At 43.2% G+C, this 144,179-nt stretch overlaps 2 protein-coding genes and 1 long non-coding RNA gene across 9 annotated transcripts; 2 read left to right on the top strand and 1 right to left on the bottom strand.

The window, feature by feature from the left end:
- Positions 1-28,957: 28,957 nt before the first annotated feature.
- Positions 28,958-37,581, top strand: SFRP2 (secreted frizzled related protein 2). The gene is made up of 3 exons (XM_027513496.1): positions 28,958-29,742; positions 32,122-32,202; positions 36,400-37,581. The coding sequence occupies exons 1-3, from the start codon at positions 29,244-29,246 to the stop codon at positions 36,702-36,704; spliced, it is 885 nt and encodes a 294-aa protein (XP_027369297.1). The 5' UTR covers positions 28,958-29,243; the 3' UTR covers positions 36,705-37,581.
- LOC113875079 lies at positions 36,972-62,842 on the bottom strand. Its single transcript, XR_003506146.1, has 3 exons — positions 62,472-62,842; positions 39,976-40,067; positions 36,972-39,369 (listed from the first exon to the last, which is right to left on the bottom strand). It is a non-coding gene; the product is annotated as an uncharacterized LOC113875079 (long non-coding RNA).
- Positions 62,843-79,620: 16,778 nt separating this feature from the next.
- RNF175 (ring finger protein 175) lies at positions 79,621-143,659 on the top strand. 7 transcript variants are annotated; one of them, XR_003506145.1, is made up of 10 exons: positions 79,621-79,985; positions 87,925-87,962; positions 91,203-91,344; positions 115,997-116,151; positions 129,281-129,388; positions 132,596-132,716; positions 137,197-137,390; positions 140,843-140,944; positions 141,025-141,875; positions 142,083-143,112. XR_003506145.1 is itself a non-coding variant. In XM_027513491.1 (9 exons), the coding sequence occupies exons 1-9, from the start codon at positions 79,935-79,937 to the stop codon at positions 143,259-143,261; spliced, it is 972 nt and encodes a 323-aa protein (XP_027369292.1). In that variant the 5' UTR covers positions 79,621-79,934; the 3' UTR covers positions 143,262-143,659. The 7 variants fall into 7 exon arrangements, 6 of the variants coding, with proteins under 6 accessions (XP_027369292.1, XP_027369291.1, XP_027369290.1 ...); XM_027513491.1 differs by lacking the exons at positions 141,025-141,875; positions 142,083-143,112 and adding an exon at positions 143,141-143,659 and having other exon boundaries at positions 137,257-137,390; XM_027513490.1 differs by lacking the exons at positions 141,025-141,875; positions 142,083-143,112 and adding an exon at positions 143,141-143,659 and having other exon boundaries at positions 137,224-137,390.
- Positions 143,660-144,179: the final 520 nt, after the last annotated feature.

Here is a 144,179-nt window from a genome sequence, read left to right as displayed (position 1 = left end):
AGCTTCACTGTGAGGAAAGGCAATGAAGAAAGCAGCAGAAATGTGAGCAAAGACAGAGCAGTGAAAGCACCATCCCCTGGAGAAGCAGTTGGTGGGGGCAGTGACTTCCCCCACCCCCACTACCAGGGACATGTGACAACTTCTGGAGACATTTTTGATTGTCACAACTTGGGGGGAAAGGGGGTACTACTGGCATCTAGTGGGTAGAGGACAGAGATGCTGCTCAACAGCCTGCAAAACACAGATGGCCTCTCACAGTGAAAACCTACCTAATCCAGAATGTCAACAAGGCTGAGGCTGAAAAAGCCTGCACTAGAGGAAATATGATAGAAAAGTCCTGGTGCTCACGTATGTGTGAAAGGGGCACAGAAACACTTTTCCTTCCGTATGCGAAACGGTCCCCAGAACTGGGTGGCCTTCTTTTCTGGGGTGTTGCCCACAGCTCCCTGTAGGAGACATTCAAGAAGGGAAGTGCGCACACAGGTCCAGGGTTCAGAAGAGAGATCTACAATGGACATGCAAGTGTAGGGCACATCAGGGAGGTGATGACTGAGGTCATGCAAGTGAATGAGACCGTGCAGGAAACATGTGTGAAATACTGAAAACAGAAGAGGGTCCGATACAGAACCCTGAGAAACAGGCGTGGAACAGTGACAGCAGCAAAGGGGCGCGAGAGAGGGCTGAGGAGAAGGGCACCACGGCAGGCAGGGAGCACAGGTTTCCAAAACCGAGGGACCATGATCCAATGCACTGAGCAGAAAACCTGCCCGTGGGCATTAGCAACTGTATCCACAACTGCCAAAATGTGAGACCACCACAATGTCCTGCAACAGGAGCGTGGTTAAACAGACTGAGCACATCCTCACGTGGAACACTACTGAATGACAACAAAGAAAAGACTTATTTAGCCACAGAAAGACTTGGAAGAAACTTGAATGCATGTTGCTAAGTGAAAGAAGCCAACCAGAAAATGCTCATACTGTGTGACTCAAAGTATATGACATTCTGAAAAAAGGCAAAATTATGGGGACAGTAAAAAAGATTAATCATTGCCAGGGTCTGAGGGTAGCAGGAGGGATCAACGGGTGGGATGCAGATCTTTGGGCAGTGAAACTGCTCTGTGTGGTACCATAATAGTGGGTACATAACACTGTACAGTTATCAATGCTAAGTGAGATGTCAGATTGAGGAAAACAAATACTGTATAATTTACACGTGGATCTAAAAAAGCCAAACTCATAAAACAGAAAAAAATGGTAGCTACCAAGGGATAGGGACTGAGAGAAAAGGAATTAAGTTGTTTAAGGACACATACTTAAGTTAGTCGCTCAGTTGTGTCTGACTCTTTGAGACTCCATGGACTTAGCCTGCAAGGCTCCTCTGTCCATGGGACTTCCCAGTCAGGAATACTGGAATGGGTAGCCATTCCCTCCTCCAGGGGGATCTTACCAACCCAGGGATAGAACCTGCATCTCTTGCGTTTACTGCATTGGCAGGCAGATTCTTTACCATCTGAGCCACCAGGGAAGCCCCACAAACTTGCAACTAATATATAATTAAGTGCTGAAATCTGTTGCACAATATAGTAAATATAGACAAAAATATTTTATTATAGTCATAAAAAGTAGTAAGAGACTAGATCTTAATTTCCATCACAAAAAAGAAATGACAATTATGTGACATGATAGGGTGCTATTACCATACACAAATGTATCAAATCAATGTTATATATGTTAAACAGTGTTTTATGATAAATAATACCATATTTATATTTAATTAAAAAGTATGTATACTTTCAAAAAAAGAAAAACCCATACAAACCTACAACACAAAGAGCAAGCCCTAATGTAAGCTATGCACTTCAGTATCAATATTGGCTTATCAGTTGTGACAAATACACCACACTAATGCAAGATGTGGAAACTGTGAGAGGAGAAAGAAGAGGTATATGGGAACCCTCTCTGTACTTCCCACTCAATTTTTCTGTAAGCTGAAAACTGCTCTAAAAAATAAAATCTATTAATCATATTTTTAAAACTAAGACTTAGTAACTTAATTTCAATTAATATGCTTGCTAATGAATGAAGATAAACAGAAAACAATACTAAACATTATTTTAAATATTCTAATTCATGGGCTTTCCAGGTGGCACTAGTGGTAAAGAACTCGCTTGCCAATGCAGCAGACTTAAGAGACACAGGTTCAATCCCTGGGTCAGGAAGATCCCCTGGAAGCAGGCATGGCAACTCACACCAGTATTCTTGCCTGGAGAATTCCATGGACAGAGCAGCCTGGAGGGCTCCAGTCCATAGGGTCACAAAGAGTCACACAAGACTGAAGCAACTTAGCACACAGCACAAACCTTAAAATGCTATAATTTATAATTTATCTGCATGAACCACAACCCTCAAAAAAAAAAAAAAAAAACTGTTAAATGTCATAGAGAAGGCAAATAAGGAGATCCAAAACTGAATCTATTCAACTTGATAATTAGGATATCATGGTGACTTTTGACAGAGAGTTAGGTGAAACCCTCTAGTCAAGGACTAGAGTGGGCTTTAATATGACAAACGATAAGGAAGTGGAAAATAAGTTTAGAAGCTAACACCAGAATGGCAATCATTTTGCAAAATATAAATGCATCAAATCAATATATACACCATTTAATTAATACAATGTGATAGGCTAAATATGTCAATTTTTTTTAATGCAAAAAAAGAAGTGTAGACAATTCTTTCAAGAAGCTAAACTGTGAAAGAATAAAAGGACAGTGGGGGATGCAGAAAAAAGGTCTTTTTCTTAATATAGAAGGGACTTGAACCCGTTTGTAAACAGAAAGGAAGACCCAGCAGAAAAGGAGAGATTAGAAATACTGTAAAGAGAGGATTACTAAAGAACGGGTCAGTGAAGAAGCCATGGAAGATAACTGAACCAAGCCTTAGAGGAAAATTGTAGGGAAAGAGGAAATTAGCCAAGATGGCGCGGTCAGGCTCTCTCGCCCCACAGCTCACCCCATGTTTTGTGAATGCCTCTGTAGTTGGTAGGCTGCCATCCAGGGGGTCGCTATGAGCGACTTCACTTTTACTTTTCACTTTCATGCATTGGAGAAGGAAATGGCAACCCACTCCAGTGTTCTTGCCTGGAGAATCCCAGGGACGGGAGAGCCTGGTGGGCTGCCGTCTATCGGGTTGCACAAAGTCGGACACAACTGAAGCGATTTAGCAGCAGCAGCAGCAGCAGCAGCAGCTGAGCGCACTTATCGCACTGTGCATGCGGGTCACGAGGTCCTCGCTTGGTCCCGAGGCGCTTTGCTCCACACGTCTGTAAGAGCTCCACCACAAGGCCCTGGCTGCTGTGGCGTAGGGGCTACACTGGAGTGGCATCGTGGCCATGTTATTACTATATTATGGTGACGTTGCGGCTGCTGCTACGGCTGCTACGGCAGCCAGCAGAGACGCTGTGTTACGGCTGCCGTGTCCGCCAGGAGAGAACACGTGTCTGCAGTTCCTGCGGCTCCTCGAGTCTCCTTCCAACCTCTTAGCTTGGGCCTTGCCGACCCTGGGTTCAGCGAACAGTGCGCACAGTGAACAGCGAGACAATTGGCATCACAAACAGGATGAAGAGCAATACAAAAATACAGGGACTTATTTTTTCATATTTTAATAAGATTTTGAAAGACAAGGGGTGGCTTGAGAACAGGACCAGCTTTGTCTCCCTCACCGTCCTGACTGGTCCTCAGTCTCAGATTCTCACAGACCAGCACCAGGAGACCTGGACAGGCTGTCATGGCCAGCTCTCCGTGGATTTGTGGATTCGAATCAAGAATCAGGAATTCTAGGACCTGCCCCCATCTCACATCCATTGCATCTCCACACCACCATCAACCTCATTTCTTATTGATTTAGTTCAGCTGCGTGGCCCTCTTGGCACCTCAGGAACAACACCTGTAAAACAGCTAACACAATAAATCCCCAGTCTGGGACTGGGTGCTACATGGGTTGATCTTGGGATCATAGAGCCAGCAATTCTGCAGATGGACCACCACTTTGGCGGAGGAAGTAAGCCTTCTGGTTGGGGGGATTTTCTTTCGAACATCATGGAGAAGAAAAGGCAGTCAACCAAGCAGTATTCTCCCTAGAAATTTACAATAGCTAACCTCCCCAAGGTCAAAGTGACCTCAAAAGATAAACTTTCGCTTTGAGGTCAATGTGAACTTCAACATGAGCCAATGCTAATGCTAACCAACGCTGGCATTCATCCAGTATTTTAAAGCCTCTCTGTTTATAGCAAGGAAAGCTGCACTGAGGCACTCACACATGGACTCAGCCATCTCTGAAAAATACGAAAACAGTTTAAGTGACTTTATATGGACTAACAATCTTTATCACCATCTTTCAATCTTACAAACATGGCATTTTTTTTTTCTCTTTAAAAAAGGTGGAAAAGCAGAATAAGCTAAAACCACATCATCCCAAAATGTGTTTCCACAAGCTAGAGATCAAAGCCTCAAGCCTCATAGCATCCTATCCCCACAGTTAAATCATTTTGGTCTGAGAAGCCTAGCAGAGTATGGCATGGAAATCTTAGTTGCAGGATTTTCCAAGGGAAGACATTTCATTGCCGTAGAAATGAGTTGGCAAACCTCCCCTAACCTCAGCCCTGCACCCTGATACTTTCAATTGCTTCTTCTACAGCCTTATCCTGTACCTGGCCAGACATCAAGTGCCAGGGAGAGACCATAGCGCAGCCTGAGTCATGAGCCACACATTCAAGGCCATGATCAGGATCACCGCAAAACCCTGATACCAGCCTCACAGAACACTATGAAATCTGAGGAGGACCGACGATTCTAAGTGCTCCCCAATGGTAAGATCCTCCTGGAGGCTCTTTCATGCCTTTATCCATGCCACTGTCCCTGCTACCATGTCTTCAGCCCTTGATCTTGTTTCCAAAGGACAGTCTGTGAAAAGGCAGGTGGCCTGACCTCTCTTTCTGGGAATTCATTCATCTGAGTGAGGCAACCAGAAAATGGATCAAGTGTTTACTGCAAAATTGAAACCTAGCAACTGGTCAGTAATGGAAGAAGTCAGATGATAACTTTGTATACTCTAAGTTCAATTATGGCCAGAAAATAAAACTACATGCAGTCAGAAAGAGCAAACATGCTTTGATCCCCTGAAACATACAAACAAATTATTTATGATGAGGGATACCAAGATGTAAAGCAACAAGCTGCCAGGAGTTTACATCCTAACTCTGACCCCTGGTTGTAAAAGTACTTTCTCCACCGCCTGGTCTCCTGTGTGGCTGCATGGGATGGTGACCCAGAATGGCAACAGAATGCTTGTCTCTTCCAAAGCCACGCCAACAGAACAGAGACCATCCAGTGTCGGCAATAGGTGGATTGGAATGCTTGTGTCCCTTGAACCAAATGTCTTAGGGCTCCAAAAGAAACTTTTTATGGATTGTTTTGTAGCAGAAAATACATGATTGGACATCTTATACTAAAAACAGTCCTGTGACTATTCATAATGTGACTTTACCAGCAAATGACATGTGCTCTTAGAACAAAAATTTGTCCGTGTGGTACCCAAGCTACCACAGTGAATCCCAGATGCTTGTAGAAGGATCATCTGATGAAAACTTGGGACCAGTTGTTGGCACATGGGGCACACACCAATCATAAACTGCCTTTCAGTCCATCATCATATTTTATTCCTCCTATTAGGAGTTAAATTCTGGCAACACAAGAAACATGTGACATCTTGTCTTTTCCCTTCCTCTGTTGGATTCTCTCTAACCTCATTAACACACACCCATTACCATAAAAGTTTTCAATGATAACCAATATTGAATGAAAAAAATGAGTGAATGAATGAATGAGGTATCAAAGCTGTATCAGACATATGTTTAACTATGCTGCTGCTGCCGCCGCTAAGTCACTTCAGTCATGCCTGACTCTGTGCAACCCCAGAGACAGCAGCCCACCAGGCTCCTCTGTCCCTGGGATTCTCCAGGCAAGAACACTGGAGTGGGTTGCCATTTCCTTCTCCAATGCATGAAAGTGAAAAGTGAAAGTGAAGACGCTCAGTCATGTCGGACTCTGTGTGACTCCATGGACTGCAGCCTACCAGGCTCCTCCGCCCATGGGATTTTCCAGGCAAGAAAATAAAAATAAAAAATTTCACTACAAGGCCTTTACACAGATATGGGTTTATTTAGTCTCTGGCCGCTTAGAATCTAGGGGTAGGAATACCAGGCTGGCAGAGGAGCTCGGAGTGCCAGAAGTCTCTGTGCTCAGGGTCGCAAGGCAGCCCCCACACTTCCAGACACCACGTCCAGTTTATAGGAAGCAAGGCGTGAGGGCTACCGACCTTCTCCCCAGGCAGCTTGGTCTCTTTGCCTGGGAAGGCAAGCTGGGCACCTGCATCCCAGGTCAGCAGTGAGCCAGGCAGAGTGTTCAAGAAAAATGAGTGCTGAGCAGCCTGGCCTCTTTCAAGAGGATACAAGGGACAGCCAGGTGGGAATGGGGTTGAATGACCAAGCCCTGGGGTTGTATGCTGACAGCTCTTTTCCCAAGAATAAATGGTTTTCATGAAACTCACACCTCACTAATACTGTTTTGTTCCATTTATTTAGTCCAGGCTCTTGAGGTGGGTGTAATGAAGGGTCCTCTTCATTTCACTCTGGTATCCTTAGAGTCCAGTGAGAGCCTTAGAGTCCAGTTCTTCCAATCATTTCGAATTGATATGGACAGCTCAGATTTCAATCCCAAACTTCTGTTCAGTTCTATTTATTTCAAGACCAACTTTTTTCAAACTGATTCATTTTGTTGACATTCTTTGTACCCTGCCTTGTTTATAAGTGAGAGAGCTTGAATTCAAACTCAATCACTTCTTAGCTGCTTCTGGAACCCTGTGACCTGGAGAGACACCTGGGCACATTTTGCCACCAAGATGATTTGCTCACAATGTCTGCTCACTCAAGTCCATATAAAGTTGCCTGGTATGTGGTAAACACATAAAAAATAAAATATGAGAAGAACTATTTACGGACTTGGAGAGTTGAAAAAAAATATAACCCTGTCTCAAATTATATATAAAAATCAATTTCAGGTCATTTAGAAACTATGAAAAACAAAATTTCTAGACATAATGTTAGGATACACTCTTATAAAGTATGTTAAGAAAGGATTTCTTAAACAAGCCATAGAAAATACAAAACATAAAAAAGTATAACTTTGCCTACATTAAAATTAACTCTAGATGAAATGAGACAATAAAAAAAATTTAAAAGACAAGACCCAGAGAAAGTGAAAATCCTTGCAGTTCATTTTATTGCTTTTGTTAAAAACATGATATCCAGAATAAAATATAAAGAAGATCTATAAGTCAACTAAAGAAATAGAAAAGACAAAATGAGAGGGAAATGTGTAATAGGCTCAAGAAGAAATCTGAACAGCCCATAAATATACAAAATAAATGTTGACCCTCACTTGTAATCAGGGAATTGAAAAAATTAATACAATCCTCACTTACATCCATTAAATCAGGAAAAGCATATGCCTGTCAATACTAAATATAGAGACTTCCCTGATGGTCCAGTGGCTAAGATTCCATGCTTCTAGTGCAGGGGGCCCAGGTTTGATCTCTGGCCAGGGAACTAGATCCCACGTGGCGCAACTAAAAAGAAAGAAAGTTCCTGCGTGCCGCCAGGAAGATCCCAAAGCAGCAACCAAGGTCCCGCAAGCCAATGCAGCCAAATAAATAAATAAATATTTTTTTAAACATACGAAACGCAAGGGCGAGGGAAAGCTGGAGCTCTCCAGCGTCGCTGGTGGGAGTTCCAGTTGGCACAGACACTTGGAGAGCGATTTGGCCTGTCTAGTGCCTTTCAAGGCTCAGCAATCCTCTCCCCCAGCGCATGTCCTGGAAAAAATCTGTTCAGCCCTCGAGAGAGAATAGAAGCTAAGATGGTCATGATAGCTTTGTTTGTGACAACAGCAATTTGGAAACAGTCTAACTGTCCATCAGTAGGAGAATGGGTGAATAAATTAAGTATTCATCCTTTGGAATACTATGAAAACATTAAAATAGATGAGATAGAGCTCATGTTTCAAGATAGAAAATTTTCCATTTTGGAGATGAAAAACACCAACCTTCATCAAGCTCTGTATCCTGCATTCATTTCCATCCTCCATCTGTTTAAATTCCATTTCTCTTCCAAAATCCTTCCAGAAACTTTCCCTGATGTTTCCAACTGTGATCCTTCCCAGGGGGCTTGTGGTTTGTATCTCTCTCACAGCACTACCAGTGCAGCACAACAAAACGCCCTGGCGTCATCATCACACCAACTTTCTTTTTCCTTAATCTTGGGTCATTTGATGGGGTGAAAAGTATTACTTTGATATTTGTTGATTACTCATGAGACTGAAATTATTCATATGCTAATTATTTTACTGTATTTCTTCTGTCTTATTTACAGCATCCTCTACAGCATTTGCACACGGTGCCCAGCACATAACCGAAAACAGCAAAGAAATTTTGAACTAAATTTAATAAAAAAGATAGAAATTCAAAGCAAGTCAACAAAAAATTCAAAAATGACTCCAACGTAAGTAATGTACTAAAATATAAGAGTATCACTGATACTACAAGCCTTCCTGTTGAAGCCCTCTGTTAACTGGGTAAGTGGAACACATGTCTTACTGCTTACATGATTCCAGGTATAGGAGGCATCCACCCCTTTCGGCTTAAATAGTTTCTGATGGTTTGAGGAACAAGCAGAACCTGATGCAGACAAAAGGAATACAGATGCCCAGAGAGCGTGTGCCAGGAGCCAGTGTTCCCTACAAAACCTCTAATGTGAGACAGATACCAGTCTCAATAAACCCTGAATTCTGCAAATATGTGACCTTACTCCCCAAGTTTAATGTGTGTGTCTTTGGAAAGGTTCCTATTAACCTCGTGACTTCTGGGGTTTATAGCTAATAAGCAGAATCATAATTGAAATGATTACATAAATACAGAGAGTCACTTTTCCTCCAGAAAATGTAAGCTATTTTTTCCCCAGCAGTTCACAGGGCATTTAGCGGTCCCTGGGTTTTCTATTATTTCTTCGAAGGATTCTAGAGACACCAAGGTTCATTTGCAGACAGCATAATTTTTTTCCTAATAGCTTCCAGTAACTTATTCATAGGTTCAAACTGGGAATCAGATGTTCAGGATAAAAAATATCTGTAACTAAAAGAATAGCTATAGAACTGGAATTACCAAGATCATAGCCAGTGACCATCACTGCAATAATTGCCTCTCTTTTCATTTATGAGTAATTTATCACTCTGTCTGGATTTTGACATGTAGCATCAACAAATCCAGATTTTAAAAGAGCACTTGGCTCCCGGAGTGCTGACCAGACAGAATCTCTTCTTTCAAGGATGGTCAGAATAGCACTCCTTAGGAAATTGTTCTAGAAAACTACTTGCTTAGGATTTAACCTGTGCTTAACCCTCTAGAACCAGGATGAGGTTCTATGATTATCACAGGACGTAAAAACAACTAGATTTAAAAAACAGAAAGGGTAAGTTTGTCATATTTCCACTACTTTATCCCTTTATGGGGCTCTACTATAAGAAGATAAAAGCATTATTTAGTTGAAAAGCAAAACCAAGCAAAATAACAATGGCAGCTTTGTCCAGAAATAGCATGCTTCCTCTGAATATTCTACCAGCTTCTAAGTTGCATTTTCATAATTTAAATGGAATGTTATCTATATGTTGTACGGTGTTCGAGGGATGTTTCTGCTTTTCGTTCATTTGGAGTTTTTGTTTTTAGTGTCATGCAAAATAAGTAAGACTTTGTACTAAATCTGGAACTATCATGAGTAAATACTTTTCACAAAGATTAAGAAAAAAATCAGCCTAAACCAGACTTTAGTTTATATTAAAAAGTTCCCTTGGGAACTGGGTTTTACATTTGAGCCCTGATTTAGCTAAAAGATTTATAAGGGCACATGGAGAAATACAGGTCCCTATTGGGTGATGAACTAGGGCTGAGACATAATTATGATTCTCTCGGCTCCATTCCACTGGAAACTGCTCCCAGGAGCCCAGAGGCAAGCTGGTCATTGGAGAAGGACATAAATGCTCTACACAATACGGCCATCTGGTCACCTCCCCAACCTCCAGTGCCAACCGGAAGGACACTAGTTGATGTACAGACCTTTTCAGGTATTCGATTAATCTGAATATTGGCTTCTCTTGGAAAACTCATGTCGGTGAAATATTTTGTAGGCCCTGAAGCCAAATTGGTTGGATCTGTGTGTGCTCTATCACTCCAGGCTGCCGCTCAGCTCAGCCCGTCACCAGTACAGCGACAGCACTCTTGAGTCTAAGCAAAAAATGATGTCACCAAGTAACATGTAACAGCCCAGGAATGGAGAATTGAAACTTCCCTTGTTAAAAAAATGAAATTGCTTAATAACTTGCTGAAATTTCTTAAGAGTGAGGTAATTCACTGGAAGGCTGAATCTTGGCAGCCTATCCCCCTTTGAAAATGTCCCCACATCATCACCTAAAGGGACAGAGTGGGAGAACCTATGTATCTGTCCACGTGGGGGCGCCACAAGTTTCTTACAGGCTTCATGGGTTAATGGTATTGTTGCCATCATTTAACTATCACAGCAAAGTTCTGGGCCCCACAGAAAACTCCTCACAGGAGACTGGCAATCCACAGCCAGTTTCAGGAATACAGGGGTTGAATGTCAATACTCAGTTATGTAACCAAAACAAAATTCAACAAGGAGATTACAGGCAGAGAGTCTCTATTCTTTCTCTCAATGACACCGTCCCCACCATCAACCACATGCCTCACCTATGCCAACAGCTAAATAAATGCAACAGGATTCCAAACTTTGCAAAACCACCCTTCCCATATGAAAACTATCACGTTATCAGTTCTAAGAAAAATAAACACATTTTGCACCCATATTTTGTATGGTAGATAAAGGTATAAAAAGTCAGAAATGCACAAGTCTAGAAAAAAGCAAGGTATTGTGCAGACTATTTTCTGAAAATTTGATGGGTTCCATATGGAGAAGCAGTTTCAAATAATCTTTCTAACCCTATTTAGTTGTATGTTATAAAACATTGGTCATTAATTATTCTCTAAAGTAAGATTGCTTACCTACTTTTCTAATATTTCTATTGAGCATTTCCTATGCCTTTGACAAAAATATTTCACTGTTATAACTTTGCCAACTTGTGACTCCTTTTATTTTTCATAATTATTTTATTTTCATACCCAGTGTGAGGTTTGTCTCCTTTTTTAATCTCATAAAGTATTTATGGAAATTACTGTCATTTTTTGATACCCCAACATTAAACTTTCTCAACATGAGAGTAAATTTCACAAGTGAGCCTTAGGAAACATCACTGAGAACAAAGCTATTGAAGGTGTTGGAATTCCAGCTGAGTTATTTCAAATCCTAAAAGATAATGTTGTGAAAGTGCTGCACTCAATATGAAAACAAACTTGGAAAACTCAGCAGTGGCCACAGGACTGGAAAAGGTCAGTTTTCGTTCCAATCCCAAAGAAAGGCAATGCCAAAGAATGCTTAAACTACCGCACAATTGCACTCATCTCACACACTAGCAAAGTAGTGCTCAAAATTCTCCAAGCAAGGCTTCAGCAGTACATGAACCAAGAACTTTCATGTCTTACAGCTGGATTTAGAAAAGGCAGAGGAACCAGAGATCAAATCGCCAACATCCATTGTATCATAGGAAAAGCAAGAGAATTCTAGAGAAACATCTACTTCATTGACTACGCTAAAGCCTTTGACTGTGTGGATCACAACAAACTGTGGAAAATTCTTCAAGAGATGGGAATACCAGACCACCTTACTTGCCTCCTGAGAAATCTGTATGTAGGTCAAGAAGCAACAGTTAGAACCAGACATGAAACAATGGACTGGTTCCAAATTGGGAAAGGAATGTGTCAAGGCTGTATATAGTCACCCTGCTTATTTAACTTCTATGCAGAGTCCATCATGTGAAATGCCAGGCTGGATAAAGCACAAGCTGGAATCAAGATTGCTAGGAGAAATGTCAATAACCTCATATATGCAGATGATACCACCCTTATGGCAGAAAGTGAAGAGGAATTAAAAAGCCTCTTGATGAAGGTGAAAGAGGAGAGTGAAAAAGCTGGCTTAAAACCCAACATTCAAAAACGAAGAAGATCATGGCATCCAGTCCCATCACTTCATGGCAAATAAATGGGGAAACAATGGAAACAGTGAAAGACTTTATTTTGGGGAGCTCCAACATCACTGCAGATGGTGACTGCAGCCATGAAATTAAAAGATTCTTGCTCTTTGGAAGAAAAGCTATGACCAAACTAGACAGCATTTAAAAAGCAGAGACATTACTTTGCCAATAAAGGTCTGTCTAGTCGAAGCTATGGTTTTTCCAGTAATCATGTATGGATGTGAGAGTTGGACTAAAAAGAAAGCTGAGTGTGGAAGAATTGATACTTTTGAACTGTGGTTTTGGAGAAGATTCCTGAGAGTCCCTTGGACTGTAAGGAGATCAAACCAGTCAATCCTAAAGGAAATCGGTACTGAATATTCTTTGGAAGGACTGATGCTGAAGCTGAAGCTCCCATACTTAGGCCACCTGATGCAAAGAACTGACTCATTGGAAAAGACCCTGATGCTGGGAAAGATTGAAGGCAGGAGAAGAACGGGACAACAGAGGGTGAGATGGTTGGATGGCATCACCGACTTGATGGACATGAGTTGAATAGGCTTTGGGAGTTGGTGATGGACAGGGTAGCCTGACATGCTGCAGTCCATGGGGTCACAAAGAGTCAGACACAACTGAGCAACTAAACTGAATTTGCATAATGATCTGTCCATCAACAAATGATCTCTACCTGTGGTTCTAGCTTAGGAGCCGAACAGTGGATTCACAGATGTCCTTTGTGGCTCCAGGGATTAGGCAGTGTGATCTATGAACCACAAGCCACACAGGATATAATACTGAAACTGTCCTATAGTAATGCATAAATAATAGGTAAATTTTCCCATGACTGTCAGTCTTTCCGTTGATCATTAACATAATTTCTTATAGCTTGAAGCAGCAATACAGTTTGTAACTGTATTTGTGCCTTTTTCTCCATTCTACAGGTTTAATTCCTTATCCTCAGATGTGTGATATTCAAAGGCCAAGGAGAGTAATCACCCCTATATTTTGCACCAAATAAAGACAACCTTTATCCTCCACATTCATCTAAGTAGGTCCAAATGAAAATATTGATACTGAACAGGAAAATAACACAATTGATGAAATATTTATTTTTTGGAGGTAGATATACTTTTAACAACTGACCTTCCAAATTAATAGCAACATGAAATATAGGAAGGAACATCAAACCAGAAGCACAGACAAAATATAAGTGCCCGCCACATAAAGACATTTGTGACATTAAGAAGTAATATGAAGCCAGATGCAGTCTCCAGCCATTGAGCAGTCAATGATGGGTGAAATTGAGCAATGTGTCACTAGTCCAACCAGGACAAATCTGCTGCTAAATAAAAACGTATTACACCCAAGAGTTTGTAAATATCTTTAAATGAGAAGATCAAAGAAATAATAATAATAAACAAGGATATGTCATTGATTATAAGTAATCTAGGATATAATAACTGGCCTGAAGATTGTAAATAAATATTATTTGTCTATGCAGACTAGAAAGAGCAGCTCACTAAAGCATGTAGAGGGAATCTGTTGGCTTTAGCAAATATCTGCAATTATTTGCCACTAGCCATTGAGAACGGAGAAGGCAATGGCACCTCACTCCAGTACTCTTGCCTGGAAAATCCCATGGACAGAAGGGCCTGGTGGGCTGTAGTCCATGGGGTCGCTAAGAGTTGGACACAACTGAGCGACTTCACTTTCATTTTTCACTTTCATACATTGGAGAAGGAAATGGCAACCCACTCCAGTGTTCTTGCCTGGAGAATGCCAGGGACAGGGGAGCCTGGTGGGCTGCCGTCTATGGGGTCACACAGAGTCAGACACAACTGAAGTGACTTAGCAGCAGCAGCAGCAACCATTGAAAAATAAGAAATCACAGTATAATCAGCATCTATTTCCAATAAGAATGTCCTTCAACTGTAATAAAAACTCACTGTATTACTGAGATAAGTATGCATTAATGAGATATATATATTATTATATATGTTATATATATGTATATATATCATTACATATATTGATCAATGAGATTAGTATAAAATCTCAAAAGGCACCATGCACCTAAGACCCGCCTGAAGGCAGCAGGTGGGCAGTCACGTGGAAAAGCATCTCACTTCCAAAGCAGCACAAGTACTGATGTGCGCAGGCGCCCCCATGCGGCTGTTGTTTCACATTTCTCCCATCTTTTTAATCTAATCCCGCTTTGTCTTCCAAGAGAAGAGCCCAAAGAATCAAGAGATGCATCTCAGTTAACTTCCTTGGCATTCATTTGAGAACTGAGTGCTTATTACGTACCAGGTACCCTGCTAGAATCTGGCAGCCCAAGAGGAAGAGGCAGGATTCTTGCCATTCAGGAGCTCACAGTCAAATATGGTCATTCAAGAGGTGATAAAATTAGGCCATTGGGGTTGGGCCCTAATCCAATACGGCTAACGTTACAAGAAGAGGAAAAGAGAGCAGGGGTGGGCATGCCCAGAGGGATAACCACGTAAACAGGCAGCAAGAGAGTGGCATCGGCAAGACAAGAAGAGAGGCGTCTGTAAACCAAGCCTGCTAACGCCTTGGTCTGGGGCTTCCAGCCTCCAAAATTGTGAGAAAATAAGTTTGTGTGGGTTACGTGCCCCCAGTCTGTGGTACTTTGTTATGACAGCCCTGGCGGAGCAGTACAGCATCCTTCCCTGGGCCAGGGTCACTTGACGCACACAAGGGACAGTGAAGGGAGACAGATGACCTTGAAAAAGCTCATGAGGGAACAAGAGCCCATCTCTCTGTATGTTCAAGGAGAAACTGGGTGAGTCCACATCAGGGACATCACACTGGGTGGGAAAATGGACCAGGTGTGAGAAACATGACATCACGTCTCTACTGTGTTTCTCTATAAGCTTCGTCTTATTCATGGAAGACAATTATCGCTTCCATCATCACGTATATTTGGGGTTTCCTATCTAGAAATTTAGAACAAAATAAAAACACATTTCAATCCTTGTGGCCTCTCCTTCGTTTGACTCCTTAATTTCTCAAACACACAGTGTCTACTTGCTGCCACCATCTTTCTCCCACTTTTCGGAGATGAGTGGTTGAAATGGAGCTTGAGGGACCGCTGGGACCTTACCAAGTGAAAGGAAACAGATGCCTTTGTCTTCCCAGATGAGAGGAAGGAGGAGGATGAACCTGGGTCTTTACTGTCAGTATCACACAGAGGTGAGATGGTCCTTGAACAGCTGCAGTTACACATATTCTAGAATCTTCCACAAAGCTCAAGAGTCAGCAGATCTGTGTCTACTCTTGCCAATTGTGAAGAGTCAACTTGCCTTAGGGGGCTGTGACCCGTGTTAAGTTATTAGCCAGGATATCTAATTCTGTTGTGAGAAAAGAATTCCAAGAACAGTGGCTATTGCTGAGGCAATATTTTCATCTTGGTCAGTATTTCCTATACCAACAGATCGCTTCACAAAGTTGCTACTGAGAGAATCCTTTAAATAATAAGGTTGTTCTTGCTCTGCTGTACTCTCCCTTTGGGAAAAAGGTTGATAACAGTACACTCCCCAAAAGGTGAAACGGCACCTTGATTAAACAGCTAATACATCTCCTTAATGTCACTGAACTGTGCACTTTAAAAAGGATTAAATGGTAAAGTTTAGATTCGAGTCACATAATAAATTCTGTCTAAGCCTGTTAGTCCTCTAAGAGGGCAGGTGGCTGGTGAGTGGAACGGTGTTGGTTCACATGGGGGTATGGGGACAGGAATGGAGGGCTGAGAACTATATCATCTGTACACATAGCAACTTGAAGTCTCTGTGCTAAGAATAATACTCAGTATGAACTTTGCAAAACGCTAGTTGCCTTACCCTGGTGGATTTTACAGGGTTACCATCTTATGCTGTCTGAATCATTTTTCTCTGAGCACTGGGTGTCTGGTTTTTTTTTTTGGAAGCAGGGGAAGGCCCAGGGTGAAGGGCCAGTGTGCAGCTCACCCTGCCAGACCCAAGCTCACTCTTTCCCCCCAGATCATCTCTCAACAAAGGGGTGCAATTGCAAAAGGGAATTGCTGTGCTCCAGGACACCCTTCTCTTCTGTACTTGCCTGAAGTCCAGGATTTTATGTCCTGCTATCACTGAAGAGCAGTTACAAATTACATTGATTATACACTTGCTCTATACAAAGCATACCACTTAGTCTTGGGGCTATGGCAGTACCCAAAAAATACACTTCTGCCATCCCCATGCCTAGACTCTGGACGGGCTGACAGAGCATGTTTCTAATTCTTAATGGTTACCCTGAGGAGATTACCAGTGAAGATTAATTACAAGGGTTTTTCTTGAAGTGCCAAAACCATTTCCCTCAGTTAATATTTCAACTGCTTGTCATCTAGCTTGGAATACAATTTTGACTTCAAATTCCAACGACAGTGACAACATTTTTAAAATAATTAGTTCTCTTTCCAGCTTAGTGAGTCTGATTTCCTTTTGAACCTGTGTAAAGTGTAAGTTGGATTTGCCTGCCCCTTCCCAGGGTGCAGCGTGAAGGTCACCCCTGGCCTAGCCCTTCACAGCTGAGTGGCGCTCCAACTCTCCTAATGATCCAGGGCTTTCTTTGTGACCTGGGCAAGTCTCTTAACACTTCATTAGTCCACATGATAAGTTCCCAGAGGAAGCCTCTGTGGCTAGAGCTGGCTGACATCATGCACTAATGACTACCAAGTAGAACAAAAATAATAAATAGGACTTACGTAAAGTACTTAATTGCATGGCTAAGTGCTTTATTCCTTTCACCAGGAGCGTTAGTATCCCATTCAACTGGTGCACGTTGATACAAATGAGCATTAGTATCCCATGAAACTGAGGCACGGAGCTTTCAGGTAACCTGCCCAGGACCTCTCAGCTAGAAAACAGTGAGGTTAGATTTGAATGCAGTCTCCATTTTTGACCATTAGCCTGCCCCAGGAATCACCCTGGGAGAAGTTGCTCTCTCCCAGTACCAAACGGATAGCTCAAATTAAGCCTCAGGATTTGCTTTCTTGGGTTGCAACCCTGTTGCTAGAGTCTCTAAGAAAACATCTGCAATCCTCATTCCCTCTCTGTGACAGGAAAGACGCTTACTCCCCTCCCCTGGGGAGTCTCAAAGCCTATTCTTCTTTTTGGCATTCCTCAGTCCCTGGAAAACAAGAGCATCAAAATAGCTCGGAGGGTTCCTTTCTCTGTCTTCCCTCAATCTGCCATCTTTATCTAATTTCCTGGCAATTTACATTTCATTGAACATGTTTTAGCCGGATCACCTCAAAATGTTACCAAAAGAATCTACTTCATGAAGACCAGTAATGCACGCTATGCAAAATGCATCCTATGTATTCCTGGCTATAGTCCTGACACATTTCGATTTGTTCAAGGATTTTGTTTTATTAAAAGAAATCAATTCAGGAAGCCATTTTATTTCTTTAAAAGAGTTTTAATGTTTTAAGGTTACATTCTCTCAGAAAAAGCATTCTCTAAGCTACATAATGGAAGCATATTATTAAGGCAGATTTCTTAACACATATATGTGGAATCTAGAAAAATGGCATGCTGCTGTTGCTAAGTCGCTTCAGTCGTGTCCGACTCTGTGCGACCCCAGAGACGGCAGCCCGCTAGGCTCCCCCGTCCCTGGGATTCTCCAGGCAAGAACACTGGAGTGGGTTGCCATTTCCTTCTCCGAGGGAAGTCATAGGAGTTCATTAAAATTGCCAGTTAGAAATGTAGTAAATGTAGCACCCATCAACTCAGGCCTCTCAATCCCAGGGAGCAGGTTTATATTTCCCTAGCCTTCCTAATAGTGGCCTATTTTTATTTCTTCATGTAAGTTAACAATGACAGTTACAAATGCAAAGTACTCAGATGATAACCTAACTTGCAGTCATGTAGATTCTGCTCTAAATCATATCAAAGCATAACGCAGAAAAAAGTTCATGTAACATTTTCCAATTGTCAATTTTTTCACTAACCCCAACTTTTGTTGTTGTTCAGTCGCCCAGTAGTGTCCAACTCTTTGCAACCCCATGGACTGCAGCACCCCAACTTTACGGATATCAATTTATAAACCTTACTAGTACTCATTCCATGACATTTGCTGGTCAACAACAGAGGCTTAAGCACAGTACAAAGCATGAAATTAGACATGGAATGTGTACATACATGTGATCAGTGTTGCTACCATTCCCTGACACACAATTTTCCACTTCCAGCCACAGGACAGAAATGCACGTTCAATCCCTCTAAAGTTAGGGTTGATCTTTGTACTCATTTTGGCCAATGTAATGTGAATCAAAGCGACATGGATCACTTCCTAATGGAAGTATTTAACTTGCAGGAATGGATTCACCAGCCCTTTGCCTGTTAAGTGATTATAAGAGCACATCTTGATATGGAAATACCATAAACTAAAGCAGCTGGGAACGCTGAGCTGGGAATACAGCTTCCCCAAAAGGCCCCGGACCCACAACAAACTGCATTAGTGAAAGACAAATTCTGTTGTTTGGTGACAATTTTTGCAGCAGTAAAATGTAGCTTATTCTGACTAATATAGCATTGTATGTGATTCATGAATTGCATCATACTGAAGCCAGGGCCATGTGTGTAATTCCTGAGTGAACTGGTCAATTTGCTTTGTCAGTGGCCAAACATCATTTTAACCCCACATTCTGGAAAGTAAGTACTAATGTGTGTTTACAAGGAAAACAGAAAGATAGTTTGCATAAATAAGTGTACATTTCCTTGACTTCTATAAAAGCGAGTGATGACATACATCTTACTGATTAATATTCAATAGGACCATTCTTGACCATAAAGGACAGTTCATAATATCTCATAAGTCAAAAACCTATTTTAGCTAAATTGAATCTAGAAGTAGAACACAGATAGACACAACATACCAGTGTCCAGCTATTTCATGCCCACATGGAGAGCCTTATGAGAGGTCTTGCGGGCACACACCATGTGAACAAACAGCACCACGCATCTGTGTGTCAGACTTATTCTGACACTGTTTCCTTCCAAAATCACACCCACCAAAGAGGGGAAGAGGGAGCCCTCCTCCACTGTTGGTGGGAATGTAAGTTAGCCACTGTGGAAAACAATACGGAGGTTCCTCAGAAAGCTAAAAATAGAATTACCATATGGTCCAGTAATCCCACTCCTGGGCATTTATCCAGACAAATTCTAGTTAAAAAGATACATGCACCCTTATGCTCATAGCAGCACCATTCACAATAGCCAAGACATGGAAACAGCCTAAATGTCCATCAACAGACGAATGGATAAAGAAGATATGATATCAGAGATAGATAGAATGGAATAATACTCAGCCATAAAAGAGTGAAATAATGTCATTTGCAGCAACATGGATGCAACTAGATATTATCATACTAAATGGATTAAGTCAGAAAGAGAAAGACAAATACTTTATGATATCACTTATATGTGGAACCTAAAATATGACACACATGAACCTACCTATGAAATTGAAACGGAATCACAGACATAAAGAACAGACCAATGGTTGCCAAGGGACAGGGGCTGGAGAAGGAATGGAGTGGGAGGTTGGGGTTAGCAGATGTAAGCTTTTATATGTAGAATGGATAAACAACAAGATCCTGCTGTATAACACAGAGAACTATATTCAATATCTTATGATAAAGTATAATGGAGAGAATATTTTTAAAAGAATGTGTATATATACATACACATTATACATATATGTATAACTGAATGTGTATATATAAGTGTATAACTGAATCACTTTGCTGTACAACAGTAATTAATACAACATTGTAAATCAACTACACTTCAATTTAAAAGAGAGTGAACGTGTTCCTCTCCCAGAAGCATGAAATGGAACGGCAACTCTCAACCAGGACTCACCCTCCCCTCATCTTCCCTGTGTATCACCCTCGTGGTAGGCAGAACTGAGCCTTCCAAGGATGTTCTCCAAGAAAAGTTCTGGTTCCCAAAGTCCATTTCTCTGCACAGAGATATTTGGAATATGTGAATGTGGAAAATAGCTCAGAAAAAAAGAGCTAAGCCTTTTAAAATTCTAACCATGCAATTCTTGAGGTTAAGAGAAAAGATCAATTGCTTTTGTTTTTTCACGGCAAATCTAAAATTCCTCTTTTCAACCAAGTTGATAAGGGAAATATCATTGGGAAATATGAGAAAAACAGTTTCTGAGTTGTGGCCAACCTGTCCAAATGCCAGAAGACATGATCAAACTTCTAAGTTGAAAGAAATCTTGACAGTGAGGAGCTTACCAGACCCAAGTTTATCATGACAAGCAGAGTAGGTAAGAAACTGGAGAGGAAGCCTCCGTGCAGAGGAACTCCCTCATGAAACTGAACAAATATTATATTGAAAGGTAACCTACTTTGACATAGATCAGCATTTGTTGACCTATGGAAAGTTGTTACAAACAGTATGCGTGTATGATTGCATCTTTATAAAGCTTTGTGTGTATTCATTTTATCTTAAGTTAGGAAAATAAAATTTACGTTTCCTTTTTTTTGGTAAATCTGTGCAGTGAAGTTAAAAGATTTCCACTTTCCTTTTTATAAGTCTCTGTGTTGCCTGTATTTTTTACATGTATTACCTTTACAAACTACAAGCATTGGTCAGGGTGGGGGAGCAATTTATGAGTAAGTTTCATGTTAACCTGATTTAGTTTTCAATTCATTCCTTCAGTCCTCCATTCAGCTGTCTGCTATTGGTTTGGGAAATACAACTGTGAAAGATACATTATTTATCTGGTGGTTAACGAGAATTTCCCATGTTCCTATTATACTTCAGGGTTTTTTAGACATTGAATATTCTTCTGATAGTTCATAAACTACACAGAATGCAATCTCCTTTTATTATTAATAGTTTAAGTTGGTCCTATGTTAGAACAAAGAACATCTGTTCCTCTCAAGATCTTTTACAGAAGGCTTTATAACAAGGTTTATAACTATATTCTGTCACAAAAGGGAACTCAGGTTCTCAAACATGACCCACAACACATATTTCCCTCTGTGAGAAACTCTGTCATCCTCACAGCTCTTTATCCAAATGCAATGGGAAAAGTGTTTATCCTGAGAAATAGGTGCCATCTTCACCTTTAAAGTAAATACAAGGAAGTGGAAATTTTACCTACAAATACTAAACCATAAACCCTTTGAAGGTGGGGTCCTCTTGATTACTCCCACAGTACGTAGTAGAGGCCCACTAATCTTTTGATTGGATGAATGGAATTAAATCCCAAAGAACTTGAGGAATTCCTTCTTTAAGGCATTAGCCTGCTAATTACATCATCCATGGTTAAAGAGAAGAACATGGTAACATTCCATGGAAATAATTCAGTGACTACCTGCCCAAGTCTTCCATATACCAGGAGAATAACCTAGGGAATAATACATTCTCTCACCAAAAGTAAAAGGAATCTGTTTTGAAGCAGGGTATAAGCATGATTGATAACCTTCCCCACCATTCCACTCTTCCACCACACCCAACTGTTTTGAATGGAATAGTAAATAGCATGGAGAAGGCGATGGCACCTCACTCCAGTACTCTTGCCTAGAAAATCCCATGGGCAGAGGAACCTGGTAGGCTGCAGTCCATGGGGTCACTAAGAGTCGGACACAACTGAGCGACTTCCCTTTCACTTTTCACTTTCATGCCTTGGAGAAGAAGATGGCAACCCACTCCAGTGTTCTTGCCTGGAGAATCCCAGGGATGGGGGAGCTTGGTGGGCTGCCATCTCTGGGGTCGCACAGAGTCGGACATGACTGAAGCGACTTAGCAGCAGCAGCAGCAGTAACTAGCATGAGAAGTAGAAGTCTCAATAATACCAAATAGCATAAAGACACGTTTGCAGTATTTATTCCAGGAAAGAACTGGTAAAACATCAGATAATCTTGCTCATTTTAAAGCTCTAGTACAGACAAACTTGGACATAGAAAGGGTTCTGAACTAGTACAAATAACAATAAGCTGTCCTCATAAAGGCACTCTTTTTTCTTTATTTTCTTCCAGGGCAAAACTTGTCATGAATTACTTTAATTAATTAAGATTTCAAGGAAACTAAGGGAAAACCGCAAAGCTCTGGACAACACGGCTAAGATGATCACTAGACACTCCACAGACTGGCCATCTCTCAAAAACCCAATTTAACATTTGGAAATGTTATTTTTATGTAATATTTCACTCCCCATTGTACCACTGGAGATTTACAGGAAAGGAAAGTGAAGTAGCTCAGTCGTGTCCGACTCTTTGCAACCCCATGGACTGTAGCCCACCAGGCTCCTCCATTCATGGGATTTTCCAGGCAAGAATCCTGGAGTGGGGTGCCATTTCCCTTCTCTAGGGGGTCTTCCCGACCCAGGGATCAAACCAGAGTCTCCCACATTGCAGGCAGACGCTTTACCATCTGAGCCACCAGGGAAGCCCCTGATCACTGGAGATTTACAAGCTATTAAGAAATACTAGGCTTGCTAATGAAATTTTGTTAACATTTGGTGCTAACAAATTCAGTCAGTGCTGAGTCTGTGTATGCTGGATATTGTAGTCTGAAGTTACAGGTTACACTATCAGCCCTAAATCAACTAAAAACAAATGTTTTTTCTCTAATTTACAGATTTGTCACTGTGAATACCTGTGACTTACTGAGTATGTCACAAAGGAATGAATCACTCTAATGAGTCTGACAAATGTCTTATTTGGGGAAACATAAAAATCTACCTCATAGAGAAAGACCTTAACAGACAAACACACACAGAGTATGAAAAGGTATCCCTAAAAGTAAATTCAGTAAGAATGACAAAGGGCCTTTGATTTGGGGATTTGTCCCTGGAAAGATTGTGCATGCGTGCAGGAACTCAGATCCCATCTGTTGCTTTAGCCTCAACAGACTTTATTGTATTGACTTTGTGCTCTTATCTGATGGCAGTAAATTCCCACCAGAGTGAAACACCAGCTTAGCCAGTGATCCCTGCTGTTCAAATCAGACTATGGAGCATGCCTTTCTTACCAGAAATGCCCTGTGCCTTCTGGACCGCCCTCTATGAGTGACCTTGGGATTTTGTACTTTCCATTCAGGATTCCCTAATGTGAGCAATTAAGAGATGCTTCATTGCAAGAGTCTCATCAGCAGTTGCAACACATCAGTGAACAATAAACTACTGGGACCCCAGGAAGAGAGGGGGAAATTGGGAAGAAAGAGACAAGGGAGAAGAAAGGGAAAGTACCCACAAGGTTCCTTGCAGAGAAGCCCGGCTCAGTATCTCTTTAAGTAAGAATGCCCAGCGGACTAGGTGGGGGGACACAAATTCCAAGTTTCTGAAGCCCCAAGACCAAGTAATCACTACTGGTCCAAAAGACTCGAGACTTCCTACTGTAAACAAAAAGTTTCTGGGGAGGACACCTGCACTGAACAGAAATACAATCTCCTTCCCAGAGGTCCAGCCACTGAACCACCCCGGGTGCCTTTGGTTTCATTGGTTAGATTTCTTTGTTTTGATTTTGCTTTGTTGTGTTTTGACGCAGACCAGGGATGCAAGTGGACAGACCATGTGCTAGTTCCATTTTTAGAATACCCCAAATGTCTAGGGTCATTTTCCCATTAAGGTAAGAAGAGAAGGAAAATGAAAACTGGTGTCTCCCAGAGCAGACAGTCTCAGTAATGAGCCTCTAGCTGTTCCTGGGAAAAGCTTATCGTCAAACAGCTTTCTCAGTTCATCCCAAGTCGGCTTTCCCCTCCAGGACTGGGGAAGAGCAAGAAAAGGATCTGTTGCATTAGCAGATGATCACCGTAAGTGTAATTGTTTTTTGTTTTTTACCATTTTGGAGCAAATGTTTTTCAATCGTTTTCTATGGAGCTCCAAAAGCACCCATTCACATTGCCTTCAGATCTTTCTCAACGAATTCGCTATGCTGCTGCTGCTAAGTCGCTTCAGTCGTGTCCGACTCTGTGCGACCCCAGAGACAGCAGCCCACCAGGCTCCCCCGTCCCTGGGATTCTCCAGGCAAGAATACTGGAGTGGGTTGCCATTTCCTTCTCCAATGCATGAAAGTGAAAAGTGAAAGTGAAGTCGCTCAGTCGTGTCCGACTCTTAGCGACCCCATGGACTGCAGCCTACCAGGCTCCTCCATTCATGGGATTTTCCAGGCAAGAGTACGGGAGTGGGGTGCCACTGCCTTCTCCCAGAGTTCACGCAGATCCCAGCAATTACATGTCTCGCTTCGCGGCCTGGTAGGGCCGGGGGACAACTCCTGTTTCACCCCCAAAGAACCGTCACCCCGAGCCCTGCGCCAGCGCTCCGGCAGAGCGCCGACCGCAGTCCTGGTCTCCGCCGCCCCTCCAGGTGCCTTCCTCTGCCAGCTCGCCGAGTCAGAGACTACCTGGGCCTTTAGCTCGCTCTTGCAGCTCCGATCTCGGGCCCGCTGACCCCTTAGATCTTAAAGAAAGAGATACACGAGAGAGCTCGGGTTAGCAGTTGGTAAACTGTTCGCTCTCAGCCTTGACTTTTCTTAAAAGGCGAGAGGCAAAGGCTTTGCTGTCGCAGACCCGGGCCTCGGTATCGGAAATCCGCAAGTGACCCGCTGGGCTCCGAGGGCGGGAGCCGACCCGCGGGTACTCGCCCCGCGCGCGTTTGCGCCCTGCACTTTCCAGTCCAGCTGCCGTCGGCGTCCCAACGGTGGGTGCAAGGGAGCCCCAAAAGCGAAAGAACCAAATAATTCCGGTTCCTGCTGCACATTTTTTTAAAAAAGAAAACATCACGCCCAACGTGTAAAAAGATAAAATAGCTCTCAACTGAGCCATCTGAGTAAAGGAAGCCGATTCGCAACCCTCATGGGGAAACCATCTGTTTTGGAAATGGCGCCCCCACGTGGACGCCGCGAACCCCACCCACCCGGGGACTTAGTCCCAGGAGAATGTGACGTCACCCACACAGCCCGCAGGCGCGCGGCCAAAGCCAAACCTTCGCGCTGCCCCGGACGCCTGATCAGTCCGCGCGCATCCCCACAGCCGCCGAGGCCCCTGCAGCTCCAGCAGCCGGGCCACGAGCTGTGTGACCCGGTTCCGGTTACTTCACCCCTCCGTGCCTCAGTGACTACTCCTTTTCAAAATGATACTAATCACACCCACCTGCCGAGTGGCAGTGAGATTTCCGGGTACAGGGAAGGCACTCAGCCGGCCTGTTAGGGCTTCGGCGCGGGGCGTTCTTCCCCACTCTTGAGTTGGTGTAAAAGGCTAAAGTCCCAAGAGGCCGTGCATTTTAACAAGGAGAGTCGAAAGCCAAGCTCCCCAGTGTAGAGGAAGAGCGGGTCAGTGGTATGGACAGTGGAGGCTAAGAAGCTTGTTTTCGATTCGAGGTTCCCCTCCACCGGTGCTAGATCAGGAGAAACTAAGACGTCGGCTTATTACAAGTATTAGTTCTCCCGCTTCTTGCCTGCACCCCCTCTCGTACGAACTCTCTTTACTCTCCTATCTATTCTCGAGGGGCTGGCGTGGCGGGGACGCATTTTCCCGGGTTCCCCGCCGAGGGAGAGCAGACGCAGGGGTCCGGCGGCTCCGGGCTGGGAGAACGCCTCCGCCGCCCTCGACTCAGGGCAGAAGCTCTGAGCGTCAGAGTGAGGGTCCTGCCTGCCCAGAAACTCTTCCAGCCATTACAGGTTGAACCAAGCCGCCGAATTGCTCTGGAAAGACTGACAGGAACTTTTTTTGTGCCTCAACATTCTTCAGTGCCTCGACAACAGAAAACTAACAGAAAAAGAGGGCCAAGTCCAGGCTCTCAGGCCTACAGCATTAGGGTGGGATGTGGTTCTGGGCGGCGGGGGGAGGACGAGGGTGGGGAGGCCCTCTGAGGAGTGGACACCCACCACTACTTACCCTGAGTTTGTGTGTGTGAGTCTGTGTGTGTGTGTGTGTGTGTGTGTGTGTGTGGCGAGGGTGGGAGGCCCTCTGAGGAGTGGACACCCACCACTACTTACCCTGAGTTTGGGCGAATAGTTTCCGTTCCTAAAACCGACAACCACTTATTGGACCCCAGAGGAGTGGGTTGTGGATTGGTGAGGAAGGTAACATCGACTCTCCGTGTGGAAAAGAAAAGCCTCTGACGTGTTTTGATAAATTGCATGGATAGGAGACCCGTAGGCCCAAGGGAGAGCACGGAGCACAGAGGAGTTCGAGTCACCGAAGGCGTCGCCGGGCTGCCCCGCGTGCGCCCATCTCTCTGCGGCGGCACAGAGGCCCGGGCTGGGGAAGCGCGCTGCCAAGGTCACCAAGCGTCCGTGTTCGTGCGTTTTTCGCACAGACGAAGGGCAGCGCCCGCGTCCAGGCCTTATAAGAGGTTATTCCCCTGTTCGCCGGCAATCTGCTTGTCCGGCGAGCTCCACTGTCAACGCGCACACGCGCTAGGCCGGGCGCGAACTAGTTGCCGAAGGGAAAGGAAGACGCAGGCCGCGAGGGTGAGGTCTGGGGCGGGTGGCGGGATGCGCGGAGGGGCAGCGACCCCGAATCCCGCAGGCGGGAGAGCGACGCTAGGCGCCGCGGCGATGCGGACCCTCCTGCGGCTCCCGGCGCCCCCTGGCGGCCAGTGGGGCCGCGCGGGCTCTCGAAACAATGCCTCCGGCCGCACGGGCCGAGAAGCGCCTGGGTCCCCAGCCTCTCCCGGGCATTCGGCCGCTCACCGCCTCGAACCACCCCCACTGGCTTCCAGCTCCTTGTTCCCCAGGCTTTTGATCGCCGAGGGCCTCTGAGAAGCGGAGGCGACCCCGGGGAGGGCGTTGGGGCTTGGGGCGGTGGAGGTGGGAGGGCCATCATCCCAGCCCCGGGCCCAAGTCTTAACATCTCTTAGAACTGAGGCATCGATCAGCTGCTAGGTTCAGTGTGCTTCTGTTTTATTGAGGTTTATTTTTCAAAGTCCTTTGTACTGGGGAGCGGGGCTTATTAGGTAGACCCGAAAAGACCCGGGACCCTTTCCGCGGAGGAGCGCGGCCTTCCGCTGCCGCGGCTGGCCCTTCCCCTGCAGAGCACCGGCGCGAAGGAGAAAAGATGCAAACTGGTCTTTAGGGACCCAGATGTTTGGGTCAGAATCAAAAGATATTCTCCTTACAGGTGGCGATGTTCCTGCTGTATTCACGGCCAGGAGAAAACACTAAGTGGGCTTTCGCCACCCACACATTAACCCCCTCCTCTAAGCAGTGGCGGGCGACTTGGGCCTGAAAGGCCGCCAAAGCCAAAGCATCTTCCGGAAGGAGGGAAATAGAGAGGCTGAGGAAGGAGCCTACTGATGGCTCTGGATGGCTGGGAAGGAATAACAATGCGCCCACCTTCCATATGAAAGACCCGTGGCGGCCCGCTCTCCGGGAATTCTCTCTTTGGACCTGCACCGCCAAACTGCCAGGGGGGCTTAGGGGGCGGAGACGATCAACCAGCCCCAAGGGGAAACTTGGGGCGATTAGGAGAAAGGAGCCCCCCCAACACACACACACACACACACACACACACACACACACGCCTTCCTCCTGAGGCCCCCTAGCCCGGGTTACAGCTGTGAACTTACTCTTTGGAGTCCTCCTCGAGCTGGAGTCCCCAGCTCCGCGGGCGCCCAGACCGACCTCTTGGTTCGCCTGCGTACACCTGGCGCCCTGCACGGTGCCCGCGGGCATTGTGTAGGACGAAGGAGCGACCTCTGCCAAGGCTTCGTGGGTGTCAAGGCAGAGCTTCTCTCCCTGCCCCCTACCCCTTCCCTGCCTGCCCACCTGGCGCACTTTGTGCCAGCCCTCTGTGCCCAGCGCCAGCCTTCCCAAACTGTGCCCTGAAGGCATATACCCCTGAGTGCCCGCCGCCAGGTACAGAGCGGGTTAGAACGGGCGGTGCTTTGGGGTCTTGAGTCTTCCGGTTCATTTCGGAAGGGGAGGCAGGTCTCTTCTTCCAAACCGGGAAATGGTGGGCAGTCATGTGTGATTCTGACGAGAATCTGTAGAGGCGCTTCCACAGTGACAAACGTTTCCAGACTTACCCCCAACACAACAACACCCCCAGCATTTTATTGACATTCCCTTTTTCATGCAAAAGTTTTGCTCCGACGACTCTACTTGTATAAATTCTCTGCCTTTTGAAAGGGCAGGCGGGAGCACTCTGCACGGGTGGGCCAGACTGGGAACCGCGGCTGGGGATCCGAGAGGAAAGCAGCCTCGCCGAGCGGCCTCGGGCAGGCCGGACCCTGGCGTGGACTGCCGGCACAAAGAGAGGGCCGGCAGCTGGCTCGCGGCCGCCGGGAATGCAGTTCCGCCCCGCAGCCCCGGGCCCAGCAGAAACTTCAGGCTGGGGTCAGACAACCCCCGTCCCGGGCCTCGCGGGTGCAGTGCGCGTTCCCTCGGGACTTGGCCACAAGGCCGCCGTTCGCGTCCCTCCATCTCCCGCAGCCCGCTCCCTGCACGCTCACTGTTGGGGCGCAACTGCCAGGCTCTTCTATTTGTTGTTTGTTTGTTGTTCACAGCAGTCCTAGAGCGCGCGCTTGGCAGCGTCCTGCGGGGCGGGGGGGAACAGGGGTCGGTGGGCGCCGCCAGAATTTCCTTCCAGGGAGCGCGTGAGGGGCATTCTCAACGGAAAACCAGACGCAGAGAGTAGTGACCAACCCTCCTCGGATTACTCTCCACTGGCTCCTCCCTTGCTCCCCCCACCCGCCCCCCACCTCCAGATTTGCATAAAAAAGGCCAAGAAAACTCTGGCCGGGCCCCAGCTGCGGCTCACTCTGCTCCCCCCGGTCGGAGCCCACCTGGAGCTGCGCGCAGGCTTGTAGCGCGGAGCCCAGCGCAGAACCTCGCCCGCGCAGTCCCTCGCGCGCCCCGCGTCTCGGCGCTGATTTCCAGGCCCCGGAGCCGCGCCAAGCGCTGCGAGCGGACCCGGGAAGAGCTCCGGCCCCCGCCGCCACCGCTTCACCGGCTTGGCTCCCTCCGCCCCCGGGGGGTCGCGCACCCACGATGCTGCAGGGCCCCGGCTCCCTGCTGCTGATCGTCCTCGCCTCGCACTGCTGCTTGGGCTCGGCGCGCGGGCTCTTCTTCGGCCAGTCCGACTTCCCCTACAAACGCAGCAACTGCAAGCCCATCCCGGCCAACCTGCAGCTGTGCCACGGCATAGAATATCAGAACATGCGGCTGCCCAACCTGCTGGGCCACGAGACCATGAAGGAGGTGCTAGAGCAGGCGGGCGCCTGGATCCCGCTGGTCATGAAGCAGTGCCACCCGGACACCAAGAAGTTCCTGTGCTCGCTCTTCGCGCCCGTCTGCCTCGACGACCTGGACGAAACCATCCAGCCGTGCCACTCGCTCTGCGTGCAGGTGAAGGACCGCTGCGCTCCAGTCATGTCCGCCTTCGGCTTCCCGTGGCCCGACATGCTCGACTGCGACCGCTTCCCCCAGGACAACGACCTTTGCATCCCCCTCGCTAGCAGCGACCACCTCCTGCCGGCTACCGAGGAAGGTAGGCCCTCCTCCTTATTACACCCCCACCACCAGCTCCACGAAGACCCCGCATCCCGTTGCGTTGACAGGGGGCCAGTCCCAGGCGGGGCAGACGCTCTCCTTGCCCTGATTTGTCAGCGTGACAAAACTGAGATAATCACCCCTACACACACACCAAAAAATATATATATATACACACACCCAAGTCTCTCATTCCCTTCCCCTGTTATACCAATTGCTCTTTCATAGGAACAGTTGAAAAGGGAGGCGCCGGGCGGGGTGGGGGTGCGGAGAAAATGTAGAACTGAAAGAGGTCTTTTCTTTGTAGACACATGCACCATTCTTTCAAAAGATGCTAGCACGGGGGCCGCAATTGAGATAGTTGGAAGTGGCCCTCCGCGGAGGAGTTGGCGGGTGAGCACGCTGGGCAGAGCACCCTGGCCTGAATCTCACGCAGCACGTTTTTACCACTGGGCAGGATTCTAGACGCAGGGACATTCCCTACAGCCACGATCGCCAAAATGTGCAAACAGATAGTCTTTTAAGGCACTCTCTGTTTGCCATTCAGGCTTTGAAAATAAAAAGTAGGACGGGCTCATGTGTGCTGAAAATTCAGCTTTGGTTGTAAGTGCCCAGGTGTCCAAGAAAGAAGCACAAAGGGAATCTCCAGAACTCATTTTTCTATCACTAATCAGCTTTTATCTTAGGAGTGGTTTTAATTAACTGGAGAAAATCGTGCAAAAGAGAATTTCCCAAGTTTTTTTAGAAAACAGAGGGGGAGTTCCTGCGCAGAAACCATCAAAGCAATGAAAACCTCATGGGCTCTTGATATTCTTCCTGAAAGGAAAACATATACAATGTGTCTGAGCTGATTTAGGTCCCCCGGGACAGAAAGGGGGCTTCCTAATCCCTTTCAGGGCTCCAGCAGCATCTCCCTTTCAATCTCTAATTGTTTTCCTACAGCCATCGTTAGTTAAAGAAAATGCAAAGTTGCTTAGCAATCTTTCCTGGCAGGCACCATGAGTCTGCAATCATCTTATTGGTTAGATTTATAATTTATTGCAAATGTTTGGCATATTTCAAACATTTGTCCAACATATACCAGAGACCAACCAATACAGGTTAGTAACATTTTATATACATTCTTAGAGCTCCTAATTGGAAAAGTTTCATTTTGTTTGAGAGAGAGAAGTTAAGGGCAGTTTTATGTATGTTGCTTTTGTTTTTATTTTTCACAATCTGCACCAACTTTATATACTACATTTCTCAAAAAAAAAATTTCCCCTTTCACAGTAAAAGTTTGCATTTTTCAAAATCTGCTCTGCACTTTCTCCAAATTGATAAATAACTTCCAAAATGAGTCATACAGGTTTTCTTTCCTGTGAAAACGCAATTTCATATTAATGAACTTTCACCTAAATTTTAAAGACAGTATTAGTACATTTATATGTGAGAGAAAATGAATGTTTTCTTCTTTCCCTTTTCCCAAGGAATCAGACTCTTCTAGAAGAGCCGTTAGCTGGCTATCTTATAATTGAGCTAGTGCACGTTCCTGGGTTTGGTCAGACCCCTGAGACAGTTTGCTTCAACTTACTTTGGCTTCTGGAAAAGCTTTGGGTTTTTGTTTGTTTGGGCTTTGTTGTTGTTTTGTCTGCTTGTTTTCAAGCATCTGAAACAGGCAAAGAGAGGAAAGAAGAACCTGCACCAGGGAGGAAGGTAACAGTGAAGTAAATGCTGCCTAACTCAAGCACAGGCTTGGCAGAAAGCACGAGGTGACGCAGGCCCAGGTAGAGCAGGCTGGAGCTGCTAGTGAGGTGTGCTTCCGAAGGGGAAGCTCAGATGCAGCCTTACCACACTAGCCACCTCGCCCAGCCCAGACTTGAAACTCCCTCAAGATGACTCCATCCCCCCGCCCCCTCCCAGAAGCAGCTTGGCTGAAGAGCCAGCAGAGGCCAGGCTGCACTGGTGGCCTGCAGCTGAGAAAGATGATCTTTTGGCCATCCTTGGTGGTTGCTAGTTTTCCAAAATCCTTCAAGGGTCTTTTAGTGCTTTCTCCTCAGAGAGGCCTTGGGGCTAACTTTTTCAGAGACTGTTTGTCCCAGGAGTGGGAGGAAGAGCGAAAAGCTACAGCCTGTCTCAGTTACCTGCAGCCGCGCCCCCACACCCCACCACTGGGAATACTGTACACAGTATGTAGGCATTTTTGCCTGTCAAAAAAAAAGGGAGGCATGGGACACTTTCTTAGGCATGAGTGGTCCCTCTTTATAAATGAGACAGAGTTAGGGGTCTTACAGGACAATTGTTCCTCTTGCCTGAAGAAGCCCCTACCAGTGAGTTGTTTACAAATGCCATCTGCTGTTTCCTTTCAAGCAAAGTTACTAATTTTTCACGTTTCTAGCTCCAAAGGTATGTGAAGCCTGCAAAACTAAAAACGAAGATGACAACGACATAATGGAAACACTTTGTAAAAATGATTTTGGTAAGTAAACACCACCAGCAAAAGTTTTATTTTCCAGAACAGCTTAAAGATAACAATTCATTAAGATGTTACTATTACTAGATAAAGTAAAAGTGAAAGTCACTCAGTCGTGTCTGACTCTTTGCAACCCAATGGACTATACAGTCCCTGTAATTCTCTAGGCCAGAATACTGGAGTGGGTAGCCTTTCGCTTCTCCAGAGGATCTTCCCAACCCAGGGATAGAAACCAGATATCCTGCATTGCAGGAGGATTTTTTACCAGCTGAGCCACAAGGGAAGCCCTTTACTAGATAAAGTTTGGGTAAAATAGCATCACAGCTCATCTTTCCTTGAGCTAATCATCTAACAGGTTATCTTAGTTTCCTCTCTACATTAACTATCTTGTATTGAATTATATCTTTTCTTAGGTGAGAGTCATTGCTCTGTTAAGCAACAATCAAATAAATGAGAATTGTTCATATCATGAATTTCAAATGGCACATTTTTCACTTCACTTTGGCTTTTTCTTGCCAGCAAGCATAATCCTGGCCCATGTTCTCTTTTAGTCACTTAAACACGTGTCCCAGGGATGGAAACATGTAAATATTAGCCTCAGTAAAACAGATTCAAGACATTAAGTTGGCCCCAAATAGAAATTTAGTCCAGTGCCAAACATGATGCTCTGCTTCTCGTATTCCACTGTCCGTGGGTATATCCAAGGTACTAGTTAATAATTTGGTGGAAAGAGTTTCCTTGAATTGGAAAAGAAAAAAGCTAGGAATTTACTTTGGCAAGATACATGTAAGGTGCTGTGATGACACAGTGCTCAGGGACTCCCAAGTTCCATGGTGTGTAAATCACTTCCCTTAAGGGAGAACTCTAAGAGGAAAGAGGAGACTGTCCACTCAGAGCTTCAGCAGCACCTCCTCTGAGTCCTTCAGCCTCTGTGGGGATCGAAGGAGCCAGCTAGACATAAGATCAGCACTAAATTCAGAGCTGGGGTGGCAGAGAACTTCACCCAGATTCCTGAGACATTCATGCTTTCCTCCTCTTCCAAGAGCAGGCATTTCTTGGTGCGTTTGAGGGTTGATGCCCTTTAAAAGTATTTATTCAAGCAGAAGGTTGAACTTACTGGTAAACAGATGTGGTCTCTGTCCTAGCAAATAATAACAGACTCTAACAGACCTCTAGGAACACTTCTACATACTCAGCTAAACCCTGGAGACAGAAACCACTCCAGTGCATAGTGTGGAGGAATAACATCCCACCCTCGCCTTACAACTTACCAGCCAGAAGTCTCAGACCTGGCCAGGTCCCTGAAACTCTGGAAACCACCAATCACTGCCCCTTACAACCCCAGGTCACTTCCAGGAAGGGTCCTGTGCTTAACCTTAGCTACTCCTAGGACATCCATAGCTATAGGAGAAGCTTCACACAGCTGAGGAAGGGGAAGGAAGGAGGCAACTCAGTTTGAGCTACTTCTCCCACTCAGCAAAAGCCACAAGTGGATGATAGGGTTGGATGGGGGTGGATGTCTATACTCAAAGACAAAAAACTCTCAGAGTAGGAGATGGCCAGGCATGTTGGCAGCAGCAATCCCAAAGCTCCAGAGCCTTACCCAAAACACGGTTCTTAGCTTCCATCCTCAGGATTTAAGGGCAAATTTTTAAAATATAATTTAAATAAAGTTCATATAAAAATATATGGCATTTTATTCTGGCAGCTTACAGCCTTTGCACTAGCTTTAGTACAGATCTCTCTCCTGACTTCTATGATATAGTGAAGCTCCAAAAAAATTGCAATTAGGGCTCAGGCACATGCGTGCGCATGCGCGCGTGCGCACGCGCGCACACACACACACACACACACACACACACACACGCATTACCTGCTTGCTTAGTGGTTTACCTTACATAAGATCTCTTTCCTAAAGATGCTGCATCAAGACCTGTGAAAAAAAGTGTGTGTGTGTGTGTCTGTCTGTCTGTCCCAATGTTCTCTTTCTCTTACCTTGGAACAACTTGGAAGTCATTACACTTATGGTAGCACACATGCAGATACCTCACAAGTTTGTTTTCTATTTCTTCATGTTCATTTTGTCCCAAGGGGGATAATAAACTTAAATTGTATGGGGTGAGTCCTATACTGGTTTATAAGTGGTTTTCCACATCACCTATGTAGTATGGGGGAGTAATGAAAGGGTAGAAGGAACAAGGTAGAAATCTGATGTATTTAACTTGAATCATCCATGAAAGCATGACAATCTCCCCACTGCACTTCTGAAGGACAAGAAAGATGGAGAAGACCTCCTGATTTCAGTAGGGAAAGTACTGGTGAAGAAAGAATAGATCAGAACTGCTTTCCTCTGTATGCAACCTTTTGTTGGTCCAGACAGTATTGGGTTGGCTAAAAACTTCGTTCAGATTTGTCTATAACGTATTATGGAAACAACTTTTTAGCCAACCCAATATCATCACCTCTGTCTCCAACACACCCTGCATCACCCCCTCATACCTTCCATCCAGGGCAGGAAAAGTTACTTAAGAGCTTTGATTCCCTATATTTGGTCCCAGCAGAAAACCCAGGAAGGAAACATCTGAAGTTTTCCCATGGTAAGCTCTTAAAAAGTTAGTTATTTCATAGCTAGAGAAAGATGAGTCATAAGTCTTCCCTCTGATTAAAAGTGATGATTTTTCTGATGTTTTGGGCTCAAGAATGTTTAGTCTGACCAGGCAAATTCTCACACATGCTCTGTCTGTGCTATTGATGAGGGTCCCAGGTAGCATGATAATCACTTCTCCCACCATATACCTTCCCCACTCCCAGCCCTTAGGCCGAGGCCATAGGACCATGTGACATTGCCATGTGATTCATCTCACAAAAAACCCTGAGCACCCAATATTATGACCCAGATGCATCTCAGACAAACAGTGGTTGGCCAAGTCCCAGCATGCTTGATTTACCTGGCTGAGCTTCAGTCGTTTCCTGCTCGGCTGGAAAAGCCAACTTAGTCTAATTCCTCTGACAGAGAAAGAAAGAAATCTCCAGAGCAGCGATTTCTCACCAAAAAACCTCTTCCTCTATTACTAACTTAAACAATGCACTAAACTCCATCAGAGTCAGGAAGTCACACCTGCATATAATCTCTATGGAACAATCATTAACACATTATAGTTGAGCATGTGAATGCACCAGCCAGGACAAGAGATTTGATACTGTGGCTGAGATCCCAGTGGTTTGGGGACTCGAGTTCTGAGAATTAGGCTCAGCTAGGGCACAGCATAATTGGGTGACCTCTTGTAAATCACTGAATTTCTCTGGATTTCAGATTCTTGGTGTACCAACAAGAGAGCTTAGCTAGATGATCCCGTAAACCTTAAAATTCTATCCCTTCCCTGACTTCATGGAGTCTTGAAATTTAATTCCAGCATGTATGTTTGTAGGGTTTTCTTTCCCAAAGCATACTGTTCATGACTATAAAATGTGTCTTTTATAGTAAACCACTTACCTTAGGTCTTAGCATTCTAATGAGTCTACATATCCATCTTGGAAGCAGTGCATATATGATCTGTAAATGCCTTAGCCTTGGACAGGCAAATGATAGCATATGAGGATGAGGTCTTCAGAAAAACACTTTTACAGCTAAACATGTTGTGCTCTTAAAAAGAGTCTTGGATATTTTTTCTCCAAGTTACTTTACCAAATCAAATGCAGCTGTAAGATCAATTCTCCTTCCCTGTAGTCTGTTCTTTAGAAAACAATGATTGTGCGATATAATTTCCTTACAGGTTTGTCCAAAAACCTCTCCGACGTCATAAATTGAGTTTAAAGTTTACAGCCACAGAAGGATCGTGTTTCACCTAAGTCAGGCATTTCTTTTCATGGTGAATTTTCCAATAGGGGAAGTCATTTGTCGAGGAGAGCACACTCCACATGCAGCCTCGGTACAAACACAGGAACACAGGGCAAGGAGGGAAAATCAATTGAGTCCACAAGGGGAGTTTTTAAAGGATGGCTGGTTTGAAACAAAGTGCTCGATCAATGCTTTGAGGCTTTAGAAATGGAGCCACCTGCTGCCCTCAGCTCCCAACCCCCTGCCTGCGGCCCCGTCAACCTCAAGGGGCTCCTCTTCCCTCTCCCAGGCGAGTCTAGGACACGCGGGGGGGATTTATGCCCTCCTTATCACTGGAGTGATCCTGCCCCCTTTTGTGTTCGCAGCACTGAAGATAAAAGTGAAGGAGATCACCTACATCAATAGAGACACGAAAATCATCCTGGAGACCAAGAGCAAGACCATTTACAAGCTGAACGGAGTGTCCGAGAAGGACCTGAAGAAGTCGGTGCTGTGGCTCAAAGACAGCCTGCAGTGCACGTGTGAGGAGATGAACGACATCAACGCGCCCTACCTGGTCATGGGGCAGAAGCTGGGTGGGGAGCTGGTCATCACCTCGGTGAAGCGGTGGCAGAAGGGGCAGCGAGAGTTCAAGCGCATCTCCCGCAGCTTCCGCAAGCTGCAGTGCTAGTCCCAGGCCAGCCTCGCTGCGGACCCCTCCCAGGGCCCCGCCGACCCGCCCCCGCTGCTCTGGGACCTCAGCGTGGTTTCCCAAGCACAGTCCCTCGGCTCCGGCTCCGGCCTGGAGCGGCTTCCCCTGCCTTTTGCACGTTTGCACCCCCAGCATTTCCTGAGTTATAAGGCCCCAGGAGGCCTCAGGAACAGATAGGTGTCTTCACATAAAGGAAAAATCCACCGAAATCTTGTAGAAATATTCCAACTAATAAAATCACAAGGATTTTTATGAAGTTTTTAAAAAGGTCAGTTAAGAACTATTTCACGTAGGTGCAACTGTGACTCTGGCTTGATTTTTTTGGTGGTTTGGTTTGGGTCCGTTTCCACTGAGGTTGCCTTAACGTGCAAACAGCTTCACTTTTCTGTATGGCCCGAACTTTCCCTTTTCTGTTGTGGGTCCAAAACCCGGTTGAGATAAAGCTGGCTGTTATCTCAGCACCTCTCTCGGCTGCAGCCTGATACTCAGCACCTGAATTGTGTAACAAGTCATTTGTCATTTAACATCCCTGCTGGGAACTTAACAACTAGCATGTATTGCGTTTTGCATTTCCAGGTAGAATACTTCCATTTATAAAAACCACATTAACCACCGTAGCATGAGTTCTTCAAATAAAAGACAAAACAGACCAATTTTATGATTGACCCGAGTACTTTAAACTTTGTTTAAAACACTTTTTTACTTAATTTTGCAGATTAAACCATTGTAGCTTACCTGTAATATACATAGTAGTTGACCCCAAAAAGTTGTAAAAATATTGCTTTAACCAACACTGTAAATATTTCAGATAAACACTATATTCTTGTATATAAACTTTACATCCTGTTTTACCAACTCCCTGTCTTCTGTCTTGTCTTCTCAGTGGGAGGAACTGGAAAGGGAGCTGAATGAGAGTGATCACCTCCTTCCTCCCGAGGCCCAGCCCTCCTGCGGTTTGAAGTGTCTATTTCCTGTGTGACTCAGAAAGCACCTCACCTCTCCACCACCCATCCCCTGGCCCCTGCTTGTGTCTCACAGCCCACACAGATTCTACTACTGCAGACCCTGCAGGGAGGCAGAGGTTTGCCTGCTTTGGTCTGGTTTCAGCCATCCAGTGGCAGCCTGGTGGCAACACAAGCCTGAACCTGAGGTTCACGAGCTTGGCCGTTGTGCTTTTCATTTCTGCAGATTTTTATAATGAAAAAGAATCACTATTGCAACAGTGTTCATTCTTTCCCCACTTAAATTCTAACAGAGCCATGGTTTGAAGAGCACCCATTGAAAGGCAGTAGGTAGGGAGGGGGTGGTGAAAAGAGAACAGGAAAATGAGAAGGGCTTCCATCCATACATCCATCCAAATGCTTCATTGTTTTATTTTAGGAGGCTCCAGAGAAGTTCTAGTAAACACGTGAAGAAACTAAGGCTCAAAGGGATTAGGCACCAAGGCTAACATGAGGCTGATTCAGAGCTGAAATTCAGGTCTTTCAGATGACAAATTCTGTCTTCTGTTCAATCCAGGGTGGATTATAGGAGCAGGGTGGCACATCTCTATTCAACAAATGTGCACTGTACATCTGCTACATGTCTGGCCCCATTCTAAGTGCTGGGGAACCATATATCAGCTCCTTGTCCTTATGGAGCTGACATGACAGAGTAAAAGAAGAGAAATAATCACAAGTACAATGACATTTATAACGTAAGTTATATGAAATATAAGGACAGGTAATACACAAGATCAACAGTGTCCTCAACAAATCCGAAATTTTGAGTGGTGTTCCTGCGAAGCCTTTACGTGACAGCATTTTGTTGATTTAGTTAAAAAGTTTGCTGCACATACAGCCATGACCTCTCTATAGCACTTCAAGCTCTGGTGGCTCCAAAAGGCAACAGAGCCCCACTGCCTAGCTGAGCTGCACAATTTGGACAATCTCTTTCCTCTTCTGGGTTACCAATTGACTCGGCTTCTCATCTGAGTCCACAGACTCCTAACACAATCCTCTTCCTACAAGGCACCCATGGACTAAATGAGGGACACTCATGATTAAGGCCACGACTCATTGTAAACATTTGAAACCGGAAACTTGGGATTCTGGAAAAGGCAAGACAGAGAGAGAAGATAAAAGACAAAAGAACAGTAGACAGACGCTTTAGGAATTAGAAAGCGGAAATAAGTATAACACATCCAAAAATAGTGGAAAGAAACAATTGGAAGATGCTGACCTATCTGAATGTTCCCTGTCCAATCAAAACAGATGTTGCCTGCCCACGTTAAAGGATGCGGACCCTGGGGCTCCGTAGACCTAGTTGTTGCCAGACATTGCCTCCTTCGGTCATGATGTGAGGAGGTAGTAGGCACTCCGATGCCTGCCTGCTGCCTTACACACCCTTCTGTGAATTTTCCAATCCCCCACACCCTTTGTTCCCATCTTTGTCAAGACTGAGCCAACAAGACATGCTTGGAAGAGCACATAGATTTTTGGTTCATCTTTCATTTTGTTTCATTGTTTTCTTTTGCATGATGATTCAAATATAGGTATGGCTCATTTCTTTTTGAAATAATCATGACTGTTGTATTCTTCCTTAGTTTTCCAACTATCAGATTTCTTTTGTAGACAGGTGAAAACATGAATGTTCATCCATTATTCTGGAAAAAAGCAAGGAATCAGAAGACATTGGATTTTTGTGTTTCCTAAGATGATTCATGACCTGTTAATAAACTGCCAAGATATCCCACATAGGAGATCAGAAAAGTTTAAAGATATAAAAGCTGCATATCTACCACACGTGTGATTCCTCCTCCCTTTCCTACATAATTTGAGAAATGAGTTGTTCTACAGGAACACATTTATAAGAGTTGTGGGGCAACATTTCCTACGTGCTCGAAGGTCCTATCTATGTGCAGTGAAATTCATAGGGTTAAAAAGGATAAAGAGGTCCATTTTATCTAACAGTACCCTCCAGTCTTCATTCCCTATTCTCTTATCAAATGATAGTTTGATTTTTTGCCTTTCAAATCTTGCTTACTACTTGGTTTTCAATATTCTTGATGGGGGAGGGGTCACCTTGGAAAGCAAGTCAAGGCGTATGTATTTTAGGGTGCAATCACTGCCTCTGGGTTATGAAACAATGTGATTTCTGCCCCTGAAACTCACTGTACAAATACAAAGTAATTTATTAACTCAGCAAAGACTTTTCTAGCGCACCAGCTATCAGCGTTGATGCATTCATTCGACAAGTGTTGAGTGCTCACCTGCACGCCCAGGTGCTGTCCCAGGTGGTGGACACACAGCGATCTGTCCTCCTTCAGCTTCTAGTCTAGAGTCAGGAATTGTGCTCGGCGCTCTAGAAAGAGAGATGGTTCATTCTCCAAAGGAACTCTGAATCCAGTGAGAGAGAGAGACAAGCAGACAAATCATCCCAACATGCTGTGTTAAAAGAGAGTATAGACAAGCCCAGGGATGGCATAAAGGAGAAAGTGTTTATCATCAGTTTGACATGTTGGCCAATCAACACGGCACAATTACCATGCTGATGGTGATTTCCAGACACTACAAATAAGCCTAGCATAAGGCCCATTGCCTTTATAATCAATAAATGCCCCATAGTCTCAAATTACAAACAAATGAATTCACATTTGGCTCAGAAATAAATAGCCTTCAACATAATAAAATATTTTTGAAGCTGTTCACAATTGTCCAGAAAATAATGCAGATAAAAAGCTGCTAAAAAAAAAAAAGCTCTTATTGATACAGATAGCAATTAATATAGTGTTAGAAGAACAAATCAAAGAGTTTAGCTGTCACAAGATGTCCCAGAATGTAGTTATAATCGTCACTAATTTAACAACCCAGATAGTCTGTTATGCTATGAAATGAGCAAGGCATGAGAACTTAGCACCACTAACTGGCTCCCCAGTAGAAATTCACCTAAAAACTGGTGCACCCTCTCATGCGTGCACGTGCTTTCTTGTGCACCACACAGAAATGTAGCTCTGACAGAAAATCTTCTAGTCTAAAACAAAGCACTTAGCGGACTAGAAACTACAGTCCTAGTGGCAAGTACCTTGGTGTAGCTTTTGAAATTCAGAGACACCTAAAAAGTCAGTAGTTTCTGCAAGCCTGACACTACTTATGGGCAATCAAGAATTATTACTCCATAAATTATGTTTAAGCTCAATCCATTCTCATTTCCTGTGTATCCTCTGTTTTAAAGTGTGATTCTCAGAGCTTGTTTCTGTGTGAGAGGCACCCTGATTAGGAAGGAGCATCAGTCTTCAGCAGCCTGCAGCAACTACTCTTACCCCAACACACCCCTCTGTCTCACCAGCTCCCCATGCTCCTCAAATTCTGGAGCACACTGGGTTGCTCCAGGTGGTAGAGCCAACCACTGCCTGATCACAAGTAGTTTAAGCAAAGAGGGATAAGTGGAACCATAAGTACTAGGTACTCTTCCACTCTTCCCAAAAGATTTTTCCACCTCGCACAAAGAATTCAGGTGCCTCCATGCCGCCCTCTAACAGCATCAGGCTTCCAGTCTGCAACAGAGTACCGAGTCGACTCAGTTATTCCGCAAGCTCACTTGAACACCTACTGTGTACCAGGTGCTGTCGTCAGTGCGGAGGTCCCAACAATGACCAGCACACAATGGTTTCTCTCATGTGATCACAGTCCAGTGTGACACAACCACATGTGAATGTAATGTGAACTGAGACCCCAAACTCTCCAGACCTTTCACTTGTTCTTATGGGCACAGATAAATTCACATTGAAATAACACTAAGAATCAAAATCTCTAGAGCCAGGAAGTGTCACTAGAGAATTTTACCAAACATTTAAAGAATAACTGACACCAGTTTTGCACAATCTCTTCCAGGAAATAGAAGAGGAGAGGGTGTTTCTCAACTCATTTTATGAGGCTAATATTGCCCTAAATACCAAAACCAAATAAAGGACAAAGGAAACTATCGACCAATATCTCCCATGAATTTAGACACAAAAATCCTCTACAAAATATTAGCAAATCAAATCCAGCAATGTGTGAAAAGAATAACATGTTACAACCACACTGGTTTATCTAAGTTATGCAAGACTGTTTCAATATTCAAAAATCAATCAATGTAATCTACCGTATTAACAGGTGGAAGAAAAAATCATATAGTCATGTCACCTGATGCCAAAAAAAAAGCATTTGACAAAACTCAACACCTATTCATGGTAAAATCTACTGGCAAACTAAGAATGGATAGGAGCTAGGATACATGTGTGTGTGTGTGTGTGTGCATGCGCTCACATGCATGCACCCATGATCAGTCATGTCCGACTCTTTGTGACCCCCTGGACTGTAGCCCACAAGGCTCCTCTGTCCATGGAATCTTCCAGGCAAGAATATTGGAGTGGGTTGCCATTTCCTTCTCCAGGGGATTGAACCTGTGTCTCTTGCATCTCCGGCATTAACAGGCAGATTCTTTACCACTGTACTACCTGGGAAGCCCTGGAATATAAGACTGACATACAAAATCAACCGTATTATATATACTAAGAGCAAACAAGCAGAAATCAAAACAAAATCACAATACCATTTACAACTGCTCCAAAGAAAATAAAATATTTAGGTATAAATATTCTGTATGCTGAAAATTACAAAATGCTGATGAATGACATCAAAAAAGACCTAAATAATTGGAGAGACATACCATGTTCATTAGTTGAATGATTCATCATGGTGAAGATGTCAGCTCTCTTCAAACTGATCTATATGTTTAATTTAATACAATTTCTATCAAGTTCTCAGCAAGATTTTTGGACATTATTCTAAAATTGGTATGGAAAGGCAAAGACTGTAGAGTATCCAGAATGATTATGAAAAAGAATAAAGCAAGAAAAATCATTATTCCTATCATTAAGGCTTACTATGCTGTGCTGTGCTTAGTTGGTCAGTTGTGTCTGACAATTTGCAATCCCATGGACTGTGGCCTGCCAGGCTCCTCTGTCCGTGGGGATTCTCCAGGCAAAAATACTAGAGTGGGCTGCCATGCCCTCCTCCAGGGCATCTTCCCAACCCAGGGATGGAACCCAGGTCGCCTGCATTGCAGGCAGATTCTTTATCACCTGAGACACCAGGGAATCCCAAGAATACTGGAGTGCGTAGCCTATCCCTTCTACAGGGGCTCTTCCCAACCCAGGAATTGAACCAGGGTCTCCTGCATTGCAGGCAGATTCTTTACCAGCTGAGCTACCAGGGAAGCCCCAAGACTTACTATAGAGCTTCAGTAATCAACACAGTATGGTACTGGTCGGGGGGACCAACATATAGATTGATAGAATGGAACACAGAACCCATAAATGAACCCAGCTAGTTTTTTTTACAAAGATGTAAAACCAGCTCAATGGAGTAGGAATGGCCTTTTCAGTAAATGCTGCTGGAGAAACAGAATATTCCATAGGCAAAACAGAAAGAATCTAAACCTCCCATGGAATACAAAAACTAACTCAAAGTGGATCATGAACTTAAGTGTAAAACCATTGAAGTTTTTGAATAAATAGAACATTTATTATGTAAAGACCTAGGATTTGGCAAAGAGTTCTTAAATTTGATACCCAATGCACAGTCCATAAAAGGAAAAACATAAATGGAACCTCTTCAAAATGTAAAACTTTTGCTGTTCAAAAGACCCTGTTAGAGAGGCAGTCCTAAGATGGTGAAGGAATAGGACGGGGATCCAGATCACTTTGTCCCCCACAAATTCACCAAAAGAACATTTGAACGCTGAGTAAATTCCACAAAACAACTTCTGAATGCCGGCAGAGGACATCAGGCACCCAGAAAAGCAGCCCATTGTCTTCGAAAGGAGATAGGAAAAAATATAAAAGACAAAAGAGGTAGGGACTGAGCTCCATCCCAGGAAGGGAGTCTTTAAAAAGAGAGAAGTTTACAAATACCAGGAAACACTCTCACTGCTGAGTCTGTGGCGAGGCTTGGAACCACAGAGGGCAACATAACCGGGAGGAAAAATAAATAAATAATGAAAACCCACAGATTATGTGCCCAATAGTAACTCCCCCAGTGGAGAAGCAGCTCAGACGCCTGCATCCGCCACTAGCAAGCGGAGGCTGGGCAGGGAGGCGCGGGCTGCATTGATTACAGTAAGGACTGGGCATGAATGCCCCGAGGGCAATTTGAGGGAAGTAACTTGAGCTAGCAAACCAGCCGTGGGAAAGCTACCACACGAAAAGCCCTAACCTAAGATACCGTCAGGCCCGCTCACAGAACAAAGGACTGAGCAGAGCTAGCCGGCTGCAGGCCGGCCTATCCCCCTCCGGTGACAGGCAGGCAAGGGCAGCCAGAGCCAAAAGGGGGCAATTGCGGCCCCAGAGAGGCATTATCTATCAAACTGCAAGCAGGCTTCATTGCTAACCAAGACTTCTTGGGATTCTGGACGGTCAACATCCGCCTGAGAAGGTGCGCCAGTTGTACACCCAGAAAACTGAGTGGCAGGGACGGGGAGGCGATAAGTCACAGCAACTGCACTCACCAAACACCTGATCACCTGAGCTGCTCGGACCTGGGAAGGGCACAAAACACAGGCCCAACCGAGTCTGAGCCTCTGAGGACTACCCGAGTACCTGAACCTGAGCGGCTTAGACCTGGGAAGTGCACACAACCCAGGGACGGCCTCAGACAGTTCCCGGCAGAGCAACCTGGAACCTAAGCAGTGTAAAACAGGGAAAGCACACACGCCGTGAGCAAGGGCAAACCCAGTGTGGCCGAGACACTGCAAGCGCACACCAGTGTTGTTTGCAGTGACCCTCCCTCCCCACAGCACGACTGAACTGCTGCTGCTGCTAAGTCACTTCAGTCCTGTCCAACTCTGCATGACCCCATAGATGGCAGCCCACCAGGCTCCCCTGTCCCTGGGATTCTCCAGGCAAGAACACTGGAGTGGGTTGCCATTTCCTTCTCCATTGCATAAAAGTGAAAAGTGAAAGTGAAGTCGCTCAGTCGTGTCCGACTCTTAGCGACCCCATGGACTGCAGCCCACCAGGCTCCTCCATCCATGGGCTTTTCCAGGCAAGAGTACTGGTGTGGCATGCCATTTCCTTCTCCAAGTTAGCCTAAAAAAATGTCCACCACCGCCCCCTTGTGTCAGGGCGGAAATCAGACACTGAAGAGACCAGCAAACAGAAGAAGCTAAAACAGAGGGAACCTTCTTGGAAGTGACAGGTGCAATAGATTAAAACCCTGTAGTTAGTACCGACTACATAAGCAGGGGCCTATAGATCTTGAGAAATATAAGCTGGATCAAGGAACTCTCCAAAAATGAACTGACCCCACACTGCCCACAACAATACCAGAGAAAGTCCTAGATATATTTTTACTATCATTCTTTATTTTTTTTAATTTTTAAGTCCTCTATTACTCCTTTAATTTTCATTTTTATAACATACTATTACTTTGCACAAAAAAAAGAGAGAGAGAGACCCTATTTTTTAAGGCAAACTTCATATAAATATATTTTATAATTTTTGTGACTTTGTTTTTTCTTTTTTCTTTAATATTGTATTTTTGAAAATCCAACCTCTACTCTAGATTTTTAATCTTTGCTTTTTGGTATTTGTTATCAATTTTGTACCTTTAAGAACCCAATCTTTAGTACCCATTTTTACTTGGGAACAAGATTACTGGCTTGACTGCTCTCTCCCCCTTTGGACTCTCCTTTGTCTCCACCAGGTCGCCTCAATCTCCTCCCTCCCTCTTCTCTTCTCTACCCAACTCTGTGAATCTCTTTGTGTGTTCCAGAAGGTGGAGAACAATTAGGGAACTGATTACTGGCTGGATCTGTCTCTCTCCTTTTGATTCCCCCCCTTTATCCTCCTGGCCACCTCTGTCTCCTTCCTCCCTCTTCTCTTCTCTGTATAACTCCATGAACATCTCTGAGCGGTCCAGAGCACAGAGCACAGCTCCTTATGTGGAGCACACATAAGGAAGTGATTACAGGCTAGCTTGCTCTCTCCTCTTTTGATTCCACCTCATCTCACTCGGGTCACCTCTAACTCCCTCCTCCCTCTTCTCTTCTCCATGTAACTCTGTCAACCTCTCTGGGTGTCCCTCACTGTGGAGAAACTTTTCATCTTTAATCTAGATGTTTTATCAATATTGCTGTATAGATGGAGAAGTCTTGAGGCTACTGTAAAAATAAGACTGAAAACCAGAAGCAGGAGGCTTAAGTCCAAATCCTGAGAACACCAGAGAACTCCTGACTCCAGGGAACATTAATCGACAGGAGCTCATCAAACGCCTCCATACCTACACTGAAACCAAACACCACCCAAGGGACAACAAGTTTCAGAGCAAGACATACCACGCAAATTCTCCAGCAACACAGGAACACAGCCCTGAGCTTCAATATACAGGCTGCCCAAAGTCACTCCAAACCCACTGACATCTCATAACTCATTACTGGACACTTCATTGCACTCCAGAGAGAAGAAATCCAGCTCCACCCACCAGAACACCGACACAAGCTTCCCTAACCAAGAAACCTTGACAAGCCACCCATCCAACCCGACCCACAGTGAGGAAACTCCACAATAAAGAGAACTCCACAAACTGCCAGAATACAGAAAGGCCACCCCAAACACAGCAATATAAACAAGATGAAGAGACAGAGGAATACCCAGCAGGTAAAAGAACAGGATAAATGCCCACCAAACCAAACAAAAGAGGAAGATATAGGGAATCTACCTGATAAAGAATTCTGAACAATGATAGTGAAAATGATCCAAAATCTTGAAAACAAAATGGACTCACAGATAAATAGCCTAGAGGCAAGGATTGAGAAGATGCAAGAAAGGCTTAACAAGGACCTAGAAGAAATAAAAAAGAGTCAATATATAATGAATAATGCAATAAATGAAATTAAAAACACTCTGGAGGCAACAAATAGTAGAATAATGGAGGCAAAAGATAGGATTAGTGAGGCAGAAGATAGAATGGTAGAAATAAATGAATCAGAGAGGAAAAAAGAAAAACGAATTAAAAGAAATGAGGACAATGTCAGAGACCTCTGGGACAATGTTAAACATTCCAACATTCGAATCATAGGAGTCCCAGAAGAAGACAAAAAGAAAGACCATGAGAAAATACTTGAGGAGATAATAGTTGAAAACTTCCCTAAAATGGGGAAGGAAATAATCACCCAAGTCCAATAAATCCAGAGAGTCCCAAACAGGATAAACCCAAGGCAAAACACCCCAAGACACATATTAATCAAATTAACAAAGATCAAACATAAAGAATAAATATTAAAAGCAGAAAGGGAAAAACAACAAATAACACACAAGGGGATTCCCATAAGGATAGCAGCTGATCTTTCAACAGAAACTCTTGAGGCCAGGAGGGAATGGCAGGACATACTTAAAGTGATGAAAGAAAATAACCTACAGCCCAGATTACTGTACCCAGCAAGGATCTCATTCAAATATGAAGGAGAAATCAAAAGCTTTACAGACAAGCAAAAGCTGAGAGAATTCAGCACCACCAAACCAGCTCTCCAACAAATGCTAAAGGATCTTCTCTAGACAGGAGACACAAAAAGGGTGTATAAACTCAAACCCAAAATTATGAAGTAAATGGCAACGGGATCATACTTATCAATAATTACCTTAAATGTAAATGGGTTGAATGCCCCAACCAAAAGACAAAGACTGGCTGAATGGATACAAAAACAAGACCCCTATATATGTTGTCTACAAGAGACCCACCTCAAAACAGGGGACACATACAGACTGAAAGTGAAGGGCTGGAAAAAGATATTCCACACAAATAAAGACCAAAAGAAAATAGGAGTAGCAATACTCATTTAAAGCAGACTTTAAAACAAAGGCTGTGAAAAGAGACAAAGAAGGACACTACATAATGATCAAAGAATCAATCCAAGAAGAAGATATAACAATTATAAATATATATGCACCCAACATAGGAGCACCGCAATATGTAAGACAAATGCTAACAAGTATGAAAGGGGAGATTAACAATAACACAATAATAGTGGGATACTTTAATACCCCACTCACACCTATGGATAGATCAACTAAACAGAAAATTAACAAGGAAACACAAACTTTATCTGATACAATAGACTAATTAGACCTAATTGATATCTATAGGCCATTTAACCCCAAAACAATGAATTTCACCTTTTTCTCAAGCTCACATGGAACTTCTCCAGGATAGATTGCATCCTAGGCCATAAATCTAGCCTTGGTAAATTCAAAAAAATTGAAATCATTCCAAACATCTTTTCTGGCCACAGTGCGGCAAGATTAGATCTCAATTATAGGAGAAAAATTATTAAAAATTCCAACATATGGAGGCTGAACAACATGATGCTGAATAACCAACAAATCACAGAAGAAATCAAAAAAGAAATCAAACTATGCATAGAAATGAATGAAAATGAAAACACAACAACCCAAAACCTGTGGGACACTGTAAAAGCAGTGCTAAGGGGAAGGTTCATAGCAATACAGGCATACCTCAAGAAACAAGAAAAAAGTCAAATAAATAACCTAACTCTACACCTAAAGCAACTAGAAAAGAAAAAAATGAAGAACCCCAGGGTTAGTATAAGGAAAGAAGTCTTAAAAATTAGGGCAGAAATAAATGAAAGAGAAACAAAAGAGACCATAGCAAAAATCAACAAAGCCAAAAGCTGGTTCTTCTTTGAGAGGATAAATAAAGTTGACAAACCATTAGCCAGATTCATCAAGAAAAAAAGGGAGAAAAATCAAATCAATAAAATTAGAAATGAAAATGAAGAGATCACAACAGACAGCACAGAAATACATAGGATCATAAGAGACTACTATCAGCAATTATATGCCAATAAAATGGACAACTTGGAAGAAATGGACAAATTCTTAGAAAAGTACAACGTTCCAAAACTGAACCAGGAAGAAATAGAAAATCTTAACAGACCCATCACAAGCACAGAAATTGAAACTGTAATGAGAAATCTTCCAGCAAACAAAAGCCCAGGTCCAGACAGCTTCACAGCTGAATTCTACCAAAAATTCAGTTAGAGAATTTAGGTGTTAGAGAAGAGCTAACACCTATCCTACTCAAACTCTTCCAGAAAATTTCAGAGGAAGGTAAACTTCCAAACTCATTCTATGAGGTCACCATCATCCTAATACCAAAACCTGACAAAGATGCCACAAAAAAAGAAAACTACAGGCCAATATCACTGATGAACATAGATGCAAAAATCCTTTAAAAAATTCTAGTAATCAGAATCCAACAACACATTAAAAAGATCATACACCATGATCAAGTGGGCTTTAACCCAGGGATGCAAGGATTCTTCAATATCCACAAATCAATCAATGTAATACACCATATTAACAAATTGAAAAATAAAAGCCATATGATTATCTCAATAGATGCAGAGAAAGCCTTTGACAAAATTCAACATCCATTTATGATAAAAACTCTCCAGAAAGCAGGAATAGAAGGAACATACCTCAATATAATAAAAGCTATATATGACAAACCCACAGCAAACATTATCCTCAATGGTGAAAAATTAAAAGCATTTCCCCTAAAGTCAGAAACAAGACAAGGGTGCCCACTTTCACCACTACTATTCAACATAGTTTTGGAAGTTTTGGCCACAGCAATCAGAGCAGAAAAAGAAATAAAAGGAATTCAAATTGGAAAAGAAGAAGAAAAACTCTTACTGTTTGCAGATGACATGATCCTCTACATCAATCAGTTCAGTCAGTTCAGTCGCTCAGTCATGTCCGACTCTTTGCGACCCCATGAACTGCAGCACGCCAGGCTTCCCTGTCCATCACCAACTCCCAGAGTTCACTCAAACTCACGTCCATCGAGTCAGTGATGCCATCCAGCCATCTCATCTTCTGTCGTCCCCTTTTCCCCCTGCCCCCAATCCCTTCCAACATCAGAGTCTTTTCCAATGTGTCAACTCTTCGCATTAGGTGGCTGAAGTACTGGAGTTTCAGCTTTAGCATAATTCCTTCCAAAGAACACCCAGGACTGATCTTTAGAATGGACTGGTTGGATCTCCTTGCAATCGAGGGACTCTCAAGAGTCTTCTCCAACACCACAGTTCAAAAGCATCAATTCTTCGGCGCTCAGCTTTCTTCACAGTCCAACTCTCACATCCATACATGACTACTGGAAAAACCATAGCCTTGACTAGATGGACCTTTGTTGGCAAAGTTATGTCTCTGCTTTTCAATATGCTATCTAGGTTGGTCATAACTTTCCTTCCAAGGAGTAAGCGTCTTTTAATTTCATGGCTGCAGTCACCATCTGTAGTGATTTTGGAGCCCAGAAAAATAAAGTCTGACACTGTTTCCACTGTTTCCCCATCTATTTCCCATGAAGTGATAGGACCAGAGGCCATGATCTTCGTTTTCTGAATGTTGGCTTAAAAGCCAATTTTTTCACTCTCCTCTTTCACTTTCATCAAGAGCCTTTTTAGTTCTTCACTTTCTGCCATAAGGGTGGTGTCATCTGCATATCTGAGGTTATTGAAATTTCTCCCAGCAATCTTGATTCCAGCTTGTGCTTCTTCCAGCCCAGCGTTTTTAATGATGTATTCTGCATATAAGTTAAATAAACAGGGTGACAATACACAGCCTTGACGTATTCCTTTTCCCATTTGGAACCAGTCTGTTGTTCCATGTCCAGTTCTAACTGTTGCTTCCTGACCTACATATAGGTTTCTCAAGAGGCAGGTCAGGTGGTCTGGTGTTCCCATCTCTTTCAGAATTTTCCACAGTTTATTGTGATCCACACAGTCAAAGGCTTGATCCTCTACATAGAAAACCCTAAAGACTCCACCAGAAAATTACTAGAGCTAATCAATGAATATAGTAAAGTTGCAGGATATAAAATCAACACACAGAAATCCCTTGCATTCCTATACACTAATAATGGGAAAATAGAAAGAAACAATTCCATTCACCATTGCAACGAAAAGAATAAAATACTTAGGAATATATCTACCTAAAGAAACTGAAGACCTATATATAGAAAACTTTAAAACACTGGTGAAAGAAATCAAAGAGGACACTAATAGATGGAGAAATATACCGTGTTCATGGATTGGAAGAATCAATATAGTGAAAATGAGTATACTACCCAAAGCAATCTATAGATTCAATGCAATCCCTATCAAGCTACCAACGGTATTTTTCACAGAGCTAGTACAAATAATTTCACAATTTGTATGGAAATACAAAAAACCTCGAATAGCCAAAGCAATCTTGAGAAAGAAGAATGGAACTGGAGGAATCAACCTGCCTGACTTCAGGCTCTACTACAAAGCCACAGTCATCAAGACAGTATGGTACTGGCACAAAGACAGAAATATAGATCAATGGAACAAAATAGAAAGCCCAGAGATAAATCCACGCACATATGGACACCTTATCTTTGACAAAGGAGGCAAGAATATACAATGGATTAAAGACAATCTCTTTAACAAGTGGTGCTGGGAAAACTGGTCAACCACTTGTAAAAGAATGAAACTAGAGCACTTTCTAACACCATACACTAAAATAAACTCAAAATGGATTAAAGATCTAAACGTAAGACTGGAAACTATAAAACTCCTAGAGGAGAACATAGGCAAAACACTCTCTGACATACATCACAGCAGGATCCTCTATGACCCACCTCCCAGAATATTGGAAATAGAAGCAAAAATACACAAATGGGACCTAATTAAACTTAAAAGCTTCTGCACAACAAAGAAAACTATAAGCAAGGTGAAAAGACAGCCTTCAGAATGGGAGAAAATAATAGCAAATGAAGCAATGGACAAATAATTAATCTCAAAAATATACAAGCAACTCCTGCAGCTCAACTCCAGAAAAATAAATGACCCAATCAAAAAATGAGCCAAAGAACTAAATAGACATTTCTCCAAAGAAGACATACAGATGGCTAACAAACACATAAAAAGATGCTCAATATCACTCATTATCAGAGAAATGCAAATCAAAACCACAATGAGGTACCATTTCACGCCAGTCAGAATGGCTGCTATCCAAAAGTCTACACGCAATAAATGCTGGAGAAGGTATGGAGAAAAGGGAACCCTCTTACACTGTTGGTGGGAATGCAAACTAGTACAGCCACTATGGAGAACAGTGTGGAGATTCCTTTAAAAACTGGAAATAGAACTGCCATATGACCCAGCAATCCCACTGCTGGGCATACACACCGAGGAAACCAGAATTGAAAGAGACACGTGTACCCCAGTGCTCATCACAGCACTGTTTACAATAGCCAGGACATGGAAGCAACCTAGATGTCCATCAGCAGATGAATGGATAGTGGTACATATACACAATGGAGTATTATTCAACCATTAAAAAGAATACATTTGAATCAGTTCTAATGAGGTGGATGAAACTGGAGCCTATTATACAAAGTGAAGTAAGCCAGAAAGAAAAACACCAATACAGTATGCTGCTGCTGATGCTGCTAAGTTGCTTCAGTCGTGTCCGACTCCATGCGATCCCATAGATGGCAGCCCACCAGGCTCCCCCATCCCTGGGATTCTCCAGGCAAGAACACTGGAGTGGGTTGCCATTTCCTTCTCCAATGCATGAAAGTGAAAAGTGAAAGTGAAGTCGCTCAGTCGTGCCCGACTCTTAGCGACCCCATGGACTGCAGGCCACCAGGCTTCTCCATCCATGGGATTTTCCAGGCAAGAGTACTGGAGCGGGGTGCCATTGCCTTCTCCGCCAATACAGTATACTAACGCATATATATGGAATTTAGAAATACGATAATGATAACCCCGTATGTGAGACAACAAAAGAGACACAGATGTATAGAATAGTCTTTTGGACTCTGTGGGAGAGGGTGAGGGTTGGATGATTTGGGAGAATGGCATTTAAACATGTATATCATATGTGAAATGAATCATCAGTCCAGGTTCGATGCATGATACAGGATGCTCTGGGCTGGTGCACTGGGATGACCCAAAGGGATGGGATGGGGAGGGAGATGGGAGGAGGGTTCAGGGTGGGGAACACGTGTACACCCGTGACGGATTCATGTTGATGTATGGCAAAACCAATACAATATTGTAAAGTAATTAGCCTCCAATTAAAATAAATTTATATTAAAAAATAAATAAAATTATCTTCCTGAAAAAAAAAAAAGACCCTGTTAAATGTATATCAAATCATCACATTGTACAGTTTCAATATTATACAATTATATTGTCAATCATACCACAACATAGGGGTGATGGGAGACCCTGTTAAGAGAATGAAAAGATAAATTCCAGATTAAATAATTGCAAACCACATATCTGACCAGTGATTAAGACCGCATTCCCAATGCATGCCTGGTTGGAGAAGATTCTGCATGCCTCGTGGCCTGCCCTCCCCCCACCAAAAAAAAAAAAAAAAAAAAACCTCTCAAAACTCAACAGTAAAAAAAAAAGAATCAAACAAGAAATTTAGAAAATGGGCAAAAGACATTAACAGTCATTTGGCAGAAGAGGATATACACGTGTTCTTGACAGTATCTGCTCTGGGTGTGGGAGGACAGAGCAGTAGCCATGCCTCAGACACTTGCCACTCAGGTCCTAGGGGCAAAGGACACTGTTAGTGCTTAATTCTATGACGGGCAACACATTGTGTTTAGGGTACCAAACAAGCAAGTGTTCCAAAAACAGGACAATGTAAGGGAAAGCTTTTGATTTTGGTTTTTATTTTTCAATAAAGCATTAAAATAGTCACCAGAGAAGAAAACCAAACCACTGTGTGCTTACTTATGCCTTTTAAAATATGTTAGTGTCTTACTGTGTATAAAACAGATAACAAGGGTATGGGGAGGGAGGAGGGAGGAGGGTTCAGGATGGGGAGCACGGGTATACCTGTGGTGGATTCATTTTGATGTTTGGCAAAACTAATACAATATTGTAAAGTTTAAAAATAAAATAAAATTTAAAAAAGAAAAAAATAAATAAAAATGTAAAAAAAAAAAAAAGAAGAATGTACTGATGGGAAAAATATGACTTTATGTAGAAAGAACTTAAAAATAAATATGCAAAACTTTCCAAAAAAAAAAAAAAAACAGATAACAGATGAGAACCTACTGTACAGCACAGGGAACTCTAATCAGTGCTCTATGGTGTAAATGGGAAGGAAATCCAAAAAAGAAGGCACATACCTATACATATAGCTTATTCACTTTGCTATACAGCATAAACTAACACAACATTGTAAAGCAACTATACTTCAATAAAATAAATAGTGATTGCTTGTTTTCAGAATAAGAACTGGGGGGCAGGGGTGATGTGGGGAAACCATTAACAATATTCTTAGTGTGTTGGACTTCTAACAATCTGAACAACCACTGCTAATATAGAAAGTGGACAGGTTCTGAGTGGAGCATGCTCCCTTCATATTTCCTGGCCTCATTCCTTTAAATTCTTGTCCTTCAGAGGATTAGAATGTGTGCACTGGTCTGCGATGAGAGACTAGAAAGTAAAATTTGAACTAAAATTACCAACCGAAACCAGTAAAGAGACCCCTGCTTAGCAGATCAGACCATCGATGTGAATCCTGAACAACTGTCTATGGTATAGGAAGGAGTTATCTAAGCAATGGGGAAAGGGGGAGGGGATAAGTGGATGAACAACTCAAAAATATTAAAAGCTGCAAAACCCACTTTCAGCAAGGGGGTGAACAAAGAGCTAGAAGATTGAAAGCAAATAGAAGATTCCAATACACTATAAGCCAACTAGACAAACAAACATCTATAGGACTTTCCATCAAGCAATAGCAGAAAACATATTTTTCTCAAATTATTCTGTAAGTGGCCCAAAGATGGCTAGTGTATATTGGCCCTTACATTATTTACTTTTTCACAAGAGGTTGGCACCATCAACTCAATGCCAAACTCAAATTCTTACATATCCAATTACTTTAAATATATCTAAAGTAAGTGTGTATTTAGCCATTTAGGGCCTGTCTGCTTTGCATACCCTGCAAAATTGCACCCAATATCTGCAAGCCATAGAGAAGACAAACACTGAGTGTAAAAGATTCCAAACTACTGCTGCCCCTCAGAGCTCTCTGAATCTGAGACCCGCCATTGCTGCTGAGGGACATCATCTTGACACATAAGCCCTCTCTCCATTTCTCTCTTCCCTGGGAATTCACTTCCTCTCTTCCCCTTTTGGATGGCGGGCCTTGTCTCTGGAAGGCCTTCTGCTGTGAGGCTCTTCCCCTCTCATGGAAACATGTCCAAATACTGCCCAAAAAGCTCACTGTACACCATGGTCATCTCATGTTTCATCTTTCCTTGATCAGCCCCCAAATCCTCATACTCAAAATACAAATGCACACGGGACGTTCTCCAGAATAGACCATATGTTAGGCCATATAACAAGCCTTGGTACATTTGAAAGGGCCAAAATCATGCCAAGTATGTTCTCCAAACACAAAGGAATGAAATTAGAAATAAATAGCAGAAGGAAATTTGGGAATTCCACAAATATGTTGAAAACTAAACACCACATTTCTAAGTGTGTTTGAAATTTAGGTGAATGAAAATGAAAGCTCAGCATACCAAAATATATAAGATGCAGTTAAATAAATATTTAGCAGGAAATAGACAAGAGGAGAAATCAATAATATAGAGAACAGAAAATAAATGAAAATAAAGTTGATTGTTCAAAGAAATCAACAAAATTGACAAAACTTTAGCTGTGTGTGTGTGTGTGTGTGTGTGTGTGTTAGTCGCTCAGTCACGTCCAACTCTTTGCAAGCCCATGGACTGTAGCCTGCCAGGCTCCCCTGTCCATGGAATTCTCAGACAAGAATACCGGAGTAGGTAGCCATTCCTTTCTCCAGGGTATATTCCCAACCCAGGGATCGAACCCAGACCTCCTGCATTGCTGACAGATTCTTTACCATCTGAGCCACCAGGAAAGCCAACAAAAAGAGAGAGACCCACATTACTAAAACCAGGAATGAAATACCTATTACCACCAACCTTTCAAAAGTAAAAGTGATTATGTGAGAATATTATGAACAATTTTATGCCAATAAATTAGATAATGCTAACACTGTTAAAGGAAAACTAATGTCGGTCATTTACAAATTCATCCAAAAGAATAGAAGAGGAGGGGAATACTTCTCAACTCATACTATGAGACCAGTATTACCCTGATACCACAACCAAAGAAATATCAGTAAAAAATGTTACCAAACAATGTACTGTATGAATATAGATGCAAAAAATCTCAAAAATCTAGCAGCATACTGAAAGGATTATACACTGTGATCAAGCAGGACTCATCCCAGGAATGCTAGCTTAGTTTAACATACAAAGATCAATTAATGTAATACACTCTATTAATAGACTGAAGGACAAAAACAACATGATATTATCAATAAATACAGGCAGGCACTTGGCAAAATTCAGCACATTTTTTATAAAAGCACTCAATAAACTAGGTGCAGAAGGGAGTTTCCTCAACCTTGTAAAATCACCTACATACACCACAGTTAACCTCATACTTAATAGGGGGAAAAAATGAAGGCTTTCTCTTTAGGATCAGGAAAAAAAAATAATATACACCCTAAGCACTCTCATTCAACGTATTACTGAAAATTCTAGGTAGCATAACAAGGTAAAAAGGCGGGGGCGGGGGGGGGGGGGAAGAAGTGGGGCAGGAAGGGAAAAGGTGGAGTGGAGGGAGGGGAAAAGAAGAGAGTGCAAGAGCATAACAATCCAGGTCAGAAGGGAAGAAGTAAAACAACTACCTCTATTAGCAGATTACATGACCCTGTATATAGAAAATCCTAAGAAATCCACTAAAAACTATTGGAACAAGCGAGTGCAATAAGACTGCAAAGTACAAGATCAACATTCAAAAGTCTATTGTAATTCTATAGTTTAGTTCAGTCACTCAGTCCTGTCCAACTCTGCTACCCCATGGACTGTAGCATGCCAGGCCTCTCTGTCCATCGCCAACTCCCGGAGTTCACCCAAACTCATCTCCACTGAGTCGGTGATGCCATCCAACCATCTCATCCTCTGTCATCCCCTTCTCCTCCTGCCCTCAATCTTTCCCAGTTTCAAGGTCTTTTCCAATAAGTCAGCTCTTTTCATCAGGTAGCCAGAGTATTGGAGTTTCAGCTTCAACATCAGTCCTTCCAATAAACACTTAAGACTGATGTTCTTTAGGATGGACTGGTTGGATCTCCTTGCAGTCCAAGGGACTCTCAAGAGTCTTCTCCAACACCACAGTTTGAAAGCATCAGTTCTTTGGCACTTAGCTTTCTTTATAGTCCAACTCTCACATCTATACATGACTACTGGAAAAACCACAGCCTTGACTAGACAGACCTTTGTTGGCAAAGTAATGTCTTTGCTTTTTAATATGCCTTCTAGGTTGGTCATAGCTTTTCTTCCAAGGAGCAAGAATCTTTTAATTTCATTGCTGTAATTATATACTCTAGCATTAAACAATCCAAAAATTAAATTGAGAAAACAATTCCATTTACCAAAGAATTTTTAAAATAAAATATTTAGGAATAAATTTAATAAATGAAGGGCAAGATTTCTACACTGAAAATGATTTTCAAAATCATTGAAAGAAATGAAAGAACTAAATACATGAAAAGACATCCATGTTCATGAATAGGGAGACATAATATTGCTTGGACGGCAATACTTCCCCAAATTGGTCTACAGACTCAGTAAAACCTCTATCAATATTCCAGCCACTATTTTGTGGAAAATGACAAGCTGATTCTAAAATTCTCATGAAAATTCAAGGGACCAAGAATAGCTAACAGAATCTTGGAAAAGAAATACAAAGTTGGAGGACTCAATCTCAAAACTTAATACAGAGAGAGGAACAAGATGGCGGAGCAGTAGGTGGACATGGAGTACCTCTCTCTCCACTGGACACATCAGGAACACACCTTCAAAACACAGAAGTGCATGCAGAACACCAGCTGAGAGCAGATACGAGTACCTGACCAGCGGAAAAGAATATATAGAACCACACAAAACTCGGTAGGATGAAGGAACTAGGGGAAAAAACAGGCGTGTTAGCAGGACTGGACCTGCTCTCGGCAGTTGGGGAAACTGAAGCAGGGGTCCGATCCCCACATCAGGGGAATTGTCTAAGTCAGAGGAGAAACATTTAAGGCTGAGAGTGAAACAGCTGATCTGTGACAGCCTAAATGGAATGAGAGTCAGACAGTCCTTGCCACAGCCATACATACCCTGAACAGGGATGTAGGTCCCCTAGAACGCCCAGCAGCAGAGCTGGAGTTTAGGGATTGTGGAGCAATCCCAGGGTGAGGTCTCCTGTTGATTGTGGAGAGACGGATGGAGGGGATGTGAGGGAGGAGATTGTGGTGGGAAATGCCTGGGGAGGAAAGCCAGGCAGCCATGGAAGCAAGGCAATACTGCTGAGTCATGCATAGGGGGTGGAGCCATCACCATAGCCTTTCTCTCCCCACACCCCAGCATGGGCATCTGAACAACAGAGAGGCTGGCCCATCAAACGCCTGATGCAGTGAACTACAGAGTAGGACCCCACCCAGGGTGCCCCTTTAAGTGCCTGACATGCCAGTCTACAGAGTAGGACTGCAGTCAAGGGGGGGGTCCCTCTATGTGCCTGACACACGGATCAACAGAGAAGGACCCCTAGCAAGGGAGCCCTCTAAGTGCCTGAACAGGTGGAGCTATGGAGAAAGACTGATCAAAGACGTCATCTGATCACCAGCTACAAGAGGTTCAAAAAAAAGACTCTGATAGGACCATAACTCCTAGAGTGGTGTCACTCCGTGTCCCTGCACACTTGGCACCACCAGGGTCCCCACAAGCCAAGCAGCTGTGCCTCCTTCACGCTCAACCCTCACTGGGGCAGAGCTGCCACAGGCAAAAAAAGTTTGCATGTATGCACACAGGATCACTTTGGCCGTGTCCAACTCTTTGCGATGCTGTGGTCTGTGGCCTGCCAGGCTTCTCCGTCAGGGGTGTTCTCCAGGCAAGAATACTGGAGCGTATTGGCCAATACTGGCTGCCATACCCTTCTATAGCACTATATTTCCTGCTGCCCTAGCCGCCAACCCCCCTGAGTACCTGGTGCTGCCAGAACCCCAAGCAGCTGCATCACCTCTGGCCCTCACAGGGGCAAACCCAAGTCCTCCAGGGCAGCCTCAGGAGCCAACCCCATTGGACAACCCACATGTAGTGGTGGAAGCAAATCACAATTGAAACACAAGGGCAGTGTGGCTAAGGTAGAAGACCCAAAACCTTCCCAACAGCTGTACAAGCTGCAGATTAAATCCACACAATCAACTAGGCAGACTTTGTGTCTATGGAATACGTAAAAGATCATTGCGAGCTCCCACAAAAGAAAACAGACTAGTTCTGATAGCTGTGGACATTGGAGGCAAAAACACATAGGGGTAAGACCAGATTAGAATCTGAGCTGCCCCTACAGAAGGTCCAGAGATCAGCACAGTGTTGGAGGCATCCTAGGGAGGTGAGATGGACTATGACTCCCAGCGAGGGAAAGGACTCTGACAGCAGTGACTAAAGAAAAACATATATTATTCTTATGTTTTGACTTGTTCTGTAGATTCTTTTGTTTGTTTTTTTCTTTTTTTCCCCCTTTATTCCCCACTCTGTTGTAGTTGTCAATTTTATTGGCACTATGAAATCTAATTAAGTTTTGAGCTTGCTTTTTTGTTTTTCCTCAGTCACATTTTTTGTTGTTGTTATAAACCTCTGCCTCTACATAGGGCTTTTGCAGTTCTGTGGAGTTTTCCTTTTTTCTTTCTTTCTTCTTCCTTTATTTTTTTCTTTTCTCATTTTTAATTTTAATTTTTAATTTTTTAAACATATTATTATTTTTTCTACATTTATTCATTTGTTTGCTTTTCCTACTGCTCTTTTCCCCTTGAAGTTAATCTTCAATGTATATAAATATTCTTCATCTACCTCCATTTAATTTTGCATATCTATTCTTTCTTTCTTTTCTTTATTTCCTTTCTTTCCTTTCCTCTCAACATATTTGCTAGTTTTATTTTCATTGCTTTACTCCCCACTTGGCACCTTGCTTTAGTTTTGTTTTCCAGTTTGTGCTTTAGTTTTGTTCTTAACTGGTAGGTATAATTTTTGGTTTCCTTTGTTTGCCAGGTCAATCTATTGTACTTTATTTTGTTGAACTGTTTTGATTTTGCTTACATGTGTATATGTATATGTGTATATTCCATTATTTTAATTATTATGTGCCTGATTTTGTAACTGCCATTTGTCTGGGGTTCATCTTTGGTTTCTTGTTTTTGGGTATTTGTTTTAATCTCACTAAATGCCATAACAATCTACTTGTGGAATCTTCATTCCTGACCAGAGATCAAGCCCTGAGCCTTTGGAGTGGGAGCACTGACTCCAAGACCCTAGGCTACCAGAGAACTAACCCTAGGGAATATCAAATATTGAGAACTCACACAAAGGAAACAACTAGAATATAAGACCCAGCATCACCCAACCACCAGTAGCACCCTGTGCAGGATGCCTCATCTAAGCAACAAACAAAACAAAAATACAAACCCAATCATCAGCAGACAGGATTACCACCTAACTCAGCCTTGCCCATCAGAGGAAAAACAAACAAACAAACAAAAACTCAGCACAAATCTCACCCTATGTGAAGCTCACACAAACCACTGGACCAAACTTAGGAGGGCAGAAACCTAAAAGAAGAAAGAATTCAAACTTCTTCAAGGAAAGAATTCAACTTTCCTTGAAGCCTGAGAAATGGACACCTCAAACACAATAACTTTAAAAAAAAGAAAAGAAAAGGCAGAAAAATACTGCACAAATGAAGGAACAAACTAGAAACACAGAAGTCCAAATAAATGAAGAGGAAATAGGCAAACTACCTGAAAAAGAATAGTAAAGATGATCAAAAACCTTGGAAACAGAATGGAGACCATGCAAGACTCAATTAACAAAGACCTAGAAGAATTAAAGAATAAACATACAGAGACAAACAACACAATTACTGAAAATAAAAATACTCTAGAAGAAATTAATAACAGAATATCTGAAGCAGAAGAATAATCAGTTAGCTGGAAGATTAAATGGTGGAAATAACTTCTGAAGTACAGGCTACAATAAAAAGAATGAAAAGAACTGAGGATAGCCTCAGAGACCTCTGGAAACATATCAAACACACCAACATTCAAACTATAGGGGTCCCAGAAGAAGAAGAAAAAAAGAAAGGGTATGAGAAAATTTTTGAAGAGATTATAGCTGAAAATTTCCCCAGTATGGAAAAGGAAATAGTCAATCAAGTCCAAGAGGCTCAAAGAGTCCCATACAGGATAAACCCAAGGAGAAACATTCCAAGACACATACTAATCAAACTAACAAAGACTAAACACAAAGAAAGACTATTAAAAGAAGCAAGGGAAAAGCAACATATAACATACAAGGGAAACCCTACACGTTTAACAGCTGATCTTTCAGCAGAAACTCTGCAGGCCAGAAGGGAATAGCAGGATATGTTTAAAGCACTGAAAGGGAAAAATCTACAACAAAGATTACTGTACCCAACAAGACTCTCATTCAAAATTGATGGAGAAATAAAACGCTTTTCAGACAAGCAAAAATCAAGAGAATTCAGTAGTACCAAACCAGGTTTACAATAAGTGTTAAAGGGACTTATATAGTCAAGAAATACAAGAGAAGAAGAACATTTACAAAATCAACCCCAAACAATTAAGAAAATGGCAATAGGAACATATATATCAATAATTATTTTAAATGTAAATGGATTAAATGCTCCAACCAAAAGACACAGACTGGCTGAATGGATACAAAAATAAGACCCATATATATGCTGTCTACAAGAAACCCACTTCAGACCGACCTCAAGATACATACAGACTGAAAGTGAGAGGATGGAAAAATATATTCCATACAAATGGGAAGAAAAGAAAGCTGGAGTAGCAATCCTCATATAGACAAAATAAACCTTAAATAAAGAACATTACAAGAGATAAGGAAGGATGCTACATAATTGATCAAGGGATCAATCCAAGAGGAAGACATACATAAATATCTATGCACCTAACATAGGAGCACCTCAATACACAAGACAAACACTAACAGATATAAAAGGATAAATTGACAGTAACACAATAATAGTAGGAGACTTTAACACCCCAATCACACCAATGGACAGATCATTAAAGCAGAAAATCAATAAGGAAACACAAGTCTTAAATGATACATTAGATGAGATGGATCTCATTGATATCTTCAAGACACTGCATCCAAATGCAGAATACACCTTCTTCTCAAGCGCACAGGGAACATTCTCCAGGATAGACCACATCTTGGGTCACAAACCAAACATCAGTAAATTTAAGAAAATTGAAATCATATCAAGCATCTTCTCCAACCACAACACTATGAGACTAGATATCAATTACAAGAAAAAAAACTGTAAAAAACACAAACACATGGCGATTAAACAATACATTACTAAATAACCAATAGGTTACTGAAGAAATCAAAAGGTATCGGGGTCTAGCCCCAGTTGGATCCAGGGATTCCCTCAGGAGGATGGCATTGGCGATTAAGGATAGATAAAAGGAAAAAGAGACAGAGGGGTCCTAGCCATCTGAAAACTGCACAATTGGGGGCTTACCTTACTGGGAGCCTGGTTCAGGCGCCACTTACCGGGTCCAGCCCCGGTTGGATCCAGGGATTCCCTCGGGAGAACGGCGTTGGCGAAAAGGATAGATAAAAGGAAAAAGAGACAGAGGTGAACTAACTGGTTTACGTGGAAACTAGTAAAACCTGTGACACCAGGTTTGCACTGACCACGGAGGCCACAGGTGCCCTCTCGAATAGCAGAAGGTGCCCCACCTTAGGCATCTTCTTGAGTGGGTCTTAGAAGCCCAGGCAAGTAAGTGGTCTCAGAGAGCCCCTACGCTCCAAGTCAGTCACCCTGAAGGAAGAACAGAGAAGAAAAGGAGAGAAAGGGAAGCAAGAAAGAACGACACGGGGAGACCAAGCTTTGAGCAAGGCCTGTAGCTTTATTTTCAAAGGGAGCTTATATACCTTAAGTTGTGCATAGAGGATAATAAGGGGTGTAAAATCATGCAAAGTCTTTGATCCTTATCGAGACCAGGCTTTCTTTTCTGCAAACTTATCGTATACAAATGGTTTAGGTGATTTACATCATCTTTTGGCCAGAAGGCCTGTTAACATTTTATGACTCTGATAAAGATTTGTCAACCATAAGACTTATTTTCTCTAAGAGTAATTATTTTAAAGTTTGGCGCCATCCTCCGAAGGTGTTAGACAAAGTTGCATTCCTATAGGGCAGACGTGCAGTGGGTTTACAACAAGGAAATAATTTATTACCTTAAGGGTCTAAAGTTGTTAGCACCAAGGCCACTACTTATTTTTTCTATATACCAACTATATTAATTAATATACTCCCAAGGACACAATACAGGGGATGTGGAAACTTGGCAACAAGCATTGGCTCAAAAATGAAATCTTCTACTAGTTCTATTCTAACAATTTTCTAAGTCTCCAAGAGGCTCTATACTATTTTAATATCTTAAGCTTCCCGTACCTCTCGCGGTTGGGAGACTGTAAACAATCATATGCATAGCTGTAGGAGTCCGGATAAACCTGTCAGGCAAGTTAGAGAGCCATCTGAGGGGTTTGGATTGAAACACTCCTATTATGCCCAGGAGGCTAATTAACTAGGGCTCGAAGTTGATTTCCTTCAGAGAAAGGTGATCAGGGATAGCTCCCCATTAATGTCAGAGGAGTTGGTGAAAGTCATAAAATAGTAAAACAGACAGATTCTGGTTTTGGGGTAGACGCTCAGGCAGATTCAGGGTGGGCCCTTGAGCCCTGACTCGCCTTGTCCGTCAGGGCTCTCCCACATGACCTTGTCATGGGTGGGAACTCCTGTGCTGGCTCCCGGCAAAAAGGGAAATATAAAAATTTCTAGAAACAAATGACAATGAAAACAGCTCAAAACCTTTGGGATGCAGCAAAAGCAGTTCTAAGAGGGAAATTTATAGCAATACAACCCTACCTCAAGAAACAAGAAAAACATCAAATAGACAACCTAACTTTACACCCAAAACAACTGGAAAAAGAAGAAAAAAAAAAATTAGTAGAAGGGGAAAAAAATCATAAAGATCAGAGCAGAAATAAATGAAAAAGAAATGAAAGAAACAATAGGAAAGATTAATAAAACTAAAGGCTGGTTCTTTGAGAATATAAACAAAATTGACAAACCTTTAGCCAGGCTCATCAAGAAAAAAAGAGAGAGAATCAGATCAACAAAATTAGAAATGAAAAAGGGGAGGTTACAACAGACAATGCAGAAATACAAAGGATTATAAGAGACTATCATGAACAAGTATATGGCAATAAAATGGATAACCTGGAATAAATGGACTGATTCTTAGAATAGTTCAATCTTCCATGACTGAACAAGGAAGAAATAGAAATTATGAACAACCCAATTACAAGCACTGAAATTGAAGCTGTGATCAAAAATCTCCCAAAAAACAAAAGCCCAGGACCAGATGGCTTCACAGGAGAATTTTATCAAACATTTAGAGAAGAGCTAATGTCTATCCTTCTAAAACTCTTTCAAAAAATTGCAGAGGAAGGAACACTCACAAATTCATTCTACAAGGCCACCATCACCCTGATACCAAAACCAGACAAAGATAATAAAAGGGTAAATTGTATAGTATGTGAATTACACCTGAAATCTATTATTTTTTTAAAAAAAGTCAGATATCTCAAGACTTAAGGCAATACAGCAAGTATGTTATAAACAACACTTGAAGCATTTTTTATTCTAAATCCCATTGTCTTAACTATCAACTAAACTCCCAGGCCACCTTCTTTGTTCACATTACAGACTTTCTAGACAATGCCATTTACTCTACAGAGTGACCTTGGCCTCCGTCTCTAACCCTAACACTCCTCCTGAGTCAGCCTGTCTCTCACTGTGGACAATCCTGCCTGCATGGTTTAGCGAGGCCTCAGAATCAACATGTGTTAAACCAATTGAACTTCACCTTCCACAACTATCTTCCTTTTATGAACAGCTCTCCCTGGGAGTTGTTCCCCATTGGCTGCTGTCCTTTCCATTCCTCAGGCTATTTGGAAAACAGGGATAATTAACCTCCCCCAAACCCAGTACATGATCAAGTTTTTCAGGATCGGGTTACCAGTTCTGACCATTCTCTTTGCTGACTCTTCCCTCAGATGACATCTTCCCAAGAGATTTTTCATCCTCATTTCACACTAATAATGCCTTGAATATTTACTTCGGATAAGGACACAACAGCAGCTAAGGGGCAATGAGAAAGACCCTGTCTCCAAACATTTCTCGAGTGCCAGTAGTGGCAGCTGGACCTGGACTCAAGTCTTGGTGTGCACTGAGCTCACACATGCCTTCTCCACGTGAAACTGCCTTTGAAGACTACAGCCCATGACAACAGCCATTCTGGTCAATATCTTCAGGAAAATCCTAAACTGGGAAAGTTTAACTCTACTCAAAGTAACCCACTAACTATTGTATCTAGGGCAGCTTCTAAAATTTTCCTTTTTTTGAGAACCCAGAAAAATGTGTTTGCCATAAAAATTAAACATACATAAGTAATTTCATGCCAAGATATTAAAATCTTAAAATAGCCATAATTGGACAATACGCCCAGCCCTTAATGTTCGTTTATAACCATCTAGTTACTTGGTGTAATTGAAATCCTTCCTCCTCCAACCAAAAGAAAGGTGAAATCAACAACAACCAACAAAAACTACTGATATTCCATTTCTCTGATACTTTAAAATATTGTAAATATGTGTTTTATTTTCATCGATGCACTATTCCAGCTATTATATGATGTGCTAGGATTACTGCATTTATGGAATAAATTAGAAAAGCAACTATATCACCAACACTCACATGCCACATATTTTCAGCAGTTATGTGGCTAAACACCAAAACTTACATTCCTTCAAGACAAGCATAAAATACAATAACAGGCAGGATGGAACAGACTCAAGCCTTAACCTTGACACAACTTTCCTTCTCCCAATCTCATCTCTAAGTGATGGCAGAAGTGTGTCCCCATCTGGTGAAAAATGCCTCATCATTAAACAAGAAATAGTAGACACACCTTCTGAACTGCATGGAGCTATGAAAAGGACACAATTTAGGCCTTTTATTTTATATCCATGTCAATGTCCTATAATGGGGGGATGGCCAAAGCCTATGGCCACAATGTCAATATCTCCCTCCCCTTCCTGAAGGAACCTCTGTAGGCCACGGGCTAAGGGAAAGCATCTGTCCTGGAAACATGACCAAAGCACTAATTCCATGAGGCTCCAGGGCAGGCATGGTGCTAGATACAAAGGTGGAATAAAGATGGTGAGACTGGGTCTCTACTCTTCAAGACTTTGCAGTCAGTAGCTGACTGAGACATTCAAGCCAGCACCTTGAAAACAAAGCTGTCTGGAATAGAGGCAGATGAAAAATCGCCCTGAGAGCACAGGGTTGAGAAAGCTGTGCTCCCCCCACCCCACCCCACCCTCAGGATCTGGGCAAGCCTGGTGAGAGAATAATGTTGTCCAGGCCCTTGGCTGAGGGGTAGGACTTGGGCAGATTCAAATGAGGAAAGGTACAGGCATTGTAAACATAAGGGATGACCCAGAAGCCCTTGAAAACTGAAAGTCGCTCAGTTGTGTCCAACTCTTTGCGACCCCATGGACTGTAGTCCATGGAATTCTCCAGACCAGAGTACTGGAGTGGGTAGCCTTTCCTTCTCCAGGGGATCTTCCCCAAAGCCCTTATTTGTCCTTAATTGCAAGTGACAGTAAAGAATAGGACACCTATCTCACAGGGTGATTTTGAGGATTAAATACATTAAAGTTCCTTGCACTGGTAGGCACTAGAATAAGTCTTAGCTATTATGGCAGGTAGAGATCAAAGTACATAAGGCCAGAAAGGCACACTGGAAGTCTGTTTTCCAGAAAACAATGACTATGTTCACTTGGCATTGCTTCTATAACTGATATTGCTCCAAACTTCCAAATAGGACAGATACCTGAAGTCAAGAGAAAGTAGGAATGTTACTGCTTTCTTTCACAGGAATGTGACTTTTATGGAACAAAGGTGCAACACGATCTTGGCAATTAACCTGAAGTAGAGGAATTATGAGGCTTCCCTGATGGCTCAGATGGCAAAGAATCTGCCTACAATGCAAAGGACCCACGTTCGATCCCTGGGTCGGAAAGATCCCCTGAAGAAGGGAATGGCTACCCACTCCAGTATTATTACCTGGAGAGTTCCATGGACAGAGGAGCCTGGTGGGTGGGCTACAGTCCATGGGGTTGCAAACAGCTGGACATGACAGAGTGACTAACACACATACCCAGAGGAATTATGATGGCAATACCTGGATTTTAACTAGAAATGACCATTTCCACCCCAGGATGGGGTTTCCTGGAGGTACCCCCATGAAGTGCAGGGCCTCCAGCCCCACCCAGGGATGAGAGCACTGGTGGGCAATGTCAACAGCTCTGCATTCTTAGATAAAACAATTACCTTTTTCTACTATAAATGGGTTCATTGACAAAATAGAGATATGATGCCCTCCTTTGGAGGTCATTTTGGGGATTAAATGATATTAGGCAAGTGGCCTGCTTAGCCCTGTGCCTGGCACACTGGAGGTGTGTGATAAATATTAAGTCTTTTAGGACAGTGAGGAGGCTGGCTTGCCTGGGACAGCAAGTAAAGATGAGTAAAGATGAGACTTCTTAGCAGAGGCACCTCGAAAGGAAAACAAGGAGGGGAGGGGGAGGATCCCCATCAAGGATTTAAATGTGGTTTTTCCTCCTGCTGAGAGGGCCCCTGCACTCAATAAACCAGAATGACCCTAGCTGAACTCCCAGCCTTGGAAGTATAGTTGGTTTTTAAAAGGAGTTCTTCTATTTCAGGATCAATTGTTCAGCAGAACTGAAAAGCTTGCCCTCGGAAGAGGCTGAGTCCTAAAGCCTGCAGGGAAAACCATGAAAAGGGGGGATGTGCCATCTCTCTATGGGGAGCGGGAGCCCCATACATGCTGTCTCTGAGCGCTGCCACTCTGCTGCCTCCTCGATTTTAAATTAACCAGAAACCTGAGAACCTGAAAGCTGAGCTCCAGCTAACATTATTTAAATGAACCAGCTGTTACATGAACTTTAAACCACATGTCGTTTGGTGGTGGGGCTGCCCTGGGCCAAGAGACATCAATACAGAGTTCCCAACTCACAAATGGATTGTGTTCCAAATGTGCATTTGGAAGGCTATGGTTTGAAAGGCAGAATACACTTTCCCAAAGAAAAGATGTTATAAATGGTGATTGGGGCCATAGGCCAGCTCACAAAACTCCATTTAACCATAATATAGCTAACTACTCCACATTTTAGCCAAAAAAAAAGTCAATAATGTACAATACTAATAAAGAATGAGCTAAAGAATAAAGTTGAGTCTCTTTCACTTGTCTTGAGGACAATGATTAAGCAAAAGCAGATTTAATTCCAGGAGAATGTAAAGGTTACCCTGTGAGGGACTAGGAAACACTGACTAGAGTTAGGAACATAGGCAGCCGGCAATCAGATGAAATTGCATGATTTCTGCCAATTCTAAGGGGCCAGTGTCAACACCTAAAGACTAACCTATCATCCAGAGGGAGCTGGGGGAACGCAGGTTGAAGTGCTGGGTTGGAAGGTTAGCTTAATTATCTCTAGGTAGCCACTCCATCAACAAAGGTCCATCTAGTTAAGGCTATGGTTTTTCCAGTGGTCATGTATGGATGTGAGAGTTGGACTGTGAAGAAAGCTGAGCGCCAAAGAATTGATGCTTTTGAACTGTGGTGTTGGAGAAGACTCTTGAGAGTCCCTTGGACTGCAAGGAGATCCAACCAGTCCATTCTAAAGGAGATCAGTCCTGGGTGTTCCTTGGAAGGACTGATGCTAAAGCTGAAACTCCAATACTTTGGCCACCTCATGCAAAAAGTTGATTCATTGGAAAAGACTCATGCTGGGAGGGATTGGGGGCAGGAGGAGAGGGAGATGACAGAGGATGAGATGGCTGGATGGCATCACCAACTCAATGGACATGAGTTTGGGTGTACTCTGGGAGTTGGTGATGGACAGAGAGGCCTGGTGTGCTGCAGTTCACGGGGTCGCAAAGAGTCGGATACGACTGAGCGACTGAACTGAACTGAACTGAACTGAGCCACTCCATCTTCCAAGGTAGAACCTCGCTTTGGGGTCCCTGCCCTTTAAGGAATGATCGCCGCCATCAATGCCTCAGGCTACCTCTGACCCCAAGAATCGCTGAAAGGCAGAACTTTTGGTGACCCTTTTAATACTGATTTTTGAGACCAGGTAAGCTGCTGATTACTCACAATGCCCGGATGGTTTTGAACCTGCCTCCCTTCCCCCCATTTAGACGGAATCTGCTATTACCAGCCTAGCACAGAGGACAGCCCCAACCAGGTGCCTAGACTCTGTCCCTCCATTTCCCTCCTCCACATGGCCACACTGCATATGGTTAAAGACATCCTGAATGATCCATTTTAACTGTAATAATAACGGTGAGATACAGATGTTATCTATCAATATGAAAAGGATATTGAAGGAGGAAACGGACAGAACAGGCTCCATCTTGAAAGCCCGACTGCATCTTGGGCCAGACTGTGGACTTTGAGCTATATGCCCAGTATCTATGGAAACGACATACCAACTGGAAAACCAGGCCCCCTGGATGGAAAAGCCCCAGGACTCGTACATAGACTTTCTGTTGCCTAAAGAAAATACCTTAATTATCTGTGTAACCGAATAGAATCATGAATTCTATTATGCTTATTGGGGTATGACCACAGGCCTATTGATAATTGTCTACTGTTAACTACCTAGGCTTACGGCATATGAATCACAGGTTAACTTTGATTGTATCTTTCTTTTCCTTTGTTCAGACTAGTTTCAGGGAATTTGGGGAGGTGGGTTTGGCACATACACTTAGGGTATATAAGGTTTTCAGAAAACTGGTCAGGGTCCTTGGCTAAGAGGAGACTCTGCCTTGGGCCCTCCGGTGTAATAAACTGCACTCCGCCATCTGCATTGTCCTTCTGAGTGAGTTTGTTTCCCAGAAGGCGTGGCTACATTTGGTGCATTGGCCGGGAAACTCCTCACGTTGAGGAGACAAGTCCCATTTGGGACTACTCCGAGGCCTTGCAGCTCGAATCTTTTAGAAGGGGGAAGGCGCCTCACCCTTCTGGAAGGATTCTGCTTCTCAATGCCCGGACCTTTCATGTTAGCAGGTAGTGGACGGCAGCAGGGGAACTGAGCGCTCAGGTGAGGAGGAACTCACATGGTAGGGTGGAAGAGGGGTCTGATCACTGCCCTGGGAGGGATTAGAAGGGGGGCAGACCCACAGGAGCCTGGAATAGGCAGGTAGCAACGATTGCTTGGTACACAGGTTGACGAGCATGTTAGGACTTAGGAAATTTGTGAAGGTCATTTAGGAGGTGGTGTCCACGCCGTCTTGGGGAAAATTATTACCAAGTAATTGCCAGGGGATTTTTAGGAGAAGAAACTTGGTTTCTGTGTGCTCGTATTCTGCCCTCCCAAAGGAGGTGTCCCAACTGCTGTGAAATTCTTGACCCCCTCGGAATTGTCAGGCTAGAGAAAGGGGGTTACATAAGTGAGTATGAATTGGCTTTTCTGGAGACAGCCTGGGACATGGGATATTTAACCCATGTGTATTTTCATCCACACCTGATCAAGCCCACCAAGACAGAATGGACTTTAAAAGTTAAGGGAGAAACAGTCTTGGATCACATGGTGTTCCGGTTTGGCTGTGCTGACCACCAGGTGAAGACAGGCTGATCCCCCTTTTCCCTCTGGGATATGGCAGGTAAGACTCTTCTCACCCCAATTAAGAAGGAGGCAGAATGGCAATTTAAGTGTCATTGAGTGGAAATATCAGAAGTCCATAAGGTACTGAGAACTTTGTAGACAGAAGGAAAAGGAAAAGTAGAAGAAGGTCCGAGAAGGTAAGCAAAATGGGGGGAAGTGAATCTAAGGCAACTGTATTAGAGTACATGATTAAAAATTTAAAGAAGGGATTTGGGGGAGACTGTGGGGTGAAGATGAAGCCTAACCGCCTCCACATACTCTGTGAGGTCGAATGGCCCCTGTGGGAGTAGGGTGGCCACCAGAGAACACCATGAACTTACAAATAGTGGAAGCAGTCTATACAGTAGTCACAGGAGAGCCGGGACACCTGGATCAATATCCATATATTTACTCACGGCTAGGGTTAGCTCAAGATCCCCCTACTTGGACAAGGTTCTGTATCCAGAGGGAAAGGGAAAAATATTAACGGCACAAAAGTTGACTAATGATAAAAAAGGAAATTCTACAGATTTGGACGAGGATAACCTGACCCCTCCTCCATACTGGATAATGACACGTCTGCCTCCCAGTGCTCCACCAGGACCGGAGGCCGCCTTACTGCCCAATCCAGGGCCAGATGAAGTTCCTGCAGCAGCCACTGCTCTTCCACCAGCTCTCCCGGAGTTCGTAGAGCTGCCGTTTCAGCAGGCTCCAGTCCCAGCAATGGAGACCTCTGGTCAATGCCCCCAGAATTCCACCTCAGCTAGACCTCCTAGACTGTATCCACCTCTCCCAGTGAGTGCTGATGGGAAGGGGGAAGAAAACACAGCCATTAGACAGAGGCTGCACTCCGCCAAGGAACAGGGGGAAAGAACCCCACTACAGATGCCCCTCAGAGAGTTACAACAGCCTCCAGTTCAGGACGCATGGGCACTACCATCAGCCCCCTGTAGCCTGTTATTACCAGCCATTTTCCTCCACAGATATATTAAACTGGCAGAGACACGCTCCACCCTACTCGGGGGAGCCACAAGCCATCATTAGGCTAATGGAGACTATTTTTCGAACCCACCGCCCTACATAGGATGACATAATCCAACCACTAGGCTCCCTTTTCAGCACTGAAGAGAGACACAGGATCCTAACTGAGGCCAGAAAATGGTTAAGAGAAATGGCACCTGAGGGTACTGCAAACCCGCAGTGGTGGGCAGAACCAGCCACCCCTGATGAAAGCCCCAATTGGGACTGTAACACAGAGAAAGGGAGGGGACACCTGGAGAGATATCGGGTGACTATTTTACAAGGTCCCAAGACGGGGGCCCGAAAAGCTATGAGTATTGCAAAACTCTCCGAAGTGATTCAAAGGGAAAGCGAATCACCCTCTGAGTTCTGCAAAAGACTGTAGGAGGCCTACAGACTTTAGACGCCAATAGACCCAGCCAGAGGCTGCTGGGTCTCAGATGGTGATAAATGCAGCCTTTGTGCCTCTAGCCTACCATGAAAATGTCAGATGGGGGGACACCAAGTGACTCATGAATTTTTATACATCTCTGAATGCCCGGTACCTTTGTTAGGAAGAGACTTGCTGTCTAAACTGGGGACACAAGTGACCTTTCCCCCAACTAAAGACCCACTGTTTGGATGGGCTTAACCACCTATTTACTCTTACTCTCCGTAACCCCTCAAGATGAAGGGAGGTTGCAGGATCTCCCGGAAGGGAAACCATCAGGCTAAACAGTCGAGAGAGAAAGTTAACTCAATAATTCCCTCAGGTCTGGGCGGAAGACAACCCACCCCAGCCTTGAAAAACAAGTCCCACTGGTAATAGAACTCAAACCCAGTACAATGACATCAGCACCCACCTTGGGCCTGCCAGATCTTGCTTAGCCATTTACTCTTTACGTGATTGAAAAGGACAAGGTGGCCATGGGGATGTTGTCCCAGATTACAGGGATATGGGCAGACCAGTGACTTACCTCTAATCAGCTGGACAGTGTCGCCACTGGGTGGCTGGGATGCTTATGGGCAGTTGCTGCAGTTCCCTTACTGGTCCGGGAGGCAACCAAGCTGACTTTGGGCCAAGATTTGTTCATACAAGTCCCACATGAGGTCAACACTTTTCTACGAGGGGATCCCATAAATGGCTGTCAACATCCCAGATTACCCAATACCAAGGACTGTTATGTGAGACCCGCCCCCCCCCCCCAATGTTACTACTGAGCCTTGTCAGGCCCTGAATCTGGCCACTGTCCTTCCTGTGGGGGAAGGTGGGCCCTCACATGACTGCAAGGAAATACACGAGCAGACCTGACTTGAGAGATCAGCCAATCCCAGACCCAGATTTGGTCCTGTCCACCGATGGCACCAGCCCGGTGAAACAAGGACAATGACTGTCGAGATATGCAGTAGTCATGGAAAAACCCATCGTCGAGGCTGGCTGTCTGCCATCACACTGGTCCGCTCAATAGGCCGAACTATATGCTCTAATCCAGGCCCTCCAGCTCTCAAAAGGTAAGAAGACAAACATTTACACAGACTCCAGGTATGCTTTTGCTACACTACGAGGCTCTGTATAAGGAGAAAGCCTTTGACAGCCAGTAAAAAAGATATTAAAAATAAGGAAGAAATTAAGACCCTATTAGATGCTGCCTGGGAACCAGAAAGGGTTGCAGTCATACACTGCTGAGGACGTCAAAAAGAGGATACCCCCAGGCTCAGGGAACAGATTGACAGATAAGACCGATAAAAAGCAGCCGAGGGCTTGGGGGTGACAAGTAAAGCCCCTATTAAAGCTCTCATATTGGCAGAGCTGCCTGAGCTAAGGCTAGACTCTCCAAAATACACCGAAGCCCAAAACCAACTAGCCAAAGCAGAAGGGGCCATCAAGACTGAAAAGAGATGGTGGGAATTGCCAAGTGGCAAATTATTGGTACCGGACGAGCTGGCACCCACTCTGGTAAGCCAAACACACCAAGCAACCCATCTAGGCCATGATAAACTGGAAGAGCTAATTTGAAAATATTTCTTGGTTCCCTATCTCTCTTCCCTATGCAAGACAAAATCTCAGAACTTCACTGCCTGCTCACAGGTCAGTGTTGCCTCTCGGCACAGACAGAAACCTCCAGGGATTCAGGTGAAAGGCACGCTGCCCTTTGAACACCTGGAAGTGGACTTGACTGAAATGAAACCTCACCGACGCTACCATTACCTGCTGGTCTTCGTATGTACATTCTCCAGATGGGTAGAAGCTTTTCCTACCCGGACTGAAAGAGCATCAGAAGTAGCCTGGTGCCTGCTTAGGGAGACAGTCCCCAGATTTGGATTTCCTACAAGCATTGTATCAGACAATGGCCCGGCTTTCATAGCTGATTTAGTATAACAAGTAAGCAAAACTTTAAACATCAAGTGGAAATTACATACAACATACAGGCGCCAGAGTTCTGAGATGGTGGAAGGAACTAACCGGACACTTAAAGAGACAGTCTCCAAGTGGATCTTAGAGACTGACTGTTCCTGGGTGGACTTGTTTCCGATGGCTCTGCTCAGACTCAGGATGACCCCACAGTCCCATGGCTCTTCTCCGTACAAAATGGTGTATGGGAGGCCCCCTCCCATAATAAAACAGGTGTCAACAAATTTGCCTCAGGTAAGGGGAGATGAGATTTCACAGCAGATGGAACAACTGGGTAAGGTAATAAATCAGGTAACTAAGTTTGTATAAGAAAGGGTGCCATTCCCCCTTAGGGAACAGATTCACGAATTTGTGCCCAGGGATCAGGTGTGGTCAAAGACTGGAAACACGACTCCTTGGCCCCACATTAGAAGGGTCCATATACTGTTCCTCTAACCAGCCCCACTGCAGTTAAAGATGCAGGTGTCACTCCCTGGGTCCCCCACATGAGGGTGAAGAGAGCATACCACGCAGACCTGGAGGACGCCGAGCAGACTACACAACAGGACCCCACTGATCCCCGTGAAACCAAGGTCATCTTAAAGAAGAAACAGAGATGAAGCTCTACAATCAACTGCTGCTACAAGGACATGCCGGTATCATCTTCAGACTAACCATAGTTTCAGTACAAAGAGGGACCTGTGCTATAATCAAAGTTGAAAGTTGTGTATATATTCCTGATTTATCTGGCTATATATCAGCCACCCTAGATGACATGAAGGTCAGGTAAAAGTTATATCTGATGATAATCTTCCTTTTTGGATTTCGGTCCTTTCTTGGATGAAGGGTGATGGGTGGAAAACTGTATTTACCATTGTTATAGTTGCCTTGATAGTTCTGTTTGTGGACCCTTTACTTCACAACGTATTATGAACTTTGTAACCCAAAGGTTGATGTCGTTCTTCCAAATTAGAGGTCAGAAAGTCAGGGTGCAATATATCCCTATGAATGATGCTCATTCTATGAGTTAAGAGCATCAAGAGGCGGGAATGAAGGAGGAAACAGACAGAACAGGCTCCATCTTGAGAGCAGGACTCCATCTTGGGCCGGACTGTGGACTTTGATCTGGGTTATAATGGTATAACCCAGTATCTATGGAAATGACATACCAACTGGAAAACCAGGCCCCCTGGATGGAGGAGCCCCAGGGCTCGTACATAGACTTTCTGTTGCCTAAAAGATTACCCTTATTATCTGTGTAACTGTATAGAATCATAAATTCTATTATGCTTATTGCGGTACGACCACAGGCCTATTGATAATTGTCCTCTGTTACTACCTAGGCTTAAGGCATATGAATCACAGGTTAACTTTGATTGTATCTTTCTTTTCCTTTGTTCAGACTAATTTCAGGGAATCTGGGGAGGTGAGTTTGGCACGTACAGTTAGGGTTTTCAGAAAAACTGGTCAGAATCTTTAAGAGGAGACTCTGCCTTGGGCCCGCCAGTGTAATCAACTGCACTCCACTATCTGCATTGTCCTTCTGAGTGAGTTTGTTTCCCAGAATTTGTGGCTACAACAATATGAGAAAGAGGAAAAGGAGCACAGGGGGAAAAGAAACTTACTTGGAAAAGGTCATTTATAAAGCAACCTAGAGGTCTTTTTAAGGAGAAGGCAATGGCACCCCACTCCAGTACTCTTGCCTGGAGAATCCCATGGACGGAGGGGCCTGGTTGGCTGCAGTCCGTGGGGTCGCTAAGAGTCAGACACGGCTGAGCAACTTCACTTTCACTTTTCACTTTCATGCACTGGAGAAGGAGATGGCAACCCACTCCAGTGTTCTTGCTTGGAGAATCCCAGGGATGGTGGAGCCTGGTGGGCTGCTGTCTATGGGGTCACACAGAGTCCGACACCACTGAAGCACCTTAGCAGCAGCAGCAGAGGTCTTTTTAAAGATCGTACCACTAGGTGGCACCATCAGCCTAAGGCAGTTTGGTTGGTCTCAGCTGAGAAAGGGGGAAAATGAACAGGTGGTCAGTGAAAAATCCTATGGACAGAGGAGCCTGAGGGGCTACAGTCTACGGGGTCGAAAAGAGTTAGACACGCACACAGAGTGGGTGGAGGACTTCCCTGGCTCAATGGTAAAGAATCCACCTGCCAATGCAGGAGACCCAAGAGATGCAGTTTCCACCCCTGGGTGGGGAAGACCCCCTGGAGGAGGAAATGACAACCCACTCCAGTATTCGTGCCTGGAAAATTCCATGGAAGAGCAGCCTGGGGAGATACAGTCTATGGGTTCACAAAGAGTCAGACAGGACTGACCACACACACACAGAGTGGGTAAAAAGCTGGAGGGACCCACATTGCATTTGGTAATTTAACCTATACAAGGCATTCCTGTGAACCATACTCTAGTTTAACTCATATACATAAGTGCGAGAATTTTCTTTAAATTACAGAAACATCTCATAACTTTATCTCTTCCAATTGGTTTATATCCTTTGAGCATTTTCTATTGATTAAGATATTTTTAAAAATTTATTTCTAACAGTGCTGTTTATTCTGTGCACTAATCTTTAGCAGCTAGATAAATGCACATATGGAAATTTTACATTTTAGCATAGGCTACTTTGTGAATCTTTTCCTTTATGGTTTGTTCTTTTTGAGTCTTATTTTAATATATCTTTACTACACTGAGATGACAAAGATAATTTTTGAAATCATCTTAAAGTTTTGCTTTTTAAACTATCTGCTTTGTCTTGATATGTGGTCACTTTTTCTCCGATGGATAAGCTAATTACCAACTAGTCTATCCTTTCCCTGCTGATGAATCATTCCAGCGCGTGTGTCCACTTGGAGTTTTCCTACTCTGTTCCATGGGTCTGTTTGTCTCTTTCTACACCACATACCATATTTGTATAGCTAGTCTTGACTCCACTTTGTTTTTCAATCACCTTTATGATATTAGCTCATTTCCGCTACATCATTACACTCACCTCCACATTCTAGACCAGAAGATGACAGGAAAGGGCAGAGTAGGGCTAACATGCTGGAGAGATTACAGCTAAACAACAGATTCCTCTTTTCCTCAATGATGACAGAGTCAGCTGCCAACCATTTGATTCGGGAAACAAAGTTGCAGATTACATAATTTGATGAGGTGAACTACTCCAGAGTGGTTAACTGACTGAGAAACAAATTCCTGGCTACCAGGAATTTGGCCACAGAGGGAACCCAGTACGACAGGAGAATGAAGACGGGTCAAGGTGTTAGTCACTCAGTCGTGTCCAACTCTTTGCAACCCCGTGGACTGTAGCCCGCCAGGCTCCTCTGTCGATGGGATTCTCCAGGCAAGAATACTGGAGTGGGTAGCTGTTCCTTCTCCCGGGCATCTTCCCCATCCAGGAATCAAACCCAGGCCTCCTGCATTGCAGGCAGATTCTTTACTCTCTGAGCCACCAGGGAGGCCCCAATGACAGGAAAATAGATCACAGCCAATCTACCACTACCTACCAGAGGGCGAGAAACAAGACTTTTTGATGGTGGAGCTGAAGCCAGAAAGATGACTGCCTTTGTGTTTACCTCTGTCACCAGTGAAATAGGTGGATATTTCGGGTGTCAATCAACCAAGGAAGAGAGTCTCACAGCAGAGAGCCAGGACTTATGATAATGAGCCAGAATTCATAGGGACAGGAAATTCTGGTCTTTTTTGGAGGTGGGAGGGGAGCAGACTTAGAAGAATCTAGAATTTGAGGACCTGCTGGGCTAGAGAGAAAAAGTGGCCTTTGCCACTTGAAGAGAGGCCAGGAGCCAGGTAGAGAGATAACATGTGCAAATGAGCTCATTATCTTTGTTCCCCCAAATCTGCTGCACTCTCCACGTTTTCATTGTCAGAGATGGCAGCCCTGTCTCCCCAAGTGTCCTGCTGCTCAAACTGCTCGCCTGGGCACCGTCCTTGAAGATAACTTAAGCCCTAGAGAACTGATCGCCTAAGTCATTCAGCTCTATCCACAGGCCTCTATCTCCCTTCACCCAGGTTCTGCACAGACTACCATATACCACCAAAGACTCCCCTGCCACCTTTAGCTAGCAACAGGCTCCTGGCTTTTCCTGCAATGGGTCCTAGTTAAGCTCCCTTCCGCACCCTTGAAGCCAAAAGGCTGATCTAGAAATGTGACGTTCTTACTACTCTGAAATGGTTTCCCATGCCTTAGGCTGCAGTTCAAACTGTTTAATATGAATTACATAGACTTTGATCTGGTCCCCCAGGACCTTCCTTGAGTGGTTATGGGCCCAAGCCATGGAGTCAGTCTTCTCTGTGTTCAAATCCCCACCGCACTGCCTACCACCTTGAAAGCTGAGCAAACACCTGCCCCTCTCTGTGTGTTAGTGTTCTCACCTATCATTTTAGAGGTGGTTTTATCCATTTGCAGATAATATCGCCTTGCTCAGGGGGTTGTTATGAGGATTGAACACAGTAACGTCCTCGGAAGAGGGCCTGGTACCTAGTCAGCCTTACATCTGTGTCAGCTGTTACTTTTATTTCAGATTCTCCAGTTCACAAAGTTTTCTCCAGCCTCCAGGCCTTTGCATCACCCTGATCACAATACAAAGCAGCCTGCGGGTGTGGGCAGCCACCACAAGAAACTTGTGAAGAAGGAAGATTCTCGGGCCCCAGCCCAGACCCACCAGAAACGGGGGTCCAGCCCTGCCACAGAGTTTTAACAACCCCTCCAGGGCTCTGAGGCACCAAGGCTGGAGCGCTGAGGCACTTCTCCTGGTGAATTGTACTGCATCTTTGTCTCCTCCCCCTGCCGGCTGTAGGTCCACAGTGGCCAGGATGGGTCCACATCTTGTGGTCAGTGTCCCTGGTATCTCCTTGTACATGCCATCACAAAAAACGGGAGCCATCACAAGCTGGAATCGAGTAAGCCACATTTTGTAAGCCACACTGTCCCCTCAGGCGTCCTCTCTCTTGTCGAGTGCCCAGAATTGACACAAGTGTTCCTAAAGGCTTGTGGAAGTATTCCAGCTGTCCCTGTGTAAGTCCAGGCTGCGAGGTCTCACGCTGAGGGGAAAGGAGGGTCTCTTAGAAGGTGAAGGGCACAAGACAAGCGGAGGGTGGTCCCTCAGGGGAAGGCCCGGGGCCTGCAGCAGCACGGGCGCTAAGCGGGTGTACGTTCTCCCACAGGGAAGTCTCCTTTGGAGAGACTGTGGAAGGGCCGATGGGACTCTGCCCAGGAGCTGTCCCCATGACTGAGGCTGCAGAGAACTGAGGAAGAAACGGCCGGGAGGGGAAAGGCTCAGGACTGGGCGGCCGCAGAGGTCAGAGACCATGCTGGTCTCCCCACATGGGGACCGGCACCTGACCTCTTGTCTTCCACTGAGGGAGAGAAGTGAAGAGAAAACAAGGGCGCCTCTCCTCCTCGCCCCTCTCTCACCTCCGTTTCTCACTCTCACACTCCCATCTCCTCCCGCCTGGTCTCCGGGTAACAAAGCCGCTGGGTCCAGCCCCGCGCATGGCTGGTGGGGTGCGGGGTGCGGGCTGCGGGGTGGGGGGAAGCGCAACGGGTTTCCCGGCGATAGTGGCCGACGGAATGGCTTCCCTGCAGAGGGCCCCGAGGCCCAGAGGGCCTCCTCAGCGGCGACGGTGGCCCGCATGAGCATCCCTGCTCCGCAGGAGGGTCCCGCGCGGGTATCTGGCCCGCACTGCCCGGGGCGGGGCGGCGGGGCGGCGGGGACCCGCGGACGCGGACACCCGGGCAGCGGGCCCTGAGCGCCGGAGGCATGGCCGCGAGGGCGGCCCCGGGCCTGGAGGGGGCCCCCCAGCACGAGCAGGTACGGGCGCGGGCGGGGCGGGGTCACCGGGTCGCGGGTCCCGAGGCCCGCGCAGGGGCTGCCGGTTGCACAGGTCGGTCTCCAAGGCCCCCTCCCGCGCGCGCACCCGGTGGAGGGGCGAATGACCTTCTGGAAGACGCTGTGGCTTGTCCTCACTCCTCCCCACTCTGGGAGGCAGAGTTCCTCTCCATCTCCCTCTGTCTCTCCTCTTCTTCTCCCCTTCCCCTTCTCTTTCCCCTCCTTTCCCCCTCTCTCGTCCTCCCCGGTTCCTTCCTTTCCCTCCCCCCACCCACTCTGTCTTTTCCGGGATGAACCTTACCCTGCTTGGCCCTGTCCTCTCCCCGCCCTGCACACTAGCTGCCCACCCGCTCCCCGCTCCCTGGCAGAAACCCCCAGGGCCCGGTGAAGGCCGGGGCCTTGAGGCAGACGGCTGAGGGATGCTGGGAGTACATCAAGCTGACTCCGTGGTTCTCACTCAGGAGGCTGGGGCAGAGCCACCTGGAGGGCTCTACCCACAGATGTAGATTTCTATCCCCAGGGTCTCCAAGACTCACTTCTGGGGCAGACCCTGATCATTTGCAATCTAACCAGTTCCCAGGGGGTGCTGCTGCTTGAGCTCTGAGAATCACTGGACTGTCACGTTCTTCCTCCTCCTGGTGGTGGTTTAAAACCCTATCCATTTATTTATTTTTCATTCATCTGACAGTTCTTAGGCCATGACCAAGTACTGGAGACTGGGGTAGGGGAGGGAGTAACCGTGCAATTAGAGGCGGGCCTTTCCTCTGGGAGTTCACATTCTGGAAGAGCAGAAAAAGGAGGACAAAAAGAACTCATTGAGAGTAGGGAGAAATTACTGTCCCCAAAACAGGTTCAAGTGAAGCTTTGTAAGATTTCTAAGAAGCAAGGGATTGCAATTGGCAGCGGGGATGGGCAAGGCTAGTGAGGGGCATGGCATTAAGCTTGGCCTTGGAGAGTGGGTGAGAGCTGACCTTGTGATGACTGGGGAGGCTAGGAATTCTGGATGGAGGGAACAGCAGTACCAACTTGTTGGAGGTGAAGAAAATTGTTGGGGAGTGGTGAGCATGGGAAAGGGGGGAGGGAGCAACGCTCACTGTGACCTTGGTAGAAATTCAGAAGGCTTGTCTTAAAGAAGGGGGAAAGAGCTAGGTATGCATTTGGGAGTTCATTTCCAAAATGAAGAGGCTCTAAGGAAACTGCATGTCCCTCAAGATGTCCAGTGTCTCCACTTCTGCCAATGGAGGGGCCTATCCTGCAGGGCTGCCTGGAGGAGGTGGGCCCCCAGCAGCCCAGAAGGGAGGCTGGGGGTGCAGGAAAAGCACTGAGGGACAGAAAGTTCTGCTTGGTTGGAGCAGAGAGTGTGCTGAGTCAATGGAGGGAGGTGAGGCTGAAAAGGGACATGGGACTTCAGGAGGGACATTAACAATGGTGGCCAGGGGGAGGATAATATGGTCGGTAGGCTTTATTATTATTATTATTATCAATGTTTTGAACATCCAAAATTTAAAGAGTCAAATAATTCTGTACCATCCTGTAGACTTAAAACACAAAAACAGCAGCTCCACTCCACTCACCCTTCCCCACGTCTGATTTCCACTCCCCAGAGGCAATGATTTTCAACTTTTTCAGTCATTTTTTCTGGTCTGTGCTCCATATTTTCAACCATGCAGTCATACAACACTTCTTGATTTTTAGTCACTAGTGCTATTGGATCGATTCCCTGCTACGGAGGATAAGAAAGAACTACACTCTCTCCCACCACCTGTCCACCCCACCCCAGCTCACCACGACCAGGGAAGGTGCACGCTCAGCAGTAAACACCAAGCACAGCCAAAAATAAAGCAATCAGTCTTTACCAAAAAAAAAGAAAAATAGAACCTTACTCTTCCACAGTTCTGGGGGCCGGAAGTCTAAAACCTGTGTGTAGGCAGGGTGATGGTTCCTTCAGAGACTCTAGGGTGAACCTTCCTTGCCTCTCGCAACTTCAAGGGAATCCAGGTGTCTTGGGCTTGTAGCTGCTTCTCTCCAGTCACTGCCTCTGTCTCAACATGGCTTCCTTCTCCATGCCTGTGTCTCTCCAGGTGTCAGATCTCCCTTCGACTTTCTCTTATATCGACTCCAGGGTTCAGGGCCCATCCTAAATCCTGGATGATCCTATCCCCAAATCCTTAATTTATTCACATCTGTAAAGATTCTTTCTTTTTCCAAATGAGATCACAGTCGTAGGAACCAGAGGTCAGAAATAGGCCATATCTTTGTGGGTTGGGTAGGGAGGGACAGGTTCATCCCCCTGCAGAACAGAAACCAATGCCAGGACTGGTCCCATCAGATGCCTCAAGGACTTTTGATAGGAAGCAACCCACTGCACAGCTCACCTCCTCACTTCTCACGCTAAGGATTTCCAGGCAGTTCATAGCTGCTTCCAAACTACCCACTGGATGGAGGGAGAGAGGCAGTGTGGTTATGACGGGGGCCTGGTCCACTGAGACACCAGCTTTGGATGGCCTGGGGTGGAGCTGGGGGTGCAAATTAAAAACTCTATCTTGGATTTTCCAGGGCTCAGGCTATTGTTTATTTCTCCCCTTCTTCCCCAGTCCACCTGAGAGCATCAGCCGTATACCAGCCATCTTCAGTCAATTTTTACTCAAGCTTTCAAAATATTTCTGCTTTTTTTGGCCCTCTTTTTTTTCCGGATCTTAGTTCCCCAACCAGGGATTGAACCGGCACCCTCCAAACTGAAAGCACAGCGTCCTAACCACTGGGCCACCAGGGAATTCCCTCAAAATATTTTCTTGAGTTAGAAAAGAGGGAAAAAAAAGCCTCTGTGTTTCCAAATTTGAGATGCATGGGGGTAGGGGGGAGGCTTCTAGAGCAGGGAAGTGCCCGTGGGGCCTGATGGAAGACCAGGCTGGAATCTCCCCTCCAGACGAGGACTTTAAATGCTTCCCCCTTCCCTGCCAGAGCCTGGGTCTCTGAGCCCCATTGAATCCCCCCAGGCTGGGGTGGGGTGGAGAATGACACAAAGTCTCACACTGACTGAGCCTTCTATTTTCAACACGGCTGCAGCCACATTTCTAGACGTGCTAGGCTTCCTCCACCCGTCAGCCCTCCCGAGGGTCTTCAGCATAGAACGTCTGCTTTCAGGAGGGCTTTTCCAGAGTTATCACTAGTGAGTTAAACCATCTTTGCATAAATGAGCCATTTGTATTTCCTCTTTTATGAATTTCTTGTTCATGTGCTTTGCCCTTTACAAATGCTTTATCTCTTTTGGATTAAACTGTAAAAGCTCTTTTTCTATTCAGTTTAGTCACTTCTTGCCTTCACATATGTTAGTTTATCTTTCAAATACAGGTGATTTTAATCTATTTTTCGTCCTCAAAATTCATCGATTTTTTTACTTTACGGTTTCTGAGTTCCATGTCATACTTAGAAATGCCTTCTTCACTGAGGTATTATTAAAATGCTTAACTGTATTTCTTCTAGCACTTTTCAGGTTTTCCTTTTCACATTTAAATATTTGATCCTTTTGGAATCTATTTTGAAGCCGGGTATGGATCCAGCTTTAGTTTTCTCAAATGACTAGCTAATGGTCTCAGCACCATTTTTTTTTCATTTATTTTGTATTGGGGTATAGCCAATTAACAATGGTGTGATAATTTTAGGTGAACAGCAAAGGAGTTCAGCCATACATATGTATATCACTCTCCCCCCAAACCCCTCCCATCCAGGCTGGCACATAACCCTGAGTAGAGTTCCATGTCTCAGCACCATTTATTGAACAATCTGTTTCTTTCTCACTGCTCTGAAGTAGCTCGCTCATCATCTGTAGCTAGGTCTGCTCCTGGGTTCTTCTGCTCACTCACTGTCTTCCTGTTCCTGGGCCCATAGGCTGTCAGGTAATTTCTGTGGCTGTACTGTGGGTTTCAGTGGCTGACAGACCGCACCCCTAGTCTTCTGAATTTTCCTGGATATCCTTATGCTTATCCTTCAGATGAATTTTAGTGTCATTTCAGTTTCCAAAATAAGTCCTGTTAAGCCCCTGGATGAGCTTACATAATAACATACCACAAAAAAAAATCGTTCAAAAAACAGATTCCACCTAGGAAAAAAAAAATTGTACTATAGGAAACCATTACTAGAAAAGAGATGTCTCTAATTGTACCACCATCGTAGTTTGCTTTTTCTCTAAGAAAAAGAATATTGTTTCAATATCACTTGATCTAAGGAAGTTCTTAATTGTATTTAGCAGAAATCGTTTCAGCTGCAATTTCCACTCCCTAAGCTTTCCTCGTTTTCAGTAGAACAATTTATCATACTTCATTTAAAATGACTTCAGAAACAGACTCACAGATACAGGAAACATACTGGTGGTTGTAGGGAGGGGCAAATTAGGGGTGTGGATTAAGAGAGAGAAACTGCCATGTATAAAATAGATAAGCATCAAGGACATGTTGAATAGCACAGGGAATTACAGCTATTATCTTGTAATAACTTTTATGGAGGATCATCTGTAAAATACTGAATCATTATGCTGTATACCTGAAACTAATATAATATGGTAAATCAACTATACTTCAATTAAAAAAAAAAAAACAAGACTTGGAATCTGGTGGGTAGTTACACATTTATACCCAAAGCTACATTACTTGTAAAAGTCAAAGGAAGTGTATCTTCTCAACTAAAAACCCAATTCCCTGTTTTAAGCTAATTTGAACAAAAAGCACTGTGAAGCCAAAGATCTTGAACAGCAAAAAGGGGACCCATGAGGTCTTGGTTGCAACTTTTACTAAGATGACTGGCCCTTGGATGAAGCACCTTCTTAGAAAACTCTCATCTAATGTCTTATTTATATTCACAGTATTGCAGTGAAGTAGATAAGAGCAGTTTTTACGTCAGTCTCCAGCCTCTGAGAAGGAAATGGAGACAAGCACAGGTTGGTGATGCGCCTGGGTTACCCAGAGCTCCAGTCAGCTCAGTGTTTGGTACTGGATGGGTCTGTGTGGCTACAAGGCTCATTCCCAAAGCAGAAGCCAGTTAAGTTGGCCACATCCCACTAAGGAGGGGACTTGGCCCTGCTTTTCCCTGAGGGCTGCCACTGGAAGGCTGCCTTGAGCCCAAGTGCCACAACCTTAATTTGGATATCAGGGACTGCCTGGTAGGATCAGTCAGTGGCAGAGAGCCCCAGGGAAGCTGCAGGCAGCAGTTGCTGCCCCAACCACCTCCTCTCCACCATCACCCAGCAAGTCCTAAACCTGCCTAAACCTCAGCTAAGCTGTGTCTCCCGGAGCTTTCATCCCCCTTATAAGGAACCGCTCCAGTCTCTGACCAAGGCACACATGTCTTATGGAAACTGAGTCAGAGGACTCCTAGCCTGAACTATGGATAGTGTTGTTTCTTTCCATCTGTCAGAATTGCTTCACACACACACACACACACACAGAGGAATTGCTTCTGCCATCTCAAGACACTATGCACATGAATTTGAGTAAGCTCCGGGAGTTGGTGATGGACAGGGAAGCCTGACGTGCTGCAGACCATGGGGTCGCAAAGAGTTGCACACAATGGAGCAACTATGGTTTTTCCAGTAGTCATGTATGGATGTGAGAGTTGGACTATAAAGAAAGCTGAGCACAGAAGAATTGATGATTTTGAACTGTGGTGTTGGAGAAGACTCTTGAGAGTCCCTTGGACTGCAAGGAGATCCAACCAGTCCATTCTGAAGGAGATCAGACCTGGGTATTCATTGGAAGGACTGATGTTGAAGCTGAGACTCCAATACTTTGGCCATTTGATACGAAGAGCTAACTCATTGGAAAAGACCCTGATGCTGGGAAAGATCGAGGGCAGGAGGAGAAGGGGACAACAGAGGATGAGATGGTTGGATGGCATCACCGACTCAATGGACATGAGTTTGGGTGGACTCTGGGAGTTGGTGATGGACAGGGAGGCCTGGCGTGCTGTGGTTCGTGGGGTCGCAAAGAGTCAGACATGACTGAGCAACTGAACTGAACTGAGCAACTGAACTGAACTGAGCTGATTTCAAGAAAACAAAGAAGGGAAAAAAGAAAACCTATTTAATGTCTGATTTGTGTAATAAAAGCTTTATTACACAAGGCCTTTTCTTCTTTGCCATCATTGGGGATTTTAGCTTTTGATGCTACTGGACTAGAGGTTAAGCTGTCTGTATTCTCCATGAAAGTTATACAATGATGTCTTTCCAAAGATTAGCCTTCAGTTAAGTTCAGTTCAGTCGCTCAGTCGTGTCTGACTCTTTGCGACCCCATGAATCACAGCACACCAGGCCTCCCTGTCCATCACAAACTCCCGGAGTTCACTCAGACTCACGTCCATCAAGTCAGTGATGCCATCCAGCCATCTCATCCTTTGTCGTCCCCTTCTCCTCCTGCCCCCAATCCCTCCCAGCATCAGAGTCTTTTCCAATGAGTCAACTCTTCGCACGAGGTGGCCAAAGTACTGGAGTTTCAGCTTTAACATCATTCCTTCCAAAGAAATCCCAGGGCTGATCTCCTTCAGAATGGACTGGTTGGATCTCCTTGCAGTCCAAGGGACTCTCAAGAGTCTTCTCCAACACCACAGTTCAGAAACATCAATTCTTCCGCACTCAGCCTTCTTCACAGTCCAACTCTCACATCCATACATGACCACAGGAAAAATCATAGCCTTGACTAGACAGACCTTTGTTGAGAAAGTAATGTCTCTGCTTTTGAATATGCCATCTAGGTTAGTAATATCTTTCCTTCCAAGGAGTAAGCGTCTTTTAATTTCATGGCTACAGTCACCATCTGCAGTGATTTTGGAGCCCAAAAAAATAAAGTCTGACACTGTTTCCCCATCTATTTCCCATGAAGTGATGGGACCAGAGGCCATGATCTTTATTTTCTGAATGTTGAGCTTTAAGCCAACTTTTTCACTCTCCACTTTCACTTTCATCAAGAGGCTTTTGAGTTCCTCTTCACTTTCTGCCATAAGGGTGGTGTCATCTGCATATCTGAGGTTATTGATATTTCTCCCGGCAATCTTGATTCCAGCTTGTGTTTCTTCCAGTCCAGCGTTTCTCATGATGTACTCTGCATAGAAGTTAAATAAGCAGGGTGACAATATACAGCCTTGACGTACTCCTTTTCCTATTTGGAACCAGTCTTTTGTTCCATGTCCAGTTCTAACTGTTGTTTCCTGACCTGCATATAGGTTTCTCAAGAGGCAGGTCAGGTGGTCTGGTATTCCCATCTCTTTCAGAACTTTCCACAGTTTATTGTGATCCACACAGTGGATCAGCAGCACGTGGGTGCACCCTGTAGGTCAGTCTCAAGCACTTTCCTGGGAATGATCTGTATGCTCTCCCACCCAGCCCACGGGCTGGGCCAGATTGCCCCCTTCCCTGTGATCAGGGTTTAAGGGTTTCAAGGAACAGGAGGACACAACAGTGCTCCAAACGAGAAGCTGGTCAGCTCTGACTCTACATCCTTGAACCTGGAGAATGTCATCTCCAAGTTCTCACTGGCATCATTTAAGGCATCAGCAAAACAAATGTTTTTCACAAGCTCTCCAATTCATAGATTACACCAGAAGCCAGGGGGGCACTGCCTGTTGGGAGACCACTTCCTACAACTTTGACTGAATTGCCAAAGAAAACCACAGGCATGGAGCCTCATTTGGTTTCCTGACCTTGGAGAGCAGAATCAAGTATTTATTAATAGTGACCTGATTCCTGTTTTGTGTGGGTGTATGTGTGTGTGTTTTTAGTTCCGTAATTAAATATTTTGTTACAGCTTTCATTCTAAACTATTACAGTACTAGGAAACATCAGTATTTTTCATGGTTTGCGTTTCTCATGTAATGCTGTAAAATGGAAGCTAAGGAAACAAGAAAATTTTGAGAAGGGATCTCTTATGTTTTTCAGATCTCTCACACAAAGCTTTCTGCGGATGATGAGTGGAAGTAAGTGATTTGTATTTTTTTAATAGCTGATATACTAAAAATTAGATTTCCATTGTAATAGTTTGAGAAATTAAATGCAGCCATCATTTTACTATAATTCCCCAGGATAGAAGGTGGGTTAGCAAAGCCATGTATGCGCAATGATTGTATAGACCCAAACTGCAGGGGTTTCATCTGCCTTCTGCAATGGGCTACATGCTGTTCCACAAATGTATATGTCCTTCAATATATGTCCTTATATGTCCTTGTCCTTTTAGGCACAAGATACATCTTGTTTTCCTTTTAGGCTATTTCTTCTGTGTTATGGTACCTACTCTGGGGCCATTGGACTCCTGTGGGCACCGAATGAAATAAAACAGTTCTTCCTTTTTTTTGCATTATGGTCACCAATTATGAATGTATTCCTAATCAAAACAGATGATATGTTACATTCTACACTAGTTTATACTTTCCAAAGTACTTCCACGTAGGTTAACCATCTAAGATGCATTTTCACCATATATTCACAAAATCGTTAATGTTATAAAGTATATTTTGTTTGATATCTATGCAAGTCCTATTCGACTGATGACAAACCCACTCTTCTATCTGTGTATTACACAGAGTGTTAAATAGTTATTTTGGACCTGGAATGTAAAAACTGTAACTAAGTGCTTGTACCCGTTTATTTTTTTCACTTCCCATTTCTTCAGAAGAATGAATATATTTTTTAAAGAGCTTCTAGAAATCATTCTCAGCTCCTAAGCTCAGCTTCCAATACAGAGACCAATAGTCACATAATCTTATTCAGGTTGTTTACCTAATACGGACTTCAGCTTCTCCATTTGATCAATGAAGGGGTCTCAGCACATCTATGGTACCTCCCAGCACTAACAGTCTCAGATTTTATCTGAGAAGATAGATTTCTGAGCAGTTTGAGAATAGTTGAGAAATTATTAATTATTCATGGAAATGCTGGGAACACAGGAGGTTCAAACAGTGCAGCGCTTTAACAGCACAAGTTAGTAAGTTAACGGAGAAGGAAACGGCAACCCACTCCAGTACTCTTGCCTGGGGAATCCCAGGGACAGAGGAGCCTGGTGGGCTGCAATCCATAGGGTCACACAGAGTTGGACATGACTGAAGCGACTTAGCGTGCATGCATGCATTGGAGAAGGAAATGGCAACCCACTCCAGTGTTCTTGCCTGGAGAATCCCAGGGACAGAGGAGCCTGGTGGGCTGCTGTCTGTGGGGTCGCACAGAGTCGGACACGACTAAAGCGACTTAGCAGCAGCAGCAGCAAGCAGAAATATTTAGGAGGCTCTGTGGGCTCATTTCTGTGCGTTTTCCAGCAGGGGGCACCCCTGGGATTTGGATGGAGCCCTTGCTGAGGTAGCTCTGTAGAAATGCTGGTGGAGAGAGACCCAAACCAGGTACCCAATAAGTGGCTTTAAAAGGTCACAGGATATTACCCTGAAGTGCTGTCTGATCAGTGCCCTAACTAAATGCAAACTAAGAGATTCTGTGACTGATAGTGCCTCACTTGGGGTAGAAGATGATGCTAACCAATAGTTATGAAGTAATTGTCAAGGTTCATATTAAATACTATTCCATTTTACCTAATTCCTGAACCACTCTCTCTTCCTCTGGGTTAGTAGATCCTAATTTAGGCTGCACTTTAGAATCATAAGAGGAACTGTGAAAATTACTGATGCCTCAATCGCATCCTGGAAATCTCTATGCATTTGCTCAGGCTGCCGTAGCAGATCATGCAGACTGGGTGCTAAAACAACAAAAACCTATTTTCTCACAGATCTAGAGGCTTCAAGTCCAAGACCCAGGGGCCGCAGGCTTTGGTTCTTTTTGAAGCCTCTCTCCTTGGCTTCTGCCTGTGTATCCAGACGGTCTTCCCCGTGTCCTCACCTCCCCTTCTCATAAGGACACCAGTCATGTTGGTTAGGACCCGTCTTAATGACCCCATTTACCTTAATTACCTCTTTAAAGACCCTTTCTCCAAACACAGTCACATTCTGAGGTCCTGGGGGTTAGCACTTCAGCTTATGAATTTTGAGGGAACCCAGTTCAGCCTAGAACACCAAGCAATGGTCACTCCATTGCTGTGGGGTTCAGCCTGGACACTGTGATTTTTAAAAGCTCCTCAGTGATTTCCAGATCACAGTCCCGGTCAAGCAGCTCTGCTCTGTAGGAGGTTAAACCAGGTGACTTGCTACTTCAGTGGTTTTATCTACCACTGTATAAAATTAAAAGCCCAACTAAACACGGAAGCATTTAGTCATCCTCTGAATGTTTGTGCCTAAGATAATACTTAGGCCTCTTCTTTCTCCTTATGATGAAAATAATTTCTACAACTCCGAGGTTTCCGTAGCCCCACAAATAGTATTCTCTCCATAGGCACCATCTCCTTTTACGTAAGAATGTTAGAAATTACTTGAAATTGCCAATATTTGATTGGAGGGCTTTTTTACTTTCAAAAATGGCAATTTCATATGATACAACATAATAGTAAGTGTTATTCTTCATATGAAAGTGAAAGTGTTAGTTTCTCAGTTGTGTCTGACTCTTTGCGACCGCATGGACTGTAGCCCGCCAGACTCCTCTGTCCATGGGATTTTCCAGACAAGAATACTGGAGTGGGTTACTGTTTCTTTCTCCAGAGGATCTTCCTGACCCAGGTATCAAACCTGGGTCTCCCACATTGAAGGCAGATTCTTTACCATCTGAGCCACCAGGGAAGACTATTGTTCATACAGATACAAATAAAATATCATATATATGTGCTCTACAGTTATAGAGCACCTATCTTGTGAGGTACAGAGAGATCATTATTTTAGATTTGAAAATGAGGAAACTGAGGTGCAGAGAAAATAACTGACTTTCCCAAGGGGATGATGTGGCAGATGGGAGGTTGGAACCCAGGTCTTCAGAGCCCACCAGTGAGCTTCCGTCCCCACTGCTCACCTTGAAAGGACAAGGCTGAGGCCAAAAGCACATGGGCAAGCTAAAGGCAGAGAGGAATTGGTTTCACTGACAGACTCAGGCTCCTCTTCTCTGCTGTCCCTTCCCCCAAGCCTGGGGGAAAGGGGGGAACTGAGAACTTAGGAGAACTTTGTAATCAAAGCTTCAGAAACCCCCAGTTTGAAATTCCCAATTGCTTCTCATGAGTCCTGCCTATTTTTCTTGTTTTGCTAACTGTCCGAGAGTTGAGGGCTTGTTCAGCTGACCGCCTTTGCTGGTTGCAGCCTGCAGCAGGAGAGGATGTACAAGATGCACCGGGGACACGAGTCCATGCACGTGGAGATGGTCCTGATCTTCCTCTGCGCCCTGGTCGTTGCCCAGATAGTGCTGGTGCAGTGGAGACAGAGGCACGGCCGCTCCTACAACGTGAGTCACCCCGGGGCCGCTGGAAGCCTGCTCCTCTTCCCAACACATCCCTCCTTTGTTACCACTTTGAAGGAAATGGTTTGGTTTAAGTCAGTGGCTCTCAGCCCCATGCAGTTTTGCCCCCGGGAGACTCTGAGCAACATCTGGAAACATTTGTGATTGTCACGCCTTAGCAGGAGGGAAGCAGGGAAGGGAGCGGCTACTGGCATGTAGCAGTAGAGGCCAGGGATGCCGCTCCACACGCAAGAACAGCTCCTCATGACAGAAACACCAGTGGTGCCACGGCTGAGAAACCCAGGCTTAAGTAAGCCTACTTTCCTTTTGGGCTGAACTGTTTCTGCCAACGGCCCAGGACAGGAGGATTAGGAATGGCAGAAACAAAAGGCTGAGGCTGTCTAACTTGGCTTCATCAGCATTAAACTGTCTTGGCGTGGATGGTTTCTGTCCCCAGGGGGGCGTGGAAAAGCAGGACCCTGTTGTCACAGACCCCTCCCACCCGGCACGCCCACTGGAACCTCCCCATCTCATAGCCTCAGTCGTGGCCTGGGCTTGTTGGACCTGAGACAGGCGCTGCCATGCTGAGAGCAGAGCTGCTCACTGCCCCGGGTGCAGCAGAATCAGCTGGGGGACTCGTCAAATGAGATGCCCAGGTCCCACCCCCAGAGTTTTTTCACTCAATGTAGGCCAAATAACTTGCACGTTGAACGAGTTCCCAAGTGGTACAGACGTTACTGGTCCAGGGATGGCACTCTGAGAACCAGCGATGCAGGCCTGAGAATGGGCTGGGTGGGGAGACGCTGGAGAAGGGCCCGCAGTTCACGCTGTCCATGGCCCTGGGTCTCAGACTGGTCACTGTGTCAGAAAACTTGCCTGTGACAAATGAAGTGCTGGCTTAGACAAGTATTTTATTTTCTTTCCGCCTATCATAAAAATTGTTTCCTACGTAGCATGGGACTGAAAAGAATTCTTCTAAGTTTCCTCTAATATGTAAATCTAAGTTAATTTTGACCATTTTATTTAGAAAGGGGAATCTCAGGAGATTTCCGTTTGTTTTTTAAACAAATGCATCCGTGTGCTGTCATGTCACCACTGTCCTGTAGATTAAAATGAACACCCTCTATATTCCACTTGAATGAATTTTCTTCAATGAAGGAGAGTAGGATCAAACCTCATTAGTTATTCTCTCTCATATCAAAGAAAAAGCCCCTTAAATATATGGTTTCCTTATCTTCAAAATGGAAATACCTAGCATAGAATTTCCAGAGTCCTTAAAAAGAAACCTGGATTCTTAAGGAAAGGGTTTGTAGCCCTGTTCCATCCTTCCTTTATAACTGATAATTACCTCTGAGTTGGTTTGAGTTCAGTTTCCACGAAGACACAGATGTGGATTTACTTAGAAAGAAATCCCCTTTGAAAGGAAACACCACATGAGCCAACTGACTTGAACTGTATCCCACCACTCCTCTGCCATTTTTATTTGGTGATTTTTGAGGTACCTCATGCTAGAAAGGATCTGTCCTCGTGTCTGATGAGGTTGCTCATATCGAAGCTGAAGCTGCCGCTGCCTCCACCACTGTGGAGCTTCACACGCTGGCTGCACCAGCGACGCAGCCGCCCATGAGCAGTCAGGGGCCCCTTGGAGGACTTGCTGCCGCTGGCGGTTCTGAGCCTCGGTGGCTGGCTACAGCTGTCGGCCGGCGGGAGTGGCCTCCCCAGGTGCTTCCCGATGCCCACTGCACAAGCTGTACTGCCCAGAACGCCTCTCCAGGGACCTTGCTTTTGCCTGTGCTCTGCCCCCCAGAACTGGGCTCCCGCAGTCACTCCCCTTCTCCCTGAGGCGCTGTTACTGTGTCCTGCCACACAGCTGCACTATTTTATGTCTCCTCAGATGTGCTCTGTGGTCCTGAGGATACCTTGGAGGTAACCAGGTGACTGTGATTGTTGCATCTCTTAGGATGACCCATTCTGACAAAGCCAGGAGCCTAAGGATGCCTTCAGTGGTCAAGCACAGATTTGGGTCTTGTGGTGGTGCCAAAGGAACCGTTCTGGGTTAGCACAAAGATACAGCTGGCCTCTAGAATGTTCTCTACTTCTTTGCCCATCATAGTCCATCTACTGTTATTGCATGGCCCCACAGGAACAGGTGGAGAGACCCTGTGTGTCTCTGATGACAGTCTTGGCTCAAGGTAAGAGCCAGCATGTGAGGCTGACCATTCCCCTGCCAATGCTTTGGCTTCACCCCTTGCTCTGTGTATCTTCTTGGAGGTTCACTGCCAGAGCCGTCATCAGAACTCGGCCATCTCAGGAGCCCTTGGTGACATCTGCAAACACTGGGACTGGTAATAGTTCCCAGAGCGCCTGTAGCTGACTCCAGCACTGGTTTCCAGCTCTCTTACTGTGGTTTGCATGAACTGTATCCAAAAACCTGGATCTAACGGCCTATTCAGGTTAACATCTTTGGTATGAAATTTGATGGACATGTTTCCATAAAAGCTGACCTAAACAGCCTTGTCATCCAAAAATAACCCAACTTGTTTTTAACATATAACCTAACTTTTAACTTGGGCTTCCCTGGTGGCGCAAATGGTAAAGAATCTACCTGCAATGCAGGAGACCTGGGTTCGATCCCTGAGTTGGGAAGATTCCCTGGAGGAGGGCATGGCAACCCACTCCAGTATTCTTGCCTGGAGAATCCCCATGGACAGAGGAGCCTGGTGGTCTGCAGTCCATGGGGTCATGATGAGTCAGACATAGCTGAGTGACTAAGCACAGCAAGCATTTTTAACTTGTTTCTTTTGGCATTTAAGATTATGTAGGACCTACCAGAACTAGAGCTTTTAACATGTTTATAAGGTTCAGGAAGCTCCTGGCTCTTTTTACAAGGGACCATATAGTGAAGTTTTTGATGAAGTTTCATGAATTGATGCTGTAACCTTCACCAATACATTAATAATATATCATTATATATAACATATTAACTATAATTACTATAATATAGTATAATATAATAATATACTATAATAGTTACTCCATAATAATTATTACTATAAAATATATATGAAATACCATATATAAATTTATATGTAACTGTTACATATTATTACAGTTGTGATTAAGTGCTTTTTGTACATTATCTAACTTACCCTGGGAGGTGATAATTTTTACTCCCTTTGTGAAATATAGTTCAGAGAAATTAAATAACTTGGTCAAGGTCACATAACTAATTAGTTGCAGAGAGGAAACAAAAATCCAACCTCATTAGTTATTTTCTCTTACATCAAGGCTATTGATATTCCTTCAATATCTCTGAATCACACTTTCCTTATCTGCAAAATGTAAACACTGCAAATAAGAGGAGCTTCCCAGGTGGCGCTAGTGGTAAAGAACACGTCTGCCAATGCAGGAGACATAAGAGACTCAGATTGGATCCCTGGGTCAGGAAGATTCCCTGGAGGAGGGCACAGCAACCCACTCCAGTATTCTTGTTTCGAAAATCCCATGGACAGAGAAGCCTGGCAGGCTACGGTCCCTGGGGTTTCAAAGAGTCAGACACGACGGAAGCAACTTAGCACGTCATGCACATAAGAGCCCACCTTCCAGACTCGGGACTGAGAACATCTCCCTGTGAGAATTTCTAGATGCACAGTGAATGTTCAGTACCATCAGTTGACTCTGAATGCATTCAAGGGCTATGACTTGTAAATAACATTTGTGTAAATTTAACCATACACTGTAAAAGCAGTGTACTAATAAAAGAATGCTTTTCTGAATGCTTTTGTAAAGCTAAAGTGAATACCACCCCTCCCCCATTAATCTACATTCTCCATTAGGAGACTTGAATGTAATGTTTTTTTCAGATATCACATCTGTGTATCCTGCCTTGCCATACCCCCCTACTCTGCCATCTGCTTTGTCTGGGAGTGTTCCCTGGACTGGTTCTATGAGATGTATTTCCAGGAATGAGGGGCAGGCTGTGAAGAGAAGAGCCCTGGCTTAGAAGTCAGACAACTCTAGTTGCTCAGCTTACCACAGTGAGCCTCAGTTTTCTGATCTTTAAAAAGATGGCATTTTTAAAAATAGGAAGGCCTCCTGGTTTCAGCTCTGATACATAAAAAGCTTGAAATCATCACTTGCTACAAGGGAAAAAGCTGAACAAGCTGAGTATCAGTGACTTCTCCTGGACTTATCAGAGAACTGAGGTCATAGGAAAAATTGTTGTTGTTCAGTCGCTCACTTGTGTACGACGCTTTGTGACCCCATGGACTGCAGCACGCCAAGCTTCCCTGTCCTTCTCCATCTCTCGAAACATGCTCAGACTCATGTCCATTGAGTCCATGATGCCATCCAACTATTTCTTCTTCTGTTGTCCCCTTCTCCTCCTGCCCTCAATCCTTCCTAGCATCAGGGTCTTTTCCAATGAGTCAGTTCTTCACATCAGGTGGCCAAATTATTGGAGCTTCAGCTTCAGCATCAGTCCTTCCAATGAATATTCAGGGTTGATTTCCTTTAGAATTGACTGGTTTGATCTCCTTGCAGTCCAAGGAACTCCCAAGATCTTCTCCAGCACCACAGTTCAAAAGCATCAGTTCTTCGGTGCTCAGTCTGATATCAACTCACATCTATACATGACTACTGAAAAAAATCATAACTTTGACTACGATTATACAGACCTTTGTTGGCAAAGTAATGTCTCTTCTTTTTAATATGCTGTCTAGGCTTGTCATAACTTTTCTTCCAAGGGGCAAGCATCTTTTAATTTCATGGATGCAGTCACCATCTGCAGTGATTTTGGAGCCTCCCAAAATAAAATCTGTCCCTGTTTGAATTGTTTCCCAGGAAAAGCCATCACCCCTAAATCTGGAAAAACAGATGCATGTAGGGAATCATAACCAAGATCTGCTTATTGGGAACAGAAGCTGCCAGAGCCATAGACTGGAAGAAATGCTCAATGGGTAACTTGGAAGAATTGCTGGGAGCAGAGTTCTGGCCAGTGTGAGAGCGGGAACCTCCAGGGGCCACAGTCTTAGGGACCCCTCATATTTTTGTAGATTTTACCTCCTGGAACCCCAACAGGTCTTCTCATGGTAAAAAGCCAAGGAAAATTTTTGTGTTTCCAACAGGCTTGCAGGGGAAAATTAATCATTTTGAATAAGTGTTCGCCACCACAAAGGCCTAAGAATTTATCAGAGCCTTAGCCGATAAGAGAAAGCCGATAAGATAAGAGCCTTAGCCTTAGGAGAAAAAGGGAAATGACCCAACCCCAGGCCCTTCTAGCCTTCCTGTCTCACCTAATGGGAAAACAAAAAGTTCAGAAACACCTGTGAAGGTCATATTCCAGGGATGGAGCTCACTGAAAGATAAACACAGAATGATAGAATGCTTCCACTGCCTCCTGGTGGACCCCATCATCTGGTGTCCAGTATAACAGTGCATTATGGCTAAAAGGGCTGCAAGCCACACAAACTACAATGAGTTTTTAGGGAAACCAAAGACGAAAAGAGAGACACAAACAAGTGTACTAATGGAAATTGAAGAGTCTGACACAGAGCAAATATCAAACATAGTCCCACTCCTATGGGCTAGTCCAGCCAGATTAACACAGAACCCCACACTAAAGGTTCTTAATACCCAAATAAGAGCCTGAATAAGAACTTCTCAACGAAAAATTACAAGTCATGCTGAGAGGAGGAGTTCAAGACTGGTTCAAAAGCTAGTTCTTTGAGGAGATCAATAAATTTAATAAACCTCTAGCCAGTTAACCAAGAAAAGTAAGAGAGAGCATATATATTACTAATATCAGAACAGAAGAAAGGATCATTATTACTGATCTCATGGACATAAAAGAAAATAAATTAATATTATGAACAACCCTATGCCCACATATAGACTAATTCCTTGAAAAACTCAAACTATACCACAACTCACACAAGGAGAAATAAATCATCTGATTAATGTCTGTTTTTAAAAAGTGAATCAGCAATTAATAACCTTCCAAAACAAAAAGCACCAAGTCCAGATGATTTCACTGATGAATTCTACCAACTATGTAAGGAAGAAATGATACCAATTCTCTACAATCTCTCCAGGGATTAGAAGCAGAGGTAATACATCAGAATTCATTCTTTGAGGCCAGCACTTCAACCTAATACTTCAACCAGATAAAGATATTATGAGAAAAAGAAACTCTAGACCAGCATCTCTCATGAACATAAATATAAAAATCCTAAACAAAATATTAGCAAATTGAATTAAACCATGCATGAAAAGAATTATACACCATGACCAAGTGGAATTTGTCCCAGGTAGGTAAGGCTGGTTCAACAATTAAAAATTAATTTATGTAAGCAACCACATCAAGAGGATAAGGAAGAAAATTTACATGATTATACCAATAGATGTAGAAGAAGAATCTGACAGGGTCCAACACTCATTCATATAAAAACTCTCAGCAAACTAGGAATAGAGGGAAACTTTCTCAACTTGATAAGAATATCTACAAAAACCTGTCCTAACCTAACATACTTAATGGTGAGAAACTGGATAATTTCCTCTTAAGATACGGAAGAAGGCGAGAATGTCTCCTCTCACCACTCCAGTTCGACATTGTACTGGAAGTCCTAGCTTTAGTGCAATAAGACAAAAAAAGAGGAAATAAAAGGTATATAGATTGGGAAGGAAGAAATAAAACCATCTCTGTTTGTGGATGACATGACTGTCTATATGGAAAACTCCCAAAAAATCAACAGACATTTCCTGGAATTAATAAGTGATCATAGCAAGGTTGCAGGATACAAGGTCAATATGAAAAAGTCAATTACTTTCTTATATGCTAGCAATGAATAATTGGAATTTGAAATTAAAACACAATATCATTTACAATAGCACCCAAAGAAGGAAATACTTATTTATAAATCCAGCAAAATATTCACAAGAGCTATATGCAAAAACTGAGAAGGTCTCAAGTCAATGTAAATATAATCAGTGTTCCTGGATCGGAAAGTTCAATACTTTCAAGCTGTTGATTCCTTCCAACTTGATCTATAGGTTCTGTAATCCCATTCAAAATCCCAGCAAACTGTTTTGTGAACATTGACCAACTGATTCTACACTTTATGTGGAAAGGCAAATGACCTAGAATAGACAGCACAACAGTGAAGAACGGTGTTGGAGGACTGACACTACCCTACTTCAAGACTTACCATAAAACTGTAGTAATGAATACAGTGCGGTTTTGGTGAAAGGAAGAACACATAGATCAATGGAAAAAAGGAGAGAGCCCATAAATAGACCCCCATAGATATAGTCAACTGATCCACGATAAAGGAGTGAAGGCAATTCAGTGGAGCAAGGATATTTTTACTTGGTACAAGGATACTTTTACTTTAAATGGTACTGAAAAAATTGATCATTCATATGCAAAAAATAATAATAATCTAGACATAGAACTTGGAGAGGCAATGGCACCCCACTCCAGTACTCTTGCCTGGAAAATCCCATGGACGGAGGAGCCTGGTAGGCTGCAGTCCATGGGGTCGCTAAGAGTCGGGCACGACTGAGCGACTTCACTTTCACTTTTCACTTTCATGCATTGGAGAAGGAAATGGCAACCCACTCCAGTGTTCTTGCCTGGAGAATCCCAGGGACGGGGGAGCCTGGTGGGCTGTCATCTCTGGGGTCACACAGAGTTGGACACGACTGAAGCGACTTAGCAGCAGACATAGAACTTACATATTTCACAAAAATAAACCCAAAGTGGATCATGGACCTAAATGTGAAACTGTAGAACTTTCAGAAGATAAAATGGAAAAATTGATGAGTTTTTAGATATAACACCAAAAGCAAGATCCAGGAAAGAAAATATTGGTAAGTTGGATTTTATTTAAAGTAAAAAGTGCTCTGTGAAAGATTCAGTTAAGAGAATGAAAAGACAAGCTACAAACTGGGAGAAAGTAATTATAAAATACATGCTTAATAAAGGACTGCTATTCAAAATATTCAAAAAAAATTCAAATATATATTCAAAATATACTTAGAGCTCAATCATAAGAAAGCAACTCAGTTAAATGGCAAAATATCTAAAAAGATAGCTCATCAAGATATACAGATGGCAAATAAGCATATGAAAAGAAGCCCATCATCATTTGTCATTAGGGAATTACAAGTTAAAACAATAACTTGCAATTAGTTACTAATATAAGGGTATTATAATGGCTCAAATCTAACAATACCAAATGCTGACAAGGATGTGAAGCAGCAGGAACTCTTTGCAACTCCCACTGAGTGGGAATGCAAAATGATAAAACCACTGTGGAAAGCAGTTGGGCAGTCTTCCACAAAGCTAAATGCATATTATTTATATGCATATAAATATATGTATATATTTATAAATATATTATTTATAAATAACATTATTTATATAGTATATTATTATTATATACTATAATAATAATAATTATTATAGCAAGGTTGCAGGACACAAGGTCATAGTATATTATTCACTAGGGATTTACCCGATTGAATTGAAGACCTACCCTCACACAAAAAGCTGCATGAAAATATTTACAGCACCTTTATTCATAATCACCCCAAACTGGAAACAATCCAGATGTCCTTTAAAACAGGGATCCTCAGCTCCCACGATCTAGTGTCTGAGCTGGAACTGATGTAATAATAAAGAAATGAAGCGCACAATAAATGTAACGCGCTGGAGTCGTCCTGAGATCACCCCCACCCCCTCCCACCTTCTGTCCATGGAAAAACTGTCCTACATAAAACCAGTCCCTGGTACCAAAAATCCTGGGTTCTGCTGCTTTAAAATGTGGCTAAATGAGCAAACTGTGGCACCTCCGTACAATGGAATGTTGGTCAGCAGAAAAAGATTTAAGCTATCGAGTCCCAAAAAGACACGGAGGAACAAGCCAATATGAAAAGGCTACATACTGATTCCAGTTACATGACATCCAAATGCAAAAGCAAACAAAAGAAGCTGCTCAGGGAAGGAAAAGGATAAGTCTGCTGCTGCTGCTGCCAATTCGCTTCAGTTGTGTTCGACTCTTTGCGACCCCATAGACAACAGCCCACCAGGCTCCCCTGTCCCTGGGATTCTCCAGGCAAGAACACTGGAGTGGGTTGCCATTTCCTTCTCCAATGCATGAAAGTGAAGAGTGAAAGTGAAGTCGCTCAGTAGTGTCCGACTCTAAGTGACCCCATGGACTGCAGCCTACCAGACTCCTCTGCCCAAGGATAAGTCTAAGCAAGTGAAATGGGTATTTTAAGGCCATAGAATTGATCTGTGTGGTACTGTAATTTTGGATTCAAGACATTATGCATTTGTCAAACCCCTTATGATTATACAGTGGAACTGAGAAATAGATTTAAGGGCCTAGATCTGATAGAGAGAGTGCCTGATGAACTATGGAATGACGTTCGTGACATGGTACAGGAGACAGGGATCAAGACCATCCCCATGGAAAAGAAATGCAAAAAAGCAAAATGGCTGTCTGGGGAGGCCTTACAAATAGCTGTGAAAAGAAGAGAAGCGAAAAGCAAAGGAGAAAAGAAAGATATATAAGCATCTGAATGCAGAGTTCCAAAGAATAGCAAGAAGAGATAAGAAAGCCTTCTTTAGTGATCAATGCAAAGAAATAGAGGAAAACAACAGAATGGGAAAGACTAGAGATCTCTTCAAGAAAATCAGAGATACCAAAGGAACATTTCATGCAAAGATGGGCTCGATAAAGGATAGAAATGGTATGGACTTAACAGAAGCAGAAGATATTAAGAAGAGATGGCAAGAATACACAGAAAAACTGTACAAAAAAGAGCTTCACAACCCAGATAATCACGATGGTGTGATCACTGACCTAGAGCCAGACATCCTGGAATGTGAAGTCAAATGGGCCTTAGAAAGCATCACTACGAACAAAGCTAGTGGAGGTGATGGAATTCCAGTTGAGCTATTCCAAATCCTGAAAGATGATGCTGTGAAAGTGCTGCACTCAATATGCCAGCAAATTTGGAAAACTCAGCAGTGGCCACAGGACTGGAAAAGGTCAGTTTTCATTCCAATCCCAAAGAAAGGCAATGCCAAAGAATGCTCAAACTACCGCACAATTGCACTCATCTCACACGCTAGTAAAGTAATGCTCAAAATTCTCCAAGCCAGGCTTCAGCAATATGTGAACCGTGAACTTCCTGATGTTCAAGCTGGTTTTAGAAAAGGCAGAGGAACCAGAGATCAAATTGCCAACACCCACTAGATCATGGAAAAAGCAAGAGAGTTCCAGAAAAACATCTATTTCTGCTTTATTGACTATGCCAAAGCCTTTGACTGTGTGGATCACAAGAAACTGTGGAAAATTCTGAAAGAGATGGGAATACCAGACCACCTGATCTGCCTCTTGAGAAATTTGTATGCAGGTCAGGAAGCAACAGTTAGAACTGGACATGGAACAACAGACTGATTCCAAATAGGAAAAGGAGTACGTCAAGGCTGTATATTGTCACCCCGCTTATTTAACTTATATGTAGAGTATATTATGCGAAACACTGGACTGGAAGAAACACAAGCTGGAATCAAGATTCCCGGGAGAAATATCAATAACCTGAGATATGCAGATGACACCACCCTTATGGCAGAAAGTGAAGAGGAACTCAAAAGCCTCTTTATGAAAGTGAAAGTGGAGAGTGAAAAAGTTGGCTTAAAGCTCAACATTCAGAAAACGAAGATCATGGCATCTGGTCCCATCACTTCATGGGAAATAGATGGGGAAACAGTGGAAACAGTGTCAGACTTTATTTTTCTGGGCTCCAAAATCACTGCAGATGGTGACTGCAGCCATGAAATTAAAAGACGCTTACTCCTTGGAAGGAAAATTATGACCAACCTAGATGGCATATTCAAAAGCAGAGACATTACTTTCCCAACAAAGGTCCGTCTAGTCAAGGCTATGGTTTTTCCTGTGGTCATGTATGGATGTGAGATTTGGACTGTGAAGAAGGCTGAGCACCGAAGAATTGATGCTTTTGAACTGTGGTGTTGGAGAAGACTCTTGAGAGTCCCTTGGAGTGCAAGGAGATCCAACCAGTCCATTCTGAAGGAGATCAGCCCTGGGATTCCTTTGGAAGGAATGATGCTAAAGCTGAAACTCCAGTCCTTTGGCCACCTCATGCGAAGAGTTGACTCATTGGAAAAGACTGATGCTGGGAGGGATTGGGGGCAGGAGGAGAAGGGGACGACAGAGGATGAGATGGCTGGATGGCATCACTGACTCGATGGACGTGAGTCTGAGTGAACTCCGGGAGTTTGTGATGGACAGGGAGGCCTGGCGTGCTGTGATTCACGGGGTCGCAAAGAGTCAGACACAACTGAGCGACTGATCTGATCTGATCTGATCTGATCTGACTGAACTGTGTAGCACAAAAAGCAGACCTAAAAGTATGCAAATTTTAAAAAATCATTTTGGAGGTTGGGGAATCCCAGGGAGAAATGCAGATGGTGAAGAGAAAGTGCATCACAAGTTTATGAAACAACCTCATTGAAGGAAATTAGGGGGAAATGTGCTGTTCTGGGTACCTTTGGAAACCTTTGCTTGTTTGTTCAGTCACTAAGTCATGTCAGATTCTTTGTGACCCCATGGAAGCATGCCAGGCTTCCCTGTCCTTCACTATCTCCCGGAATTAGCTCAAACTCATGTCCATTGAGTCGGTGATGCCATCCAACCATCCCATCCTCTGTCACCCCCTTCTCTTGCATCAGAGTCTTTTCCAATGAGTCGGCTCTTCCCATCAGGTGGCCAAAGTATTAGAGCTTCAGCTTTAGCATCAGTTCTTCCAATGAATATTCAGGGTTGATTTCCTTTAGGATTGACAGGTTTGATCTCCTTGCTGTCCAAGAGACTCTCAAGAGCCTTCTCCAGCACCAAATTTCAAAAGCATCAAATTCTTCAGTGCTCAGCCTTCTTTATGGTCCAGCTCTCACATTTGGTCCAGCTCTCACATCCATACATGACTACTGAAAAAACCATAGCTTTGACTATACTGAACTTTGTCGGTAAAGTAATGTCTCTGCTTTTTAATATACTGTCTAGTCTTGTCATAGCTTTCCTTCCAAGGAACAAGCATCTTAATTTCATTCCTGCAATCACTGTCCACAGAGATTTTGGAGCCACCAAAGACAAAATCTGTCACTGTTTCTACTTTTTACCCATGTATTAGCCATGAAGTGATGGGACTGGATGCCATGATCTTAGTTTTTTGAATGTTAAGTTTTAAGCCAGCTTTTTCACTGTCCTCTTACACCCTCATCAAGAGGCTTTTTAGTTCCTCTTCACTTTCTGCCATTAGAGTTGTATCATCTGCATATCAGAGTTTGATGATATTTCTCCTGGCAATCTTGATTCCAGCTTGTGATGCATCCAGCCCAGCATTTCACATGATGTTCTCTGCATATAAGTTAAGTGAACAGGGTGACAGTATACAGCTTTGATGTACTCATTTCCCACTTTTTAACCAGTCCATTGTTCCAGTTCTAACTGTTTATTCTTGACCTGCATACAGATTTCTCAGGAGGCAAGTAAGGTGGTCTGGTATTCCCATCTCTTGAAGAATTTTTCATAGTTCATAGTGATCCACACAATCAAAGGCTTTAGCATAGTCAATGAAGCCAAAGTAGATATTTTTCTGGAATCCCCTTGCCTTTTCTATGATCCATCAGATGCTGGCAATTTGATCTCTGGTTTATCTGCCTTTTCTAAAGTCAGCTTACAAGATACGATGTTGTACACATCTGGAAGTTCTCAGTTCACATACTGTTGAAGCCTGGCTTGGAGAATTTTGAGCATTAGTTTGCTAGCATGTGAAATGAGTGCGATTGTTCAGTAGTTTGAACATTCTTTGGTATTGCCTTTCTTTGAGATTAGAATGAAAACACCTTTTCCATTCCTGTAGCCACTGCAGAGTTTTCCAAATTTGCTGGCATATTAAGTGCTGCACTTCAACAGCATCGTCTTTTAGGATTTGAAATAGCTCAGCTGAAATTCCATCACCTCCACTAGCTTTGTTCTTAGTAATGCCTCCCAAGGCCCACTTGACTTCACACTCCAGGATGTCTGTCCCTAGGTGAGTTGACCATACCATCATGGTTATCTGGGTCATGGAGATCTTTTTTATATAGTTCTTCTGTGTATTCTTACTACCTCTTCTTGATATCTTCTGCTTCTGTTAGGTCTGTACCATTTCTGTCCTTTATTGTCCCGTCTTTGCATGAAGTGTTCCCTTGTATCTCTAATTTTCTTGAAGAGATCTCTAGTCTTTCCCATTCTATTGTTTTCCTCTATTTCTTGCATTGTTCACTTAAGAAGGCTTTCTAGTATCTTCTTGCTGTTCTCTTGAACTCTCCATTCTCCTTTGCCTCGTGCTTCTCTTCTTTTCTCAGTTATTTGTTAGGCCTCCTTGGACAATCACTTTGCCTTCTTGCATTTCTTCTTCTTGGGAATGGGTTTGGTCACCACCTCCTGTACAGTGTGACAAACCTCCATCCATAGTTCTTCAGGCATTCTGTCTACCAGATTTAATGCCTTGAATTGACTTGTTACTTGTTACCTGCAATGTGTAATCATAAGTGATTTGATTTTGGTCATACCAAAATTTATGTTTGAATTTTGCAATAAGGATCTGATGATGTGAGCCATAGTCAGCTCCAGGTCTTGTCTTTGCAAGACAAGAATATAATCAATCTGAATTCAGTATTGACCATCTGGTGATGTCCATGTGTAGAGGCTTCTCTTGTGTTGTGTTGTTGGAAGAGGGTGTTTGTTAGCCTTTGCCTGTTACTCCAGGTATCTCTTGACTTCCCACTTTTGTATTCCACTAACCTGTGATGAAAGGGCATCTTGTGTGTGTGTGTGTGTGTGTGTGTGTGTGTGTTAGTTCTAGAAGGTCTTGTAGGTCTTCACAGAATTGTTCTACTTCAGCTTCTTTGGCATCAGTGGTTGGGGCATAGACTTGGACCACTGTGATGTTGAATGGTTTGTCTTGGAAACAAATTGAGATCACCCTACCTTTGGAAACTAGAGGAGTCCATAAGATGAAGGCAATAGGAGCTGCACGTGATCACTTGTTGACAAGGTTGTTTCCCATGGGCTATGGGTTAAAAAATTTTGATGGTCCTATTTATGTGTACTGGGATGGACAACTCTGTAAATCAGTGAAAAATGGCAGGAGTGGGAGTTTACAGATTTTTTTTAAAAGCGGAGGAAGTTAGGAAAGAAGTAGGAAGTACACACAATAATATGTGTGAACACCTTTGTGCCCAGAAGGTATTATTATTTTACATAAACTTATGCCCTGAAGGTATTATTTATTATGCATAAAGTATTATTACTTTCACATTATTTCCTGCATAATTTGAACCGTGTTCTTCAGCAGCAAGAGACAAATCCAAAAGCTCAGAACTTTTTCAGATACAGTTTTTAACAAATGTGTCTGTCTTCTGAAGTGCTCATTTAATTCTTCTAGACAGGTTCAGTTGTATTTCTGTAGGAGCTGTGTACATCAGAGCAGCTTATCATAAATACCTAAAGCAAAGGAAATAGGTTATTAAGAAAATAAAGTTGATTAGCCATCTGTATGTCTTCTTTGCAGAAATGTCTGTTCAGGTCTTCTGCCCACTTTTTGATTGGATTGTTCATTTTTCTGGTATTGAGTTGTATGAGCTGCTTGTATATTTTAGAGAGTAATTCTTCATCAGTTGTTTGTTTGCTATTATTTTCTCCCATTCTGAGGGTTGTATTTTCACCTTGCTTATAGTTTCCTTCATTGTGCAAAAACTTTTAAGTTTAATTAGGTCCCATTTGTTTATTTTTGTTTTTATTTCCATACTCTAGGAGGTAGGTCACAGAGGATCTTGCTGTGATTTATGTCAGAGAGTGTCCTGCTGATGTTTTCCTCTAAGAGTTTTATAGTTTCTGGTCTGAGATCTAAGTCTTTAGTCCATTTGAGTTTATTTTTGTGTATGGTGTTAGAAAGTGTTCTACTTTCATTCTTTTACACATCGTTGACCATCATCAAAAAGTCTACAAACAATAAATGCTGGTGAGAGTGTGGAACCCTCTTACACTGTTAGTGGGAATTCAAACTGATACCGCCACTATGGAGAACAGTGTGGAGATTCCTTTAAAAATTAGGAATAAAACTACCATATGACCCAGCAATCCCACTACTGGGCATACCCTGGGGAATCCAGAATTGAAAAAGATACATGTACCCCAATATTCATTGCAACACTATTTACAATAGCCAGGACATGGAAGCAACCTTGACAGATTGAATGGATAAGGAAGTTGTGGTACATATACACGATGGAATATTACTCAGCCATAAAAGGAACACATTTGGGTCAGTTCTAATGAGGTGGATGAACCTTGAGCCTATTACACAGAGTGAATAGGCTATGTCTATCCACAGAAAGAGAAGGACAAATACCATATATTAATGCATATGTACAGAATCTAGAAAGATGGTACCAACGATCCTACGTGCAAGGCAGCCAAAGGAGACACAGATGTAAAGAACATTCTTTTGGACTCAGTGGGAGAGGGAGAGAGCCGGTTGATTTGAAAGAATAGCATTGAAACATATGCATTCCCATGTATAAAACAGTAAGCAGTGTGAGTTTGGTGTGTGACTCAGGGCACCCAGAGCCGGTGCTCTGTGACGACCTGGAGGGTCTGGGCGGGGAGGGAGGTGGGGATGCTCGGGATGGGGGGACACAGGAATGCCTACAGCCAATCCATACTGATGTGTGGCAGAAACCACCATAATACTGTAAAGTAGTTGTCCTCCAACTAAAACAAATAAATTTTTAAAAAAGAAAATATACCGTTAACTGCTCCTAGGTGATGCCAAAACATGTGAGTAGAAAATAGGAAAGGTCTGATATTTTGTTTGAGATACTGCTTAATATCTGAAAGTTTCAGACACATTTTTCTTTATTTATTTACTTTTTGGTCCTTTTTTTTAATTGTGAGAAAACATATATAAGATGAAATTTAATGTTTTAAAATATACAGTTCAGTAGCATTACAGACATGCATGTTGTTGTACCAACACCACCATTCATGTCCAGAATTTCAACTTCTCCAACTGGAACTCGCAACCCATTAGACAGTAACTTTCCATTCCCTCCTTCCCATCCTTGGCAATAACCATTCTACCTCTGTCTCTGTGAATCTGACTACTCTTGGTATCTCATATACATGGAATCCTACAGAATTTGTCCTTTGCCCCTGGATTATTTCATGTAGCTTAGTTTCTTCAAGAATCACTTACATTGTGGCACGTTTCAGAATTTTTTTTAAAGGCTAAATAATGTTCCATTGTACGTATAGACCTAGAACTTTGTAGTTTTCCCTCACAGAGATCTTGTACATATTTTGTTAGATTTATACCTAAATATTTTGTTTCCTTTCTTCTTCTTTCTTGGTGCTAATGTAAATGGTACTGGGTTTTTAATGTTATTATTATTTTTTCTTCTTTTCATTTCTCGGTTTTTAATTCTAATTGATTACTTATCTATAAGAAAGCTATTAGCCAGCCACTGCAGCCTTAATTTGATGCTGCACTTCCCCTCCCTAACCATCCTTGGTTCAAGGCAGCACCGAAGGAGTCCAACCCCCATAACCAAGAGCATCACTTCCCCCGCAAGAAGCCCCAGGCTCCCACACACCTGCGGGGGAGCAGTTGGGCACTCTCAGTCTAAAGCAATCTCTCTTGTGCCAGGTTCATGCTGAAATGTGCAGAAACAGGTGAACACCCACCCAGTAATGAGAGAGGGAAGTTTAGGGGTCCCCGCCTAACATGCTCAGATACTCAGTTGTGTCCAATTCTTTACGACCCCATGAACTGTAGCCCACCAGACTCCTCTGTCCATGGGATTTTCCAGGCAAGGATACTGGAGCAGGTTGCCATTTCCTTCTTCCAAACATATTTTTAGCACAGTATCAACTGAGCATCTGGATATTTGAATTTTTCTCTCTGCAGCTGCTAGTGTTGATATGGTAGAAACAGAGGCAAAGCCTCAAAGTTACATTACTTCCAAATGCTTTTAACAGCATTTAATTAAAAATAAAGTTTCATTCAACAGCACCCTCTCCACCTTCTTTTATGTATCCTATTTTTCATAGCTGTAAGAAATGGGGGTGGGGCACCAAAATAGAATTTTTCTACTGCTCTTCAAATCAGTAGAAAGCTTGATGACACAGAATTTTGTCTTCAAACAAACTGTTCAGTTCAGTTCACCTCAGTTGCTCAGTTGTGTCCGATTCTTTGCGACCGCATGAATCCCAGCACGCCAGGCCTCCCTGTCCATCACCAACTCCCGAAGTTTACCTAAACTCATGTCCATCAAGTCGGTGATGCCATCCAGCCATCTCATCCTACTGTTAACTTGCCTCAATACACAGGCAAATACTTTGCCACAGACTGAAAATTTGCTCTATTTAAATCAAACTTACTCCTATTAATACTAGCTGTGAAACACTAGAACATATTATTGTACCAGTAAAGTACTATCTGTTCGAATCTTTTAAAAATGAGACAAGACACTAATATATCCATAGCTGCATTTGCAGGTGTGCTAACTCACTTCAGGCGTGTCTGACTCTTTGAGACCCTATGGACTGTAGCCCGCCAGGCTCCTCTGTCCATAGGATTCTCCAGGCAAGAATACTGAAGTGGGTTGCTGTGCCCTCCTCCAGGGGATCTTCCCGACCCAGGTACTGAACCTGTGTCTTCTGTCTCCTGCATTGGCAGCCATGTTCTTTACCACTATATATATGTGTGTGTGTGTGTGTGTGTGATATACATATGTATATATAGCATATATATTGTGCGCTATATATATATATGCAGAATCGCCTTTAAGAATTTAAATGGCAAAATCAAGTCAATTGACTTGAAGATAGAAATATGGACCCAGTGAATTTCTGAGAGCCCTTCATATGCCAGGATTCCATACTTTTACTTGTTTGAACTGGTAGCAGCAGTATTTCCTGGCATCAGGTATTCTCATGATACTTTTCAGCTCCCCTCTGGGCACACCTCTGCTCTGCATCCAGCCCCACCCATACAAACACATACAGACACACGCACAAATGGTTGCAGATAGTTTGGGATTTGCAGTGCAAACAGCATCACATGACTTTCTCTTCCCTTTTTTTCTCTCCTTTCACACTGTGTGAGTCATTCAACATTCTGTACAACTAGACAAATGAAAAGATTCCTTTGTTTTGACATAATTAGCAGCTCTTTTCATTTGCATTATGTGCAGGGCTACAACAACAAACACGGTGCCTTTCAGCAGCATCTTAGTCGGGAAGTTGCTCCTGCCGTGATGTGTGGGTGGGGAGGGCAGGGTGATGCGATCCAGATGCATGGGCTGCCCTTCGCCAGGAATGCAGATGTGTTTCATCCACGCGTGCCCGGATGCTGACCCCTCTGGCATTATTAATGTGTCCCAGCTGCCAGGCTTCCTCCTCTGCGTGTACGCGTCTCGGTGTCACATATTTTGTGTGCTTACTTATGAGCCACGACATTCCTACATTTCACATGTGGCAGTTACTATTAAAAATGAGCAGGTCTAACTCTTCTGGAAATTGATAAAGAATCTTTTAAATTGCTTTGAAATGTGGCCATCATTTCAAAATGACTTCTCATGCAGTTATTGAATTCATAATGCAAACTTCTGACCTTTCCCCTTGCATGTTGAGAAAACATGGCTCTGAGTATTCCACTTTAAAGATAGTCAAGAAGTTAATATTTGCATACATAATACATCATAATGATTTTTTACTTTCCTTTTATTTCTCATCTCCAAGGCCTATTTTTAAAAAGTAGCATGTCTATAAATTGAACATTGTTATTTATTGTTAATTAAATCCAGGCATCAAGTAAGAGAAATTTGGCATCTTCTAGAAATGGGTCAGACTTATAGCTCTACAGGGAAAGAATTAGCTTTATAAAAATATAATCCAGTCATTGCTTCAAACTATAGTTAGAGCATAGTACCACTGATTAGAGGAAATAGATTAATTTTATAAATTTTGACTTATAATCTAAAGTATAAAATATAGAAGCATGATAGTTTCTCTAAATTAAAATGAACTGAATCTTAGTTATTCATTTTCTTTAATTCATCATTTTACAGGGTAAATGTAAAGGTGAATCATAACTTAAAGCAAAAAGATGAAAAATGCAAATGACAGATGATCAGATTTTGAAAGATGGGGTTCATGTCCATTTCCTTCTTTAATGCCAGAATAATGAACTTAAAAAAGCCAAAAGCTATAATTTACCATAGATAACAATCTTGGTGATCAGTTATAAGAAATGAATGACCTAAATACTGAGGAGATTTTTTTGAGGGATTGCACACTGTCATTATCAATAGTAGAGTCAGAGACTTCCCTGGCAATCCAGTGGCTAAGAGTTCCCTTTCCAATGCAGGGGGCATGGGTTCAATCCTTGGTTGGAAGCTAAGATCCCACAGGCTTCAGTAAAAAAAAAACAAAATATAAAACAGAAGCAATATTGTAACAAATACAAGAAAGACTTTTAAAATGGTCCACATAAAAATCTTAAAAGTTGTTGCTGCTGAGTGCTAAAAGAAACATATCTTAAGTCCTGGTTACCTAGCATGTGGTTTCTGGCCCTCATGAAAACTATTCTGCTTCCTTCAGTAAAACTTGTTTTACCTGTTTGGATACATATATACATATTTATCTCAGTTTCACAAATAAAGGTGCAAACTCATCCATTAGCTTTGACCATACCTACAAAATAGGATGGAAAATGAAAGCAATGATCTGATTAATTCAGGCAGAAGTAATGAATATTTACTCTTCCCTGAAAGTACTGCCTGAAATTTATAAACAAAAAAAGTATGTTGTAAGATATCTTTTTCTGAACTCTCCAAACAGTTACTTCAGATTTTATCCAAGTATAAAAAAAGCAAGATAAAGTGAAGTCACTCAGTCGTGTCCAACTTTTTGGGACCCCATGGATTGTAGCCTACCAGGCTCCTCCATCCATAGGATTTTCCAGACAAGAGTTCTGGAGTGGGTTGCCACTTCCTTCTCCAGGGGGTCTTCCCAACCCAGGGATCAAACCCGGGTCTTCTGCATTACAGGCAGATTCTTTACAATCTGAGCCACCAGGAAAGCCCTTCACTGTGTATATTTTTGTTCAAATGCATATGCTATGTCATGCTGTGCTTACTCACTCAGTTGCGTCTGACCCTGCAACCCCATGGACTGTAGCCTACTGAGCTCCCGCTGTCCATGGGGATTCTCCGTGCAAGAATACTGGAGTGGGTTGCCATTCCTTCCTCTCAAATTCACATATATAATAACAATTGTAGTGTTCTTTGAAAGAAGATTTCAGTTCAGTTCAATCGCTCAGTCATGTCTGACTCTTTGCAACTCCATGGACTGCAGCACACCAGGCTTCCCTGTCCATCACTAACTCCCAGAGCTTGCTCAAACTCATCGAGTTTGTGATGCCATCCAACCATCTCATCCTCTGTTGTCCCCTTCTCCTCCTACCTTCAATCTTTCCCAGCATCAGGGTGAGTCTTCGCATCAAGTGGCCAAAGTATTGGAGTTTCGGCTTCAGCATCAATGCTTCCAATGAATATTCCTAAAGGACTGATTTCCTTTAGGATTGACTGGTTGGATCTCCTTGCAGTCCAAGGGACTCTCAAGAGTTTTCTCCAACATCACAGTTCAAAAGCATCAATTCTTCAGCACTAACCAGTCCATCCTAAAGGAGATCAGTCCTGGGTGTTCATTGGAAGGACTGGTGCTGAAGCTGAAACTCCAATACTTTGGCCACCTGATGCGAAGAGCTGACTCATTGGAAAAGACCCTGATGCTGGGAAAGATTGAGGGCAGGAGGAGAAGGGGATGACAGAGGATGACATGGTTGGATGGCATCACTGACTCAATGGACATGGGTTTGGGTGAACTCCGGGAGTTGGTGATGGACAGGGAGGCCTGGCATGCTGCAGTTCATGGCGTCACAAAGGATCGGACACGACTGAGCAACTGAACAGAACTGAAGCTTTCTTTATGGTCCAACTCTCACATCCATACATGACTACTGGAAAAAACATAGCTTTAACTAGACAGACTTTTGTTGGCAAAGTAATGTCTCTGCTTTTTAATACGCTGTCATAGCTTGTCCTCCAAGGAGCAAGTGTCTTTTAATTTCATGGCTGCAGTCACCATCTGCAGTGAGTTTGGAACCCAAGAAAATACAGTCTGTCACTGTCTCCATTGTTTCCCCATCTATTTGCCATGAAGTGATGGGACTGGATGCCATGATCTTAGTTTTCTGAATGTTGAGTTTTAAGCCAACTTTTTCACTCTCCTCTTACACTGTCATCAAGAGGCTCTTAGTTCCTCTTCACTTTCTGCCATAGGGGTGGTGTCATCTGCATATCTGAGGTTATTGGTATTTCTCCCAGGAATCTTGATTCCAGCTTGTGCTTCATCCAGCCTAGCGTTTCGCATGATGTACTCTGTGTATAAGTTAAATAAGCAGGGTGACAATATACATTCCTGTTGTACTCCTTTCCCAATTTGGAACCGGTCTGTTGTTCCGTGTCTGGTTGTAACTGTTGCTTCTTGACCTGCAAACACATTTCTCAGGAGGCAGGTAAGGCAGTCTGGTATTCCCATCTCTTGAAGAATTTTCCACATTTTGTTGTGATCCACACAGTCAAAGGCTTTGGCATAGTCAATAAAGCAGAAGTAGATGTTTTTCTGAAATTCTCTTGGTTTTTCTATTGCCAACAGATGTTGGCAATTTGATCTCTGCTTCCTCTGCCTTTTCTAAATCCAGCTTGAACATCTGGAAGTTTTTGGTTCATGTACTGTTGAAGCCTAGCTTGGAGAATTTTGAGAATTAGCTTGCTAGCATGTGAGGTGAGTGCAATTGTGCGGTAGTTTGAGCATTCTTTGGTATTGCTTTTCTTTGAGATTGGAATGAAAACTGACATTTTCCAGTCCTGTGGCCACTACTGAGTTTTCCAAATTTGCTGGCATATTGAGTGCAGCACTTTAACAGCATCATCTTTTAGGATTTGAAATAGTTCAGCTGGAATTCCATCACCTCCACTAGCTTTGTTTGTAGTGATGCTTCCTAAGGCCCACCAGACTTTGCACTCCAGGATGTCTGGCTCTAGGTGGGTGATCACACCATCATGGGTATCTGGGTCATGAAGATCTGTGTATTCTTGCCACCTCTTCTTAATTAATATCTTCTGCTTCTGTTAGGTCCATACCATTTCTGTCCTTTATTGAGCCCATCTTTGCATGAAATGTTCCCTTGGCATCTCTAATTTTCTTGAAGAGATCCCTAGTCTTTCCCATCCCATGGTTTTCCTCTCTTTCTTAGCATTGATTACTTAGGAAAGGTTTCTTATCTCTTCTTGCTATTCTTTGGAACTCTGAATTCAGATGGATATATCTTTCCTTTTCTCCTTTGCCTTTTGCTTCTCTTATTTTCTCAGCTATTGGTAAGGCCTCCTCAGCCAGAGGCTGAGCAGGTCAGTCTCTGTGGGATCTCTGGGTCCTGGCGTGCACAAGGTTTTGTTTGGGCCCTCTGAGCATGTCTGGCAGGCTGGAGTTTTGATTCTAAATGCGATTTTGCCAATCCTACCATCCTGCTGGGGTTTCTCCTTTACCCTTGGATATGGTGTATCTTTTTTTGGTGGGATCCAAAAAAAGAATCCAAAATTTTCCTGTCAATGGTTGTTTAGCAGCAAGTTGCAGTTTTCGAGTTCTCACAGGAGAAGATGAGCACATGTCCTTCTACTCCACCATCTTGTATGTAATTTGAAAGAAAATTTAGAGCAACTCTAAGAAGACTTCAGATCCAGCCCATTCAAGAAGAATTAAAAAGAATAAAAGGCCTGGAAAATGTCTTCTTACTTGACATGGAAAGAAGAAAGGCTGCATTTCATTTACATCTTGAAGTTCTATCAATAATTCTGATTATTGACCTTGAGACTATTGTAACAAAATTCTTATTAAAGGACCCAAAAGTATACTCATAAACTTTTTTCTAAGCCGCCTATTTTTAATCACAAAGATGAAGAAATTAAGCAAACAACATTAGTCTTTTTATACTCAGATGACAGACACGTGACACGCATGCTCTGACAAGTCTTGCCACATCCCTGGCAGACATAATTAATTGACCATTATTATAATTAATTGATCTTCACTGCTCAGACAGGACTCAGGCTCAGAATCTTCCTGAACAGAGTATTACCAATTTAACTCCACACGTGAGACAATCATCTTTGCCGTCCACCTCATATATTAGTGCTGAGCAAATACAGGCAGTTAGTGGAATGTTCTAAAACATAAAAGACCAAGGGTTATTGCTACTGTTCCAGTGAAAATGAAAGTCGCTCAGTCGCGTCTGACTCTTTGCCATCCCATGGACTTCATCCATGGAATTCTCCAGGCCAGAATACTGAAGTGGGTAGCCTTTCCCTTCTCCAACCAATCTGCTTTTTACCAGGAGGTGAGTAGCTGGCATTAGGCCTGATCTGTAGAGTAAAAATATCACTGTGGTAACTGTATCACGTCATTGACCCACAGCCCATCAGTTCAGTCTGTCCTGCTTCCTGCCATGCAGAACTGAGGCCAGCCAACTTAAGGGACCTTCTGAAGGCTACTGGGACTCAGGTCAGCGGCACAGGCCACAAAGGGGTGACACATAGAAGGGACAGGAAGGAGTTTGATTCCCATCTGGAACAGCCTGGAAAGGGCACCAGTAACTGAAGAGAAAAGACGAGAAGCAAATGGTGGTCTACAGATCCAGTGATCAGGGACAAGATCACCCCGCAGTCAGGATGCAAGGGTTTTCCCCACACAGTGCGCTGGGACGGAAGGCAGGCGGGTCCCTGACGCGACATGCCCTGACACCACCTCCTCCTTTGCCATCGCTGTGCATGTGCATATGTGCCGTGAGAGTAACTGTAGCCCCTGCTCCCTGCAGCCCAGGATGTTTCCAGAGCCCTTACAGCTGTGATGCCATTTGTGTCCCACCCTGGTGGCTCAGAAAGTAGAGAATCTTCCTGCAGTGCAGGAGCCCCAGGTTCGATCCCTGGGTCAGGAAGATCCCCTGGAGAAGGGAATGGCAGCCCACTTGGGTATTTTTGCTTGGAAAACCCCATGGACACAGGAGCCTGCTGGACTACAGTCCATGGAGTCAGAGAGTCAGACACAACGAAGCAACTAACACTTTCACTTTGAATCAGCACAGGAAGGCAGGCATTGTGGTCCCCAACTTTACGACTAAAGTGCATTGTCCAACAGCACAGAGCTGTTTCAGCCTAAAGTTCCTTCCATCTGAAATATCTGCAGGAGGTGACGGAAGATGGATATTTTGGATTATTTCCCATCTGAATGTTCAAATAACTGTGCCCTTCAGAGCTCTGCATGTGGGGTGGTGAACCAGGTGCCATGTCCCAGACAGGGTGGTGAAGGTGGCTCCCCCAACCCCTAACCCAGAGTCAATAGTAGACATGCTGTCTGGCCCTCAGTCATTGAAGGAGACTTTCTGTTCATCTTTCTGACAGCTGGTGACCCTGTTGCAGATGTGGGTTGTCCCTTTGTATTTCACGATAAAACTTTACTGGTGGCGATTTCTGTCTATGTGGGGGATGTTCTCAGTTATTACCAGCTACATCCTCTTCAGAGCTACCCGAAAACCCCTCTCAGGGAGAACACCACGGTATGTATTTCATTCATTCCTTCCTCAGCACACCCTTCATTTCAACCATTAGAAAGTATATTTAATTTCCTTTTTCCGATGCTGGGAGGGATTGGGGGCAGGAGGAAAAGGGGATGACAGAGGATGAGGTGGCTGGATGGCATCACGGACTTGATGCACGTGAGTTTGAGTAAACTCCGGGAGATGGTGATGGACAGGGAGGCCTGGCGTGCTGCGATTCATGGGGTCGCAAAGAGTCGGACACGAGTGAGCAACTGATCTGATCTGATCTGATGGGGAGTAGGGTATTATATCTCTTTGACCCTTTGTTGCAAAACTGTTTGGAGACTTGCTCTACTGTTGTGTGTTCACATTCATATTTAATGGGGATTCAGACATGCCTGTAAATTTTATTGTTTTAGACAATAGCTAGTAAAAGCCAGGAGGAAGAGAAGTGAAACCGTTGTTTAAATTTTCTAGAGCACTATTTGCATGTTGATTTTTAGTTCAGCGTTTTATAGGGTTCTATGCTAAGTCAGGTCACAGACATTTTATCATAAAGTAAGAGTTAGAAGTTTGTACTTCCAACAGCTATGTATGTATTTCACATCTGATAAATCATAAGCAACAGACAAGCTATTACTCACATAACAAATGAGGCTTTAATATTCCAGCACTCACTTTAGTTACCACTGCCAACCTCTGGAAATGTATATAATTCCATCGGATCATTCACTAATCTTTCCAAAGGGTTTATAGTCTCATAATGTGTCCACAAGTTCTTGCTCTCTGTGTTCTGTAGACAAGATCTGAATCCAATTCAGATAAAACTGCTGAGATAAAGAGAAAATGTGTAGTGTTCAATGGCAATAAGACAATGTCAGATTTTGATCTGTGTTGGAGAATAAGTCAGAAGTATCCATGAAATATTTTTATGATTATTTAGCCATTCGCATGCTTATTTGTAATCCTCTAGAGAAGTGGGAAAGGCAGATATCAACTTTTACTTCTGCTTTGGAGAAGGAAAATATATTCAGTGAGAGAAACCAGATAAATAAATGTAATGATGAAAGCTGACGTTCAAGTACATGAATTTCAGGTTTATGCGTATTTTAGTTTAATCCCACTTAGGGAACAGCTTTAGGGTGATATTAAGAAACCTTCTAAGCTGGCCAGTTTAGGGCTTTACACAGCCTTTGTCGGGCCTGGCTTACCCATCAGCAAATGAGCATACCGTACCCTTTCTCCTTCTTACAAAACGCTATATACTTTATAAATTGTTTAAGACTTGTGAAAGAGATCTATGTTTTGGATGAATTGAAATGTACTTGTTTTCATCTCCTGAATGCAATTCACATTTTGTTTCAGTGAGAAAGCGTCATTTTTCTACTGTTTAATGAATTCCCTGAGCTAAACACTGAGCTATTTCTCTGCCCGTGAAGAGGAACTCCTATGCCTAAAACACCTACAACACCTCCTGACGCTTCATTGCTCCTATATCTCAGATGACCAGAGCCCCCTGCCCTCCGCTGCTCCTCCTCCAGCTTCTTCCTGCCCCTCAGCTCCTAGCCTTGGCACAGTCTGAGAGCCAAGATGCTCCACTAACATTTTAAGAGACAATGGGAGTATCATATTAAGGCTCCATTCCTTCCAGAAAAGTAGTCTGGATAAAAGAGCTCCAGGTCCTGAGAAATAGTATGCCCTAAGGGTCTTTATGGATGCTTGCTTACTCATCACATTATAGGTGAGTCTCACTGTGTCCCATTTGGAAGTGGAGGACTTCATGACAAGTGAGGAAAGCTGGTCAGAGCAGATTTGCATGGTGCAGAGGGCAAACCCAAGAGGCATCTCTAGTACCAATGCAGTTTAAAAACTGGTTATTCCTCTCCAGAGTACACCAAGGCCCTGCTGTGGGAGAGAGAACAGAGAAAGGGAAGTGGGTTTCCTCTCTAATACAGTCAGGTTTCTGTCAAGCAATATTCAGGCTCAAACACAGGCCACAGGTCAGCCACAAAGAGCTGGGACCGATCACATCAATTCCAGCCCAAAGCCAAGCTTCCCTTTGTGGAGGCTGCTCTGACACGAACACAGTGTCTAATCTGGCATATCTATTTCAGTGTAATTTGAATAGCAAGGGAGTTCTGGGCTCTACAAACTCATACTGCCAATAAACAGGAAGATTTGAGTGGGGACAGGGAAGGGTAGGTTTGGAAAACATAACACATCTATTACAATGATATGACATATTGAACATTTAACATGTCAGTTCTTTTAAATATGACTACATTTTTTCACATAATCTTTAGGACAGATTTAGGAGCTGGTGTTACCTGTCCCCCTCCCCCACTTCATAAATGAAGAAATTGTAGGAAGAAAAGCTAAGCAGGGGGCCACAGTCCCGCAGGCAGTAAGTCAGGGAGCCCAGAATCAAGCCACAGACTACTGGAGTGCAAAGCCCCTGCCCCAAGAGCATGTTGCGGCTTAATTATGGTAACCGGCTGCTTTGCATAGAGAAACCCTGCAGTTCAAACAGTTAGTAAGCAGACACAGCTCTAATGCTGGCACAGCCTTGAGCAGGGACCCTTGAGGTAGAGAATATGTGTGGAGTTGAAGGAAGCCCACTCTGGCGCTAACTGGTGCTGTGAGGGTGGAGGGAAGATCCTCTTAGAGCAGCCACTTTTCCCACGTCACCATTTGTGGCAGCATTAACTTCTGCCTTTATCTCGTGCACTGAACAGTGATCCACAGTGCTCAGCACCAAGTCATAGGACCAGCAGCCCAAGGAGTCGCTGTGGCAGGAAGACCCCCCAAGTCCTCTCTGGCCCCTGTTACAGGTGACACAACCTCACAGTCCTTGGAGACACCTTCTGCAGCCCCTGGGAGTTTCCTGCTCCAGGTAATTCCCTGATGGGACAGGATTACACCTATAGGAAAATGCTGTCTAGATAATGGTGGTACGTCAATTGCTTGAAGCAGAGAAAGCATTTCACCATAGAAATAATGTAAATGACAAGTCATTTCTCAGACAAGGTCACAAATCCTCGTTTAAATCATGTTTCATAAGATCCCTTTTAACTGGGACTCGGTGAAGCACAGCATTTTTTTAAAGAACACTGGCTCCAGGCACACCCTGGGAAATCCCCAGCCCACGCCCACTCCAGTGCAAACCAGCTTGCCAAGCTGCCCGGAAACATAGTTCACAAAGCAACGCTGGTGCCAAAGCCACGCCTCCTAATTCATAGAAACAAACACAGAAAGTCAAATAGGAGGAGACAAAGTAATTTTTTTTTTCAAAAGAACAGAACAAGATAAAACTCCAGGAAAAAAAAATAATGAAGCAGAGATAAGCAATTTGTCTGATAAAGAGTTCAGTGATGGTCATACAAATGCTCAGAAATCTCAGAAGAATGGATTAACAGAGGGAGAACTTCAACAAATAAGTTAGCAAATATAAAAGAACCAATCAGAGCTGAAGGATATAATAACTGAAACAAAAAAATACACTAGAGGGAATCAATAGCAGATTAGATGATACAGAAGAATGGATCAGTGACTGTGTTAGGGGAAGCACACTGATTGAAACCACCCACCCTGGCCAGGTACCATAGTAACCATTTGCATGAGTTGTTTTATGACAGGAGATCCTGGTAAGGAATACGGAACTAATAAGCCACCACCAACACGCGGCAGAGCAGTTCTCCTGGGTTCCCTTACCCTCCTGCTCTCCCCCTGGGTGCCCTTTCCCAGTAAAATCTCTTGCTTTGTCAGCACATGTGTCTCCTCAGACAATTCATTTCCAAGTGTTAGACAAGAGCCCAGTTTCGGGCCCTGGAAGGGGTCCGCCTTCCTGCAGCAACTGGAAGACAGTAAAAGTCAATGAATCAGAACAACAACAAAAAGAACTTTTTTCAATGAGGATACATTAAGGGACCTCTGGGACAACCTCAAGTATACTAACATTCACATGATGGGAGTCTGAAAAGGAAAAGAAAAAAAGAAAATGACGGAAAACTTCTTTGAAGAAAAACTCCCTAAGCCGGGGAAGGAAACATATATAGGTCCAGGAAGCACAGAGAATCCAAAGCATGATGAACCCAAAGTGATCCATGTCAACACAAACCATGATTAAAATGGCAAAAGTTAAAGATAATGAGCAAATTTGGAAGACAGCAAGGAAAAATGAGTGACATACCAGGGAGCCCCCCTAAAGCTATAAATTGATTTTTCAGCAGAAACTTTACAAGCCAAAAGAGAGTGTCGGGATATATTTAAAGTGCTACAAGGATTTTTTTTTTTAGTTGCAAACAAGAATACTCTTCCCAACAAGGTAATTTCTCCTTCAGAATCAAAGGAGAAGTAAAGAGGTTCCCAGATAAGCTAAAACTAAGAGTTCATCACCATTAAACCAGCTTCACAAGAAATGTTGAAGGGTTTTCTTTAAGTGGAGAACAACTAGCCATAACTAGAAATAAGAAAATATATCAAGGAAAACACTCACTGGTAAAGGTAAATCCACTGGTGAAGGCAGTGGGTCAAGCACTAGTATGAATATGAAAGGACAAAGTCTGTAAAATAAATTATAACTACAATAAATAGTTAAGGGATACACAAAGCAAAAAGGTATAAAATATGATGTCAAACCCATAAAACATGGGCTGGAGAGGAGTAGAAATGTACTACTTTTAGAATGCATTCAAATAAGTGAGCATCAGTTCAAAACAAATCCATATATATATATATATATATATACATTTATACACAGGTCCATATATATGACGGAGAAGGCAATGGCACCCCACTCCAGTACTCTTGCCTGGAAAATCCCATGGATGGAGGAGCCTGGTGGGCTGCAGTCCATGGGGTTGCGAAGAGTCGGACACGACTGAGCGTCTTCACTTTCACTTTTCACTTTCATGCATTGGAGAAGGAAATGGCAGCCCACTCCAGTGTTCTTGCCTGGAGAATCCCAGAGTCAGGGGAGCCTGGTGGGCTGCCATCAGTGGGGTCGCACAGAGTTGGACACGACTGAAGCAACTTAGCAGCAACATATATATGAAGCTCATGAACCACAAACCAAAAACCCACAATAGATATACCAAAAAAATAAAGTGAAAAGAACTCTAAGCAAACACTAAAGAAAATCACTAAACTGTAAGGGAAGAGAATAAAAGAAGGAGAAAGGAACCATAAAAATGACCAAAAAACAATTCACAAAATGGCAGTAAATATATATATGAGAACTTTAAATGTAAACAGACTAAATACTCAATCAGAGGACATACGGTGACTGAATAGATTAAAAACTCAAACCCATCTATATGCTAGTTTCAAGAGATACACATCAGATCTAAAAACACACAGGGACTGAAAGTGAAAAGATGGAAAATACATTCCTTCTAAATGGAAAGTGAAAGAAAGCTAGGATACCAATATTTACATCAGAAATGATAGACTTTAAAACAAAGACTAAAACAAAAGACAAAGACTACAAAATGATAAAGGAGTCAGTCCAAGAAAAGAATATAACATTTGGGGATATTTATGCACCTAAGATAGCAGCACCTACATACATATAGCACATATTAACAGACATAAAGGGAGAGATTGACAGCAATACTGAATTAGCAGGGGACTTTAATATTTCATTTATCTCAATAGATAGATCACCCAGGTAGAAAATCAGTCAGGAAATATGGGCCTTAAGTGATTAGATCAGATGAACTTAATAGATGTGTATACAAATTGCATCCAAAAACTGCAGAATACAAATTCTTTTCAAGTGCACATGGAACATTCTCCAGGATAGATAACATGCTAGGCCATATGTCAAACAAGTGTCAATAAATTAAGAAGATCAACATCATATCAAGTATCTTTTCTAATCATAATAGTATGACAATAGAAATCAACTACAGGAAGAAATCTGGAAAAAATAAAAACATATAGATACTAAACAATGTGCTACTAAACAACCAATGGGTAAATAAAGCAATAAAAAAAAGGAGATCAAAAGACACCTCAGGACAAATGGAAGTGGAATCACAAGGTCCAAAACTTATGGGATGCAGCAATCAGTTTTAAGAGGAAAGTTTATAGCAATACAGGTATACCTCAAGAAACAAGGAAAATCTCAAATAAACAACTTAAATTTAAATATAAAGGAACCAGAAAAAAGAACAGGCAAAGCCCAAAGTTAGTAGAAGAGTGGAAATAATAAAAAAGCAAAGAAAATGAATGCAATAGAGACTTTTAAAGATAGAAGAGATCAACAAAACCAAGAGCTGTTTCTTTGAGACAAAATTAATGAATCTTTAGCCAGTCTCATCAAGAAAAAGAGAAGGCCCAGATAAAATCAGAAATGAAACAGGAGAAATTACAACCATAAACATACAATCATAAGAGACTACTACAATTATATGCCAACAAATTAGACAACCTGGAAGAAATGGATAAATAGTTAGAAATATATGGTCTTCCAAGACTGAATCAACATAAAATAGAGAATCTGAATAGACCAATTACTAGTAATTAAATTGAATCAGTAATCAAAAAATTTCAACAAACCCCGTCTATGGGGTCCGACTCTGTGTGACCCCATAGACAGCAGCCCACTAGGCTCCTCTGTCCCTGGGATTCTCCAGGCAAGAATACTGGAGTGGGTTGCCATTTCCTTCTCCAATAATCAAAAAACTTCCAACAAACAAAAATCCAGGACAAGATGGCTTCATGGGGAATTCTACCAAACATTTAAACTTTTCTAATTATTCAAAAAAAAAGAGAGAGAGAGAAGGGAGCACTCTCAAACTCAATCTATAAGGCTAGTATTACCCTGATACCAAAACCAAACAAAAACACTACCAAAAAAGAAAAATTACAGGTCAGTATCCCTGATGATCATAGATGCAAATATCCTCAAAAAATATTAGGAATTCAAATTCAACAATACATTGAAGAAAATCATACAACATGATCAAGTGGGATTTACTCCAGGGATGCAAGGACTGTTCAACATCCACAAATCAATCAACATGATAAAGAACATTAACTAAACAAATGATAAAAATCACATGATCATCTCAATGGGTTCAGAAAAAGCACTTGAGAAAAGTTAACATCCATTTATGATAAAAATTCTCAACAAAGTGGGTATAGGGGGAACATGCGTCAACATAATAAACACTGACAAACCCACAGTTAACCTCATATTCAAACAGTGAAAAACTGAACCGTTATCTTCTAAGATCAGGAACAAAGCAAGGATATACACTCTCATCACTTTTATTCAATTTGGTTTTGGAAGTCCTAGCCACAGCAATCAGAGAAGAAAAAGAAATAAATCTAAGTTGGAGAGGAAGAAGTAAAAGTACCACTGTGTGCAGATGACATAGTACTGTACACAGAAAATCCTAAAGATGCCACTGGAAAACTACTAGAACTCATTAATGAATTTGGTGAAGTTGCAGGGTATAAAATGAATACAAAGAAACATGTTGCATTTCCATATACTAACAATGAACTATGAAACAGAGAAATTAAGGAAACAGTCCCATTTATCACAGCATCAAAAAGAATAAAATATTTAGGAATAACCTACCTAAGGAAGTAAAAGACCTGTACTTGGAAAATTCTAAGACAATGATAAAATAAATTGAAGATGACACAAATAAATAGAAAGATATACCGGTCTTATGAACTGGAAGAATTTATATTGTTAAAAATCCATACTACCCAAGGCAATCCACAGGTTCAATACAATCCTTATTAAAATACCAATGGCATTCTTCACAAATAATCCTAAAATTTGTATGGAACCACCAAAGACTCCAGATAGCTAAAACAATCTTGAGAAAGAACAGAGCTGGAGGTATCACACTGTCTGATTTTAAACCAAACTACAAAGCTATAGTAATCAAAACAGTATGGTACTGGCAGAAACAGCCATTTAGATCGATGAAATAGAGTAGAGAGTGCAGAAATAAACCCACACTAATGTGATCAATTAATCTACAATAAAGGAGGCAAGAAAATACAATGAAGAAAAGACAGTCTCTTTAGTAAATGGTGTTGGGAAAACCAGACAGCTACGTGTAGAAGAATGAAACGACCCCATTTTCTTATACTATATACAAAAAATAAACTCAAAATGGATTGAAGGCTTAAGTGTAAGACCTGAAACCATAAAAATCCTAGAAGATAACATAGTCAGGACACACTTTGGCATCAGTCTTTGCAATATTTTTTGATCTGTCTTCTCAGGCAAGGGCAACCAAAGCAAAAGTAAACAAATGGGACCACATCAAGCTAAAGAGTTTTTACACGGCAGCAGAAACCATCAACAAAAATGAAAATGTAACCAACTGAATGGGAGAAGATATTTGAAAATGATATGTTCAATAAGGGGTCTATCTCCAAATATATGAAGAACTCATACAACTCTATATTAGAAAACCAAACAATTCATTTTAAAAATGGGCCAAGGACCTGAATAGACATTTTCCCAAAGAAGGCATACAAATGGCCAACAGGCTCATGAAAAGATGCTCATCAGTCATCTGGGGAAATCAAATCACATGGAAATCAAAACCACAAAAAAATATTATGTCACATCTGTCAGAATCATGATTATCAAAAAGACAAGAAATAATTAGTGTTGGCAAGAATGTGAAGAAAAGGGAGCCCTTGTGCCCTGTGGATGGGACGGTAAATTGTTGGAGTCACTATGGAAAACAGTGTGGAGATTCCTAAAAAACAGCAATAACAACAACAACAAAAAACAATGTTTAAATATGATTACCTTACCATCAGCAGTTCTTCTCTGGGGTATGGCTTGGGTAAAAACACCAACTTAAAAACATGTATGCACCCCCCTGTTCATTGCAGCATTATTTACAATAGCCAAAATATGGCAGCATGTTCCTTAACAGATTAATGGATAAAGAAGAGGGAGTAAACATGTAAAATGGAATATTACTTAGCCATTGAAAGGACCAAAGTTTGCATATTTTGAGAACATGGATGGACCTAGAAGGTTATGCTAAGTTTAGAAGGCAGACAAAGACAAATATCATATACCACTTACATGTGGAATATAAAAAAAATAAAACAAATGAACAAACATAACAAAACAGAAACAGAGTCATAGATACAGAGAATAAAATAGATGTTGCCACAGGGGAAGGGAGTAGGGGAATGAAATAGGTGAAAGGGATTAAGAAGCACAAACATCAAGTTACAAAACAAGGAAGTTTCAGGGACGTAATATGTAGGCATACCTTTTGGGTCAGATTCCAGAGCACTGCAATAAAGTGACTATCACAGCAGAGCAAGTCACAAGTTTTTTGGCTTCCCAGTACATATAAAAGTTTACACTACGTATGTTTATACTACACTATTAAGTGTGTGACAGAATTATATCCAAAAAATGATGTGCATTTCTTTATTTTTAAATCTCTATTGTTAAAAAATGCCTACCATCACCTGAGCCTTCAAGGAGTTGTAATCTTATTCCTGGTGGAAGGTCTCGCCTCCAAGTTGGTGGCTGCTGACCAGATTGGTGATCGCTGAAGGTCGGGTTGGCTGTGGCAATTTCTTCTAATAAGACAGTGAAGTCTGCTGCATTGATTGACTCTTTCATGACGATTTCTCTGTACAGTGTGGTGCTGTTTGATAGCATTTTACCCACATAGAACTCCTTTCAAAATTGGAGTCGGTCTTCTCACACCCTGCTGTTTATTTAGCAACTAAGTTTATGTAATACTCTAAACCCTTTGTTATTTCAGCAGGCTTCACAGCATCTTCACCAGGAGTAGATCCCATCCCAAGAAACTACTTCCTTTACTTATCCATAAGAAGCAACTCCTCGTTTGTTTCCTCATGAGACTGCAGCAGTTCTTCAGGCTCCACTTTGAATTCTAGCTGCCTTGCTAACCACCACATCTGCAACTCCTTCCTCCACTGAAGGCTTAAATTCCTCCAAGTCATTCACAAGGGATAGAATCAACTTCTTCCAAACTCCTGTCAATGTTGATATTCTGACCTCTTCCCATGAACCACAAGTGTTCTTAATGGCATCTAGAATGGTGAATCCTTCCCCGAAGGCTTTTTATTTACTTTGACCAGATCCGTCAGAGGAATCACTATTTATGACAGCTGTAGCCTTATGAAATGTACTTCTTAACTAATAAGAATTGAAATTCAAAATCAGTCCTTGATTCATGGGCTGAAGAATGGATGTTGTGTTACGGGCATAAAAGCACTAATCTCACTGTACATCTCCACCAGAGTTCTTGAATGACCAGGTGCATTGTCAGTGAGCAGCAATAGTATGAATCTTTTCCCTGGGGGTTAGTAAGTATTCAGTAAACATGTTGCAAACAGATGTGCTGCTATCGAGGCTTTGCTATTGCATTTATACAGCAAAAGCAGAGTAGACTGAGCATAATTCTTCAGGACCCTAAGATTTTCAAATCTTAGGCTTCTACTGAAAGTCACCAGCTACATAAGACCCTAACAAGAGAGTCAGCCTGTCATTTGAAGCTTTGAAGCCAGGCATTGTCTTCTCCTAAGTATGAAAGTCCTAGATGGCATCTTCCAATAGAAGGCTGTTTTGTCTATGTTGAAAATCTGTTGTTTAGTCACTAAGTCATTTCTGACTTTTTGCGACCCCATGGACTATAGCCCACCAGGCTCCTCTGTCCATGGGATTTCCCAGACAAGAATACTGGAGGGGATTCCCATTTCCTTCTCCAGGGGATGTTCCTAACCCAGGGACCCAACCCATGTCTCCTGCTTGGCAGGTGGATTCTTTGCCACAGAGCCACTAGAGAAGCCTCTATTTACTGTTGCCACCATCGTTAATTGTCTTAGCTAGATCTTCTGGGTAACTTTCTGCTGCTTCTACATCGGCACTGGCTGCTTCACCTTGCACTCTTGTTACGGAGACAGGGTCTTTCCTGACATATCTCATGACCCAACCTCTGTTAGCTTCAGACTTTTCTTCTGCAGCTTCCTCACCTCTCAGCCTTCAGGGAATTGAAGAGAGTTAGGAATCCCAGGGACAGGGGAGCCTGGTGGGCTGCCGTCTGTGGGGTCGCACAGAGTCGGACACGACTGAAGCAGTGCATCAGCAGCAGCAGCAGCAGGGCCTTGCTCTGGATTAGGCTTTGGCTTAAGAGAATGAATGTTGTGGCTGGTTTGATCTATCCAGACCACTACAACTTTCTCCATATCAGCAGTAAAGCTGTCTCACTTTCATTTGTACATTCCCTGGAGCAGCACTTTGCACTTCCTTCAAGCACTTCTCCTTTGCATCCGTAACTTGGCTCACTGATGCAAGAGGCCTAAGCTTTCAGCCAATTTCTGCTTTTGACATGCCTTCCTCACTAAGCTTAATCACTTCTAGCTTTTGATTTAAAGTGACAGATATGCAACTCTTCCTTTCACTTGAGCAATGGGGTCATTGTAGGATTATTAATCGGCCTGATTTCAATCTCGTTGTGTCCCAGGGAATAGGGAGGCCTGAGAAGAAGGAGAAAGGTGGGGGGAAGACCAAGCAGTCAAGTCAAAACACACTACTTTTATCAGTTGAGTTTGCCATGTTACATGTGTGTGGTTTGTGGTGCCCCAAAACAATTATAACAGTAACACCAAAGATCACTGATCACAGATCACCAAAACAAATATGATAATAATGTAAAAGTTTGAAATCTTGTAAGAATTACCAAAATGGGGCACAGAGACACAAAGTGAGTACATGCTGTTGGAAAAGTGGTGCCTACAGACCTGCTCAACAAAGGGTTAACACAGACCTTCTGTTCAATAACAACAATGCAGTGTTTGCAAAGTGTAATAAAGCTAGGTCTGCCTGTATAGTTGGTACAATCATAATAACTGTATGGTAATAGGTGGTAACTAGATTCCTAGTGGAGGTGATTTCGTAATACATAGAAATACCAAATCACTATGCTGTACACCTGAAAGTAATATAAAGTCATAAGTCAACTATACTTCAATAAAAATTTTAATAAGTAAATAAAAGAACGCTGAAACATTGCATCAGTAATAATATAGAACATAAGCATTTGCGGCAATGGCTCCAACAGGGAGGAAGCCAGGGAAGGTGAGATCTGGGGACAGGGTGCCAGGGGTCAGAGGCGAAAGCGTGGGGCCCTGTCTCCAGAGGGAGATTCTGAATGAAGTTTGGGGAGAAATGCAGGAGAGGGGTTCCAGAGAAGGAGGCGGGAAAGGGCTGAGGGCAAACGGGGAGCCTTATGCTCCTGTGCAGTGTGCCAGCACCCCCTTTGCTGCTCCGGGCCCCCAGCCCCCCTCCTTCCAGCCCCTGTGTGTTCTGACAGGCAGGGCCCTTGTACCGAACCAGGAATGGAGCCGCGCCCCAGCCCCAGCCCAGGCTCTCTCAGGCAGGAAGCAGCCATGCGGCCCTTCGGGCGGTTTTCCTAAGAGCTTTTACTGCGGGCAGCAGGGGAAGCAGCCAGGTCCACGGCTCCTTCCACATCCGCTCCATCCTTGCCCTGCATCCCCACCCTCTCACTTCTCCATGAGGACCCTGTGGGAAGGGGGAAAGCTCTGAAAGCCACCATGGTGAGTGTGGGACGGACACAGGGCCCGTCCACGTAGCACAGAAAACAATGCGCAGGGCTCCTGCTCCAGGGCTGCGCGGGGGCCGCGTGAGTGAGGCCGCGCGAGGGCAGGGGCAGCGCGGGCGGGAAGCGAGAGGCTCCGGGGAGGACATCTCGCATCACTCGCTTGCCTCCAAAGACTCCTGCCAAAGCCACTGTAAGCCAATATAGGGTCAAATGAGAAAAGAAGAGAGGGAGGTCGACAAGGCCCCATGTAGAATAACCAGTCCCGAAGGTCACCTTTACATGAGGGCGTAAGTCACAATGAATTTATATACGGATATATACATAGAAACACACCTGCATGATAGTACTGTCTATATATTGCTTGTTGGTAGTATATTAAAACTCTAGATTATCATGGAGTTTAGCTGATATGATATATTCATGCTCTGTGTATTGTAAAATGAACAGAATTTTAGAAACTAAAAACTGACTTATAACAATGTTTGAAAAAGAGAAAATATTTTCTAATATATCATGTTTGGTGCGTCTCCCCATTTTTCACTCCACAGATTGGTTTACAAATGGTTTCTTCTAATCTACAAACTCAGCTATGCATTTGGTGTTGTGGGTTATTTGGCTATCATATTTACAATGTGTGGATTCCATTTATTTTTCAGGTAAGTATCTCCAATTAAGATATTGATGTCTCTAAGCACTTACTTGTAGCATTAACCTGGTCAAGTTCTCAGTGTCTGGAAGCCACATTTGGCCCTGCAGTTTTCCAGGGACGCACTGTTTATAGGGCTATCATTGGTATCATAGATGCCACTGGGGGACACTAATAAAAGGAAAATAACACTCAGATTTCAAAGTTTTTAAAAAATTATAAGCTTTAAAGACATCGTCATTAAAAGTTGGCCTATATTTGTTAGAGCAGTTTTTATTGAGCTAAAAAGTTCCCTTCTACAAAATTCTTAAGTCTCATATCCCTCTATATATCTTTCTTCTTTAAACCCCTAAAGCTATGCTATCCAACACAGTAGCTGCCAACCCATGTAAATACTGAGCATGTAAAATATGAAATAAGAGGTGCTGTAAGTCTAAAATACACATTGAGTTTCAAAGATCGTATAAGAAAATCATTTTGTGATTACATGAGATGACAGTACTCTGGATGTTTTAGTGAAATTATTTGATCTGTTTCTTTTTACCTTTTATTTGTGGCTATAAGAAAATTTTTAATTATGTCCAATCTGTATTTCCATTGGACAGCACTGCTCTAGAATTTTGTTTCTGCTCTAAATCTCTTCTGCTGGAGGCATTTAGTAAAAGAGGAAACTGAGTACTTAGACAGTGAAAGAGAAGTGAAGAGGTAATGGGGCAACAAAGTCTAGGGAGAAATAAAGGAAGTTGGGATAATAATATCCATGACTCAGAATCATGTTTCCACTGGGAAGATGGCTGCTGAGATGTGCTGTGAGTGAGGTTCTCAGGGGCAGAGCTGTAATCAACCTGTGTGTTGGAAAGGAAGTGTGAGACATACCACTGTGGATGGTGGACATACCAGCTGTGGAAAACCACTCAAATGAAAATCCCTGGAATATGTCTCACGTCAAAATTCCTCTAACTCTGGGACCTCCTTGGTGGTCCTATGGTTGGGACTCCAACTGGGGGTGCAGGTTCGATCTCTGGTCAGTGAACTAAGATCCCACAGGCCACGTGACCAAAAAAAAATTACTCTAAATCTCTGGAACCTTAGAAATTTGAAAGGCAGAAGTTAGCTACCCATAAGTCATAAAACAAGGAAGGAAACTTGATGGAGACCCAGCCCTGGGGGGAAGGGCTCTTCCTGTGGCAACACAACAATCTGATTTCACAAATATTTCATGCAATTTTCAGAGAGGGAACTCCTACCATTCCCTAGGAAGAAAGGGATAGAATACAGCTGTACAGATCTATTATTGTTTGTTTAAGCTATAGAAAGACATTGAATTATTCTTGCAGCATACTGTCTATATTATTTTAATGTGTGTAAAATATTTTTTTACTTTTATGAAGTCACTTGGGACTGTAGTTATCCCCAAAATATTATCTGTATGATTTTAAGATCCTTATCCAGGAATTCTCCTATAATGAGGTGTATGAAGAACCTAACCCTTCAAATGGGAAATGAAGTGAGAATCGTTCAGTTGTGTCTGACTTTGCAAACCCATGGACTGTATGTAGGCTGCCAGGCTCCTCTATCCATGGAATTCTCCAAGCCAGAATACTGGAGTGGGTAGCTTCTCCAAGGGACCTTCCCAACCCAGGGGTTAGGGAACCCAGGTCTCCCACATTGCAGGTGATTTCTTTACCAGCTGAACCACCAGAGAAGCCCTCAGATGGGAAGGAACTATTTTTTTCACTACTAATTGTCGTTGAACACAATTGTATTGAGATTCTTTTCTCTGGAACTACAAGTTTGTTGCTACACTTTTTATCAATTAGACTATAAATCCATGCTCCCCTGGGCATAGAGGAAAGGTCATCTTCATTCTTCGTCACTGCCCCAGTTTGGAAGGATGAAGCTGCCCACTGTGTTGGAATGCCCAGTTCACAACACCAAAAGACCTCTGCCCTCCAGGTCTGCACAGCTGTACCATTCCCTCCTCAAGTTAACAGAGCACAGAAACCACCAGTAGAGGGTTCCAGAGAGAGACAGACCCCCACCTCCTCTCCTCTCTCCACTTCCTTCCTGCCTCAGGCAGATCCCCAACTTCCATTGCTAGTATTAGTGACTCTTGCAGAGGGAGCAAATCGAAAGTGTGATCATTAAGATCCAGATATTACATCAGGAGCTAATCATTCACTTTTTAAAGAAATCTTTACCTTTAGAAAAAGAAGGCGGTGGGCGGGGGTGGGGAAGGGGCTGATTCACGTTTGTTATATGACAGAAACCAACACAACATTGTAAAGCAATTATCCTCCAATTAAAAATAAATTAAAAAAAAAGAAATAGTTGTTGTAGAGAATCCTAGCGTATTTGAAATATCCAACTTGCAAAATAAATTTTTTTTATTAATACATGGCACTATGGCATAGTAACAAATGACATCAAAATGTGAGCTTAATCCCTGTACCAATTGTCAGGTTAAGCAATCATTTTTCCTAAGTCCCCATTTTTCAAACCAAAGTATGGCTAATGATGTCTATCTCCAATATTTTTAGGTAAGATTAAGTATTTGAAAGCATTCTATAAAATCTAAGTTTGATCACAGGAATCAAACTTCTCGGCCCTAGCTACTGTCCAGACCCCACCCCAAGCCACTTAAATTAGAGCCCTAGAAGATAGTGTATTAGTATATCCTTAAAATCTCCCCCAGGTAATCCTAACATACAGTTAGGGCTGAGAACCATTGGACTATTAAAGAGGTTCTTCATGTTAGCTCCCCACTGCAATCATCCTTCTCTGGAGAGCCTCCAAAAATATTGCTGCATGGGCTCCACCTCCAGAGAGCTAATGTAATTGGCCCAGGGTGCAGCCTGCAGATGGAGGTTTTTTACAAGCTGCCCAGGTTTTCCCACCGACAGCCAAGCTTGAGAACCTCTGGTTAGAGTTGGCTTGTCTCAGCACTGCAGTCCAAAGAAGACGTTAAACACTCTTTCAAGAATTATTTCGTCCACTTAGCCTTGAGTGGTAAAACGTAAAGGAATGGAGAGAATTTTAAATTCACTTAAAAAAAAGAAACACTAAACAAATAAATGAAGGAAAATACACTCAAGGTTCTCTTAGATACCATGGCAAGAAATACTTTCCAAGCTGCAGTCTTTCCCGAGACCAACCCCCCGCCCCCCACCACCACAAGATGCCCATTCTTACTTCCCTTGGCTGTTGTTTTCAATAGAATCAAAGCTAGAGATTCCATGGATTTTGGCATCGTGTCCTTGTTCTATGGCCTCTACTATGGAGTAATGGGGAGAGACTTCGCAGAGATCTGTTCGGACTACATGGCTTCTACTCTAGGGGTAAGCGTTGCTTTCATTCTTTGAAATCGTTTTTGGTATGTAGAAAAATGGTCTCATCTTACACATTTGTGACCATTTTCAGAAATAGGTGTTATTTGGTTCTATCAGCCCAACTGCTCCTTGGATTCTCCGGGTGTGAAATTATCTGGAAGTAACCATATCTAGCATACTCCAATTGCCAACATTTAAAGGTTTAGTAAAAATTAATCTAAAAAATAAAAATAAAGAATTAGTAAAAATTCAGCAATAACAAAAACCCTTTATCTGCCGATGCAAATAAAAGTCATATTTGATGCACATAAAGCACTTTAGAATCAATCAGTACCTCAGGGTAATAATCATCATAAAGATCAGTTATTATACAGCATTTGAAGAAATAGAAGAGATAAAATGTGTGCTAAATGTGTTCTGACTGTGTATTGTCCCCTGGAATTAAAAAAATCACTAATAGTTTTTTTAACGCTCTTAAAATTAAAATTCAGAATGGACACAGTTTCTGGAAAGATGGATTCCAGATGCAGATATTAGGAGTAACCATCTGTGGTCTAACACACGCACATCTCTTAAAAACTTACATCCCAAAGGTTCCGGGTGTGACCAGTGGTTTCAGAAATTCCACATCTCTGTCCTCTACCAGTCTCTTGGCACACATCCAGGTATGAAATGGAGAAACCGCTGTGAGCAGTGAGGAAAGACTGGCCTTCTGGACTGTGTTCTCCCCTCCACTTACCGGTCAGGACCTAGTCGACAAGGCCTTTGTTTCATCCCCCACCTCCCCCATCTCTGTAGACTCCATCTTACTCTTTCTCTAGAGCCTGGAGTCCAACTTCTGTGGTGGAATGCTGGAATGGCCAGCCTTGTGTCATCTCTAAGACAGCTGCCTTTCTAGTGAGGTCTAAGGCAAGCACAGAAGGGAGCATTTTCACTCCCAGTGCCTCCAACAGAAACCAGAGCCATCCCCCTTCTACAAATTTCCAAAGCCTCTTGTGCCTGCTTGTGGACAGGAGAGGAAGAGTTGAATTTCCTCTGTTCTCCAGTGGACCAGGAAGAAAAGATTTAACCTAGCAAAAGAACAAAGTCTTTAAACCCCAGCTTTACAGAGATTCCTCACCTGATTCCATCCCACCAGTCTATGACATCTTGTCATCTCCTGCCATCCTCGTTCCAACCACCAAGTACTGTCTCAAGCCATTGGCACAACCACCAGTGACTTCAACTGATGGTGTGTGTGTGTGCACGTGTGTATATGCACTTATTCATGTGCTTGTGACAGAGGTAAAGAGGAAGCACCACACCAGTGCCTGAGCCCCACACTAATTAAGTCAGACTCTGGGAGTGGAGCCAATGCATCTGCTTTGTTTTAAAAGCTCCCTAGGAAAAGGAATAAGCTATTAAGCCATGCAGAAAGTTGGATGAGTCGTAAATATATAGTGCTAAGTGAAAGAAGCCAGTCTGTACTCTATGATTCCACTTATATGACAATTTGGAAAAGGTACAACTGTGGAGATGCTAAAGAGACCAGTGGTTGCCAAGAGGCTTAGGGAGGGAGCAGGGTTGAATGTGTGAAGCACAGGGAATTTGTTAGAGTGGTGAAATTATTCTGTATGATACTCTAATGGTGAATGCATGACACTATGCATCTGTCAAAATCAACAGTACTTTATAGCAGAAAGGTTAAACCTTAAGTGTGCAAATCTAAAACAAGTCATATAGGATGTCAGGAAATGCCAGGATAGAATGCGGACTGTGACAAGAGAATTCAACTGTATTACAAATGTGTAAAATAACCTCTCTGAAGTGGGGGGGACGGGGGAAGTGCTGACCTAAGTCTCTTTGAAATGAGTGGAGATGTAAGATTAAAAGCAAAAGGAACTGTATGTAAGCACTGCACTCCATTAAGTAAGTTCCCCTCAGGGCTATGGGGATACCCTGATACCACTGCGCATGTATTCTGGAACTGGACTCCAAGTGAATGGAAGACTGGTCATGGAAGCTATGTTTCTTGCTCTCAGAAGGCTATATACACGCAAGGAGAGAAGGCTAGAATGATCTGTGAATAGATCAGAGACATCAGTCTGAACTGGTGTTTAGCTTAACATAGATTGAAAGTGAAAGTTTAAAAGTGAAGTTGCTCGGTCATGTCCGACTCTTTGCGACCCCATGGACTGTCAGGCTCCTCCGTCCATGGGATTTTCCAGGCAAGAGTGCTGGAGTGGATTGCCATTTCCTTCTCCAGGGGATCTTCCCGACCCAGGAATCGTACCCAGGTCTCCCGCATTGCAGGCAGATGCTTTACCGTCTGAGCCACCAGGGAAGATACATATAACATAGATTATATGTATCTTAATGTAGATGATATATAGAGAAATATTTTATAGATATGTGTATACACATGGGTTAGAGTATACAGATATATTTCCTTGCTTTGTCAACTAAGAAGCCCTGGAAGCAATGACAGCTTAGTAGCAGTGAGCACACAAAGTGCTCCGATCTTGTTTTCTAATACCAGTCTATAATAAAAGGAAACAGTGTTCCTTGGGAGAACAGCTGATTCTGGGTCTTGGCAGGGAACATACAATATGAACCTAGAGTATTTTGTAGGGCCAGAAAGTAAGGAGGCTCTCAAAAAAAGCCCACACAAGAAAAAACCCACAATGATGAGGCTATGTCAAAGAGACACAGAAGCCAAGGCTGAAACAATTTGAGCAACACAGCAGCAGTAGTATTCGTAGTAAATAGTATTGGGTTATAACTCGAAGTTTAGAATAAATATCCATGAGTCCACAGTGAAATAAGTGAATGATTGAATAGATAGATATAAATAAATGAGAACAGACAAATCTATTCAGACAAATTCCACATAATTTATGGAGATATTCCACCTTTAAGAGGTTGCATGGTTAACTTTTATGTGTCAACTTGATTAGGCTCTCGTATCCAGTTGTTTGACCAAAGATGAGTCTACATGTTGCTTTGAATGTATTTTGTAGCTGTAATTAACTTTAAGGGAAAGCAAATACCCTTGAAAATATAGATGGGTCTTTAAGCTAATAAGTCAAAGACGTTAAGGGTAAAAACTGAAGTTTCTCAGAGAAGGAGTTCTGCCTCAAGTCTGAAAACTCTTTCCAGAGTTCGGCCTGTTAGCCTGCCCTCCAGGTTCCAGACTTGCCAGCCTCAGGTCTTTAAAATGAGTCTCTCTCTCCCTTCCCCCTTTCTCCCTCTCTGCCCACTCTCCCCCGACCCACATGCATGCATATCCTCTGTTCCATTTCCCTGGAGAACTCTGACTGATACAGATGTGGACCATAACTCCTAACTCCCCACTCCCTAAGTGTGAAGTGCTCGTGGTGATGGTGATTTCCTTCCAAAGAGTACAGTGTAGAAAGAAGTAAAAGAAGTAAAAGGTAGTTGTAGAGTGGAGAAACTTGACAAACACTACCTCAAACTCAGTAATCAAGGTCAACATCAGCAACGATGGATCATGTGGACTGCACGCACCCTTGCCACAATGTGGTAAGCGTGGCATTTCACCTCTGTTCTCTTTTTCCCTAAAACTCATAAGCTCAGCATAATCAAGAGAAAAACACATTAGCTAAACTCCAAGTGAAGGACATTCTATAAGCACCGCCCCCACCCCCAAACTGTCAATCATAGGGAAAAAAAGTCTGAGAAACTGCCAAAGCCAAGAGAAGCCTAAAAAATTAAAAAAAGAGAGAAGCCTAAAGAGATAAGACAATTAATGGTATCCTGGATGGGATTCTAGAACAAAATAAGGACATTTGAGAAAAACCAAGCAATCTGAACAAAGTATAGACTTGATTTCATAATAATGCATCAGTGTTGGTTCATTAATTGTAACAAATGTACCACCCTAAATGTAAAATGTTAATCACAGGGGAAACTTGGTGTGGAAACTCTATTCTATCTTTGTATCTTTTGTATCTAAAACAATTATAAAATAAATCTTTTATTTTTAAAAAAGCTTCTTAGACATTCTAATGTGCTGCCAATGTTAGGAATCGCTCCTCATCCACAGCCCTGGGGAGATGCAATGTCCCAAGTTAGAATTCTAAATGCGCTGCTTTCTAATGGGATTAGTCTTCATACTCCCTATAGTCAGATGGGATTTTATTTAAATTGATTAAAATTTTAATTATATTAAAGTTAATTAAAAGATACATAGATGTCTGGGATTACTTGAGATCTGGGAATCAGAGTCTCAGGAGAATAAGGAGAAGGGTCAGGTTCTGGGTGAATTTAAAAAGCTTCCCATGTCATTCTGAACTACAGCCCTCGATAAAACTGTTCCTCTTAAAGGATTCCTCAGTGGAGAAGTTAGGTGGTTACAATTAGCGATGTGCTTTGGGGCTCAGTGGGGTTTTGCCTGGGAAACCTTCACCCCACAGTAGCGTTGTTCTATGGGAAACACGTTTCAAGTTCTAAAGCAGCAGAGAAACGGTGAAGCCTCTCTGTCTTCCAGCTGCCAGTGGCTTCCCTGTGCTCACAGAATGATGTGTGCTCTGGGCCTGTCCCCCCACAGTTCTACAGCGGCAGTGGGATGCCCACCAGGAGTCTGTCGGACGACATCTGCGCCGTGTGTGGGCAGAAGATCATTGTGGAACTTGATGAGGAAGGGCTCATTGAAAACACCTACCAGCTTTCATGCAAGCATGTGTATCCTTTTCACGGGAGGCCATATGGCCTTCCTCAAGCCGGGAGATGGAATATCAGGGAAGACTGTCCCGTCACCCCCCTCCTCCTTTGTCTCCTCCTTCTCCCCACTTCCTTCTGCCTTGCTTAGCTCCCTTCACCAAACCCCAAGCCTTTATGCTCCTGTCCATTTTCTTATTGAGACTCTCTCTGATCCCTGATGAATAATGAACTGCTCTTAGTTAGCAGGTGGTAAACCTCTTTCCCTTCTCCTCTCCACCCTCCTCCTCCCCCAGTAATTTCTTTTTTAAAAGGAGTCTTCAGGCCACACGAACAGGAGGGCCGCAGCATCTGAGCAGAGGCTGGCTGGGAGAACCGGTGAAGCCTTAAGCACACAGGTAGCCAGTGAGGACCAGGGGAGAGAGGCTGGGGAGTGAAGAACAGAGTGCAGTTTCAGCTGCAGGGCAGAGCTCAGGACTTGCCTGGCGGAGCCCTTGTCTGAATCTCACAAGAACAAGAATGACAATGTCCAGTTTTTTTACTCTAAGGATTGAATAAATGGAATCTGTCCAGATTAAACAGAATCAAATCATGAGTGCCACACATCTACGGTATTAATGGTGGCGTGTTTTACCTGGAAATAATTCTCAGGAACCTGCTTGTGTCCACAGTGGTGATGGGGAAAGCCAAGTATCAGCTTTGGTCTTGAAAAGAGGACACCTTAAATTACACTTGGACCATTTGATTCCCTGGCCTATGGGTTGTGCCCCAAATCACTATCCACCGGAGAAGGGATCTTTGGGGGCCAGACCAGCCTGGCCCTGGAAACCAGCACCCTCTGGGACTCCAGCAACAGTGAGGAAGGGCTCCATGTGCTGAGAGATGCTGGCATCAAGAGCCCTGGGCCGAGGCTGCACTGCCTGAGCACGTAACTCTGGATGCCACAGTGGTGTTTGCGTTGACCAACAATCAGTATTTTAATTCTTCTCTTCATACAGGGAAAAGAAGGCATCATTTATCTTTATTTGATAGTACAATATCAATTTTATAATATTGCTGTGCACTCAGTCAGTTCAAAGCTCTGGCATTATAAGGTGATCAAACCATCTGCCTCTTGCTTCTGAAGCCCACCGAACTCAGTCAGTAACACCATAGACATGCAGCACTCATGATTTGATTCTGTTTAATCTGGACAGATTCCATTTATTCAATCCTGAGAGTAAAAAACTGGACCAAATGCATCTGAACTGTAATAGGAGCCTTTACTCCAACATTTAAGTCTTAACATTTTAAGGTAAGAAACACAAAGATATCCCATGTGGGATTCTATGTGGTTTTTCAGTGTGATACATTTCCCAAAAACCTATCATTCTTAGTAGAAATTTTCCAAGTCTGGTCCTAGTTTTAAATATGATTTAGTTTTCAAATGTTGGAACAGAGCCCCTTCTGCCATTTGCAAGTGGAAATATTTTCTCTCTCCATCTTTAAAAGCCCTTAGGGATTGTTGTACATGTGTGCATATGTAATCGAAAATGTAGTCACCTTTAAATTTGCTTTGCAGGGAGTATTATTAATGGCCCATTTTAGCATGAGTCATATTAGCAAGGAGTGGGCAAACATGAATCATATTAACAAGGGGTGGGAATCTGAGTCTTGCTCTGCAGAAATTCTGCTGGGGTGAAGGCTTTGCATATGAGATTTTGAAGAGAAAAGGGGATATTAAAGAGGAGATGAACATCTCAATGCTTGCTCAATGAGCCCTGAATGCCATACCTATCTGGAGCTCTTTTGAATGAAGAACTGTACAGGTTTTGACTTAGTATCTTTGTTATAATACACTTTATGCTAACCCAAACATGCAAAAGTGACCCCAGTTCCAAGAACATAAAAGAATGGGGACTCTTGGTCGCACACCAATCTAATACCGAGGAATCATCTGCGTGGCCTTGTCTCCACCTCCACGCCCTCCGTTAGTGAGGGAACGTCTACATGGGTGCTGTAGCAGGTCAGGGAAAGCCACCCTGGGATCAGTGACTATAGAAGGAAATCAACACGATGAATCTCATAGTTAATCATTGTGTTTGTTGTTTAGTCATTAAGTCATAGCCAACTCTTTTTGTGACCCCATGGACTGTAGCCCACCAGGCTCCTCTGTCCATGGGATTTCCCAGGCAAGAATACTGGAGTGGGTTGCCATTTCCTTCTCCAGAGGATCGTCCCAACCCGGGGATTTAACCTGCATCTCCTACATTGGCAGGCAGATTCTTCACCACAGAGCCACCAGAAAAGCCCCAGTTAATGATCTTACTCAAATCTATAAGCTGTGGAACCCGAGGAAAATAAGTTTGCAATAGTAATTGGTTTTGAATGATTCATTCAAATATTCATTCAATAAATAGGCGTGTGTGTGTGTGTGTGTGTGTGTGTGCTTAGTCGCTCAGTCATGTCCATGTCCAACTGTCTGAGGCCCCATGGAATATAGCACACCAGGCTCCTCTGTCCATGGAGTTCTCCAGGCAAGAACACTGGAGTGGGCTGACATTACCCCGTCCAGGGGATCCTCCTGTCCCAGGGATCCAACTTGAGTTTTGCATCTCCTGCATTGGCAGGTGGATTATTTGCCACTAGTGCCACCTGGGAAGCCCCCAAACAGGCACTAAGGCACTGCTTAAGGTGCTGAGCACAGAGATGAATGAGTCACTGTCCCACAGGTAGCACATTGCCCAGGAGAGATATATAAGTACACAAAAAGTCATGACCCAGAGTGACTTGACTCAGGCTCTGTAAGACTCAGTCCCTGGTGCTGAGGGAAAACATATGGTTCATTGTCAACTTTGGGGACAAAGCATCGAAAGGGATTGTATACAAATGAATCTGTAAGTGCCTAGATTCTATATATTCTATTTCAAAATAACTGGCTCCTTATCAGTAATAAAAACTTGAGAAAAAACTTATGAAGCTAATAGAAATATCTGTACAATATTTGACCACAAATAATTTGAACTTGCTGCAATTCATGGGGTCACAAAGAGTCAGACATGACTGAGCGACTGAACTGAACTGAACTGAATCTCATTACATAGATGGTAGTGGGTAGGTGCCCAAAAAGCTAAATGGGGAGATGCTATGATAAATGCAGAGATATGCACAAAAAGTGAGGATATGTTTGCATAAGACATCCTGTAAAAAAGCACATCCACATTCTTTGTCTAATTTAATCACAGAATCTGAGGTCAGAACATGTAAGGCTAAGAAGATGAGTAAACTCCTCAGGGTCATAGGCTTTGACTTCAAGCTCACTGTCCTTGGTGGCTCCACTGTCCTGCAGAGGCTCTAGGAAAGCAATAGACACAACCAAGTCATGACCGAGAGCCATTTCTGCCTCCACCACTCCACCCAACAGGCGGGATCACTTCCATCACATCGTCATGAAGTAGACCTTGCCTTTCAGTATCTTCCCTAACAAGATCCCTAAGCTTTCATGAATTCTGCATCCGAGGTTGGTGTATTGTTGGTAAAAAGCAGACGTGCCCTTACTGCAAAGAGAAGGTCGATTTGAAGAGGATGATCAATAACCCGTATCCTTTTTATGAAGTTATGAAATATTATTTTCTGGCAACACATCCTCTAATTTAAACTTTCCTTATCATCACTACAGGTACGGCAGAAAACACTGTTTTCCCTAACTACCTATTTCAAAGTGACTTGTCCCTTTTCTTGCCCATGTCTGCGTTACTACTCTAGCTAAGTTAAATGCCAAAAAAGATACATTCTACTCTTTGTATTCCACTTATTCCACTATAAGGGCTTTAGTGAAAATGTGATGGGACATTGCAAATATGGATAATATGAATATATGGAAGGATAAGATAAGTAGGTAGGCAGATAAATGGATGATAGATAGGCAGAGAGACAGATGGTAAATAACAGGTGGATAAGATGAGTAGATGGGGAGGAAAATAGAACAGAAAATTTAAAAGCCCCAACTGTGAACTAGAATATAGAAAAGTATTTTTAAGGTGTACAAAATTGTAGTATTTCCAGAATTAGTAGGGTTTCCCCCCCTGAATTTTGGCTTCTTTAATTCCTTGCTATATCTCATCTTTTCTTAGGCTAACCTAAGTAATAATAATATTGAAAGGACTGAAGACCTACTACAGATTTGGTCAGTGAATGGCAACAACAGGATTTTTATAGACAGCAGGGACCCCAGACCAAATAAACTCACATCTCATTAAGGTCACAGGAAGGGAGTGTCCCCCTCCAGCGCTGACTGCAAGCCTTGGCCCTCCACCCCACCCACCCAAGACCGCAGTGTCTCTTCCAGGGGGGTAAATAGATCTAAAACGCATCCCCCTTAAGTGGAAGAGCCCTGAGGGGATGGCCACAGCCTGCCAGGAACTCCCTCTTAGCTCCTCAGCAGCAGCCTTCGACAGTCAGTCCCCTACGTATGCACCTCCAAGCCGTGAACTTTCAGGGATGGGAGCGTGCCTTTGCATGTCCAATCATGTAAGTTAGCTCGTGTGTCTGTTCAGCCACTGTACTGTACTACTGTACTTTTCATAAGATTAAAAATGTGTCATTTTTTGTTTGCTTGATTTTTATGTGTTATTTGTGTGAAAAGTACAGTATGTAGATGATGATGTTAGTTGGGTACCTAGATAACTTTGTTGGACTTATGAAAGCACTCTCTGAAAGGAACTCACTCATACGCAGGGGACTTACCGTATTCCTTCTAAGTTCCAGTCACCCGACTTTCACAGTGCTAAAGGAGATCCCCCATCCCTGCCCCCTTGACTCTTCACCAACCCTCACTGTGCAGGTTCACCAGTGGCTATCTGCAGAAGCGCCGCCGTGGCTGAGAGCTGCAGGTAAGGAAGGACTTGTCAGTAGAGCCGCAGGGGCGGCAGCGCAGGTGGGCCCTGGGTCTCAGAGCCACACCCCGGCACAGAGAACCCACTCAGCTCCCTCCCAGCTGGCTTTTGTCTCAGAACCCGGCCAAGAACAGCCCCGGCAGAAGGCCGTCATGCACCTTCTCTCCTCACTAGGCTGAGCCAGAACAGCTTTCGACTAGTAACTCACTTGTGAAACCTCAGTATATGCGTCTTTGTCATAAAATGGGTGATAATGTGGTCATAAATGTCACCTTAACGATCATTTAAATAATAAAAGACAATTGATTTCTTTGAGAGAACGAAACGGTCTTGAGAGAATAAACTTTTGAATATTACATATACTTTTTTTTCTGTGAAATACAGAACTGTGTTTCTGAATGGAGCATCTAACAACAAGCATCATTCTTCCAAGGCAGCTAAAGAAACACATGCACTCCTCATTGAGATTCAGTGTAAGATAAACGATACATATGAAAAGTCTGCCTTTCCGTGTATAACACGGCTAATAGAGATACTACGTATGAAGTTCCCTCAGCACAGTCTAGCCGAGGGACCAGGATAGGATATGTATTATCAGTGAACTAATGCCTTCCTTTTTAACATGCAGTGAGTTCCCTCTGATGAACGAGGGCAGAATAGCCCAGAGCTGTTTTTGCTCGCTCAACGGTAGTTTTCATCGTCCTTCGTTTTCCACGTTCATCATCCCCCGCTTCCTCTTTATTTCAGTATGTGACCCTTACCTTTTATTCTTCTTTGGGATTGTATTTGGGGATTTTATTGTAGACCGTTTTACTTTTAGAAATCAGATGTAGTATAAATAACAGTGACTATTTCTGCTACGTGGCTAGATGTAGCGCAACCTCCTTAACTGAGATTCAGCTGGGAGCGCACACACTTTCTATACGGACAGATCCTGGACTGGCTTCGTTACCTGGTGGCCTGGCAACCCGTGGTCATCGGGATCGTCCAAGGCATTAACTATTCACTAGGGCTGGAATAGCATGGCACGCTTACCCCAGAAGCGATGTACTGCATGTGGAAATATTTTCTAACACTCTTTTAATTTTTAGAGATCCCAAGAATTCAGAGAACTGAATAAAAGCTGGCACTGGGTCTGTGTGGAAAGAATTTAAGCAGAAGCTGAGCAGTGGAATAAACACAGAGGCCTTGCATCTTTCCGGTTACAACCACTGTCTCATCCGGGCTTGTGGCACTTCTGGTACCACCCACCGTGGACATCCCATCCCGAGCTTGGCTTACAGTGATCTCACCTGGGATGGGTTTCAGAGGTCTGCAAAGTGCTTCTCACATACAATTTTATTGAGTTATAACAAATGCCGTCTTATCGGTTGAACATCTTCAAAGAAGTAGAGTCATTAAATCTATGGTTTAAGGACACGGTCTTTTCTGGTCTCTGCTCTTGTTACCCCGCGGCAGCTTTGGTACCACTGAGCCCTTCCGTTAGCACCGGGTGCTGCCGTCCATACAATGGCCAGAGCCGCGCGGGGTCCGCTGGGCTGCTGCACACTCAGCCCACGCACGGGTGACTGAGGGAGCGCACCCCTCTCTTCTTCGGGGCCACCTGTTTACACGTAAACACACACACTCTCTTTCCATGGCCATACTGTTTTCACTTCCATCCCAGCCCTTTTCAACACCTGAAATCACATCATAGACTCATTTGTCTACTGTCTGTCTTCCTCTCCATGAAGACAGAGGATTTTATGTTTTGTTCCCTACTATCTTTGCAGCACTTGGGCACCATCTGACACATAAGAGGCACTAATAAATATCTGCTGAACAAATGAACCAATCCAACAAGAGAGAAAAAATGAACAGAACTGAGAAGACAAGTCAGAACAAATTAACCTAAGAATGGTATTACCACGTTTAACTCCCTTAAATTAATTCATTTTAA

Source organism: Bos indicus x Bos taurus, chromosome 17 (genome assembly GCF_003369695.1).
Source record: "Bos indicus x Bos taurus breed Angus x Brahman F1 hybrid chromosome 17, Bos_hybrid_MaternalHap_v2.0, whole genome shotgun sequence".
NCBI classification, from domain to species: domain Eukaryota; kingdom Metazoa; phylum Chordata; class Mammalia; order Artiodactyla; family Bovidae; genus Bos; species Bos indicus x Bos taurus.
This window is presented reverse-complemented; position numbering and strand designations above follow the sequence as displayed.

What these genes read in the sequence shown, in the direction of transcription:
- SFRP2 (XM_027513496.1), top strand. Translation starts at nt 29,244, where the DNA reads ATGCTGCAGGGCCCCGGCTCCCTGCTGCTGATCGTCCTCGCCTCGCAC. An exon ending in CCTGCCGGCTACCGAGGAAG is followed by an intron (nt 29,743 to 32,121) that starts GTAGGCCCTCCT and finishes TCACGTTTCTAG; the next exon opens with CTCCAAAGGTATGTGAAGCC. An exon ending in ACTTTGTAAAAATGATTTTG is followed by an intron (nt 32,203 to 36,399) that starts GTAAGTAAACAC and finishes TTGTGTTCGCAG; the next exon opens with CACTGAAGATAAAAGTGAAG.
- RNF175 (XM_027513489.1), top strand. Translation starts at nt 79,935, where the DNA reads ATGGCCGCGAGGGCGGCCCCGGGCCTGGAGGGGGCCCCCCAGCACGAG. An exon ending in GGCACGGCCGCTCCTACAAC is followed by an intron (nt 91,345 to 115,996) that starts GTGAGTCACCCC and finishes TCTTTCTGACAG; the next exon opens with CTGGTGACCCTGTTGCAGAT. An exon ending in AAGAGGATGATCAATAACCC is followed by an intron (nt 140,945 to 143,140) that starts GTATCCTTTTTA and finishes ACTGAGATTCAG; the next exon opens with CTGGGAGCGCACACACTTTC.